The 141,260-nt window shown below is 46.7% G+C and overlaps 10 protein-coding genes across 17 annotated transcripts in view; 8 read left to right on the top strand and 2 right to left on the bottom strand.

Annotated features, from left to right (window-relative positions):
- Positions 1–4,638: 4,638 nt before the first annotated feature.
- On the bottom strand, positions 4,639–33,154 carry LOC128332764 (sialic acid-binding Ig-like lectin 8). 6 transcript variants are annotated; one of them, XM_053267459.1, is made up of 13 exons: positions 32,817–33,152; positions 25,090–25,216; positions 18,886–19,026; positions 17,637–18,071; positions 15,780–16,088; positions 15,577–15,633; positions 13,283–13,549; positions 11,228–11,281; positions 10,848–11,105; positions 9,674–9,982; positions 8,951–9,035; positions 7,071–7,191; positions 4,639–5,804 (listed from the first exon to the last, which is right to left on the bottom strand). In XM_053267459.1, exons 3-13 carry the CDS (start codon positions 18,989–18,991, stop codon positions 5,592–5,594), a joined length of 2,214 nt encoding a protein of 737 aa, XP_053123434.1. In that variant the 5' UTR covers positions 18,992–19,026; positions 25,090–25,216; positions 32,817–33,152; the 3' UTR covers positions 4,639–5,591. The 6 variants fall into 6 exon arrangements, with proteins under 6 accessions (XP_053123434.1, XP_053123436.1, XP_053123439.1 ...); XM_053267461.1 differs by lacking the exon at positions 32,817–33,152 and adding an exon at positions 29,691–29,725; XM_053267464.1 differs by lacking the exon at positions 9,674–9,982 and having other exon boundaries at positions 32,817–33,154.
- Positions 32,971–53,008, top strand: PPP2R1A (protein phosphatase 2 scaffold subunit Aalpha). The gene is made up of 15 exons (XM_053267466.1): positions 32,971–33,130; positions 36,304–36,394; positions 37,250–37,350; positions 37,966–38,198; positions 39,140–39,287; positions 39,437–39,592; positions 40,395–40,509; positions 41,003–41,073; positions 41,817–41,951; positions 44,326–44,499; positions 45,872–45,932; positions 48,588–48,742; positions 49,905–50,047; positions 50,650–50,741; positions 51,637–53,008. Exons 1-15 carry the CDS (start codon positions 33,053–33,055, stop codon positions 51,651–51,653), a joined length of 1,770 nt encoding a protein of 589 aa, XP_053123441.1. The 5' UTR covers positions 32,971–33,052; the 3' UTR covers positions 51,654–53,008.
- A 2,914-nt stretch (positions 53,009–55,922) lies between these two features.
- On the bottom strand, positions 55,923–84,378 carry LOC128332767 (chemerin-like receptor 1). Of its 2 annotated transcripts, none has more exons than XM_053267469.1 (2): positions 84,093–84,378; positions 55,923–62,593 (listed from the first exon to the last, which is right to left on the bottom strand). In XM_053267469.1, exons 1-2 carry the CDS (start codon positions 84,104–84,106, stop codon positions 61,624–61,626), a joined length of 984 nt encoding a protein of 327 aa, XP_053123444.1. In that variant the 5' UTR covers positions 84,107–84,378; the 3' UTR covers positions 55,923–61,623. The 2 variants fall into 2 exon arrangements, with proteins under 2 accessions (XP_053123444.1, XP_053123446.1); XM_053267471.1 differs by lacking the exon at positions 84,093–84,378 and adding an exon at positions 68,970–69,258.
- Positions 82,205–95,108, top strand: LOC128332766 (chemerin-like receptor 1). 2 transcript variants are annotated; one of them, XM_053267467.1, is made up of 4 exons: positions 82,205–82,437; positions 84,189–84,355; positions 89,547–89,615; positions 91,915–95,108. In XM_053267467.1, exon 4 carries the CDS (start codon positions 91,942–91,944, stop codon positions 93,010–93,012), a length of 1,071 nt encoding a protein of 356 aa, XP_053123442.1. In that variant the 5' UTR covers positions 82,205–82,437; positions 84,189–84,355; positions 89,547–89,615; positions 91,915–91,941; the 3' UTR covers positions 93,013–95,108. The 2 variants fall into 2 exon arrangements, with proteins under 2 accessions (XP_053123442.1, XP_053123443.1); XM_053267468.1 differs by lacking the exon at positions 89,547–89,615.
- Positions 95,109–100,443: 5,335 nt separating this feature from the next.
- LOC128332850 (chemerin-like receptor 1) lies at positions 100,444–101,478 on the top strand. The gene has a single exon (XM_053267620.1). The coding sequence runs from the start codon at positions 100,444–100,446 to the stop codon at positions 101,476–101,478; it is 1,035 nt and encodes a 344-aa protein (XP_053123595.1).
- Positions 101,479–108,875: 7,397 nt separating this feature from the next.
- Positions 108,876–109,991, top strand: LOC128332851 (formyl peptide receptor-related sequence 6-like). Its single transcript, XM_053267621.1, has one exon. It carries the CDS (start codon positions 108,876–108,878, stop codon positions 109,989–109,991), a length of 1,116 nt encoding a protein of 371 aa, XP_053123596.1.
- An 8,987-nt stretch (positions 109,992–118,978) lies between these two features.
- LOC128332852 (formyl peptide receptor-related sequence 6-like) lies at positions 118,979–120,058 on the top strand. Its single transcript, XM_053267622.1, has one exon. It carries the CDS (start codon positions 118,979–118,981, stop codon positions 120,056–120,058), a length of 1,080 nt encoding a protein of 359 aa, XP_053123597.1.
- Positions 120,059–130,323: 10,265 nt separating this feature from the next.
- Positions 130,324–131,331, top strand: LOC128332853 (chemerin-like receptor 1). Its single transcript, XM_053267624.1, has one exon. It carries the CDS (start codon positions 130,324–130,326, stop codon positions 131,329–131,331), a length of 1,008 nt encoding a protein of 335 aa, XP_053123599.1.
- Positions 131,332–133,973: 2,642 nt separating this feature from the next.
- Positions 133,974–138,933, top strand: LOC128332756 (chemerin-like receptor 1). The gene is made up of 2 exons (XM_053267440.1): positions 133,974–134,106; positions 136,727–138,933. The coding sequence occupies exon 2, from the start codon at positions 136,774–136,776 to the stop codon at positions 137,863–137,865; it is 1,092 nt and encodes a 363-aa protein (XP_053123415.1). The 5' UTR covers positions 133,974–134,106; positions 136,727–136,773; the 3' UTR covers positions 137,866–138,933.
- A 1,215-nt stretch (positions 138,934–140,148) lies between these two features.
- LOC128332758 (C3a anaphylatoxin chemotactic receptor-like) overlaps positions 140,149–141,260 on the top strand; it is an 8,940-nt gene continuing 7,828 nt past the window's right edge. Inside the window, exon 1 of the mRNA XM_053267442.1 lies at positions 140,149–140,207. The gene's annotated coding sequence lies outside the window, so the exon portion shown is untranslated. The remainder of the gene's footprint in view (positions 140,208–141,260) is intronic.

A 141,260-nucleotide genomic window follows, 5' to 3' on the forward strand; every position in this document is an offset into this window, starting at 1 on the left:
ATGGAAATTGTGGGCCGTCATTTGACTTAGAGACATTTAGTTAAGGGCTCCCCAGGCGGTTCGTTGATTCATGGAGTCATTCATGGATTATATTTGCATCTGAATGCAGTCTAGTATGTCCAACAAAAATGACATCTAAAAAAAATTAAACACATTTTGAGAGTGAAGTAGAATACAACGGCTGACATCTGGAGCGGTGCTCTGGGGACACACCAGGGAGATGATTTGGAAAGCTTTCCTATCTGCATGGCATCAGGTGTGCCACAACGGGAAATGAATTTCAATTATTTGTGCTGCCTCTGGAAGTAACCTATCAGCCAAAAAATATGTCTCTGACAGTCATGCAGCCCTCAGGGACATATTTTCCAATGACACAGGCCACTTCTGGAGGTAGCACACAAACCAGAAAAGCATTCCCACCTCCTGCCTGCATGGATTCAACACTAGTGGGAAGTTATCTAGAGTGTAGACATGGTGCACTGCTCAATCTATTGAAGCTGTTGTTCTTCTTCTTGGTTACATCAGGACTGGATCTCCATTGTGCACTCCACATGGTGCTGCTTTTGAAAATGTTTTGAAAATTCAGCTAGTGCAAGACACAGAGACTAAAGTCTTTTTGAATGGGACTGGTTTTTCGGAGCATGTAACTCCATTATAGTCAAAGCTTATATGGACTTTCTGTTCTGATGCCAATAATCGTGTTGATTTTTACCATCTTCTCAGAATTCCATTGAAACAAATATGCTAAATGAATAAATAATCCCCTAAAATCACTGGTGCCATTTTGACAAGGACGGTCCTTTTATGAGGCGAGGCAGTCAGCTCAGGCGACCTTTGGCCACTGTGGCAGGGGATGATGGCAGTTGTAGTCCACCAACATCTGCGGACACAAAATGGAGAACTCCTGTGTAATGGCACTGGTTGTGAACTGCCTAGAATGGTTAGGAGGGTGCAGTATATAACATATATGTAAACAAACAAATTTGGACGCAAAGTAAATATTGTCTTATTGCAGCATGTGTTTTCTGGCATGAGCAGCTCTTGAATTGTTTTATCTCCTTGCTTTCTTTTTTCTTTTTTGACGGGGGCGGGGGAGTGTTTCCTGATGCTTTATTTGTTTATTTGCCCTTTTAAGAAAAATGGCATTGTTTCTTTTTAATTGCAGTTAGCTGCTTCAGGCATGCCAGTAATGGAACAGGAAGGCAGGGTGTTAGTATTTTAAATAAATTAAACCAATACTGCACATCAAAGCCTCAGAGAGAAGTCCTGTCCTCCAAGATACTTTGCATTCAGCCTATTCACAGCATGCACACTCTCTCTCTTTCCCTCCCTCTCCCCTCCCTCTCCCCCTTCCTCTCCCTCTCCCCTATCTGTTCCCTTCTCCTATCTCTCTCCCACCCCTTCTCTCTCTCCCCTCTCCCCTCCTCCCCTCCCCTTCTCCCTCTCTCCTTGCCCTCTCCCTCTTTCCCTCCCAATCTTCCCCTCCTTCCATCTCCCTCCCTCCCTCCTCTCTTCCTCTCTTCTCCCCTTCTCCCTCTTTCCCTCCCCTCTCCCCTCCCTCTTCTCTCCCTCTCCCTCTTCCCCTCCCTCTTTCCCTCTCACTGTCTCTCCCCCTCTCCTTCCATCTCTCTCTCTCCTCTCTCCCTCCACTCTCTCCTCCCCCTCTCCTTCTCCTTCTCCCTCCCCTTCCCAATTCCAGCTGCAACATTAAGGCACTTCAGATTCAACCTGCCATGCTCTCACTCCACATCCCACTGCTGCAAGTAATATGCCCATTCCCCACATCATCTGAAGTCATTAAGAAGCATTGTGGCACCAATGTAGGCATGACGAAAACCAGAGATTCCCCTCCCCCCACCATGCGCTCCCACAGAGCATCTCATGTGCAGTCAGGATTTTCCAGCAATCTCTGCTTGGCTATGCAACAACTTCACATGAAGCTACGTACCAAGGCAACATGACAAGGCAACATTAAGTCCAGAGGCACACGTTCAGATCTAGAGGCACCATCCATTCAAGACGAAACTAAGATATACCAACTCAACATGAAGCTAAGATTGACAAGTCATGTCCAGATCCAGAGGCGTCATTATATTGTGGACACCCTGACTCCAACATTAAACCCGGGGTTACCAATCCAGAATTATCCAGCTCCAGAATCATCCAGATCCAGAATTATCCAGAATTATCCAGATCCAGAATTATCCAGAATCATCCAGATCCAGAGGCATCATTATATTGTGGACACGCTGACTCCAACATTAAACCCAGGGTTACCAATCCAGAATTATGTAGAATCCAGGCCTGTGTCTGATTCCATTTTATTAAGGAATCAATTAATGCCTGAACTCAGATGAACTGACCAGTACATGACACCCACGTGTCATGAATTGCCTCTGGGACAGATGGTAGTTGCTTTGTGAAGGAAGGGGCAATACAGCATTGTTTCTCAATGTTTGTGAAATGGGTAATCGAGAGACACAATGGCCAGGCTTGGTTTCCTGTCTCACACATATCCAAACGCTATAACTGTGGAATGCCTTTACTGAAGCATAGCAGGAAGATTTACACACATACTAGCAATTTGGATATGTTGCTGCCCTGCTCGTTCATCTTGAATGAGAATCTCATAGCCCAGCGGGCCAGGTTGAGTTCTGATCTTTGCCAGTACTACTAAACTCCTTGCAACAGGAATTCAAACGGAGTAAAATGATTAACCTCTTAAAATGTGCCTGAACTTGCTTTCAGGTAATGTCTTTGGGGGAACCTGGGAGCTGAGATCACATTTTCTCTTACCAAAAAAGTCTGCGCTAATCATTGGTGATTGCTCTGCTTTGCCCAAAGGGGAGATCCTGTCTTTCTCTGAGGGATATTTGCTATGTAGAATTAGAAGCATTGTTATACCATATTGCTGTCTTTAGAATTCCACCCTAGGTAAATGCACACAAAAGAAAATTATTTAACTGCTCTCTCACAGCTATAGCTTTGAATTTTCCTTCTCTTAACACCTTTCTAACACTCTTGGGGGACCAGGTGCCAGAAAATCTGGGGACAAAAAAAGATGCCCATTTGCAAGCTCTAAAGATGCAGATTTGCTTTGGGAATGTCAATAAAACAATATTCTGCCCAAACAGGAGATGGGACCCAGATCCTGTTTACCCTTGACTGAATAATTAGAAGACAGGATCTGGAGGGCAATAGCAATTAACACCTTTTGTGATCCAGGAAGGATAATGATATTTTGATTATACTCTATGGAGATCAAATGATGGAACAACTATAAGAAGGGGTCTCTGGACATGGCAAATTAGTAACCTTTGCCTAACAAGCAATATTTAGGTTAGGCTGGCAGGGGGAGGGGAACCTCCACGGGACACCACCACTCTACCTCCTTGGAGAAGTCCCTCAGAGTGGGTAAGTTAAAAAAAAATCCCCCAAAACACGTTTGACGAACGCCTGCATGGGTGTGTGTGTGTGTGTGTGTGTTCGGTATGGGGTCAAGCCGAACCGGTGTGGTTCGGCTCAACCCCGAACCTTCAAACCAAACCAGTTCAATATTGAACCGGTTTGGATTCGAACCTGTTTGCACACCCTTAATGCATGTACAATCTGTGCACAGTGTGTATATGTACAGATCTATACACATGTAGTTATTTGTGCATTATGTTTAATGCATGTACAGCTGTACACTTCCTATTTGTAGCCTGCATTTGAGGGGTCTGTATCCAGGTTCACTTTTAAAAGGAATATATGCAGTCATTCACACAAGCACATGCACATGATTTCAGACACCTGAACGCACACACAACATAATGTCTGAAGAGGGCAATGGCCAAGTGGATTTTTCTCATAATTAGGGGGTGACTGGATTACACTTTTCCAAAATTGTCGGGGCTGTAATTAATGGGGAAGTTCTTTAATGAGAGCCAGTGTGGTGTAGTGGTTAGAGTGTGGGACAGGGAAGATCTGAGTTCAAATCCCAGCTCAGCCATGGAATTCACTGGGGGGATCCAGGCCAGTCATTTATCTCTCTGCCTAACCTACCTCACAAGGTTGTTGTGAGAATTCACATAATCACTCTGGGCTCTATGGAGGAAGAGTGGGATACAATGTAAAAACATAAAAATAAATAAATAATAATGTTTTTAATTCTGGCTCGAGTGCTTGAATGAGTGAGTGGGGCCAGAGTCTCATTACAGGTTAGCTCAGAACTCGCTGATGGCTGCCAGAGCCATTTTAGTGGTGGCTCCGCTATTGTGGAATTGTCTCCTTGAGGTCGTCTCTCTTCTCATTTTTTTATGATAGGCTTTAAGAACATTTATGTTCCATAAAGCCTGTATGACTGATTTCATAATTCCTGGCTCTTAAATTCAAAATTAGATGAAGCTGGATTTTTAGGCCGATTTGTTTTAATTATTGGGCTGGTTCAGAGATGATACAGTTAAGCCTGGTGCCATACGATGTCCTCAGTACCAAAGAGTGCATGCTTCTCTCTTCCCATGCTCATATGTGTCTCCCCCTTTGGAGAAAAAAGGAGGCTGTCAACCATCTGGGATGCAATGGTTCATTCTGGATTTGGATGCGGAAGTCTCCTGTCTCCTAACCTACCTCCTAGAAGGAAACAACCATAGAGCTGCCAAGAGTTAATGATGTGTATTAAACATTTTACCAGGAAAAAAAGAGCTGCACAGAATATGTTTTTTTCCTTAAATCAAATTGTTCAAGTGACGTCAAACATTGTTGCAGAGTTTGGGAACACTCTCTTGTTGACAGTTCATTCTCTTCATAGTGAACATTCCATGACATCACAGCTATTCAGCCAATCGCTTGAGAAGGGGAGAGGTTCACAGACAAACAGACAGGCAGCTGACAGACAATTTTAAGTTTATTGGCTGACATCCTGACTATAGTACTCAGTAGAACTACTGAGGAGTTCCTCTAAAAGGTTACTAAGGTTCAACAGGATTTTCTGTAGTATATTTAGTCAGGATGTCAGCCATTACTCTATAACATTTTTAAACATTCATTAAAAAATCAACAGCTGGACTGATCTCCTTGAACATCCACAGAGTTAATGCTATCATCATACAGGAATGTCATGTGAAATTTCAGGGCCTTCTTTCTGCCCAGTCATTCGAGAGGTATTGCTATATTTTTGTACTTTCCCATTGATCCCTATGAGGAAATTATGCTTTAAGTTGGAGATCCAGACGCGGCTCCTTCTAGTGGTGGCCTGAGTTCATTGCACACATTTGCTCAACTCTAGATCCGCCTCTGCTGCCAGGTAAGGGGAGCACCAGGGTGGGGACCACAATGAGGTAGTCAGTGGAAGCCAGTGGGCACCCTTCTCCACCTCTGATTTGTCCTGCCTGATCGACTGGGATGGGGAAATGAAGTGACTTTGAAGGAACTGTATTCAGAAATGGCTTCCTGCCCACTCTCACCTTCCACGTCCACTTCCTACTCCCCTCTTGGAAGGAGTCAGTTCATGTAAGTCCTGCGTGATCATCAGAGTCAGAGTGACCCCCTTGCCTGACGCAGAGCCCCATCTCCCGGTTATCCTGAGATGTGCTTGTTGAGGGATAAGGGTTTCATTTCCGTTTGATCTCTGAATACTCCACCGATTCCACCTCTGGTGATTCCACCTCTGGTGTTGCTTTATTTTTCTGCTTGAACTCGAGGGCTGCATAATGCACATCCTCCGGGTCATCTGTGTTTGGATTTGGAACTCTGGACCTGTGGTCGGGTTTAGCATTTCTCTCTCCAGCAGCTTTGGGCTTACCGACCTGGGGAGTTCTTGGAATCTGAAACAGAGGAGGGGAAATGACATGGGCAATATTGTATTTCACTCCTACCAACCCACTTTCTAAGTGATGAGTTCATCATGAGCTGATGTTGGAAGCAGATCATTGAAATAAGGGCCACACTGAAATGCACAAATGCAACCTCCAATGTTCCCTTTAACAGGGGTTTCCAGATGTTGTTGACTACAACTCCCATAATCCCCAGCCAAAGGCCACTGCAGCTAGGGATACTGGGAGTTCTAGTGAACAACATCTGAACAACATCTGTAGTGAACAACATCCAAGCAATCCTTGTTAGAGGGAACACTGACAACCTCCCTCCTCTAGGTTTGGGCAATTAAGGCTACCCTTGCAAGACCTGGACGGCTAGGTTTAAATCAGAACTACTCACTAGAACCCATTTACCAAAAGATACACTTTGCAAGAGGTCAGCTGCTGGCCGATTACAGAAGGGGGAATAAAGGGTTAAATTAAATGGTTAAATGTACTGCTTGGCATTAACACATGCCAAAATGAATGTTTATTGGATAAATATATATGTAAATATCAAAAATCACTGGCCAAAATGTTATTGGCTTTTTGTACTCACAATCAGGGTCTTAAAGAGCAGTATATGTGCGCTGAATCCCCCACACATCCAAAGCAATTTATGAATTGAATAATGGTTTAGACTACAGAAATTAAAAGCTTATCCCATTAGGGATGGAGTCATAGATCAGTAGTAGAACATCTGCTTAACATGCAGAAAGTCCCAGCTTCAATTCCCAGTATCTACAGGTAGGGCTGAGAAAAATTCTTCTCAAAGCCCTGGAGAGTTGCTGCCAGGCAGAGTAGGCAATATTGGGCTAGATAGACCAATGGCCTGACTCAGGAGACAGCAGCTTCTGATGTGGTTCCTAAAATAAAGGTAAAGTTTACTTTACCATTGAGTCGGTGTTGTGTTGTCGAGTCGATGTTGACTCCTGAAGACCACAGAGCCCTGTGGTTTTCTTTGGTAGAATACAGGAGGGGTTGACCATGGCCATCTCCCACACAGTAAGAGATGATGCCTTTCAGCATCTTCCTGTAACACTACTGCCCGATATAGGTGTTTCCCATTGTCTGGAAAACATACCAGCGGGGATTCGAACCGGCACCTCTTGCTCCCTAGGCAAATGACTTCCCCACTGTGCCATTAGGTCCTTAATCCAATATTCAGGCTCTTGGGGAGCTATTTGCCTTCACTCTATCAGGCCAGACGATCTAGGACAACACAGCTTTACCTACCACAGGTGGAATGTTGCTGTAGATCTGGCTGGGATTGTGGACTCTCTGGTGTATTCCGTTTACAGCCTCCGCAGCCTCTGTACTGCCTGCTTTCGGCGATGCTTTCCTCTTCTTATAAAACCTCAAAGTGAATTGATCAGAACAGTGTATGGATCTCCTTTTATTAGTCACTTCTCCATCCCATCCCTTCTCCTGTAGAAACAGGGGCGGCCCCTTCGTGAGGCAAGGTGAGACAGCTGCTTCCGGCGGCAGATTATTTAGGTTCCAGCAGGGTGGCACTATGCCCTCCCACCATCGCCATCAGAGCAGCTCTTTGGGACTGATCTGACCCTAGTGAGCTTTGCAAGGAGCACCTTTCCACCGCTCCTTGTAAAGATCTCAAGAAGCACGAGGAGAGAAGATGAGGCTGCTGGCCACCTTCCCCCACTCTCTGCCCCCCATTCCATAAGAACAGCCCTGCTGAATCAGGCCCAAGGCCCATCCAGTCCAATGTCCTGTTTCACACAGTGGCCCACCAGATGCCACTGGAAGCCTAGAGGCATGAGTTGAAGGCATGCCCTCTCTCCTGCTGTTACTCCCCTGCACCTCTGAGGTGGCCTATAGCCCTCCGATGAGTAGCCATTGACAGATCTCTCCTCTATGAAGTTATCCAAATCCCTCTTAAAGCCATCCAAACTAGTAGCCAACACCACATCTTGTGGCAGAGAATTCTACAAGTTGATTATGCATTGTGTGGAAAAGTACTTCCGTTTGTGGGACCTATGACCCTCCCACTTGCAAAGGTCTATTTTGACAGCACGGAGCACACATCTAGTGTGATGGAGAAACCATCTAAGAGAATTCTCCCAGAATTCTTGTGTGTTGGGAAGGATTCAGCAACAGCAGTCCAACAATGTAACAAGTAACTCAGCACATCGCCCAGCACTCTGTTGATATGTGAAGTTCTGCAAAATTTGATATTTCCAAATGTGATATTTTTGAATATTGTGGTGCCTCCACGGAGTGATTTATTCAATCTTCAGCACAAATTCTGCTGGGAGATATAACGAGACGTCTGCAAGACGTTTGAGTACATTGCGTCCATTCTTAGCGCCATCTGTTGGCAATCTGTGAAAAAGCAATGAAGAGGCGCGTCTCTTCAATACTTCTTTTATTCCTAATTTTACAAGACATGGCTTTTTCAGAGATGGCCAGCAAATGATGCTATGAGCATACGTGATGTACCTGAACATCTTGGAATGTCTCAGTGGCAGCACCAGGAAAAAAAGAGAGAGAGGTTGCATAGAAGGGGGAAAGTGCATTTATGGGTGGGTGAGCTGTGTCCCGCGTGTTAGAATTTTGAAACGGAAAGCGGGGGCAGGTGAGGGGGAGAAACTACTTGTCTTAGGGGATGCCTTACCCCCTTTCTCCACTTCTGGAGCCTCCCCTGGGATGTCTCATTACATCTCCTGTTGGGATTTGGGCTGAAGTTGGGATAAATCATCATCTAGAACAGGGATTCTCAAGATTGGGTCCCCAGATATTATTGGACTTCAACTCCCATAATCCCCAATCAAAGGCCACTGGGGCTGAGGATTATGGGAGCTGAAGTCCAATAAAATCTGGGGACCTAGCCTTGAGAATCCCTGATCTAGAAGAGTTCCTGTACAGGAAGCCTGGAGGCGTGGGATGGGGTTTAGCCAGATTGAGACATGGTCAATATGAAAACATCATTGTTGGGCTGGTTCTGTCATTTGCTGGCCTTTCAGATTGTGATACCATTTGCCTAAGAATGCAACAGTGCTGGTCAGACCAGTCAAATAAGGGAACGGTTGGTCTTGTGATGTGGTGGGAGGACCCAGGCAAAGGCAAATGTGGAAATTAAAGGGAAAAGAACTCACTTGATCAGGCACAGGACTAGTAGGATGACACCGGCTGCCAGCAACGCACCACACAATCCAGAAATGAGCAGAGTTTTGTAGTGGTCTGCAATGATAAACCCAGATTTCAGGAGGGAAATAAATATGGAACTTGGGAAATCCAGCTGTCAGCCTTCTGTTGAGTCACCAAATTATTATTATTATTTATTAGATTTCTATACTGCCCTTCCAAAAATGGCTCAGGGCGCTTTACACAGAGAAATAAGATGGATCCCTTTCCCCAAAGGGCTCACAATATAAAAACCAAATCCCCTTTTCTTTTGCAAAAGCAGATCAAACAGTTTCCTCTTTGGGAAACAGGCCTCTCAAAATGTGGAGCCGTCAACATCACAGCATCACTCATGCGGTTGCTGCCTTTTATTCCAGGAGTCTTTCCCTGGTGCTTTTACTTCGTATCTCCCCAGAAGGGAGTGTGTGCTTTCACACTTCAGCCAGATTCTTCCCAAAGACCCTACAAGATCTTGGGGAGCATTTCGCACACAACTCGGATTTAAACCCTGTATTTCAGTCGCTTTTTCGAGAGAAAGCGAGAGCAGCTTCTAGACAAGCTTTTGAGATTTATTCATTCGATTTCTATACCGCCCTTCCAAAAATGGCTCAGGGTGGTTTGCACAGAGAAATAACAAATAAATGTTGCAGCATTGCCAGGTCTGCACAGGAATCCGGAATCTGGCCGAGTCTCACCTGTTTTCAAGGAACTGAGCAGAAAATGCATTGTGTAGATTCCAATAGAATTGTTCCCGAGGCAGATAATGCTGTGGTCCCCATCCAGGCTGCCTGTCCAGATTAGGGTGCTGGTGACCTCGTCCCCCTGGACCCGAGAAGTGACCCGTAGGGACCCCTTGGTCATGTTCTCACTGATGTCCTCCCCCATCACTTGCCAGTAAATCTGGGGTGGAGGCCTGGAGTGCAGGGAACAGGTGCAGAGGAGGCGATTGTCCTCGTGCTGACATGTGGTATGTGTCTGTGGGTTTCTGCTGCGCTTGGGGGCATCTGGAAAGGAGCACAAGTCAAGGTGAACCAACGCAGATCCAGAAGGACAGGGCTAGTTGCAGTACTGGAATGCATCCACTAGAGGCAGCTGGGAGCAACCTGGGAGAGGTCCTCTTGTTCTGAGATATACTACTGTGATGATTGTTCCCTGGGACTTTTACACACAGATGGCTTTGCAGTGAGTTTGTGGGGAGGCTTGACTGCAAACTCAAAGTTGTCCCCCAAAACAGACACAAATATTGGATTTTTTTACCCTGGATATAAATCGGGGTACGCTCTCAACGCGCAGCAAAATACCTGAATCGTGTGTGAACTGCTCCCCAATAACTTGCAGGGACTTCGGGGTAAATCTGGCCAATATGTGAACACCCCCTCTCCATTCCGGAGGAGGTGCGTGTGAAAGGGCTTTAAAAACCCCATGTGGAAAACTTCCTGGTAGAGGCCTCTTCTATTGCACAAAGTACACCCTTGCACAAGGAGCAGGCTTGGGTCTGAATATTTTGTCCCCACCCCAGCTTTAGGATTAGCTTGAAAACTGGGGTAGAATTTTCAGATTGTTTGGGGCAACAACAGCTATCGGGGGTGGTGGGAGAAATTTGGGTGACACGGCTTTTCCAGCAATGGGTCTGCAGAGAGGGCAAACGCGATATCGATGGATGCAGCTGTTAAAGACACAGGAGCCTCTGTTCTTTAAAAAGCTGGCCACCCTAAATATGAGCGCTGCTTCCGTCTCTTTTGCAGAGCTCTGCTTCCAAATTGAACCTCAGCGACATCGCAGCAGCGGGCAAGGGCATGCCCTGTCGGATGGATATAGCATTTGCCTTGCAGCAGGGAGTTCCACAGGTTAACCCCAATCTTGACTCACACGCGATGACGAGCAGGAAGGTCCCGTGAGCAGAACCTAGGGAGTTCTGGAGCTGGCACGTGTATTCACCCTCATCCTCAACTCTCAAATTGCTCAGTTCCAACCAGCTATCTTGGCCTTGTTTCTCCCAGGTCTTTCCCCCCTTGGCCCAATGCGTGCTGTTGAGTGGAGGGTTGCTATCAGCCTTGCAGTATAGCCGCAGTGTGCCGCCTTCCCAAGCCGTCAGCTGAGAGCCATTGGCCACTGTCCTGGGGGGATCTGTAATCATAGTAAAATGCCAGTCACCCCCCTATGAGAGAGCAACAGCCCCTTGCTGCCAGCATCCTCCGGGGGAGAAAAGGGCCACATTTTGGCCGGGGCACATTAATGCCCTCTGATACCTTGACTTAGTGCTGGCTCTCTCATGTAAGCTTGGGTGACATTTCTTGGAGGATCTGCAACAGACACATCGACATTTAATGTGATAACAATGCTTCTACCAATGAACTGCGTAACGTCTGACCTGCAATAGAGAGTCTTCTATCACTCCCGACTGGTATGTCCATCAAGATTGTATAACATCATAATCTGACCCTAAAATATCACAGGGTTAAGACCATGTTTCGGACAGTGCGCGTTCTGCACCCCGACTTCCCCCAAAGACCCACATTCCGCTTCTCCTTTTCTGCAATCCGAATACATTTTGTAAGCCAAGCATTGTGCATATTTATTTAACTTTGCATCGATTAGGCAGATGTTAGAGCCGTGCAGGACGGATTATTAATGCAGATGTTTAGACAGATGTTAAATGGTCCCGTGCAGGATGGATTATTAATGCCGTTTATTAATGTCTGTTACTGTATTTACCTGAATCTCACATTAATTTCCTCCCTGGTTATTTGATATTAGAAATCGGGAAGCCGTCTTACATTCAGAATCCTGTTCCTTTTGAGTAAATGTAGGTATAACCTGTATTTAACCTCTACTTTTTAAGGGGGTCTTCTTAAATTCAGAATTGTATTCCATTCGGGTAAATGACCTTTATCTGTCTACATTTGTTTTGCTGGTCAATAAAGTTTGAACTTGAACTTTGCATGATGTATTCTGCTTCCCCCATTCTCCAAGTTTTCATATCGTTTGACATTTTTGAAAGTGGTCACAGAGTGGAAAAGGAAAGGAAACAGGCCACTTGGGGGGGCACCATGAGGACCAGGAACTTGCTTTTTTTTTAAAAAAAAAGTGGAGATTTTATAGATTCCAGATATTAGATTCAGTGCATGGAAAATAGTCCTCTAGATATGTTGTAGAAGGCACATGGCACAGAGTATGATGCTATGGCACAAGATCTAGGAGGACGACGAGGAATTACTTAGCAAAAAGTACCTTTATAGTGGACACAAAGGGCATCCCTTCAGCACACCACTTAATCCAACTTTTTGGCCAGAAAGGAACAGTTCAACTTCTCTGCTGCTTAGGGGCAGGGCTATGACTGGGCAGATGGGGTCAAAGAACATAAGCCACACGGCTCCAGGAAGCTATCTGGCTTGTCTCTCCCCCCCACCCCCACCGGCCACCACAAGCTCCGGCTGGCCTCATTCCCAGCCGGCTTCCTTGTCAATTGCACATTCCCCCCCCCTCTTCCTCCCTCTGAGAGATTGCAAAGAGCACATGCAGCTGGTGCTTCATTGCCAGCTGGAAGATGAGCTCCAGGTGATTGTGCGGGGCCTTCTGGGTGGTGGCCACGCCCCCAGCATGTGACATCACACGCAGGGAGTGTGGCTGGCATGCCCGAGGGGCCAACAGGGAGAGGAGCGAACACAAGCCCCTCTCCCCTCTCTACACACCAGCTGCTGCTCCTGGGTAGAAAGTTTCTCTCTCTGGCCTTGAGGGATGTGTTTGGGGAGGTCAAGTGGAGAAGACGGAGGATCCAGCTTCCTTCATCCAAGAGCACCTTTTACAGGGATATTAGATGCTCCCTCCCCTCCACTTTATATGTAAAAGGAGCAGGCATGTGAACAACAAATATGGCAATAAATATGGGCCCCCTCCTATCTAGGTGGGTGTGAGAGTCGCTCTGCCCAGAGGGCGGTCCTTTCGTGATGCACAGTAAGGCGGCCACCTCAGGCAGTAGAGTCTGGTGGTGCCAGAGAGGCAGAAAGGTGTTCTTCCCACTCTCCACTCCTCACACCAAAAAAGGACTTCTTAGAAAGCTCCATAGTGTGTCAGTTTGGCATGGGATTCTGGCAGTCAAGCGGCTAAATTCTGCATGACATGTTCTAGAACTGCACTATGCAATGAAACAGATTCCCATTGGCCCTAATAGTGGGGGACACCATTCGGAAAGAATCCATGGATGACACGTGTTCAGACTTACGTAGGGGTGCTTATTGGGTTAACACAAGTCAAGCCACTTAGTGCTTGAGGAAGATCCCCCCCAAGAGAACCCCAGCTCTTACATTGCACAACCAGTCGGAAGGTCTTATTGGCCGACCCATGTGGATTCTCCGCCCGGCAGCGATACTCTCCAGCATCCTCTTCTCTGACCAGGGTCAGCAGATGGGTGTACTTCCTACCCTGCTTGGGGTTGCTAAGGTTTCTGTTCTCCTTTGTCCAAATAAGAGTGGGATCAGGTTTACCATCAGTCTGACAGATGAGGCTGACCTTGTCCCCTTCTCGGGTCATCACAGAGGCCAAATCCCCTCCAACTATTCTTGATGAGGAGCCTGCAAGAGAAATGGAATGAGCGGAGAATTGCCTTGGGATCCCTGCTGCTCAGGAAGCCCCACTGCATGCTGGGATATGATTGTGTGTGTGTTGCAGAGGGGGCAGTTGACAGCAGCCCTGAACAAACCGGGGCTCCTCCAGGAAAACCCAGCTCACCAACCACGGATTGTAGCCTGCCAAGTTTCTTGACACTGCACTCCCAGGCAGGTAGCAAAAAACAAGAGCATGGGAAAACACAAGCTGAGCAGCAGTGCAGGCCTAGTTTGCACTCAAATCTCTCTCTCAGCTCTCAGATGATGCTTCTGCCTTTGGTGTTGGAAGTGAAGGACTCTGCACTGCATCATGCCTCAGTGACAGAGGGGGACAGACTAGCGAGTCAGAGGGCTAGAGGGGTCAAGACATTGCTCATTCCTCCTCTCTACTGCTCTGACACTATCCCTTTGATATGTAGATTGCTACTCTCACTGACTTCCTGCCTCCCTCCCTCCCTTCTTCCTCTTCTCTCTAAAACACACACTTGCCTCTCTCTCTGTACCACGTGTGCACAGAGATGCAGACAGCATCTCTCTGCATCCAGCTAGCTAGCTAGATTAGAGACTCTATCTCTCCACTTTCCTATCTAGAATGGAGTTCTCCAATAAAGACTCCTCATATTGATTAGAAACCATGAACTGGCTCCAAGTTTCTTTTGGCTTTTAGGAGATATGCATGCCTGGGCAGACTCCACTGTGTTTTGCCTCTGTGCACTCTGTTGTAATAGAAGGGTATCTCGTACCAGAGAGAATTCCCAACATTTGGAACAGGCCATAAAATTAGGGTGGTGTTTATTAGCCCAGGCCTGCAGCTACCACATGACAGTTGGGCTGTATGGAGCACAGACCGGACACTGAGGGCACAGGTTTCTCTTCATGGGATTATGAGCCCTCTCAACAGAGGGAGGATTATTGAATGAGCAGAGGGGCAGGCAGAGGGAAAGTTTGAGGAGCAACTCCCGACTTTATTTTATTTTATATAAAACATTTTGTGGAGTGTGGGAGGAAAGACACTTTTGGAGGCGATCTGGGGTTCTAGGTTTGGAAAAGGGGAGTTCAGTAAAATGGGAGTTGGGGCGGAATCCTTGGCTGCTGACTCGAGGGAGTTTTCTGCAACCCTGCGAATGAGGATTACCATAGGCGGATTAAAGGAGAGGCAGTAGAGATGACTGCTTATGGCAGCAGAATTCCTCCAGCGGCATTTTTTAAAAAAATAAATGAGAAATATTTCATTGCGGTGTCTCTGTGTGTGTTTGATTTGCAATTTGCTTGCCCGGGGGGCGGGGGGGCGGCAAATTCCTTGCTGCCTACAGGCGGCAAAAGGGTTAATCCACCCCTGAGGATTACCTCATCACTGGAGAATGACATGTTACATTACTGGAACTGGACTTTTGCAATGGAGTTGAGTGGCAAAGACCAGCTGGGCTGAAATCCCTCACAGTCAGTTGCTCAAATACGTTTGTATCTATCTCAATCTGTACACCACCCCAAATTTGTATCTCTGGGTAGTTTACTACAACATAAAACAAATTAAAACAAAGATTGAGACATTTAAACCATTCAAAACCACAATTCGAGTTTTCAAAAGCTTGGGTGAATAAATGTGTCTTAAATATGGAGCTCGCATGTGGAACGGTCCCAAGGTTTTGTGAAGGAGGAGCATATTTCCATCTGAGTGGGTTGGGCACCAAGGCTGCAGGTCCCAGTGGGCTCAGATGAAAAGGTCCCAGTGAGCGTAGCCCCTCCCTCTTCCTGTCCAAGCTGCCCCACCCACCCCACCCACCCCTGCCTCCCAGACAACTCTAACCAGCCTTTCCACTGCATCCTCGCTCCTTTGAGATCCTCGGCCAGTTCCTCACTGTTCATTGAAATGCTTGGCATCATCTCCAGGTTTCTACAGATTCCCTGCAATGAGCTGGGAATCACCGGGTTCTGGAGGTGGGGGTGTGAGCGTGATGGGGATGTGCAGAGGCGTTTGGAGCTTCATGTCTCACCAGGTTGTCCTCCAGGGCTTGTGACCTCCACAGCAATCTCGACATCTGAAGGAGGGTCTGAAACAGAAGAGGATGGAAAAGGCACTCAAAGGGAAACTGCAGAACCCAAGAGCAAGTCAGGAGGGGAACTGGATTCATGGGGAGGGGGGGAATGGTGGCAGGACTGGGAGGAAAGGAGATACAGAGCAGAGGAAACTACTTACAGGCAATGTCAAGGTGGATGCTGTTCCTTCCAGTCCGATCTGCACGGTACGTGACATGGCAGGTGAGGACTTTACCCTGATCAGTTGAGGAGGGGGTGAAGGTGATGGAAGATCCATACATCTGGCTCCCATTGCTGTGTCGATTGCTCTCTGGAGACCCTTGAATTTGACTATAGGTACCTTCTCGGATCCAGGAGATGATGGGCTCAGGAGGACCTGGGCAAACCCCCCATGCCCAGCAGGTGAAAGTGACTGGCCTCCCACGAACCACCTCAGAGGAGTTCAGGATTACTGGTTTCTCTGTCAGTTCTGAGCAAATGAAAGATCCCAGGGGGAAATCAGAAGGAAACCCACAGTGCATTTGCCATGAAAGAGGATATATGTTACTTGTACTAGGAATGGTCACCAAAGTCGCTCGCTCCTTCCTTCCCAGCCACCCTCCCCAAGTCAAGTGAAAGCTGCCTTGTTTGTTTTTGCTGTCCCGCCCACATGGAACATTTCGGTGCACCTTCCTGCTGTGAACTCCAGAGGAGGAGCCATAATAGGGCAGGTGGAGTCAAAGAACCTGAGCAGCCCAGCTCCTGGGGGCCGCCCGACTCCACAAGCTCCAGCCTGTTCTCATTTCCCAGCTGTTTCCATTGTTGGCTGCATGTTTTGTTTGTTCTATTCACAAGGGCAAAAATGAACCAATGTGCATCCAGCAATGACACAGCTGGGAAATGAGCTCCAGAGAGCTTGTGCTTGTGCAGCCCTTCTGGGGCTGTGGTCATGCCCTCTTGTGCTGTGCGTGATGTCATGTGCAAGGGTGCCTGGCCTCATCCCCAGAAGGGACACACAAGTCCTCTGGAGATCATCCCCATCTGACATTTTCTTAAGAGAGAGAAAAGAAAACACATGCACCCAACCAGCAAACACCAGCTGGGAAATGGGTTCCAGAGGGTTCGCACAGCCCCTCCAGGGCTCTGATCATGCCCCCTGCCTTGTGTGTGGCATCACACACAAGGGATGTCACTGGTGTGCATGCTCTGCACACCCAGCAGGGCCACCAGAGATGGGGCGGGGTGAAAATGTACCCCTGTTCCCCTCACTTTGCCCCTGGTTAACTCCACTGCTTCGTAATACACATAAATGCTCTAGCAGCAGATGATTGCCAAGTGAAGCATTAATGGAGTACTAAGCATTTGTCCGGGCTAATGAGACCCTACTGTTGACTGCATTGAAGGTCTCAGAAACTGGAAGGAAGGCTTGTCCCAATGTGAACAAGGGGCTTTATACGGAATCTAACTGCAGACTAGTCGCCTCCAAATGGCTGAATTAAGTGAGCTAGAGCCAATTTGTGCCCATTTTGTTTCTGATTTTTCAGATATGAAAACACCGAGGGAATACAGAGTGGTCCAAGAAAGTGTCCTTCATGAAATGGACCCACTTGCTAGCTTAGATTTGTATTGTAAAAATTGCTCACGTAATAGAAATTGTATAGAAATTGAATTATTATTATTATTATTATTATTATTATTATTATTATTATTTCCAAGTGTTTCTCTCAGGAACATCAGATCTAGATACTTTGTCTATTTTAAAGCAGTAGATGCAGAACATTCTGATTCAAGCCAGAGTCCAAGGAGCTGAGAGTCCCAGGACTTTCCCCACCCCAACAATGTTTTAATTGCTGTTTTGTGTTTTTAGGTTGTGAACTGCCCAGGGACTTATGTTTGGGGCAGTATAGAAATGTGTTAAATAAAAATAAATTACTGCATGAAAGAGAGCACTGCAGTCAGGGGATAAACATTCCTGTCGACCTATTGACTACTTTATCATCAAATACGTAAGTAAATAAATGAAGAGAAAACGTCTTGCCTGTGACATCAACTCGGAGGAAAGCAGATGTTCCATCAGGATTCTCCTGATAATTGTATTTTAATCTCCCTCCTGCAACTATTCTAAAGAAGTATCGCCCCTGGTCATTCTGTTGGGCATCACTGATGCTGAAGGAGCAGCTGCCTTGTGCTGGATCTCCTGTTAACTTGAAGCGCTTCCAAGCAGATGTATCAATGATCCCGTTGTCATCATTGGTGGCTACAAGAAGACCATGTTGTTTGCTGCTATAGGGCCGTGTATAGTACTGTTCTGTTGTAGTATATTTAAACCAATAGCCACGTAGTTGCCCAGAGCTGGTGTGGTGTTGCTCATTATAAGTGAAGTTGCAGGGAATGGAGACACAGAGACCTCGCTGCACAGAGACCGTGGCAGGTGCTGTCAGTACATAACCTGGTACTCCCAGGCTCTGCATACCTATGGAAGGAAGGAAGGAAGGAAGGAAGGAAGGAAGGAAGGAAGGAAGGAAGGAAGGAAAGCAGGCAGGCAGGCAGGCATTAGTTAGTATGTGGCTCCTGCCTAAATCAGTCGGGTTGGCACTGCCTGCCCTGCCATCCACACACCTTCCACACTCAGGACGTAGCCCTGACTTCCGTGCCTGGGGATTGGTCGTCTGCATCCCCAGAGCCTCAGCCAAGGGTGTTGCCAGATTTGTGGGGGACCCTGGTATAGGGCCTCCACCCTGTCCCCCAAATTTCTCTGAAAGGGGAGGGAGGGGGACGCAGAAATAGGAAGCAGGACAGTTCCTTTCATCTCCCCCCTTGTGAACAGGAGGTGCCAGGATACAGGGCAACAGTAGCTCTTCCTCCTCCTCACTGTTGGAGTGTCAAAGCAGGAGGGGCTGCTGCCCCCCACCCCACCCCCCTTGCCCGAATGGCAGCAGCCAGCCTCCCCCTCTCCTGCCTGGAGATGCGGCCAAAGACTGAACCTGTGACCTTCTTTTGCATCCAGAAGATCTGCTCTAGTTGTTGAAGCCTCTCATGACGAGCATGTGAAACTGCCTTACTGGCCACCAGAGGGCTGGTCGATCTAGCTCAATGCTACAGCCGTCTATGCTGCCTAGTATGGCTGTGCAGGTTTCGGAGGAGGGTCTTTCCAGGGATTAGACCTGGGAAATTCTGCCGGAAAAGCAAGATGCCCTTCCACTGAGCTTTGACCCCAGCCCCAAATAACACAGAAACAGTTATATCCAGAATCTGCTCAGTAAGTATCTGTACATCGTCACACCTACTTTTGCAGCAAAGGGCAAAGAGCAGAACTGTCACTCTCGCCACAGAGGAGGGTACAATCTTCCCGATGGGTCCTGCAACCTGCCAGGTCATTCTGTCCATTGGCATCCTGGGGTTTTCTTTCTGGGACAGGACGTCTGGAGCTGGGAGAGAAGCAGTGTGAGATCAGGAGCAGACACAAAATGCATTGGGCAGGTTCACAGTGATGGATCTAATGCCAGCTCTGCAGGAATCTAGAGATTCCTGGGGCACTTATGCTTTCATGTAAACTAAACTCCCCCCACCCCACCCCGTGATCTCCAGTTGGCAGGGTGCCATCTTGGAGCTTTCCCAGATGGGTGGCTTTACTGTGGCAGGAAGTGCCTAAAGTTAAGCCCTGCTGAGCACTGCACCAAAGTGCTGTTTTTTAGGATGCACATCACGCGCAGTAACTGTGAATCGTCAGGAGCGACGCTGAACAATGCCATTGGCTGTACGAACGGCACCTTCTGTCGCCATCCTGACCTTGCAGTAAATGGTTCCATCATCACCAGCCACAATAAATCGTAGGTAGGGATTATGGGAGTTGTAGTTCAGCAACATCTGGAGTACGACAGGTTGGGAACTCCTGATTTCGGGCTTTAGAGATCAGAAACATGTACAGTTTTTGTGTTTGTATATTATATATTTTAAATCAGATTTCTTTTCATATATTTAGCTTAATACTTTTAACTGTCATTTTTATTATATGTTTTTTAACTTTTGTAAACTGCCTTGGGATTGTTTTTAATGAAAGGCGGTATATAAATTTAACAATAAATAAATTTTTAAAACCACAGCACTTGAAATTGGGCCTGGAAACAAATGAGGAGCCAGTGATGATCGTGCAATTCTGGTCTTCCACTCAAAAACAGATTCTCCATCAATAACCTTTCTCTCTCTTTTATCTTTTCTTTTTTCTTTTTTGCAAGAACTGAAGTTTCTGGACACTTTCCAAAAGCACCTTGCCACAGTAAGTTACAGTAGTAGTAGATGTCCCCAAGGCATGTGAAATCCTGCCACGATCCTCTTCGGGAGAGGAGCCCTTTCGGTGAACTTGCAGAGGCATTTGATTGGCAGCTGATGCAAACCGAAACCGAAACTGACAGACCAATCTCAGCTCTTGTTTCACTTTTACTTGGGGCTAAACTAGACCATAGGCAGATTGTGAATGGGGCCTGAGTGTTGGCTTTCTAAATGTAAATATCAGTCACGTGGCTCCCAGTGGGTTCTATGTAGCCTTCTATGGCAAAGAACAGCTGTGTGGGGTGGGGTAATCCAGATCAGTGGTGTATGGGGGAACCGTCCTTAGGGCAGGGCAAGAAGGCCCCACTCTTTTAAGCCCCATTAAAATTAGTGGCAAGGGGGAGCCTGTACTGGCTGATTTGCCCCAGGACCGGTACCCTGCCAGGGTTCTCTAAGGATAACCCTGATGATTTAGAAACCCCCCTCCCCCTGTGATCTGGATCCAGATCAAAACTGCACGGAGGGTTGCCAACTTGGACAGAAGCTATTCCTGAAGATTTTTATTCCAGTATTTTTTTCACCGTACCAAGCCATCAACATCTCCAGGATTCCTTTCCATTGTCACCTGGAGACTCCCAGCCAATCCCAGAGGGTGGGCAACCCTAGGCCCCCACACAGTTGCTGTTTACACGGAAAAAAGCAAACTCTGCGGGCCCAGATCATGTAATCAGTGTATAGCTTAGCTTGGCCATGAGGTGAGGAATGTAGACAAATGATTCCAGGTAGGCATCATCACATTCATGGATGGGCCTTTCTTGACCAAAGGCCCAGACAAGTCCCCAAAAATCTCTTTATGTGGGAGATCTGCAATGGAGTCTCCCAACATGGAGCCAAAATGGAGTCTACCAATATTGGTCTTCAAAATGGAACCACAAGAACCTGAACATTTCCTCACAGCAGCAAGGGGTGGTGGTTAGGGATCTTTCACTCTTCCTCTCCATGCCTTTTCCCTGACCACCACCCCCTCACCCCCACCCCAGTTGCTGCTTGCCCCACAGGGAAAACTGGGGATTTTTTCAAGACCTTAATCTGAACTTAACTGACATTTCTGGCTGGAAAATGAGCCACACCACTCAAGGGTGGCCCCCAAGGTGTGGAGGGAAGTAGGGCAAGCACCCCCTCAGACAGCTTGCTCCCACCTGCCCCCCATTTCTGTTTTCAAAAATCTAATATGTGAGAGTCAGACACAGCTCATCCAAAGTGCCTAAATGTGTGTGTGTGTGTGTGTGTGTGTGTGTGTGTGTGTGTGTGTGTGTGTTTGTCTGTGTCTTTCTGCATTACTAGTAACTGCAGGAGTCCCCAAATTAGATAGAGAAGGCAGTGCTGGAGAAGGGAGCATTCAAGCCTGACCCAGATTCTGTATCCACACATGAAATCATGCCCTCACACAACTGCTGTATATAATCAAATGGGAAAACCCATGCAGGGGATCGGAGGCAGAACCAGCCCTCCTGGGACTAAGGCCAGTTTCACACACCTGATGTGGTGGGTCTGAAATCCTATCTTAAGTTGCCAAAGTTAAGTTCCCAAGCCTCCCAGCTGACATCTGCCCAACCTTCACCACCCAGCTTCAACTATCAGGTACAAAATGGGCAGAAAATGTCAGTTGAATGTTGGGTGGAAGGCTTGGGAACCAGATTTTGGCAGATTTCAATGAAATGCCCACTGTGGGGGCATACTCCCTGGGATCTGGACTTCATGCCAATCATATGAAGCCACCCTAAGCCAATAAGTCCATTCACACATTATGTTCGACACTCATACAATGAGTGTGCCGTGTACACCAGCACAGTCATTCACATGTTAGGTTGGACGCAGGTATAGAAATACACTTCCTATCTATACCATGCGTTCGAAGGGCCTGTATCCAGGTTCACTTTTAACATGAACCCAGGTACAGTCATTCACACAAACAAACAAACACATGTACGAGTGTACAGACATCTGTACACTCGTACAGCATAATGTCTGAATTGAGCAAGTCTCTTGGTCCACTTAGCTCAGTGTTATCTGTACTCAGCACCCTTTTGCCTTCCCCTGTCCATCTCTTCGCCAACAAGTTGACTGCAAAACAGGGATGTGGCTAGGTACTTAAAAGATCTGGTCCCTGGGCCCACAGATGCCCGTTTGATAATGAAACTCAATCATACCCCAAGATGAATCACATAACATTTTTTAAAAGTCTCCACTATTGCAACACAACACCCATGAAGGTGTAAACAAAACAGGAGAGCGCTAGGTGAAACCGGGAATTCTCCCCCATGCTCTGTGCAGGTGCCTCCGCTGCTGCATTTCCTTTCTGGAAGGGGTCAGGGAGGAGGCTGATGGGATACGGGGCTCTGAGCAATTTCCTGGGGGGGCCTGTGCCCTATGCGCCACCCCCTACTGACACCCCCACTGGGAAATATGGCCCGTTTTGCCCACCTCCCAAAAGTTGGAGGAGAGCAAAAGAGAGAGAGGGACCCTTTCTTAACCACCTTACAACTACGATGGATATTTATACACTGCTTTCCCACAAAAGTTCCCAAAGCAGTTTACAAAGATATAAATAAACAAACAAACCCTTCAAGCAAGGGTGGGGCGCACAGAGGGCAGGCACCCCCCCAAAGCATCTTGTCCCCTCCCCACTGCCCCCCATTTCAGAAATGTAATATGTGGGACACAGCTCGCCTACCCATAACTGTGCTTTACCCCTTCAGCCCCTCTTCCCCGCCCTCCCCCCACGCCTCCACTGCCCGCAGATAGAACCTCTCGCGCTTCTCCTTACGGAGCTGCGTCTTCTTCAGCAGTGGCTGCAACGATTTTGGTGGTTACGATTTTGGTTATCGGTCAGGCTCAAAGCAACCCGGAGATCTTAGGCGTGGGTTCAATTGCAGTTCCATGAAAGCAAAAACCGCTCTTGGCGTTTGTCTGGGGGTTCAGCTTCAGGTGTGGTGTAGCGTCCCAGTTATAGGGGGAACGCACAGCTTAATCAGCAAGGAGAACAAGACGTTCACGATGGCCTTCCTAGCAGAGAGAAGCTCCAGTGAATGTGACTTTTCCACCCCCTCTTCAGTTTCTCTTCTGTGGTCTACAGTTACTGACCTTTTCTCTGTCCTATCAGGGCCGAGCACTCGACCCTTCTTGCTCACCCCAAGCCTACTTACTTATCCTGCAGCAAAAGAGGAACCTTGGGTACGACTCTGTCCTCTGCCCGGGCTGCCCGTGGTCTGAACCACAAGGAAAATCGAGCTCAAAGCAGAAGGGCAATTGTAATATACAGGAACCCAAAAAGCAGAAGTGTCAGAGAACAAGTTATGCAACGAGGCTGAGAAGAGGGAGATATTTTCCCCATAGGACTGCACGAAATCTCACCTTCTCACCACAATCACCACACTCATGGTGTCAGTTTGGGCCCCTACAACTGGTGAACGGACCAGGAAAATGAGGTGCTCTCACCGGCAGACTGATCCAGGAGAGGCCAACCTGAGGCTCCCCAGCTGACGTGTTGGACTATAGCTCCCATGATCCCATGCCACATGGCGGCAGGTAGTGATGGAAATTGCAGGCCAACAACAGGTAGAGAGGCTCAGGTTGACCTTCCTGGTGCCAACCACTAGACCCTTATCCCTTTTTGCCTGACAAAGTAAACGGCTTGGATTCCACACCGTGTAACAATGTCTCTTCTTCCCCTGGTCCCCAGCAAAAAACAGAAGGCTGACAGCAAGGCTTCCCATTCGTTTCATTCATTCAGAACAGTTTATATTCTGCTGATTTTCACACATCAATGCAAGGTGACCCTGTATTTATTGGTTGGTTGGTTGGTTGGTTGGTTGGTTGATTGGTTGGTTGCATTTATATACCGCCCCATATACAATCTCTGGGCAGTTTACCCATTAAAACACAACAATCAAAACCTTAAGTCATATAAAACCAATTAAAATAACCATCTATAAAGTTTCAGCACATCATAAACAAAAAGCCTCATGGGTGTGAGGGGACATGATGCATCCCTCTTCCTGAAGCGAAGCAAGACCGAGACTGGTCAGCACCTCGATGAGAGCAGAACACCTGGGAATGCCACATGTGTTGCCTTGAGTCCCATAATGAAGAAAGGTGAGAACTAATCATTTGTTGGGGGGGGGGGACTTTCCATATTCCACTGCCTGAGGAAGGTGCTCATGGCCCCCCTCACACTTCTAGTCTCCCATTCATATGCAACCAGGGCAGACCCTGCTTAGCTAAGGGGACAAGTCATGCTTGAGACCACAAGACCAGCTCTCCTCTCTGTCTACGTTGCACATTTAAATCCTACAGGCTGATGCTTTGTGTGGTAGGTTGCACTGCTGCGATCCAGATGCTTAGCCCCCTCTACGTATCAGTCGCTCGGGTTTCTTGAGGAAATCCCCATCTGTCCAAGCAGTTCTAAACGGACAGTGCCGCTGATGTGCAGCAAGTGAAAGGTAGACAGGAAAAGGAGAAAAGAAGTTCACATTTGCCACCACAGGCTTCCGTTTAGAGGGATTTGTGTGGGCTTAGCTGCAGAGGTGATGTAAACATTGGCGGGGGTAGGGGGGTGCTGTGTGGCTGGATGGTAAATTGCATGACAAATATGCATATTTAGTTCCTGACTCAAATCTGGTTTCCTAATACAGGCCTCTTTACGTCCAAATGTCTGCCTAGAAGACCATAACACTAGCATGGGCCAATCCTTCCTGAGCAGGTCCCTCAGCAACATCATTTCAGTAGCAGAAGTGCTATTTTTGGAATCATCTACTTTCCACTCCTCCAGCCTGCTCTGAAATAATACAAAAGGGAGTGTGTGTGGGTGGGGGGGGGGACTTCTGTGGGAAGGGTGATGAGGTGGTCTTTGGGGCACTGTTCTGTCAAATAAAGAGAAGGCACGTGATTCACTCATATTCTAAGGGCATGATATGTCCCCCCAGGGACCCAGTTGCATTTTGCACCTCAATCCAGCCCTGGGGCATTATGTTGTGCAGGCCTGGAGCAGGGCTTCTCTGACACTTGATGTCAAACAGAGGAACGTCTGGCTTGCCCTGTGGCTTCCCCAGTCCCCTCTGCCTTGAGGATGGTATAAAATTGCCAGATTTTATTTACATGTCCTGCCTTTTCACTTCTGTTCAGCTTCTTCCGATCCTACCCACCAACAGCTCCCCACTTACCTGCTCTACGAAGTTGGACGGTCCAGAGGCAACCCTCCTAGAAGACCAACTTCCTTGCGAGGAGAGAGAGAGTACTGGAGACTGATGAGCTCTTTCTGGTATTTGCTTCGTTCAGTTCCTATTATCACTACAGAGATTCAAAATGAGCGTTGGGGAGGAAGCATGAGCCCAAAGAGACAGGACTAGCTTTCTACCCAAAAGGAAACAGCCTGACCTCACGGCTGACTGAATTTCAAAACATGAACATCGGCCTCCTGGACTGACCACATTCTAACAGATAGATAGGAACACAGGAAGCTGCCTTCTACTGAGTCAGACCATTGGTCCATCTAGCTCAGTACTGTCTACCCAGACTGGCAGTGGCTTCTCCAAAGTTACAGGCAGGAATCTTTCTCAGCCCTATCGGGAGATGCCAAGGAGAGAACTTGGAACCTTCTGCATGCAAGCAAGCAAGCAGGTGCTCTTCCCAGAGTGGTTCCATCCCTTAAGGGAAAGATCTTACTGTGATCATACATAGTCTCCCATCCAAATGCAAACCAGGGCAGACCCTGCTTACCAAAGGAGACAATTCATGCTTGCTACCACAGGACGAATTCTCCTCCCATAGATAGATGGATGGATGGATGGATGGATAGATAGTCTTTATGCTCAATGACCCACCTTAAAGAGGATCTTCTAACCACCAGTCCATACTAAAGCAGCATCTTGAACTGTAGACTCACTAAACCATGGGTTTTCAACCAGGGTAATCTGAAGTCTCATGGGGACTGCACAGGGTACACAAAACCCTCCCTCCTTTCTGACTGCATGCTACACTATTGGCTGCCTCTCCAGGAGGGGAGGGAGAGGAATATCAGACAGCATCCCTCCCTCCTCCTCTCCATGTGATTGGCTGGCTAGGTGCTCAGGCTCAGCCCACCCCCTCTCAGCCTGATTGACAGGCTCGGCAGCTAGGGAAATGCTGGCTGATGCTCAATATCGTCATTGCCCTTACTGCAGAACCTGTCAATCAGGCTGAGGGAGGGGTGAGCCTGAGCACACAGCCAGCCAGTCACGTGGAAAGGCGGAGGGAGAGGCGGGGCCAGGTTAGAGGTATGATTTGGAGCCCTGACCCCGAGGCTCCAGATGACAGGAATAGGAAGGAAGCTACAGTGTAGAGTTACGGGTTTTTGCTTGTTTTGGTCTTTGGTTTCATTTTGTTTGTTTGTTTCTGCCTGATTCTGGGGCAGATTCACTTAGCTTGCATTTAATTTCCCACCAACCAGGGGCAAATTAAAGTCTTTGTAGTAGGGTTGCCATATTCAAGCTTCCAAAATCCACATGGCCAAATCTGCATTCATTCATTCATTCATTCATTCATTTGATTTCTATACTGCCCTTCCAAAAATGGCTCAGGGCGGTTCACACAGAGGAATAACAAACAAACAAACAAACAAAAAAGATAATCAAAATGGATCCCTGTCCCCAAAGGGCTCACAATCTAAAAAGATTATGCAGGAACCAATTTGCATTTTATTTATTTATTTATTTGACAGATTTGTAGGCTCTTCCCTCCATCTCTGCCCTCCCATGTGATTGGATCCAGAGTAAAATCCAGGCAATCTGGACAGCGCATTTGAAATCCATGAAAATCCAGGTGGGATTTAGCAGCCAGGTGGAGGAGCCAAAATCCGGGGGCTATCCTGGGGGACATGGCAACCCTACTTTGTAGGCTCTAGACACTCTCATAATCAAAGGCTGCCAAGATAGGTGTATAGATAAATATTTGCATTCTATACAATGTATGGGTCCCCTAATATTTATTTATTTATTTATCATATTTATATACCGCCTGGTATATGTACCTCTAGGCAATGTACACAATTTAAAACACAACAAATATAAAACAGAGTACAAACCATTAAAGACATTTCACAGAATAAAACATGTCAAAACAATTTCATGGGATAAAAATGAATGGTTTAAAATTAATCTCAGTTAGAAGCCTGAGAGAACAAATGTGTCTTGAGGGTCTTCCTAAAAGCAAACAGAGATCCTCTTATTTTGACAGGGAGCATATTCCAAAACCTCGGGGCAGCCACAGAGAAGGCCCAGTCCTGTGTCGCCACCAAACGAGCCGCTGGCAAGCCTAACTGGATCTCTCCAGACGATAATGGGTGGCAGTGTTCATGACAGAGAAGGCGTTCTCTTAAGTACCCTGGACCCAAGTCACTGAGAGCTTTATAAGTAACCAGCTTAACCCACACAAAGCACCTGCTCGCTAGTACTTGATTGCTCCCCTCACCCCCTGCCACAGCCCCCCTCACTTCAGAGAGCTCCCCACCCTCACCTGAGCTGCACTCCTGCTCCTCCTCCTCCATCCCGTTCCTTCCATCCCCCTCACTCCTCTTGGTCACTCCTCTACCCCCCTCACTCCTCTTGCTCGCGGCTGCAGCGTCTCTGGCACCTATTGGCCAAGCTGCAGCCCCCTGTCCCCAGAGACCTCCCCACCCTCACCCGAGCTCTGCTCCTGCTCCTCTCCTCAGGAGCAGCAGCAGCAGTGGTTGACTGGGCCCTTCCTCCATGGCCACTTGTTCCCCTCCACCAATGGCCTCCATAGCCCCAACTGGCTGGGCCCTTCCTTGCTGCCACTAGGCACTGCCACGGTCATTCATTCCCCTCAGGCTACTGACAGGCTCGGGCCCGTCTTTTGCCCTCCTTCTTTCTCTTCTCCTCCCTTCTTTTTCTCTCTTTCTCTCTCCTCCACTCGCTCTTCCCCTCTGTCTTTCTTCCCCACCCTTCTCTCTCTCTGTCTCTCTCTTCTTGAGTTAACAGATCTTGTTCATCTTGTTTCCTCATCTAATTCACACAACAGCAACCCTCTTCTCCTAAAGGGGCTCTTTCCTCTTTCACAACCCCTCTCTTTGCAGACCCCTGCCTACTATCCTTTTATATATATAGATTCCTCTCCTCTACAGTCAAGAACATAAATTCCAACCAGTAACAGTTGCATTCCAACTGACCTTAACCATCACAGGCTCCTCCTCCCTATCTGCATATAGAATCCCCATTGCCCAATCACCATGGTGCCACAGGCTCCTCCTCCCAGTCTGTATATATCTCCACTGCCCAATCACCATAGTGCTTCTGCTCTCACAGGCTCCTCCCCCTATTTGCATATGGAATCTCTACTACCCAATCACCATGGGGCTTCTGCTCGCGAACTCTCACGAGACCTGCCACACACAGGATTAGCCACAGGTACATCTTAGAGAATATATATATATATATATATATATATATATATATATATATATATGCAGCACTTTTTTATTTCACTAGGAAGGATATTGGTAGTCAGTCAGGGGCGTAACTAGGGGAGAGGGGGCCCGTGTTCATCCCTCTCTCTGGCAGCCCCCCAGAGTGAGGGAGACAATTACCCATTAAGTTTGATTTAGCTATTTTCTTTTCTCATTTTTTGAGTCATCTGAGATTTGGGGGGCGGGGGGGGGCAGCGAAAACTTTTTCGTAGGCCCTTGGGAGCTTTGTAGGCCATAGGCACCATGTTTCTTGTGCCCAATGGATAATCCAGCCCTGCCACCAACTTTGAAAAATTTGTTATTGCAGGGTGTAAGACTATCTGTCTGCTTTTATGGGGTACCACAATTCTTGGCTGCTTATATGGGGTACCTGAACTGAATCTTTGAGGCAGAAAGAGTAAACCTGTTTTTTTTTTTAAGGCTAAAAAGCCCTGAGTTAAACACAAGCAGAGCATTCTGGTTACAGTATTGGGGTTTGTTTGTTTTTAACTCAGGCATGTAATGCTGTAAGGAAGCCAGATAGTAATATAGTACAATATTCATACACAGCTTCCTTAGGGGAGCCACATATGTGACTATGAGGAGCTCTGGAATGGCCAGTGGTTCTATACTCTCAACAGATGTTACTACACAAATGTCCCTGGGCGGAATACAAAATGGCTTCTGGAGAAATGGCCTCCCGCACGAGTATTCTAGAAATAAACCCTATTCTGCTTCTTGTTGAAATACTGGTAAAAACAGAAGTAGGTGAAATACCACAAGACAGGCTGCTGAATTTTCAGTTCCTCAGAGACTTTAAGGCAGAGAGATGTCCCCAGGGAAGCAACTTGTTTAAAATGTGAAAAATAGCCATAGTTAGGCCTAGAAATGTGAAGGCACCCTGGGGGCAAAAAAGCGGAAAAGAACAGGAAAGAATAGGGCGGGGTACAGAATTTTTTCTAGTAATTTTTTTTTTAAACTCTAGCAACTGTTTCTGCTTCTTCAAATGATGGTTTCTATTCCACCTTCTGGGGGTGCAGGGTTTATTCCAAGCTTTCCCCATAAATGCACAAGCAGTGGTGCAACCGCCCCCATTCCCCAGTCTTCTGCTACTACTCCTACAAATATTTATATACCGCTCTTCAACCAAAGTTCACAAAGCGGTTTACCAAGAAAAATAAATAATACCCAAATAAAATGGTCCAATGTCCCCAAAGGGCTCACAATCTAAAAGAAACATAAAAAGAAGAAAAGAGTAACATAACAGAGGCAGTAGCAGCTTGTCCTAAGGAGCTAAGGGGGCACCAGAGGAGGTGCAGATACCTCTGCTTTCTGGTAGAAACTCGGGTCATGGGTGGCTCTTCTCTCTCCTGCCTCACCTCAGAACCATGCTGCCTGCAGGCTGGCCATTCTACCTGACTAGGAGAGGAGAGCTGGTCTTGTGGTAGCAAGCATGACTTGTCTCCATAGCTAAGCAGGGTCTGCCCTGGTTGCAGATGAATGGGAGACTTGATGTGTGAGCACTGCAAGATATTCCCCTCAGGGCAGGGATGAAGCTGTTCTGGGAAGAGCAGAAGGTTCCAAGTTCCCTCCCTGGCAGCATCTCTAAGATAGGGCTGAGAGAGACTCCTGCCTGCAAGCTTGGAGAAGCCGCTGCCAGTCTGGGTAGACAATGCTGAGCTAGATGGACCAATGGTCTGATTCAGTATATGGAAGCTTCCTATGAGTGCCAGCTCATGAAAATTACATGTGATCTTTCAAGAGCTCCTAGTCCTGATGGATATAGTCATAATTAATCAATGGAATTCCTTGCCATGGGATGTGGTGATAGCCACCAGCTTGGATGGCTTTAAAAGGGGCTTAGACAAATTCATGGAGGACAGGTCTATCAATGGCTACTAGTCTGTTCCATTGGCTGTGGGCCACCTCTAGCTTCAGAGGGATGATGCCTCTCAATACCAGTTGCAGGGGAGCAACAGTAGGAGAGAGGGCATGCCCTCAGAGACGCTCTTACCCCTGGACATCTGGGCCGAAGTCCAGGACCCCCACACCCCCTGGGGCCCTCCAAATCCTTTTTAGTCTGTCCCAGGTGATGTGGTCACATTAAAAATTTATTACAAATACTGTGTTTGGGGGTAGAGGGGCTCCAAAGGCCTTTAGGTCCAGGCTCCAAAATTACCTAGGTGCACCTCTGCATGCCCTCTGCTCTTGCCTGTGGGCTCCCCAGAGGCATCTGGTGGGCCACTGTGTGAAACATGATGCTGGACTAGATAGGCTCTGGGCCTGATCCAGCTGGACTGTTCTTATGTTCTTATTTAATAATCGGCTGATTCTGACCAGTTTTCTATAAAATTTGAGTAATTCCTCTTCTTCTCTAAAGTTCCAAGGTATGCCAGCTTCTCTATTTCTGCAGTAAGAAAATCAGATAAAGAAGGAAGGAAGCCCATCTAACTTCCTCTGAAATGCAGATTCTGCGCCCTAGACCAGACCCACAGAGAGTTACATGTTGACAAAACAGCAGAGAATGTATGCATATATAGAAATGATGCCTACATACTGAGGTTTGTGGGGGGGGGCATTCTCTGATGTGTGGTTTCCTATATAGAGTAGGCAGAAGCTGGAAAATGGGGAATTCACCGTCAAAAGTCTAAATTTGGTTCTGGTGAAGAACGAAGGCAACTGCTTCTGAAGGAGAAGAAGAGTCAACCATGAGACATTACCGGATAGCAGCTTCCCACAAGCAACAGAAACAGCCTTTGGGGATATCCCCTAGACATGATAACATGGTGATTCTCTTTATTTAGCAGGGGGAGAGTAAGTGGCCCTGTCCACCCCCAGCACAGTGCCTCCAGTGACTGTTACTGGTGTCTATCTGATGTTACTTTCAAGATTGTGAGCCCTCTGGGGACAGGGATCCATCTAATTTATTTATTATTTCTCTGTGTAAACCGCCCTCAGCCATTTATGGAAGGGCAATATAGAAATTGAATAAATAAATAAATAATGATGGCTGACAGTAAGACTAATTCACTCCTGAGTATATAGAAACATAGGAAGCTGCCTTCTACTGAGTCAGACCCTTGGTCCCTCTAGCTCAGTATTGTCTTCACAGACTGGCAGCGGCTTTTCCAAGGTCGCAGGCAGGAATCTCTCTCAGCCCTATCTTGGCGATGCTGCCAGGGAGGGAACTCGGAACCTTCTGCATGCAAGCAGGCAAGTGCTCTTCCCGGAGGGATCCCACCCCCTAAGGGGGAATATCTTACAGTGCTCACATGTGTCATCTCCCATTCAAATGCAAACCAGGGCAGCATACCCTGCTTAGCTAAGGAGACAATTCGTGCTTGCTACCACAAGAGGACCAGTAGTCCTATAGAAATTAAGTATTCCTTTCCAGCTACTAGCATGTTGCAGGATGCTATCTGGTGTGCCATGCTGACTTGCTTTGAGGCAACTGCCAAATAGGGGCATTTATACTCCCTGCCCTTGGAGTGGCTTGCCCCATAATGCACCACAAAGGACATGTCCCTCCTGGTAAACAAATGAGCAGGTCAGTTTAAACTCTCCACTTTGGGTGGGGTAAAAAAAAAACTAAGTGTGCTCAGGATGAAAAAGACTGGGAGACACTGTTTTAGAGTAACTCCTGAGTAGTACTATAGATTAACTTAATCTAACTGTCAGGTGATATTGTCTTGGTCAAATAGTCTAATTGTACCTATTTTTACAAACTTGTCGCAAATCACTTTGGTTTTTACACCCCAATCCGAAAAAATTGGAAGGAAAGCCTTTTAGAAATAAGCAAAATGCATTTTTAGCATACAATAGGAAATGATTCAAGGCAATGCTTTGCCTATGTATTTATTTATTCATTCATGCATTTATTTATTTATTCATCATAGTGTTTTGTGTGTGTGTGTATCTATCTGTCTAGCTATCTAATCTCAATGCCTCTGATTGCTGGAATACATACATACAAACATACACACGCATATACATATAGAGATACACACACATACATTCCAGCAATCAAAAGCATTTTTACTATCTATTTATTTGACGGTGTCAACACGCATGTTGCGTAACCGCGCACGCAGTGGTGGCAACACCGCAGTTGCTATGGCAACCCCTAGGCTATATTATCTCTTCCCCTCCCTTCGCTGCCTCTTCGGCAAGACGGAAAACTGTGTTGTCCGAGGAATTGGATCATAGCCAAGTTTCTCAAATATAATAGCCAATCGACTTTCAAAAAGTGGGCGGGCGGAATTAAAGTCCATCCAATAGCGTGCTACTGGGGGCTGAGCATTTATTTTGAGAGAGGTGGGGTTGACTTGATAGAGTAAAAATGAGATATTGAGCCAATTATGTGGGGCGGAAGGTGGGAATATAATGTATCCAGCCAATAGAGATAAATAAAAAGGGTGGGTGTTGAGTACTCAATTTCCTAATGCTTACTATGAAAAGATGACGCTCAGGAGTCTTTGTCCAATGAGGAGCCATCGAGGAAAGTGACTGAATTGAAGCTATCTCCAATAAGATTCCAATGGAGGCGGGGTTTGGAAGAGACAAACCAATTAGCTCTCAAAATGGCGGGGACTGACACCTCAGACACCCAATAGCGTCTGAACCACCCCTGCAAGGCGTCAGCGCGAACCCCGCGCACCTTTTCAGAGCCCTAGCCGGGAGCTAAGATGGCGGCTGCCGACGGAGATGACTCGCTTTACCCTATTGCGGTCCTGATCGATGAACTGCGGAATGAGGATGTTCAGGTACAGGCCAAGTCATGGACACCCAGATGTCGTTGGGGAGTGGTGCTCGAGCGCCGTTCGGGCCTTAATTACCCGGGAGCCGAGTCCCCGGCACAGCAACCAATCAGCCGTTGCCTTTCATGTGAGAAACCCTTAGGAGAGCGATCAGTGGTGCTGCTGCATTGGCTGCAAAGGTTCTCCTTTGGGAAAAAACGCGGAGGAGGGCGTGGCTAATGGCAGGATCTGTATTATCCCTTGATTCCTCCTGCAGAGATGCGACGCCCCACCTGATTGGTGGGCGACCCCTTTCGATGTTCTGGGGGTACCAAAGAATCCAAAGGGTCGCCCTTCTTATAAGCCTATTTATGGAATGGTGAGAGGAGGCTTCTGATTGGGCCAGGGCTCGCCCATTCATTACAACGAGGCTTCCTGGCCAATCAGGGGATGCGAAGGGCGAGGCTTCTGGACCCGAATCCCTGGATTTTCCTCCTACTAGGGAGGGGTCTCCCAGGCCAAATTCGGATTTACACGGGGAAGTGAAGAATGCAGGGGATGCCACTCCGGAGTCCTGCCCCAGGGTGCCATATTGGATGTGGCCTCCTGATGCCTGGGAATGCTCTGTGATTTCCCTCCCTTAGGATGCAGGGGATGAATAGCTCCTCGGTTGTTCTTAACCCCAGCATCATGCCCACTGGGCATTCATAGGACTTGCTGATGTCCCCTTGTGCTTTTAATATGCTTTTTGCATATTGCAAAATGACTGGCTTTGTCTTTGGCTCCCAAATGGCTGCAGCGCTGAAGCCCGAGGTGGGCTGGATGGCACTGGCAGAGGTGTGTTCTGGAATCGGCTCCACTGGGCTGTGGTCTGGAAAAAGGCGCTTTGTCTCTTCTCCCCCACCCTGTAAAGCAATCTAAATGTCAATGACATTTTAAGAATAAGAATAGAGTTGTGTACTCTGCCATGGGATATGGCATTCTCGGAATTCTCTGCACGATGTAGTAGTGGCTATTAGCATGGGTGGGTTTAAAAGGGCTTAGACAAATTCGTGGGGGAGCCAGTCTTATCAGTGGCTACTAGCTTGAGGGCTATAGACCACCTCCAGCCTCAGAGGCAGGATGCCGCTAAATACCAGTGGCAGGGGAGCAACGGCAGGAGAGGGGGCAAGCCCTCACCCTCTGGGCTAATCAGGGGCACCTGGTGGGCCACTGTGTGAAACAGGATGCTGGACTGGATGGGCCTTGAGCCTGATCCAGCAGGGCGGCTGTAACGTTATGTTCAATAATATTTTTCTCTGACCTGGGAGAGGGATTTGCAGATGTATAATTTGTATGTCAGCAAGCGGGGTGGAGGATGAAAGAGGCAAGAATAAAGGAGGAAGAGTGTAAATGTTTATACAGAGTTGTGTGCTCTGATATGGTCTGGAGGATTTTTATTTATTTATTTATTTATTTATTTATTTACCACCCTTCCAAAATGGCTCAGTCAAAATGGATTCAGTTTTTTAAACTTCAGTGTTGGTTTTAAGATGTGATAAATTCTTGGCCTCTTGGGACTAACCTAGCTCTAGGATATGATGCTGCATTTGCACTCATTCATTAGATTCTCTCTAGCTTTCTGGTTACAATTCATAATCCTTCATCCAAGGAGCCGAGGGTGGTACCAACCCTTTGAGGCAGGTTAGTCGGGGAGTAGGTGATTGGCCCATGATTGCCACTGAACCTCATGGCTGTCTGGGGATTTGAACCTGGGACTCCCTGGTCCTAGTCCTGCACTCTAACCACTGTACCACTCTCTGTTGTCTTCTACGGTGCTGTATTTAGATTGTATGATTAATTGCAGGAAGAGTCCTGATTTCATCTATGAAATTTTGTAAGGTACTAGGTACTCTGGGGTAGTCTATAAATGTATCGACTTATATTGTAGCAGGTGCTCTGAAGCATGTGTGGCTTGAGGAGGACACTATTGGATTCCTTCCTAGTCGTGGTGTGGGTGTTGCCGGTGAAGAGTATAGGGCCTTTTTGGAAGTCTTTGGCAGATGATTGGAGACACCATTTGTAACATGGCTGCCAGTGGTTGCTCTCTCATTGGCCAGAATGTTCCTTTCTACTACTATTACTACCACTGATATTTATACTGCTCTTCAACCAAAGTTCTCAAAGCAGTTTACAAAGAAAGATAAATGCATAAATAAGATGGTCTCCTGTACCCAAAGGACTCGCAATCTAAAAAGAAACACAAGGCAGATATTGGCAACAGCTACTGGAGGGATGCTGTGTTGGGGTCGGATAAGGCCAGTTGCTCTCTGCTTGGAGTGAGCTCCTGTCCAGCCTGCCTCATGAGTTTCCTTGTCCTAACCTGACTCAAGAGCCACGCCTCTCTGTGTCCTTCCTTGTCAGAAGCCTGCTTCACTGAGGATATCTGTTGGGGATGGGGGGAGAGATCTGGGACTGGCTCAGCAGGTCAGTCCAGTGACAAAGCATGGGGACTGGGCATGTTTGAGCTGGGTTGGTACTCAGCTATTTAGTGGTTACAAGGGCTGACTGCCAAAAAGCTTGCCGCTTTCTCTGGGTCTGTTTTTGGTCCTGACGAATTTGCTCACTGTTGGCAGAGCTTCAAAGACTGAATCTTTTCCTTGAAGAACTGGAGGAAAGACCACTTTCATAATCCAGGCATGGAAGTGAGTGCTTGCCTGCTTAGCTAGGCGAGTAAAAATGACCCCCAGGTGAGAGAGCTTAATGATGATGATGTACATAAAAACACACACCATTGAAAACACAGTACTAAAAACAATTCAAAAATAATTAAAAACAATTTGAAAACCTTGGAAGGCCAGGCCAAACAAGTAAGTTTTGGGGGCTGTCTTAAAGGCCAGCAGCAAGCCTGAACTTTGGATATCTGCTGGGAGTGCATTCCATAGGCCAGGAGCAGCTACAGAGAAGGCCTGGTTTCGAGTCGCCACCAGACATACCGGTGGTAACTGGAGACAGACCTCTCTAGATGACCTCAGCGAGCAATGGGGATCATACTGAAGAAGGTGCTCTCTAAGGTCGCTCATACCCAAGCTGTTCAGAGATTTGACAAAGATTTTGGTTCTTTCAGTGTTTTATTGTGCCGAATAGAGGCAGGTCAACTTGCTTTATAGGTCCATCATCTTGGATTCTTTTGCCTGAATTTCTCTCTCTCCCTTACGCAGCTCCGTCTGAACAGCATCAAGAAACTCTCCACCATTGCACTGGCCCTGGGAGTCGAGAGGACACGCAGTGAGCTCTTGCCTTTCCTCACAGGTAACGAAAATAGCGGAGTCCATCCGAGAGCTGAGCATGAAAACATGTGAAGCTGCTTTCTGCTGAGTCAGATCTAGTTCAGTATTGCCTGCATGGACTGGCAGCAGCTCTCCAGAGTTTCAGACCGGGTCTCTCCTAGCCCCGCACTGGAGATGCTAGGCAGGGCCGGAGCTATCCTTGAATAAGGGGAGATTTATATCGGTGGGGTGGGGGAGAGCTGGCTGGTGACAGCTCGCCCTTCAATCTTCACCGTTGATGTTGTATGAATATATGAAGTGGTTATGGTAGGTATTCTGGTTAAAAAATGTGTCTGATCTAAGGGAATGCATGTGTGCACATGTTTCTGAAATTTGTTTCTGGCAGTCAACCGCCTGGATGGCTGTAAGAGGGATTTAGAGAAACCCATGGAGGACAGGTCACTACTAGTCCTAGTGCTATAGGCAAGATGCCTCTCAGTACCAGCTGCAGGTGAGCAACAGCAGGAGAGAGGGCATGCCCTCACCTCTGTCTTGTGGGCTCTCCAGAAGCATCTGGTGGGTCACTGTGTGAAAAAGGATGCTGGACTAGATAGGCCTTGGGCCTGATCCAGCAGGGCTGTTCTTAAGTATCAGTGTGTGGGGAATGCATGATGCTGCTATTTGCGTAGGTGGGAGAGAGGGTGTGCCAATCGTATTCTGGTTTTCACTATGTCATTAAAGTTCTTGTGCAGCAAAGACAAGGGAGGGGGGAAGGTGGTAAGAGGGGCTCAGGGCCCCACCTTTACTCCCTGTCCCAGGGCCCACCCCGTACCAGGGATTGAATCTGGGGCCTTTTGCACACAAAGCAAGTGCTCTATCACTCCCTTTCTTCTTGCAGATACCATCTACGATGAGGATGAAGTGCTACTCGCACTGGCAGAACAGTTGGGGACCTTTACAGCTCTGGTTGGGGGCCCTGAATATGTCCACTGCTTGCTGGTAAGTTACAGGCCCCTTTTGTTGTACAGCTGGGGAAGCGTCTCTCACAGTGGGACTGGTGGGGGAAAGAGCCTACACAGAGGACCAGGTTACCCCAGGATGAGACTTCTTAACCCTGGGATGGTTTGATTGTCGGAATTTCATTTCCAAGTGGTAGAGAATTTTTACCACACATCAGATGTGTTATTAAATGACCATCTGTATCTGCCCTTATTTTGCATTTGATTTGCAGTTTCATGGCACATGGGATTCCTTTCTAGTGTGCTTGGTTAAGACTCGTCTTCCTGCTCCTTTGTTTAAGCCACCATGAAATGCACGTTTTGGCGGTACAGGATATAAATATGCCAAATAAAATAAGGAAATAACTGGTTGGAAATGGAAGTCTAGATTCTCACTAATTCCAGAGGGACACAGGACCCTTTGTTCTGTCGTGCCCGATGAGATTGTTTTTCTAACGCCAAACACTTGCTCTATTTTTCTTTTACTGTATATGCGTCTGTCTGTCTGTCTCTGTCTCTCTCTCTCTGCTGCTGTAGATGCTGATAAATCTGAATGAACTGCTCCTGTACACTTAAGATGGAATGTATCCTTCTCTCCCCCTCCTTTTTACTGCAGCCCCCGCTTGAGAGCCTCGCCACGGTTGAAGAGACGGTGGTGCGGGACAAAGCAGTGGAGTCCTTACGCGCCATCTCCCACGAGCACTCTCCGTCTGATCTCGAGGCCCACTTTGTGCCTCTGGTGAAGCGCCTGGCAGGGGGTGACTGGTTCACCTCCCGCACCTCGGCCTGCGGCCTCTTCAGCGTCTGTTATCCCCGAGTCTCCAGTTCGGTCAAAGCTGAGCTCCGACAGTAAGTGGCTAGTCCTTAAAATAAAGGCTTGGGGTCCTGTGTTCCCTCTAAAGCGTGTGTGTGTCCTCACACCATTTTTGATAACTGCTCAGTTCATGTTAGACCGCACTCAGATTGAATCAGGACGGCCCCGCTCTGAATGCATGTTGCCTTGATACTGGCGCCCAGAACAAAACTCACTCCCCACACAGATAAGAAAAACTAGAGAGAACACTGTTGGGGTCTGTTGGTCCAGATCTGGGATTCTCAACCCTTTTGAACAAGTGTGTGTCTCTTCTGTCACAAGCCCCAAAGAGATTTTTAGTGTGTGTGTGTGTGTGTGTATGCACACACAACTTTAAATCTTACTGTTATGAGACAGGTTACTCACCGGCTGACATCTAGGCTAAGGTACTCAGGAGCATTCCCACCGAAGATAATGGGGAAAGTGAACATGTCCCATTAACTTCGGTAGCTGCTCATGAGTAACTTAATTCGGATGTCAACCAGCCAGGGGCTGCAGTACTTCATCATCTCATAATTGGTGCTAATTTTCTGTAGCCTGTCAGTCAGGCTGAGGGGAGGGCTGTGCTGAGCTTCAGCACGTGGCCAGCCAATTGGGAGCAGAGGAGGAGGGTTTTCACGTTCCTTTCCCCTTCTGCAGTGGGCACATTGTTGAGGATGTGTCGGCTTTGAGCTGGCGATGCTCAGATGAGGAACAAATAATATGGCTGCATTGTGGGTGGGGGGCAGGAGGGCTCTGAGTACATAGGAAGCTGCCCTATACTGAGTCAGGCCATTGGTCCATCTCGTTCAGTATGGTCTAGAACTCTAGACAGACGGGCAGTGGCTTCTCCAGGGCTGCAGGCAGGAGTCTCTCCCAGCTCTACCTGGAGATGCTAGGGAAGGAACTTGGAACCTTCTGCATGCATGCAGTAGATGTCTCTTCTCCCTCTTTGTAGGTATTTCCGGAACTTGTGCTCAGATGATACCCCCATGGTGAGGCGGGCCGCAGCCTCCAAGCTAGGTGAATTTGCCAAGGTCTTGGAGCTGGAACATGTCAAGAGTGAGATTATCCCCATGTTCTCCAACCTGGCCTCAGATGAGCAGGTGTGTGTGAAGCTCAGTCAATTTGGGGTGTAAAGGGAATGTAGCGGGTTAAACTGGGAACTAGTTAAAGCAGAAGGTTGGGCCCGAGGCCTCTCCAGATCTCTCTCCGTGCTCGTTGAAGCAAGCTTTCATTCACGTCTCTCCTGCAGGACTCTGTGCGCTTATTGGCCGTGGAGGCCTGTGTGAACATTGCTCAGCTCCTCCCCCAAGAGGACTTGGAGTCTCTGGTGATGCCCACATTACGGCAAGCAGCGGAGGACAAATCTTGGCGGGTCCGTTACATGGTGGCTGACAAGTTCACAGAGGTGAGTACGAATAGTCGCAGGTCTCAGCAATGTACGGAAAGGGAGAGGCATTCCCTCTTCTCCCCCACCCCGCCCCCGTTTTTCAGGGGCACTGTCAGTTGAGCAGTATATGTGTAATATAAAGCTTCTTGAGCCTCACTGATTGACACGAAACTCCCAGACCAAACCACAAAAGATAGAAACATTCTGTTTGCACAGGTAGGTTCCAGTCCTCACCCAGGCAACAAAAAGCCCGGGGAAAGTCATTTGTTGTGGGTTTTTTTAACATATTTCTATACCGCCCAAAACTTGCACGTTGGGATGGATTACATCAAAACAAAATAAATGACAGAAAAAAATTTAAACCATTAGTTAAAAGAAATGACAGCAAAGAAGTTCAAATGTTACAACTTAAAACTTTAAAACAATGTTAAAACTATTAAAACAGTATTTAATTAAAAGCCTGGGTGAACAGGTGTGTCTTTAAAGATATATATATTTTTAATTGTAAGAGAAGGGAGGCTCTTATTTCAGCAGGGAGTGCATTCCAAAGCCTCGGGGCAGCAATGGAGAAGGCCCATCCCTGAGTAGCCACCAGACGGGCCAGTGGCAATTGCAAACGGACCTCTCCAGATAATCTCAATGGGTGATGGGATTCATGATGAAGACGATGTTCTCTTCATATCCTGGAAAATGTGGAAGCTCCCTCCCACTGGAAAACCTGGAGAATGAGACCTCAGAGCTAGGAAAACCCTAGAGTTGGAGTCAGTACAATAAATAAAATGTTGGCTTGATCAAATCTGTTTCCTTTTCTGCCTCACAGCTCCAGAAAGCCGTCGGGCCAGAAATCACTAAGACTGACTTGGTGCCAGCCTTCCAGAACCTCATGAAAGATTGTGAAGCTGAAGTGCGGGCTGCAGCCTCCCACAAGGTCAAAGGTCAGTTGCATCCCCCCCCCCCCCCCGGCCTTTGCCACTTCCTGGAATCCTGCCCTACAAGGTTTGTGGAATCTTTCCTTTTTTAAAAAGGTTCCTCTGCGTTTAGTCTTGACAGTCGATCTCATGCAAAGCTTACCTTCAGGACTTGAGTTTGATCTTGTGTATCTTTGGGCAACCCAGGGGAGTAATTATCACTGGAATACTTGCTCTGCTTGCAAACCCTAAAGCAGCTGACAGGGTGTAGCAACAAGAGATCATTGTCTGGCTTCGGCGGGAGGAAGATGACATTCTAGATGGGGGTCAGGAATAGTCTTGTGCACTTTAGTGCATTAGCAAGTCAATGGAGTGGATTTGTGTCCCAGCCTTGGTAAACTTGGGGCTGATCTCTTCCTGATTGGTCCCCACTAGCCAGACACACAGCGGCTCCATTTGTGATGACCCATCAGCTTGATGACCAATTTTCATCTCCCCCCCCCCCCCCGCTCTCTTTCAGAGTTTTGTGAGAACCTGTCTCCTGATTGCCGTGAAAATGTCATCATGACCCAGATCTTGCCCTGTATCAAGGTACGTGCCTGGACTGGAGGCATACATCTCTATTGAGCTTTGAACCTGCTTGGTTTAGCATCAGCTTTTTGTCCTCCATCCTGGAGCAGTCTTGCAGTAAGAGAGAATAGCAAATACTTCTCTCTTTTAAAGAAATGGTATGGTTAAGGGGGAGGAAGGGCTGCTTCCTTCTTCCGGCCCAAACCTTTGTGCAAAAGATTGCAAAACTGTAAAACTTGGCTAACTTCCTCGCACTCCTATTAGAGTCTGTGTGTGTATCTCTACACTTCTGCACACACAAGCCTTCCAAACTTCAAAAGAATGTCCATTCTACACTGAGGTGCTGAAAGAATTGAACGGAGCTGCTTGCTACTACAAATATTTCTACAAAAATGCTCAAAGCAGTTTACACGGGAAAAATAAATATGGCAGCTCCCTGTCCTGAAAGGGCTCTAAAAAAACAAAATACAAGGCAGCTGCTAGCAGCAGCCACTGGAAGGATGCTGTGCTGAGACTGGATAGGGCCAGTTGCTCTCCCCCTGCTAAATGTAAGAGTTGCCACTTTAAAGGGTGCCCCTTTGCTCTGTTAGCAGGGGCCTAGTTATCCTGTTGCTGATTCATTAGTTAAAATATGTATGCCGTACCTTCTTTGCAAATCCACAAGGCAGCAGGTAAGGAAATGAGGTAGGGAGGAGATGATGTTGGGCAAAAGCCTTTGGCTGTGTGTCTGTTGAATCTCTGAAAATATTCCTCTTGCCATCCAGGAACTGGTGTCTGATGCGAATCAACATGTCAAGTCAGCCTTGGCGTCAGTAATCATGGGACTGTCTCCCATTTTGGGCAAAGACAATACGATCGAGCACCTTCTCCCGCTCTTCCTGGCTCAGCTCAAAGACGAGGTGAGTGGTCCTCTTCAGTTCTGCACTGCTTGAATTCTTTGATTTTTCCCCTCTTTAGCGGCAATATTGGAAGCAGGTCTCCTAAGTGTCATGACTGGGTGGTTGGCTCTCTAATGGCCTCTTCAGGATTGCTTTTAGGTGATGCGGACGGAAGCAATCTTGTAGCAGTAGCCAGAGGATAGATCTTCACAGCAAAAGTGTCAACTCTGTTGGTTTTCCTACGGGGACCCTGGGAATTGGACTGTCATTCTATGGGAATAGTTTCGCTGCAAATCTCCCTTGAAAGAAGGGCTTTTAGCTCAGTGGTAGAACACCTTCTCGGCATACAGAAGATTCCAGATTCCTCTCTGGCATCTCGCAGTTGAAAAAAACCACAGGTATCCGGCCTGGGAAAGACTAACGTTAGAGTTGCTGCCACTCAGAACTGACAGTTCTTATGAGATGGAGTAATAGTCTGACTTGATGTCACTGTTGCAAGTATAGCACCATCCCTGTCATCTGAGTGTTTCTCATGCTTTGTGGGAAGGGGCCAAGTAGGCCAGTTTAGTTGCCATTTTCTCCCTCTGAAAGTGGGCTGGGCGATGCCTTTTAAAGAGCGGGTCCCCCTTCAGATCAGAAGGTCACAACTAAGGCTTGAGTCGAAACTCGTGCTCTCTCCCCAGCCAGTATTTTCATGGGTGGTGAAAAAGCAGGGGGGATTTTCAATGCTTTATTGGGGGATCCCCAAAAGTTGTCTGCATTTTGAGGATTGGAGGTGGGTGTCCTGACTTTGCAGAGGTAGGTCTTGTTTGTAAATGAGGGTGGGGAGGGGAGCCGCCATCTCTCCAAGCAATTCTTGAAACGCTACTTCTCTCCTGAGAGCTAGCTCCATTTTCTTCCCACAACATACCAGGGATGGGCACAACTCTGTGACCTCCCTGGGTGCATGTCGGAAATGAAAAAATGGCACTGCTCCCATGAGAAAAGTGGCTGTTAGTGCTGGTGGCAGCTCGTATGCCTATTTTAAAAGCCAGATTGATACTTAGGTAAGCACCTCAAATCAAAACACCTGTGGGTCCCTCCATAAAAACGTAGATGTGTCTCACCTCAGTGAATGTGGGAAATTGGTGAACGGTTGGTGCGATGCAACTTCAGGAGACTTCAGCTCTTGCCTCTCAACAACATTAACTTGTTTGGGTTTGACCTGAGAGGGAAGCAGGAGGGTGGGAAAAGTTACAAGGGTTAACTTAAGTTATATTGTAAGGTACAGTACAAAGGAAATCACCTGGGTTTGGTGCCATTGCCTTCATCCCCACAGTCACCACCTACTCCTGTTTGGTTAATACAAACCTGCTCAACTTTGGCCTTCCTGCAGATGTGGTGAAACTCACATAATCCCTGGCTATTGGCTACTGTGGCTGGGGATTATGGGAGTTGTAGTTAAAAAAACAGCTGGGGGGCCTAAGTTGAGCAGGCCTGGGTTAATACGTATGTTTAAGGCCGGTGGACTCGGTTGATCCACATATTAGGAGAGAGATGAATAGTGATGAATTCCAATATGTAACTTACTCCATTTATATACTTCCCTTCCTAAAGTGGCTCAGGGCAGTTTACATTAAAATTAAAAACACGCCATAAAAGAACTAAAATGCAAAAACAAACCAGATTTAAAGAAACTCATTAAAACTGCAGTTAAATCGGGCTATCATTAAAAACCAGGCTAAAAAGATGGGTCTTTAAGGCTCTCTTGTATCCTCGGGGGGCGTGTTCCACAACCCAGGGGCGACATCCAAGAAGGCCCAGTCCCAGGTTGGGATTACCCACTAGCTTTGTGTACTCCATTCTGCATCAGTAGTTCGACTGCCGAAATTCTCTAATCACTGTACCACAAATCTGACTCGCTGGTGTGCATTGGCACAGGTGCAGCTGTGAAGGCTCTGTGCATGCTCAGAAATTCAGTAATGGGCCGAACCGAATGCAGCAGGGGGGTACCGAATATCTGTTGGTTATTTGGGTGTCGGAAGCTAGTGTTGAAAGTATTAGATGCTAGCTTCAGTGGAGGACATATGGTTTAGAGACAGCAGAGGGGGCTCTTTTCCACTACAGGGATTCCCAGATGTTTGACTACAACACCAGATCCACAACCAAAGGCCACTGCACCCGGGGATTCTGGGAGAATTTCAGACAATGCTGAGGATCAGACTTGGATTTTAAAGGGTCTCTTGTTTCATAAAGAAACCACTGGGTCTTTGTGTGTCGATCCTGATCAGGACTGCAGCATTTTCCTGCTATAAGCACCCTGCCCCCTTGGGAGCTGTAGCGAAGCACATCTGGAAATCCCTGTTAACAGGGAACGCTGCACTCAACTGCATCTCAACTGTTCCCCTCTCCCCAGTGCCCCGAAGTCCGGCTCAACATCATCTCCAACCTGGACTGCGTGAACGAGGTGATTGGTATCCGGCAGCTGTCCCAGTCCCTGCTGCCAGCCATTGTGGAACTGGCAGAAGATGCCAAGTGGCGTGTGCGGCTGGCCATCATTGAGTACATGCCCCTGTTGGCCGGGCAGCTGGTAAGTGCTCCCTTGGCAGTGCCTATTTTCTAATGTGTTGGAGGACGCAGTGAATGGAACATGTTGGAATCGACGGACTTGAGTCGCTGCAGGTGGCGGTTAGGTTGTATGAAAACATCCAGTTTTGTGCTGCTTCGCTCTTGCAGTGGGATCTGGGGCTAGGGATGTGCACGGAACTGGACAAGGGTGGTCCGAAGGCAGGGTGTGTGTGTGTCGGACTTTAAGGGCAAGGGAAGGTGCACTTATCCCCCCCCCCCGGCGCTCTGTTATGCAAGGCTCCTTCGGGGTGGCAAAATACCTCCCTGTCCCCTCTTTGGCCGGAAGTGGCTGGAAGTGCCTGGTGCACGTGCTCACATGTGACGTGCACCAGGTACGTCTGGCCAAAGGGGACAGGGCAGCAAGGAGGTATGCTCTCGCCCCGAAGGAGCCTTGACTAACGGGGCGAGCGGGGGTCGGGGGTGGAAGCAGAGGGAGGGATAAGTTCACTCTCCCCCGCCCTTAAAGTCCGATACACACACCCTGCCTTAGAATCGCCCGGTGTTCGAACCTGTTTGGAAGCCCGTAAAAGGACCTTATACCACACTGGAGGCCGTGAAAGGGCCTCCGAACAGGTTCGTGCACATCCCTATCAGGGGTGGTTGCCAGTGAGCTTGGAAGTTTGGGCCATTCAGCCACCATCTTTGTTGTTTTTTTTATTATTATTATTATTATTATTATTATTATTATTATTATTATTATTATTATTATTACATTTATATCCCGCTCTTCCTGCAAGGAGCCCAGAGCGATGTACTACATACTCGAGTTGCTCTTTCACAACAACCCTGTGAAGTAGGTTAGGCTGAGAGAGAAATGACTGGCCCAGAGTCACCCAGCAAGTCTCATGGCTGAATGGGGATTTGAACCCGGGTCTCCCCGGTCCTAGTCCAGCACTCCAACCACTACACCACGCTGGCCCTCACTCTCTATACTTTGCCTTACCTGTCATTTCAGACAATGCTGAGGATCAAACTTAGATTTTTTTTAAAGGGTCTTTTGTTTCATAAAGAAACCACTGGGTCTATGTGTGTTGATCCTGATCAGGACTGCAGCATATGGGCATGGAAAGATGAATGCTTTCCCTTCATGCCGTTTTCCTGCTATAAACACCCTGCCCCCCGGGAAGCTGCTATCAGCTCCCCAAATGCTGACTTTTAAAATCAGGATTATTTTGCCCCCTCCCCGGCTGCATTCTGTGAAACGAGAGGCATTTGGGTTTTAAGTCTGCGTCTTAAAAATGCAAGCTGACGCATGTTTAATTTGACTCCCACGATTGCTGGACGTGAGAGTTGACCTGTACTCATTGTTGGGGTTTTTTCTCCTCCCTCTTTAGGGTGTGGAATTCTTTGACGAGAAGCTGAATTCGCTTTGCATGGCGTGGCTGGTGGATCACGGTAGGCTTCTGAGCTGAAACAGAATTGGGCTCTAACCGCTTTGTCCCCTGCCCAACAGCTGGTTGCTAAGCAGGGTCTACCCAGGTTGCATTGGAATGGGAGATTACAGATTGCGAACACTCTAAGATATTCCACTCCGGGAAGAGCATCTAGGTTCCAAGTTCCCTCCCTGGCATCTCTGAGAGAGGCTTGACATAGACTTTTGCCTGCAGCCTTGGAGAAGCCACTGCCAGTCTGTGAAGACAATTCTGAGCTAGTTGGGCCGCTAATGGTAGACCAGGGATTCTCAACGTTGGGTCCCCAGATGTTTAGACTTCAACTCCAATAATCCCCCCACCCCAGTGGCCTTTGACTGGGGATTATGGGAGTTGAAGTCCAATAACATCTGGGGACCCAATGTTGAGGATCCCTGGTGTAGACAGCGCTGAGCTAGATGTACCAAGGGTCTGATTCAGTAAAAGGCAGCTTCCTATGTTCCTAAGATGAGGTGGGGGCTCTGCTCCATGTGCTGACATTGGGAGACGCTCATTTGCCATGCATGTGGGACAGGGCCTTCTCAGTCATTGCCCCCCGGCTCTGGAATGCTCCCCAGTGGACATGTGCTCCTTAGCCTGCTTTGCCTGGTTTGACCCAGGACGTCTCCAGATAGGCCTGGAAGAAAATCTGAAACTCTGGAGAGTTGCTGCAAATCAGCAGAGCCCAGGGCTCTGAAATTATGGCCCTCTGGCTGTAGTTGAACGACAACTCCCATCATCCCCAGGCACAATGTGCAGGAGCCAGGGATGATGAGAGTTGTTGGCCACCATCTGCAGGAGGGCTGCATCTTGAGATCCATGATGTATACAATACTTAGTTAGATGAACCGGTGGTCTGACTTGGTAAGAGACAGATGTATTTGTCCAAATACCGTCTTGGAGAAAAAATGGCAGAAAGTGGGGGAGCTTTAAACAGAGAGCCAAGGAGAAAGGGGTCCAGCTAAGGGAACTAAAGAAAAGGGTCCAATTAAGGGAACTAAAGACCTGGTTTCCAGGACCCGGGCACATACGCCATTACCTGTCCGAGAGGGGCCAGAGCATGTGCCAAAGTAGTTTTCTGGATCCCAGCCTGAACCCTTGAAAACGGAGCTTTCATCCTAACCAGCAGTCTACAGTACTGAACGTTATATTTTTGAAGCTGAACATATGATGGAGACCCACTGTGCTTACCTTTTCTAGCGGGAGGAATTGAGTCACGCTAGCTTTTAGTGCAGAAATAAGATGCTGGGCTGCATTTTGGTGTGGTTAACAACTCTCTTCCACCACAAAAGCCATTAGAGTTGGCTTCATGTCAGTACTTTGTAAAGATATAAAGCGGTGAGGGGAGTGTCTGTTTCCATGGCTGCTCACTGCATTAAGTCAGTGTGTACTTGGCAAGGGACATTCATTGATTTTAAAAACACTTTGTTTTACTGTTGACTCATCTGCTGTCCAGTTGATTGTGTATATTGTCGGTTTTGTATCCGGTGCCTTTTTTGGTTATATATTATATCTGGTGCCTTTTTTGAGGACTTCTGCCATAGATATGTCAAGACGTAGAACAGAAGGATGTAGCACATAATGACTCTGTTTATAATGGAAGCTGTATGTGTGCCCCAGTGTTCCCTCGAACAGGGACTTCCAGATGTTGTTCACTACAACTCCCAGCATCCCCAGCTGCAGTGGCCTTTGGCTGGGGATGATGGGAGTTGTCGTCAACTTCTGGGAATCCCTGTTGGAGATAACACTGGTGTGCGCGTGCATTCAGCCTTTTCCTGTCTCTGTGTTGCAAAGAGTTGCACAGCTCCTCTTACAGGAGCTGCATAGACTAGGGAATACTACCCCATGATAGTGACATGTAGAAATCGTGGGACTAGTTTGAGTGCTTGACATCTTCTCTGGCATTTCAGTGGCACGTGCATCTGGCAAAGATGTGCCTCTCTCCTCTCGGGAAGAGAGCAGTGCTTTCTTGCTTGCCATTTAAACGATGACCCAAGAGACTCAAAGCAATGTTGACTTCGTGCATGGTTGGTGGCTGCAGATTTTTAAAAAGGGTCACCAGGGAATCAAATGTCTCTTATGTAAGCAATCTGTTCCCTCGTTTCTCTTATCCTGTTTCAGTTTTGATTTTCATATACTTCACCGTTACATGAGAGTGTGTTTCAGTGCAGCTTGGTTTTGGTATAGGAGCATACTTGTTTGGTTTTTTGTTCTTCCTCAAGTTAGTTTTGGGGTTTGTTGGGACCTTGCCCCCTTTCCTAAGCAGGGTCCACCCTGGTTGCATATAAATGGGAGACTACATGTGTAAGCACTGTAAGATATTCCCCTTAGGGGATGGAGCTGCTCTGGGAAGATTGATGCAAAAAAGAACCCCAAGTGAAAAAACTCAATTAAAATATATAAATAGCTTAGATCATGGGATCACTGCTCTAACAGGGAGATCCCCAGATGTTGTTGACTACAACTCCCAGAATCCCCAGCTTCAGTAGCTTTTGCTTGGGGATTATGGGAGTTGTCAACATCATCTGGGAATCCCTGTTAGAGGGAACAGTGTATCCAATGGAGTCTGTTGTGATTTTCTGTGTGTTCGGCCTTAACCCACAGAGCTGGCTCATGTGACTCTTTCCCTTTCCCTCCCCAGTCTATGCCATTCGAGAGGCAGCTACCAGCAACCTCAAGAAGCTTGTGGAGAAGTTTGGCAAGGACTGGGCCCATGCCACAATCATTCCCAAGGTGCTGGCCATGTCCAACGACCCCAACTACTTGCACCGCATGACCACGCTCTTCTGCATCAATGTGAGTTGGGGTGTGGGGGTGGAAGAGGAGAATGCTGGGTGAAATTGAGCGAGGGCAGGAGAGAGAGAGAGAGATGGTGTGTCTCCATATGCTATAAATTGTCGGTTCTACATTCCGACAAGACCGCTGCTGGATTGACTTTGCCTTCCAAACTTGGATTGGGTTGCAGAATTTATCCTTTCTAGATGTGGAACTTTTATATCCTAGCTGCAGAACCGTATTTTCAGCTTGAGTATGAATTGTATACGTCACCTTAAGTGGCGCAGCAGGGAAATGCTTGTCTATCAAGCAGAAGGTTGCTGGTTTGAATCCCCGCTGGTATGTTTCCCAGACTAAGGGAAACAAATATAACGGGCAGTAGAGATATAGGAAGATGCTGAAAGGCATCATCTCAGACTGCGCAGGAGGTGGCAGTGGTAAACCTCTCCTGTATTCTACCAAAAGAAAAACACAGGGCTCTGTGGGCGCCAGGAATCGAAATTGACTTGATGGCACACTTTACCTTTATGAATTGTCTTGCACTAGAATACGCTGCCTGGGAAGGTAGAGAGATATCCATCCATGGAGGTTTTCCAGAAGAGGTAGGGCTGGCAGTGATTCGGGTTCAGGAGATCATATGATGCGCCACAAGCGGATTCCCTTCTTGATTTTGGAAATCCTACAGGAAGCCTTAGAGCATCCCTTCGCAACTTTTTTAATGTCCCACCTGTTGCTTATCTCCAGTAGGTTCTTTAGTCTTTAGTTTTTATAATCCTTAGTTCTAAGTTTTTTAAAAAATTGATTTAAAAAGCTGATTCTGATTGTGGTTTCCAACTTGTTTAATTTGGTTAATTTTACTAGTCTGGTTTTATATTGTAACTATTTTATAAATGTTGTGAGCCCCCCCCCCCCCCGAGCAGTAATGTACTGGAAGGGCAGGGTATAAATATTTTAAATAACATAAATAATCTTGTTGAGGTATCATTGCGGCATCTGACTGACCTCAGTGGTCACAGTGGCAGTGAGACCACAATGCTTGCTGATGGCTGAAGTCTCAAGCTGGCTCCTGTACATAGCCAGGGCACTGCAAATCTAGCAGAAGGCAGCTTCAGAGACGGTGAGGCCTTCACACTCAAGCCCTGCTGTGCTCTTGACCCTGCATCACGATCCCTTCCTTGACTAGGTGCTGTCAGAGGTGTGCGGGCAGGAGATCACCACCAAGCACATGCTTCCCACCGTTCTGCGAATGGCAGGCGACGCCGTAGCCAACGTGCGTTTCAACGTGGCCAAGTCGCTGCAGAAAATCGGACCAATTTTGGACAACAGGTATTTCCTGGGCACCCATTGAACAGAGCTGTGTGGCAAACGGTTCTCTGTACCTCTCAGTTACAAGCCTGTAGCGGGCGTGGGCTCAGTGGACAGGTCTCTTTTTCTCACCACCTCTTTTCTTTTTACAAAGAAATAATTGTTAAACAACAATGTTGCTTGCACTTTGGACTGATGGGAGCCAGATCAGCTTCCCCCTTCTGTCTGCCTAGATACGATCCTGAGATACGATCCTCCCCATCTCTGGCTTGAAAAACCATCTTTTCGCCCAAGCTTTCTCAGCTTCCTACATTTTTAGGTTTTAATTTCCGGATTATTTTTAAATGGTTAAATTGTTATTAGTTTTTGTATATGTTTTTAAACTTGTGTTATGCTATTGTTAACCGCCCAGAGACGAAAGTTTGGGGCAGTGTACAAATTGGATGGATGGATAGATAGATGTTTAGGCTGGCTATGGGCCTGTTGGATTGCATGCCGCAATTGCTGGCAGGAAGTGTAGAGGGCAGCACTGAGGCTTTGGAATACTGTGTGCTGTGCCTTGCTTTCTCCTGTCGACTTCCTCCCATTCATTCCCTGCCCTTCTCTACTCTCTCTCTACCCAGCACCCTTCAGAATGAGGTGAAGCCAGTGCTGGAGAAACTAACACAGGACCCCGATGTGGACGTCAAATACTTTGCCCAGGAGGCGCTGACTGGTGAGTTGGGAGGGCGCCTTCCCCGGCGGGAATAACCCTGCCCGGTATTAAGTGTTCAAGCATCTGGGCTCTGCCAGCGGGCTAACCAGGAATGCAGCTGCATAGGAGTATCCCTGCAGGTGCCATTTGAAGGTCCCTCCAGCCCATTTCATGTAGTGGCCAACCAGATGTCCTTGAGATGCCCACAAGCAGACCGGAGGACAGCAGCCCTCCCCTGCAGTGTTCTCGCTAATCTTTTTTTTTATCCGTGTGCAGAATGAATTTTGTTCTGGGCAGCAATATCAAGGCAGTTTGCGCCTGTGTATTCAGACCTGGACCGTCCTGATGCAATCTGAGCTGGAAGTAAAATTAACTGAGCAGACATAAGTGGGTTTTTTTGTGTGTGTGCACGCCTTGGAGGGAACACTGGTCCTCTGCTGTTGTTCTGCAGCATCTTCCCTTCAGGGTTCTCGAACTCAGGTTCCCAGATGTTGGAGTGCAGCTCCATGTCGGATGGTGAGGAGAGCTGGTCTGGTGGTAGCAAGCATGACTTGTCCCCTTAGCTAAGCAGGGTCTGCCCTAGTTGCATATGAATGGGAGACTAGAAGTGTGAGCACTGGAAGATATTCCCCTTCTTAGGGATGGAGTTGCTCTGGGAAGAGCATCTAGGTTCCAAGTTCCCTCCCTGGCAGCATCTCCAAGATAGGGCATCCTATCACAGCATCCTTCCCGTGGCTGTTGCTGGTGTCTCTCATGTTTCTTTGGGGACAGGGAGCCAACGTTATTTGTTTATATCTCTCTAAACCGCTTTGGGAACCTTTGTTGAAAACTGGTAAGTAAATATCCCTTGTATTGTATCACTCGTTACACGTGACTCCTGTATGCTAACCTTTCTGTTGCCTGTGTCTCTCAACAGTGTTGGCGCTGGCTTGAACCTCCCAGGACCTGTCTCCGTAGTCTCCTCTTCAACTGGGACGCCATTGGACCGAGCCTTCTTCCCCCACCCCCGCCCCATTCTCATTGCATGTGAATGACCCTCCCCATCGGCTCCACATGGTGATGACTTTGGCCAGCAGCTAACCCCTTGCCCCCTGCTGGACTCCCATCTCCTCCTCCTGCTCTTAACTCCCTGCCCTCCGATCTTCCTGGGCAGCTGTGATATTCTCTCCCTTTTCCCTGTAACAGGTTCAGTTTTTTTTTTTGTTCTGACACCAGGGGGGCAGCAAGTAGCTATTCCCTCTTCATCACTGGTGACCGCCTGCAAGAGAGGCAGAGCAGCCCTGCAACCCACGCCCTGCCGCCCGGCATGTCAAATGAGAGCCCTTAAAGGAGAGGCCGTTATCTGCTGCTTGGGGCCCTCTGTGCCTCTTTGGCCCTGCAGTTCGCATGAGAGATCTCCCCCACTCCGCTGTATGTTGCTGTGCGAGGAGTATCAACTGCGCCCCCCTCCCCCCATCACCACCAAATAACAAACTCCGTTCATTTCCCCACTCGGTGTCCAACCGGCACTCCATCGGCTGTCACATCGGATACGACGCATGCCGGCAGCCAGGCGGTGTCTTTATTTGTTGCTCAAAATCTGATCCAGCTGAGCCCCCGGGGGGCTTAATGAAAGGGCAGGGAAGGGGTGGTGAAATCCATCTGTTACAAACACCGATCCGGGGAGGTTAGTTTGAGCCACCTCTTCCCCTCCATGTGCCTGATCACTTGGAGCCTCCCGCGTGCGTGCACGCGCCCCCCCCCCTTCAGTTCCACAGTCCTGGCAGCCCCCTCTGCTGAAAGGAAGTGGATTGTAATCGTTCCCATAAGTGGTGAGAGAGAGAGGAGCTATTGAAAAGAACCTAAGGTGTAGGATAGAACCATGGCCAAACTGACCCTTCCTGAATCTGGACAGAGGGAAGATGCTGTAAGAGTGGGCCCCTGCTTATCAGAAACATGTTGAGAAATGGAGTGGTGCTTGGACCATCTGGTGATGTGCCAACCAATTGGAACTCCCTATTTCTATCATGTGACTGTAAATAATGAAATTGACTACTCGCTCCCAACCCCTGTGTGTTCTCGTTCTCTCTCTCTCTCTCTCCCTCCCTCCTCCCCATTGTTACGTTTTCTGCTGCTGCCTCTGTGGCTCTTGCACTGGACAGTTCACAAGTGTGTGTACTAACCACACACACCCTAACACACACACAGTTAATGGCATGTCATTTTACAATTGTTGGTAACTTTTTTGTGTGTGTATACACTTGTTTCCTCCCCACCCACCCCGATTAATAAAATGCTCGCTCGTTCGACTTCTTGCCCACTGTGAGCTGGGGGGATAAAAGTGGAGCTGGGACGAGGAGAGCCTTTTGTCACAAGTAAAATTGCAAAGCTTTTAAGGAGAGGCGATTGCTCAGGCAGAAGAGTGACGGCTAAAGGCAACATGGTGTACTTGTGTGTTTCAGAAGCGATTGTGCTGGAGATCTTAAAAGCTCCCACAAACTTTGAAGAGGGGGAGCCTTGAAGGTTGAAGTGCTGAGCCAATTATGTCTTGCCTGTAGTAGAGAAAGGATCCCTTTTCTCCTAAACAGCCTTTTGATGATTTTGAAAAGCTCCAAGTCCTCTCTGTCACCTTCAGACCAAACAAACCAGGACACTTGTCTTGGTACGTCTCGTTTTCCCAGACAGCTTAATCATTTCTGGTGCTCCTCTTTTTCTGCTTCTGAACTGCCTCTTACAGATCGGCAATTGTTCCTAAAGCTTGATTGCAACTCAGCAATAGAATCCAATGAATAACCCTCCCTTGGGTCGGTTTTTGATAGACTTGATTGAGACCTCCTTAGAGGGGAAGAGAGCTCAGCCCCCAGCCCTCTTGCCCAGACTGGAACGGCCACAGGGGGTGACATCCTCCGTGTCTGTTGATGAAGAAACTCATTCCGCTCTCCATGTATCCAGCTGTGGGCATTCTGTGGGCAAACATTCTCCGCATCTCCCGGGAAAGCATGGAGAGCTGTTTCGGCAACAAATCTGTGCCTTCAGTTTAGAGTGGGTTGGGTTGGCGGGGAGGCTTTGATAGCAGCGAGTGTTCCCCGGTGTCCGTACATTAACAATCTCTTGCTCTCAACCTGCTTTTTGTATTCCGATCATGCTTTTGGAAGGAAACCAAGAAAATTGCAAGTTCTGCCAGTGTCATTGTTAGTGCTAATCAAAGAGCCTAGCGCTTGTGCAAGCGGGGCTTTAATTTGCAGGCATCTGGTGGCTGAAATTAGCATTATGTAGAAGCTTTAAAGCAAACAACTGGGTTAGGCAAGGGGGTTGCGAGGACAGAGGGTGGGACATGGAGGGCAGCTTTGGCTGAACGAAGATCCACAAAAGCTGGGGTCAGTACCCCCTCCTGACCTTATTTTCTGCATCCTAGAGCCAGATTGTCTTGCTGTGTTGGTTGTGATGGTTTTTGAAGTGTATATACAAAGGGCGGATGTTCCTGGGCATATGCAGAGTGCCTTTTGGCCACAATTGCATAACACCCTGAAATCTGAAGTGCGGCCGGAGGGCAGATGGCTGGACTTGTAGGAAGCCTTGACGCTTGGCATTTTAGAAATGGAGTGATGAGATGCCTGCTTGTAAGCGGAAACCTGGTAAGAACGGCCTTGTTAGATTGGATTCGGGTCAGCCCAATACTTGGCATTTTGTTTGTTTAAAAGATTTTAATATACCGCCCAATCCACAGATTCAGGGTGGTGTACAACACAAGAATGACATCCAAGATTGTGTGTGTGTGTGTGTGTGTGTGTGTGTGTGTGTGTGTGTGTGTGTAAAATATATTTTCAAGGGCAAATGCCTGGCGGAAAAGGAATGTCTTCAATAAGGTTTTAAAGCCTGAAATTACATTTATGTAATATGGGGCTGCAGAACTTCACAGAACTTGCACAGATGGCGGACAGGTCTATCAATGGCTACTAGTCTGAATGCTATAAGACACCTCCAGCCTCAGGCAAGACCTCTGAGTTTCAGGAGGAGCCAGCAGGAGAGAGGGCATGCCTGCCTCTCCTGCCTTTGGGCTTTCCAGAGGCATCTGGTGAGCCACTGTGTGAAGCAGGCTGGACTCGATGGGCCTCCTTGGGCCTGATCCAGCGGGGCTGTTCTTATGTATGATTCCTACTATGGCTTTGGATGATGGGAGCTGTAGTCCAGAAAGAGCTGGAGGGCTGCTATTGTGCCATTCCAAACCGAAGGCACAGATTTGTTGCTGAAACAGCTCTCTGCACTTTCCCGGGAGATGTGGAGACATGTGCCCAGAGAACGCACACAGCTGGATACATGGAGAGCGGAATGAGTTTCTTCATCAACAGGCCCTGATGATGCCACCCACTGTGGCCGTTCAAGTCCTGGCAAGAGGGCTGGAGACTTCTCTCCCTTCCACTCTAAGGAGGTCTTACTCAAGTCTGACGTAATGTGTGGGTCTAAAAGGTGAGGAACAGTGTTCCCTCTAACTGGGATTTCCACATGTTCTTGACCCCAGCTCCCAGAATCCCCAGCTGCAATGGCCTTTCACCAAGGATTCTGGGAATTGTAGTCAACATTTGGGACTCCCTGTTGCTGGGAACACTGGTCAGGAATCTTCACAACTGTTCTGTACTATAGGGTGTGAGTGGGGAGGGGTGGTGATTTTGAGTCCAGGGTCCAGTGGATGGCCACCGCGTGGTAGCTGGGATTCTTGCATGGAATGCTGGAGAAAGTGAGTGTCTGATCCAGGGGAGCACATCTTACCTTCTTGAAATTGTATATTGCAGCCCCAGCACTCCCAGCTCAAAGGGCTGATACCCCAAGCCCCCCCTTGTTGGAGATGGCATTGTGCTCCAGGTGACGCCTTAACCTCTTCAGACCTTGGACAGCTCCCAGGGCAATGGGTCAGCACCATGGTCAGAGCTCATCAGGAGAATCCATAAACGGGATTGAATGGGAGATGGCACCGTAGGGTATGGCGCTGCTCTGGGAAGAACACCTTCATGCTTGCATGCAGAATGTCCCAAGTTCCCTCCCTGGCATCTCCAGATAGCGCTGGGAGAGACTCCTGCCTGCAACCTTGGAGAAGCCGCTGCCCATCTGGGTAGACAATACTGAGCTAGCTAGATCAATGGTCTGACTGCAGCAGCTTCCTATGTTTTTTGCCACAGGATATGTTGGTGGCCACCAGCATGGATGGTTTAATAACTGGTGTAGGCAAATTAATTATAATTTTATTTATCTACCACCTGACTCTAAAGACTCTAGGTGGTTCACAAAAACAAACACACAAGAAACAGAATAAAGCCAACTACTACAAATGTAAAACATTCAGAGATGACAGCAATTAAAAATTCAAAACCTACAGAGATTACCAAGAGTCTGGCTACAATAGTGTGTCTTCAGGGCTCTTTGAAAGGCTGGCGAAGATGTAACGCCATGAATGTCAATAGGGAGCAGGCCTGCTCCTGATTCACCATTAGACAAGCTGGCGGGAGATGGAGATGGACCTCCTATGGTGGTCTTAATGTGTCGTGTGGATCATGCAGAAGAAGCCGCTCTCCCAGGAGAAGTATCAGTAAGGACTAGCCCCAGCTGTGGAGGCAGGGGCAAGGGCAGGAGAGGGGGGCATTCCTTGATCTGCTTGTGCCGTCTGGTGGGCCACTGCCGGAAATGGGGTGCTGGGCTAGATGTCCTTTTGGGCCGGATCCAGCTCTTAAATTCCCCGTGACTGGGAGGTCTTTGGAAGATCCTTTCAAACTCAAGCAGGACGTCAGGGCTGTGTTCTCAGGTCTTGGGTTCAGCTTTGTGTAGAGGAGAGAGCGCACTGGAAACAATTACTGCATTGTAACAATGGCTTTTATTTTCAAATATACAAGCAGATTGTCTCCGGAGGCAAGCAGCACAGCAGCAGTGCCACGCTCTCTACCCGAGAGAGAGCCTGCATGGGTGCAGGGGTGGGCCAATTGTCCTTCCAGCTGCTGTTGAACTACAACTCCCATCAGCCCTGGCCACAGTTTATTGTGGTCAGGAATGATGGGAGTTGTAGTTCAACAGCTGGAGGGGCAGGTTTGCCCACCCCTGCCCCAGGGCTGTTCTCACAATCGGGGTTAGGGTTGGAGTAGCCTCCTACCCACACTCCAGATTGAACATCAGGAGAACTCTACAGGCGACGCTGGAGTTGGTGGGGGGAAACGGTTGTCTGTCAGATGGGTACAGAGGCGAGATGGGTGCCTTTTCTCCACCCTCACACTGGAGCTGGGTGCATACATGTTCTGGGCTCACCATTGCCACCCACCTCCTGCTTCCAGATCTGACGATCCTTCTATTACTACTATGAATATTTATATCAAAGTGCTTTATATAGATATAAATAAAGCCGGCTCCCTGGCTCCAAAAGGCTCACAATCTAAAAAAAGAGACATAAGATAATACACCAGCAACAGCCACTGGAGGGATGCTGTGCTGGGGATGGATAGGGTCAGTTGCTCTCCCCCTGCTAAACGGAAGAGAACCACCACTTTTTAAAGGTGCCTCTCTGCTTAGTGAGCAGGGGATTTTCCGCCTCTACCTTGCCTACTGAATTCCACTTGTAGAATTCTTATGATGGCCAGTCCAGAGTGCACCCAGCTCCTGAACTTGGGTTAGGAAGTTTTTGCCCTAATGTCCATTGTGAGAACAGCCCTATTCTTTCTCTCTCTTACTCCAACTGATCAGGACCATTGGCAACTATTACAGAAACATTAAGGCGTTCTTGTCAAACCCCTGGCTGCCGTCAGGCTCTGGGCAAAAGGCCATCCCATTCACAGTAGACAAACAGAAAATTCACGATAAGGCAAAAAGGCATAGAACCAGAGGCTGTTGCTGGCGATCTACTCTGATGTAGATCCTTCAACCTGAGTGCAGTTCTGGGGACAAGCTACTGTTGACGTTAACATGCTTCAATTCTCTTTTTCACCGAGTCGAAATGGAGGGCGAGAATCCCCAACCTATCCTCTCTAGAGGCCACATTTCATAGCATTGTAAAATAAAATGTGAGGTTGCCAGATCTTGAAATGGAGGGAGGAAATCTGGATATTGGGTGGGTCAGAGTCAGAGGCTGGAGTCAGGACAGAGCTTGGATGCTAGGCAGAACTTGCCTCAATGCCGTCTCTTCCCTAAAGGTGAACAGCTTTTCTTAAAAAGTTGGCTCCTTGCTTTTCTGGTAACTTCCCCTCCCCACCTCCTCACTAAACGAAACATCTAGACTGGTTTTCAGTTCAACTGACAGCCTAATCAATCCTCGAAACAAGGACTAAATGTTAAGGGTGTGTTAAAAATCAAAGTTGTATGGATGTGGCCACTGCAGAATGAGAGTGGTGCCACACGTGAAGGGCCTTTGTCCATCTGGGTGCTTTGCTCCAGGACGGTGGTAGCAAGCTTGTGGCAGCAAGCATGAATTGTTCCCTTTGCTAAGCAGGGTCCACCTTGGTCTGGATTTGAGTGGGAGGCTACATATGAGCACTGTAATATATTCCCTTTAGGGCAGGCCTACTCAACTTTGCCCCCCCCCAGCTGTTTTTGGACTACAGCTCCCATAATCCCCAGCCACAGTGGCCAATAGCCAGGAATTATGGGAGTTGTAGGCCAACATCTGCAAGAGAGCCGAAGTTGAGCAGGCCTGCTGCCGGCGGGGATGGGGTTACTCTGGGAAGAGCTTCTGAATGCTTGCATGCAGAAGATCTCAAGTTCCCTCCCTTGCAACATCTCCAAGATAAGGCTGAGAGAGACTCCTGCCTACAACCTTGGAGAAGCCTCTGCCAGTCAGTGTAGACAATACTGAGTTACGAGTAGATGGACCAATGGTCTGACTTGGTGGAAGGCACCTGTATCTGCTAATCAATTTTTTTTTTTTTGATTGGCAAAATTATATCTACAAGATAGAGAGTGAGCTGGAACACAAGAGCCAGAGATCCCTCCAAGATGCAAATGACAATCCTGACATTGAAAGATACAACTGAGAATTTCTCCACACTTCTTGTCCTAGTTGTGCGCTCTGGCACTGGGGGATCCTGGCAGAAAGAGGCTGTACCAGTAAGACCTAAATGGTGGAATAATCCTGCGGATCAAGACTGAGGGCAAAAGGGACCACTGATGGTCCAGTCAAGGTCTGTATAAAGGCAGAAAAAGGCAGTGGGGCCATAGCAGAGGTGAAGGAGATGTGTTAGCAGCAAAGGCTTCTGGGAGGAAACATGGGCTTCGCGGTGGAGGCTCTGTGCAGGTCTGCTGAAAGAATTAAAATAGCATCTGCCCCCCCCCCCCAACATATGCACTGTACAGCAAGAGGGATGAGGCAGAACTTCAGGTTTAAGGTCCTACATCTGGCCTAGCGTCATTGCTGCTAAAAACCATGACAGAAAGGAAAATGGCAGCTTTAGATCTATGCTGAGTTTTGGGGCAGGTTTTTGCAGGTGCTGCTGTGCCTTCTGTCCTGAGGTGGTGGCAGAGTTGTGATGTGCCAACCCTAAGGGGAGCTATGGCCACCAACCTGGTTCTGTTTATTTCTGGAGTTAGTCCACTGAGCAAGTGAGCAAGGCGTTGGTCATAGGGAAGAAAATGCAGTGTCAACAGGCGTGATGCAGAAGCACGTGTGGCTTTCTCTCCTCTCTGACACGAAAGGGGTGTGAGACGAGAGAAATCCGTGTGCATCTCTCCAAGCCAAGGCACTGCTTGCTAAAACAGTTTCTCCCATTTTGGCCATCTTGACGGGCTCTTCTGCGATCCACCATTGGCTCTCGTATCGTAGCGCCATGCCGGACTCTCAGATCTCAGTATTACGAGTCGGCAAAATTAAACTGCTTTGTCAAGGTGTCAGTTTTGCGTTACGGAGCCTCCAAGAGAGCCATCAAGATTCTGACTGGTAATTGAAATGTATGCACAGAGGCTTGCTTTGCAAGGGAGGGAAGGGGCAATTGAGAAGGAAAGTGGTGCTGAGGGAGCATTTATACTCCTCCTGAAAGAGAATGTTCAAAACCCACCAGAGATGGCATAAAGACAAGAACAATTTTGGGAGTTGACATGCATGATGTCCTGGGTTAAGCAACCTGGGCTCCTAGCTGTTGCTGAACTACAACTGCCATCATCCCCAATTATCTGATCACTGATAAAAGGAAATCCTCATTGCAAAACATGGCTACATGCTTACTTTTCAGCCACAGTTTTGCAGTCTGCGATCAAGGAATCGGCAAACTGCCATCTGTGTCGGATGATGTTCACAGGGCGTAAGCGACACACACGCAGTTGCCTGCACAAAGATAAGAGTGCAGAGAGGGCACACAGGTTGTGACTAGATCAGAGAAGACACTGACCTCCTACACCAGGGATGCTCAGCTTTGGCCGTCCTGCAGATGATGGCCCACAACTCCCATAATCCCTGGCTATTGGCCACTGTGGCTGGGGATTATGGGAGTTGTAGTCCAAAAGCCACCTAATAGGGCAGCGGGGAAGTAACTTGCCTAGGGAGCATAAGGTTACTGGTTTGAATCCCCACTGGTATGTCTCCCAGACTATGGGAAACATCTATATTGGGCAGAAGCAATATAGGAAGATGCTGAAAGGTATCATCTCATACTGCGCAGGAGGAGGCAATGGTCAACCCCTCCTGAATTCCACCAAAGACAACCACAGGGCTCTGTGGTCACCAGGAGTCGCCACCAACTCGACGGCACTTTAGTCCAAAAACAGCTGGGGTACCAAAATTGAGCAGGCCTGTCCTACACTGACTGGTAACAGCTCTCTAAGATTTTAGGGAGGGCTTTTCCCCACAGCCGTACCAGGAGAAGCCAAGAACTGAACCTGGCATATTCTGCCTGCAATGCCACTGAGCACATCACCCAAATTAGCAGATGCAGGTCAGATTTTCTTCTGAAAACAGCAAAGGGTCTCAGTCTTGCTCCAACCGCTTTCTGGCATCGAAGAAAAATGTAGCTAAAGATGTGCCTTTCCTTAGCAACAGCACATGGTTCAGCCAGGCAGAGAGCCCTGAAGACAAAATGCACAGCCAGGCAAACTTAACAATGCAATCCTGCACATGTTTACTCAGAAATCAGTTGTCACTGTGCTAAATGGGGCTTACTCCTGGGTAAGTGTTGCATTTTACATGGGTGAGGAGGACCAAGATACCCTAGAGATTATTCAGCAATCTTGTGCTCGCCCTGCACAAACAAGTGTGTCAACTTGAGACGTAAATCTGTTTTATTTTTTAAAGAAGTAAATCAAGTTTCTCTCCCCTATGACAAAAAGTAGTCTTACACTGATTTAAGGCGTGGGGAGAAAACCTCAGGATCCCAGAGCAACAGTAAGCTGACTCACAGTTTTCAGAAGTGGGGGATTCAATCCTTTTATGGCTTGCTGAAGCAAGGGGGGGGAATACAAGAAAAATAGACAGAACTTGTTGATTTTCAGAATGTATTCAGATCACAGAAAATTTGGCCTCTTAAAGCACAGTATACTTGGGTTTGCCTAATTCAGGGATGGGCACACTCAGCCCTCTCTCTGTTGTCGAACTACAACTCCACAATACATTTATATGATTTAAATTTATTTATTTATTTTATTTATTTTTTAAAAAACTTCAATAAGTTTTAAATGGTTTTTAAAAATCTTGGTTGGTTTTAACGTTGTAAACCACCTAGAGACTTGGGTAGTGGGCGGTATACAAATTTGCTAAATAAAAAAATTGTGGTAAGGGATGGTGGGAGTTGTAGTTCAACAGGTGGAGAGCCAGGTTTGCCCTCCCCTGGGATTATGGGTTCTCTCCTCCTTGCAGAGGAGAGCTTGCTAAGAGCACCCTGATTAGCCCTGACTTGCAACGGAAAGCAACTCGTTCCGTGCTCCCACCCAAGAAAGATCCCAATGGACCAGTACTTCCGGGTTCCTCCTTTCAGACATTGGTGCCCATGGGCGCCTCCTCAAAAGCCGACCTGAAGACCTGCAGCAGAGACCTCCTCACCGCATCCTTGAACTCCTGTCCCACAAAGACGTAGAGCAGCGGGTTGATGCAGCTGTTGAACATGGCCAGGCACTTTGAGAGCGGGATGGCTACTAGGCGTACCATGTCGGGCACGACATCAACTGAGATCCTGGCCAAGGCAAGGGCATGGTAGGGCAGCCAGCAGAGGAAGAAGCAGAAGACGACTCGGGTGACCACCAAGAGGGGCTTGCTGGACTTGTTGAGTTTCTTCTTGCGCATGGCCACCACCAGGATGGTGTACGAGACGGAGATGATGAGGAGGGGCAGGAGAAACTGGTAGAGGAAGATGCAGATGGTGAGCACCTCGGCCTCCTGCCAGTCCTGGAAGACGTCCAGGTTGTTGCAGGAACTCCGGTTGTTCTTCTCCACCGAGACCTCGGAGAAGAAGTAGGAGCTGGGGACGAAGAAGGCCAAGGAGAGCAGCCAGAGGACCCCACAAGCTGCCCACATCAGCCGCGGGGTGCGGTAGTTCTGGCACCAGACGGGGGCCACCACCAGGACGCAGCGGTCCACGCTGATGGAGCTGAGCAGCAGCACACCGCTGCAGAGGCTCAGCCCAAAGAGGCAGTTGGCCACCTTGCAGGCTACCGAGCCGAAGGGCCAGTGAAGGTCCAGGGCCAAGTTCAGCACCGTGACTAAGATCATGGAGGTGGACACCAGGTCGGCCAAGGCGAGGTTGAAGAACCAGACCGTGTTGGACGTCCAGCGGAGCTTCCAGCCGGTGACCCATAGAACCGCCCCATTGCCAGTGACCCCAGCTAGGAAGATGAAGCTGAAGACCACCCCGGTGGTGACCTTCACAGCGTTGCGGATTGAAGTTTCCCCTGAGAGCACTGGCGGGGAGGAGGAGCAATTGGCCTCTGGGATTGTTGTCATCTCCCTGGTGGCATGAGAAAGCAAGGTTGGGGTGGTGGGGGGAGGAAAAAGAAATACATTAGGAACATAGGAAGCTGCCATATACTGAGTCAGACCCTTGGTCTATCTAGCTCAGTATTGTCTACCCAGACTGGCAGTGGCTTCACCCAGGTTGCAGGCAGGGATCTCTCTCCGCCCTATCTTGGAGATGACAGAGGAGTGTATCTTACAGTGCTCACACTTCTAGTCTCCCTTTCATATGGGACCCTGCTTAGCTAAGGGGACAAGTCATGCTTGGTACCATAAGACCAGCTCTCTGTTGGAAGGGTTCTCTTCAAAAGACCCTTTATTGCGCCAAATAAAAGTTGATGTTCATCAATAAAAACATTTCGGCATTCACACGGTCATCAGTTAAACAAACGTGCATAGAAAAAGACCTCTTCTGTTCCCAGCTGTTAAATACTTTATGCCTTTCCAGACACTGGAAAGGGAAAAACTTTTTAATGGTTCTCAAGGCACTGTTTTCTCACACTTGCCTTTCCATTTGCAAAAGGGTTACAACAGTCCTGTAAGGTAGGTGGATTTGCTGAGCTAGTATAGTACACATAGGGCTGTGGTGTTTACTTGATTGATTGGCTAGATTTATCTCTTTAAAATGCATTGAGGATGCCCGGTTAATCAGCTTACACAGGAAGGCGGCCGTCTACGGAGTCAGACCTAGGTCCCTCCAGCTCCAAATTGTCAGCACAGACTGGCAGCAACTCTCCAAGGTCTCAGGAGTCTTTCCCAGCCCTATCTGGAAAAGCTGCAAGGGGTTGAGCTTGGAACTTGCTGCATGCCAAACGGATGCTCTACCACTGAGTGATGGCTCCGGGGACTATTTCATAGTAAGTAGCATTTATATGTAGTTGCCCACCCAAATGCAAACCAGGGCAGACCCTACTTAGCAAAGGGGACAATCCATGCTTGCTACCACAAGCACAGCTCTCTCTCCCCCAGTGGACTGCACCCAGATAGTCACAGCGGCAAGGGGATCCCCTTATTGGCACCCCAAGCAGCTGCCCCAAATGGCCCCCTACCCACCCTCGCATCATGGGAGGGCCACCTTTCTCCTTCCCCGTACTATCTCTAGGGAGCCACGATCGCATGATAGCTTAGCGTCACGGGTACTCTCTCCCTTCCTCTTTGTGCAATTTCCCCAGCTACGCAGAAGTTATGTGGTAACCAGAGCAACAGAGTTTGTCCTTGAGCATTTCAATTACTAAGGGGCAGGGGGGTGGGGGTGGGGAGACAGAGATTGCTGAGGGCTGGTAAATGGGGAGATGGAGATGGAGAAGGGTGATAGAGACCGGGACGTAGGAAGCTGTCTTAATACTGAGTCCGACCACTGGTCCATCTAGCTCAGGATTGCCTACACAGACTGGCAGCGGCTTCTCTGAGGTTGCAGGCAGGAGTCTCTCTGTCTCTCTCAGCCCTGTCTGGAGATGTCAGGGAAGGGTCTTGGAACCTTCTTCATGCAAGCAGGCAGGTGCTCTCCCCAGAGTGGCCCCATCCCCTAATGGAAACCTCTTACGGTGCTCATGCATGTAGTTTCCCATTCAAAGGTAACCAGGGTGGACCCAGCTTAGCAAAGGGGACAATTCATGCTTGCTACCACAAGACCGGCCACCTAATGGCACGGCGGGGAAATGACTTGACTAGCGAGCCAGAGGTTGCTGGTTCGATTCCCTGCTGGGATGTTTCCCAGAAACTCCTATATTGGGCAGCAGTGATCTAGGAAGAAGCTGAAAGGCATCATCTCAGACTTTATCTGTTGTTTTTATTGTTTTGTCGTAAACTGCCCAGAGACTTGCGTTTGGGGTGGGGGTGTATACAGACATAATAAATAAATAAATAAATAAATAAATAAATAAAATAATTGTATTTATTTTACTTACTTACTTACTTACTTATTAAAATTTGATCCATTGAATTAAAATTAGACCCATTGAAATAACAGGAATTACATTACAGTGCAATCCTGCTCAGAAGTATGTCCCATTGATTTCAGTGGGGTCTAATCCCAGGTAAGTGGTATAGGATTGCATATCCTTCTAGTAAGAGAACCCCCACAAGTATGATATCTGTCTAAGTAGGGTGGCCATGGGGGTGTGGCTTCTGAGGTGGGTGTGGTTTTGAGGGTGGGGAGCTATTAAAGGCAGTCATGAAGAGTGGCTGCACTTCTGGATTTGTGATGACATCACTGAGGGTCTAGTTCAGGGCCGCACAAAACTGGCCATCCTGTAGATGTTGGACTACAAACCCCCATAATCCCTGACTACTGACGACTGTGGCTGCGGATGATGGGAGTTGTAGTCCAAAACCAGCTGGAGGGGCTGCCGCTGTGCAGCCTGATCTAAATCCTATGAGAGAATTCTAGCTTCTCCATTTGCAAGCAGACATTGAGTAGCAAAATATAGAATTTTGTGTTTGAACTTTGTCACGTCGGTGTGTGTCTGTTCCATTTTGGAGGTAGCCTTCAACTTCTGGTGTGGCTAGCAGTGGCTCGACGTTAGGCGTGAGCTTCCCATTTCCATGGAGGGAAGATTTTCCGATCAGGTTTTGAAGACAACACCTGGCATTTCAGAGTTGGAACGGTTTCCAGTGGAGGAGAATGCATCTCCTTTAGCTGGCCTGTTCGCTTGGCAAGGCAATGAGATCCTCTTATGCAATCCTGCTGGGGCTATATTATTGACACAGCTATTGTCAGGGTTGAGCTAAGACTGGAAAGATCTCCACGTGGGCAGGTGGTGTTGTGTAACCTCTCAGCGCTGATTCCAGATACTGTTCAACATCCAAGCGCACATTACCTGAAGAGGGAGAAAAGTGGATTTCCAAGGCCACCTGGCCTTGTTCCCGTGCCTTTATCAGAGGCTGGGCAGACTGAAAGTACACAGACAAAACTCTATTTTTAAACTGGAGAAATTGCGGGGAGGGGGACAGGGATTCCTGGCAAAAATTTTAAACTTAACATAATGTTCTCTGGGTGGCTCCCAAAACAAAGTCACTCCATAACTCCACTTCTAAAAGCATAGCTTTTAAAATTTATTTATTTGTCTGTCGGTCTGTCTATTTTTAAAGCTTGGGATCCATGTAAGGGTTAGGATAGGGCGACTTTGAATCCCCATTATTTCCTACAGTGGAAATATAAAAAAACCAGTAAAAAAAAAAATCAGTAAAAATCAACCAAGTGCCCTCACTGCCTTGAAATTTGGGTGGTAGGTGGCACCCATGGGGACCTACCTACCACCCAAATTTGGTGCCCCTAGGGCCTTTATAAGTGGTGTGAATTGATCCAGATTCAAATAAAATCAAAATCAAATCTGGGGTGATGGGTGGGGGGGACAGAGTCAGACACAAAACAAATCAGAGGTGATTCAATTTGGGCACAAATCAAACTGAAAAAATCGATTCAAGTACATCCCCAGTCAAGACACTCAACTGAAAATTAAAATAGAACTTTTAAAAAAAAAGTGTTAAAAAGGCCGAGTCTAGAACAAGGGCATGGGGTTAGGCAGGGCTGCTCAACTTCGGCCTTCCTACAGATGCCGGCCTATATCTCCCCAAATCCCTGGCTATTGACCACTGTGACTGGGGATTATGGGAGTTGTAGTCTAAAAACAGCTGTGGGGGCTAAATTGAGCAGGCTTGGATTAGAAGCAGATGTTCAACAGGTGTGGCTTGCTTGTGCTAAATTTGTATCCTTGAGGCACTGCACCCGTGGAATAACTGTCTCTTAGGCAACCTTGAAAGGCACAGAGCTTGTGTCCGGGTGGGGAGGGCGGCAGCAGAAGATGCTACAGTAGATAGTCTCCCTTCGCATAGGAATATAGGAAGCTGACTTAATACCAAGTCAGACCATTGGTCTATCTAGCTCAGTATTGTCTACCCAAACTGACAGCAGCTTCTCCAAGGTTGCAGGCAGAAATCTCTCTCAGCCCTATCTTGGAGATGCTGCAAGGGAGGGAACTTGGAACCTTCTGCATGCAAGTATTTCCAGAGTGCCCCTATGCCTTAAGGGGAACATATTCCAGTGCTCACACATGTAGCCTTTGTTCTTGCACTTTGCAGCAGCAACTACATAAATGACAAAGAATAATTTTGGGGGGTGGAGTGGGATAGTGTGTAGTGTGGCGAGTGTGGTGGGTGAGAGTGTGGTGGGTGGTGGGGGAGATTGTGGAGGGGGCAGGAAGAGTGGAGTATAGAGGATAGGGTGACGGGGGAAGAGCGGAGAGTGCAGAGGAGTGTGGAGTGTGGTGGGGAAATGTTAAAAAGAACAGAAAAATGGCTGCCGCAGTGCTCTAAATGGTGTGAGTGGCCATCTTTCCCCCACAATGCACCACCGTACCAGGGGTCTCAGCAGAAAAATAGCATGTGGCGGTTACAGGTGCAAAAGGTTACTGTGTTTGTCTTGGTATGTGTCAACCCAGTAAGAGGTCTTTTTGGCTTCTGCTAAAGGGCCCTTGACATGATGCACCTAGTTCAGCGTTAGGGGCGGAAGCAATTTTCCCCAGCACTAGATCATTTGATGGATTTGGGATCCAAGAGATGCTCTATCATTATTGATGATGATGATGATGATGATGATGATGATGATGATGATGTGTGTACCACCTCCATCTTCCATCTCTGGGTGGTTTACAGCAGCATGAAACAACTCAAAACCTTACAACAATTCAAAACCACTACTCTAGGTAAGCTTGGGTGAATCAATGTGTCTTTAGAGACTTTTTAAGAGCTTTCAAAACCTCTAGCCTCAGGGTTCCCAACCTGTAGCCCTCCAGATGTGGCTGAACTCCCGTCATCCGCAGCTACAATACGTTGTAGCTGACTCCAAGTGTGAGTGCAAGAAGGTCTAGTGCTTAGAGCACCACCAGGACCGACAGCCGGTCTCCCGGAGTCTTGTGCTTGCTAATGGAGAGGTGGGCGTGGGAATGAACAGGGTGCTTAAAACAAAATCCTTGGCTAAGGACCACAGAATCTTGTTGCCACTCTTGAATGGGCAGCGTCGTCCAGTGGTTAGAGCGACAGGCTTGGAACGGAATGTGAAGTCCTTTCTTCTTGTAAGGGCGTGTTCTCAAGTCCCAGTTAAGCCCTTTTCCCTCGACCAACCCTCCTCTCGCGCCAGGAATAAATGAGAGCTTAATGAATTAATTGCTCGCCGACGGCATGCCCCTGCGTGTGTGTTTAAACGGCACCTGGCGGCCGGCCGCACATTCATTAGCGTGCTTAATGGGCCTCCGAGGCTTGAGTGGCAAAAGCAGCAGCCAGAGGGAGGCTCTGCGCATTTTAATTTGCTATTATGATGATGGCTCCCCAGGCGGGAGCGAGCGAGAGAGAAAGAGACACCCTTCAGGGCCGTGGGATGCAGGAAGGGAGGCTGGCAAAGCAGCCACCCCCTTGCGGGAGGCTGATGAATAAGCCCACCTGGAGGGATGAGTTAGTGGTACCCAGACTGTGCAGCAGTTCGCCTGCCTTAGCAACCCAGTGGCATCCAATGGGGAGGGAGGGATGAGCAGAGCTGGTCTAAGGGCGGAGAGCTGGTCCTGTTGCAGCAAGAATGACTGGTCCCCTTTGCTAAGCAGGGTCTGCCCTGGTTTTATTTTGGATGGGAGACCACATGTGTGATCACTGTAAGACAGTCCCCCTGGGGGCCAGGGTTTCATAACCTTGGAGCCCCAGATGATGTTGGCATACAACTCCGATCATCCCCAGCCACAAATGCTGGGGATGATAGGGAATGGGGCTAGAGGGTCCCAGGTTCACCCCTTGGCATATCCTTGGAGAGCTGCTGCGTAGAAGGTACTGCGCTAGATGGACCAAGGGTTTGACTCCATATCAGGCAGTTTCCTCTGTTTCTGTGTTTCCTATGTTGGGAAGTGGAACTGAAAAAGAGTGGAGACAGAGGGAAAGCTTGGAGATCAACTCCTCAATTAATTTGGGGGGGGGGGTAGGGGAAGGGTGTGTGTGTGTGTGTGTGTGTGTGTGTGTGTGTGTGTGTGTGTGGACAGGGGTTATTAGGCTGGGTGGGTGGAGCTCAGTAAAATAAGGTACTCAAATGCCTTTTAGGGGATGTCTGTCTGCCCCTCTGGAAGGGAGAGAATTATTGCAGGATTCACAATGTTGTTATTAATTTAATTAATTAATTAATTAATTAGATGTATATGGGTGGGTGGGGCAGGGGCTAACAGGCCCTTTCCCTTCCCGTTTGTGGTTGTAGGGCTGAGTTTAAGAAGTTGTGCGTCTCCCCAAGGCAGTAGCACCAGATTTGGCGGTGGATTAATAAAGACCAGCGTGAATTCTGTGGCAGCTGTGGCTGAACCCAGAAGGAAAGATCCCTCCAGGGATGAAACTGCCCTTACCTTGTTGATGTCCTGTGCCTCTCCAAGCGATGACAGAGGCTGTCCTTCTGGGGGCTGCCTGGCGGGCTTTTGCTCTCTCCTTCAGGTGAGTCTGTAGATGATCTCTCTCCTCCGGCTCCCTCAAGCAGGCAACGCTGTTTGATCCCGACCCGGGGGGGCTACCTGAGTGAGCCCCAGAGCTATGGAGAGGGGTCCTGCTGTTCCTCCATCCCTCAAAGCAAACCCAGGGACTGAGTGTGAGAGAGGCGGATTAGCTGTTCCCTGCAAGGTGGCTTGTGTGGGGCAGAAGGCGAGAGAAAGTCGGGGCTGATGCTGGAGGGAGCGAGCTGGTCTATATGCAGCGAAACTCCGCCGCCCAATCGCATCCGTGCACTGAGAAGGGGTGTTTCCCAGGGATGCAGGCGCTCCGTCGGTCTTTCTCCTTGCTCGCCAATTTAAACGACGACCCAAGAGACTCCAAGCAATGTTGGTGGGCGGCTGCAGACGTTTAAAAAGAGTCACCAGGGAAGCAAATGTCTCCATGTAAGCAATTTATTGGTCCCCTCGTTGCTCTTATCCCTCTTTTCAGTTTTGATTTTCGTGTACTGTTCACGGTGATGTGAAAGTGTGTTTGGCTTGGTTTGGGTATCGGGACGCACGTGTTTCGTTTTGATTTTGTTTTCTCCTCCTTAAGTTTGTTTTGGGGTTTGTTTGTTTGTTTGTTTGCTGGGGGGAAATAAAAATTTTGTAGCCCCTTGCTAAGCAGGCTCCACCCTGGTTGCATGTGAATGGGAGACTCCATGTGTGAGCACTAGAAGAGATTCCCCTTGGGGGATGGAGCTGATCGGGGAAGAGCATCTAGGTTCCAAGTTCCCTCCCTGGCAGCATCTCCAAGACAGGGCTGAGAGAGATTCCTGCCTGCAACCTTGGAGAAGCTGCTGCCAGTCTGGGTGGACAATACTGAGCTAGATGGACCAAGGGTCTGACTCAGTAGAAGGCAGCTTCCCATGTTCCTATATCGCAGGCAGGAAGCATTTGATCTCTTGTCTCTTGAATGAACAAATATAAAATTAATGATATTAAATATTAATCAAAACGAATTAAAATCAAAATTACTCTGTTTACCTGAATTCAAGATTTAGGGTTTCCCTCAAGTTTTTTCCTTTTCCTTAAAAAAAAATCATATTCCCCAAGTTCTTTGAAGTCCAAAACAGGGCTGTTCTTTAGCATGCCCAACCCTGCAAGATATTCCCTTTAGGAGATGGGGCCATTCTGGGAAGAACACCTGCATGCAGAAGGTTCCAAGTTCCCTCCCTGGCAGCATCTCCAAGGTAGGGCTGAGAGAGATTCCTGCCTGCAGCCTTGGAGAAGCCGCTGCCAATCTGTGTCGACAATGCTGAGACAGATGAACCAATGGTCTGACTCCGTATATGGCAGCTTCCTATACCTCTAGCAAACGTATTGTGGTATAAACATTTGCGGACCCTAAGTCCAGCTCCTAATAGATTTGTGGTGCTATCCTCGGCTTGCAGGTGGATCATAGAATTTTAGCATTGGAAGGTACCTTTGAAGGTCGTCTAGTCTAACCCTCTGCACTAAAGAGAGATGACCTCCAAGTTACTTTCCAGAGTGTGTGTATATGCATGAGCACATGAGGAATAATATATCTCTCAATAGAGATCAAATAGTATTAAATCCAATTATCTGTCGCAATTCTATATGGTTTAAATGCCTATAAGAGAAGCACAATCTTGCGGTTTGTATCTGTCGGCCCTAGCATACATAATGACTGAGAACAAGAGCTACAAGCCGAAGGCCATGGGTTCAATGGTCAGCCTAGGCATCCGCCTTGGGTGGCCGATAATTTGATAGAAAGCCACTTTGGGGGATTCTTCTGAGCCAAAAACAGCAGGATGATGTTAGATAAATTCCAATGTTTTGTTACGACTCAATAGCCAATTTTGCTGCTATTATTGTATTTATTATTATTTTAAAAAATCATTTGTATGTTTGTTCCTAGGATTTCCATCTGCCTTTTCATAGCGGAGCCTCAAGCTCGCAACAAGAAACCACGTAAAATACCAATAAAGTGTAGTGATGTGGGGTGATTGCACTGGCCCGCCCTACATGGTGGTTGTAAGCACCATTGGGATAACTTCTGTGAAGCATTTTGAGCCCTGAGTGCAAAAGGGGAAAGCACTCTATACATTAACTAATTTGATCTCTTTCCAACCCCCAAACCAGGGAGCTTCTTCTAGACAACACATTAGGAAGATATATTTTAATCGAGGAGTGTTTGGCGCTGGATGCAAGCTTCTGAGCTACACAGAGCTCTTCATCAGACATAGTTTGGTGTAACTTTCTCCCTGCGCCCATGCTTCTAATAATTTTGGTAGGTATTTTGGTAATTTTGATTTGGTAGGCAGAAATTTAGCAGGTATGGTTCTTGTGTGTGGATTTTTAGTGACAGAGATAGTTTCTGCTGCTGAGTAACTGTCAAACAGCTATTAAAAGCACAAGAGCATGGACAGGAAAGGAAGTCTGATAACACCCATTTTCCCTTTCACATTTGACATAATTTCCTGTTTGCCTTATTTCTATATTAATATCCTTGTGGTTTTAGCAGAATCCTGCCAGATCCCAGGGCACGGACAGAGGTCAGAGAGCAGTTATCAACAGAACCTCTCATCTTGCTACAGCATTGATACACCAAAGTCAGGAGGGAAGATCGCCACCTTCTCCTCAGCAGAGGACCTGCCCCTTTAATAGCAAACCCCGCGCGCCCCGCGCCCCTGCATATCACTGCATCTCCTTCCAGGAAAAAGCTACACCAGTCAGGTTTCTGCCTGAAAGACTGGTGTTAAAGGTGTTGAAGGATTCTCCATCAAGAAAACTGGCTTCCCTACAGGGACTGGGGAGGAGAGGGTAGAGAAAGACAGGAGAAGGCCTAAAATAAAAGAGTTGCCAACTGCTCAGAAGGGAAAACTCAGCCAGCTCCTGTGCCTTAAACAGCAGTTTGATCTGCAGAAAATGGCAAGTAAAGTTTTCCAGGGCACAGCAAGCAACTTTATCATCTGCAGAGGCCATGCAGAGTTTGGTATAAGCTACCTGCACACAGCCATTGGAACATAAAGACTGGCTCCAGCACTACTGTGTGCTTGGTCCTGCACCCCCAGAGTTTTTTTTCTCTCTGTGACAACACACTTGTCAATCAACATATGGTGTCAAAACCACCATGAGTTTCTAGACCCTGCCCCCCAAAGAGAATGGTCCCTGTCAATGCGGCCATGAAAAGTGGAACACTTGGGTGAGAAGCATGTGATGAGAGAGACTATGCGTAAACTAAATTATTTCTTCTAATGCATTATTTATACCTCTGTCCTGATTGTCTGTTAACTGACTTCTGAATCCATGAACATTCCGCTCCATTTAGTTACATTGGGAAAGGGGTGTGTTTTGTTCTGGGGGGTTATTTTTTGTGAGGTGCCCTCTTAGGCTTTCCCCCTTCAGATATTTGTGAAACTGACATATCTATGGGTCACCCTGTGTCTGCTAGTACCCCTCCTCTGGCCCATGGATGGGTGAGCACCTTGGACAGTGCCAGCCTATGATAGTTACATGTGGTCTATCAAGGGGACGTAGGAAGCTGCCGTCTCCCAGTTCAGACCACTGGCCCATCTAGTGCAGAATGGTCAACACTGACTGGCAGCACCGTCTCCAAGGTTTCAGGCAGGCAAGAGTCTTTCTCAGCCCTGCCTAGAGATGCTTCCAGGGATTGGACTTGGGACCTTCGGCATGGGAGAGAGATGTTCTGCCACAAAGCCATTTATCTAGGCTTAATGTGGGTTACCAACATAAGCGTGATTGTGTGAACCCAGGCCAAGGCGGGGACCTGAGATTCATCTCAGGCCATAAACTACCTTGATGTGGGTTCACACAAGCATGCTAATGTTGGTAACCCACATTAAACCTAGATTTCAACGCTAGTTGGTAACCCACATCACACCTAGATTCAAATGACTGTGTGAAAACTCTCTCTCTCTCTCTCTCTCTCTCTCTCTCTCTCTCTCTCTCTCTCTCTCTCTCTCTCTCTCTCTCTCTCTGCCACAGAATCCTGGCACCAAAAATAAACCCTAGCACCACTTCCAACAGGATGTCAAGGGATAGGACGCTGTCACAGCCTGGACGACCTCTTCAGGATGAAGAACTAGGGCTGTGCTATGGCAACCATTGGCATTTCTGTGCCTTGCCGTTCTCCACAAAAGGAAGGGTGATTAACCTAATGTACTTGCTTCCATCGCTGTTGCTTGACACCCTTACAGTCAGCACCAAACCACTCATGTCTGACTCAGGGTTGATTATACCCGCTGTACACAACAAAAGTGGTCCTCCAGGAAAGCCAGGTTGTTATATCATCCAGGAGGAACTCGATGACCTCCCAGACTACAATAGCTGTGATGGATTGGTTCTTGATTTGCCCGCCTGCCACAGTTGTTCAGATGAGCCGTTCCTTCTGTGAACTGCAGGACCTCCAAGGTCCACACGATTATTCAAAGGGATTGGGATCCAAGGATACCAAATGCTCTGGAATACGTTTGCCGCAATGGGTCAGCGGTGGGTGATGGTTTTCTGGCCAAGGCTCAGTAGCAAAGTCGCCTCGAGGTGATCGTGCCCACCTTTTAAACACCTCTCCAGGATCTCTAGAACTGAGAGGAGGTGATGTGCTTATTTGTGTTGCATATTGAATTGGGAATCAAAGGGCTTAGAGCTTAAATCCTCATGGGGACTCTCGCTCTCGTTCTGCAGGGGAGGGCAGTTCCGGTCATCGTGCTCTGTGAGGTTTGCGAGCTGAAGGAAAACTGAGGACAGCATCCCTTACCCAGGATGCTCATTTGCATTACAAATGCCTCTCGTCCTCTGCTTGCTTCTATGCTTGTGGTGCCCATCGATTGTACAAGATACAATCTTGTATTGGTTTTATCCCAGCCGTGAATCGATTTTATACCAGCTTGGCTGTCATGGCTAATACATAAAGTTTATGTAGTCTATCACAAGACCAGCTCTCCTAGAGGTTAAATACAAGCTAAATAACCGTATATACCTCAACGGCAGAGGACTTTAAGACAACCCCAGTTTCTAACATCAAAGAACTTGGGCGGATGGTGGTGGTGGTGGTGGGGGGGACCTAGTCTTGGATTTAGGTAAATACAGCTTAAAATGTCTTCTTTTTTAAAATCAATTTTAAAACGCCTGAGTGTACAGAAATGTCTTCCATCTATGGCTGCTGGTATGATATTGCAAGGAATCCTGTTGAATCCTGCAAAATCCAGTGACAGTTTTCAGAGAGAGAGAGAGAGAGAATGAAAAGGGAGTGATATTCTGACCTCAAGCTCTCTTGGTCCCGTCTGGAGAAGTGAGCTATTTTCACTCTACTCAGGACATTTTCTTCTGGCTTCTTCCCATTCATACCTGTATTGTCCCCTCATTAGGGCTCCATTAGCATCCATTTACACCCCCTTGAGAGCTGTTAAAAGCGTATCAGCACACCAGGCAATCCTCTCTCTTTGTGTGTCAAAGAAATGTGAATCACCCATACAACCATAGGAACATGCTTCACTGAGTATGACACCCATCCTGCGTCAGCTTCATTGGCTCCTGGTCCGCTTCTGGGCTAGATCCAAGGTGCTGGTATTGACCTTTAAAGCCCTACATGGCTTGGGGTCGGGGTACCTGTCAGACCGTATTCACCCATATGAATCTGCCAGGGCTCTCCGATCATCATCTCAGGCCCTGCTCATGACCCCGCCACTAACAGAGATCCAGGGACTAGAGTCAGGGCCTTTTCGGTTGTGGCCCCTCGGCTTTGGAACACCCTCCCTGAAGAGCTTCGCCATGCTCCCTCCCTCAGTGTTTTTTTTAAAAAAACATCTCAAAACGCACCTTTTTAAGGAGGCTTTTTAATGCTCCCTTATTGTTTTGTTATATCTGGTAGGTTCTTTCGCTTCTTTTGCTCTTTATAATTTTTCGTTTTAATTTGAACCTAATAATTGTGGTTTATAATCTGACTTTAAAAACATAGTTAGTTAATTTTATTACTTTTATTGTGTGTCTATCTTATTGTTGTGAGCTGCCCCGAGCAGTAGTGCACTGGAGGGGCAGGGTATAAATATTTTAAATAAATAAATAAACAAGCATAGAAAGCTGCCATATACTGAGTCAGACCCTTGGTCCATCTGGCTCAGTATTGTCTTCACAGACTGGCAGTGGCTTCTCCAAGGCTGCACGCAGGAATCTCTCTCAGCCCTATCTTGGAGATGCTGCCAGGGAGGGAACTTAGAACCTTCTGCTCTTCCCAGAGTGGTTCCATCCCCTGAGGGGAATATCTTACAGTGCTCACACATGGAGTCTCCCATTCATATGCAACCAGGGTGGACCCTGCTTAGCTAAGGGGACAAGCCATGCTTGCTACCACAAGACCAGCTCTCCTCCACACCAACTAGGGTAGGTGGACAGGCAGGCAGGTGATGAAGGCTCACTATGCTAGCAGCCTAACCCCATGTGTGGGCTTTTCTCGGTGCTGCTGGAATACAACTCCCATCAGTTCCAGCCATCCATAATGTCTGAAGGATGATGGGAGTTGTAGTCCAACAGCATCTGGGGACTCTAAGTTGAGAACCCCTGCCATAAACACTTGCTTGGCAGGTGGAAATTCAACCAGTGAGGATTTACCCACTTGCCTCTCCATGTGAGCAAATGTGTTGCCTCTTTCAGAAAGATGGGAGAGGCGTTTTGTCTGACTAGCTTAGCATTTCATCATATAGTACAAATATTTATGCTGGCCTTGGGCCGAAATAAACAAATGCACAAATATTATCCCAGTATGCTTAGTTTTCTTTGGTGTTGCACAAATATTATCGTCGTCCAGCAGATGGCGCAAGTGTCACAGCAACAGCATCTCAGTGTAAGGTAATGTTCTTCGTTTGGCTTCCTGTCGTCTGCACAGCACCCTCTAGTGCTCTATTGTTGTAGTGCAGGCAGAAATTCTATCCCTGCATCTACTAAGCAATTCTGGCTGGTTTTTTAGATGCTTTCCAGATGGTCCCTGCTCAGCAGCAGCAAGGAAACTGTCATTTGCTGGCTTGAGGAAGACAGACACCTCTGTACCTTCTCTCTGCAGTCTTGGCCTCCATCCTAGCTTCACTGGCAAGCTGGCAGGGAGATCTTTAGTAAGAACAGTGCCAGAGATGCCCCATAGATCAGGGTTTCTTAACCTTGGGCCCCCAGATGTTTTTGGACTGCAACTCCCAACATCCTCAGCTGCAAAGGCCATATCTGGGGATGATGGGAGTTTTAGTCCAACAACATCTGGTGCCACAAGACTTTTCATTGTCTTTGCTGCAACATAGTAACACAGCGGATTTACATAGTCAGTCCTCACAAATTTACTCTTGGCGGTATTAATTTCCAAGCAGGAGCTCTCTTGCAAAATGATGTGGTTTCTTCTAGCCTCTCAGCTTTTGCAGACTCACAATCTGTCATGTCGTTCTGTGTTCCTTGTACTGCTCTCTAGTGTCTTTATGTGGTATTGCAGGTTGCACAAGAGCTATTTTTAAGGTCTTGACTCATTAACATTCTCAGTTTTGCTTTTTTTTTTTTCGCCCCGGAGAAAGCTTTCAACTCGGCAACATCCAGCGAAACATCATATCTGGCAGGAGGACACACTGGCTTCCTCTGTACCTGTTCCCTGTTTTCCTGGCCTCTTTCCCAGATCCAGTGACAGATGAAAGGGGAGAACTTCAGTGGGGCCATCAGCAGAAGATCCCGGAAGATAATTTGCTGGGCCCAGGGGAAAGGGGTCACCAGCTTCTTGAGCTAAGCCAGAAGGCTCAGATCACCGCACAATCCGCCTCCAAGCCAGCCCTTCTGGGACCTACACCCTACAGCTTCTATTCAGTGTCCCCACAAAAGGTGAGAATGCCACACACCTGTTCCTGGATTTCTGTGCACACCTTCCAGCATTTGAAACTCTCAAGGAGGTAGATCAAAGGGAGGAGAGCTGGTCTTGTGGCCATGAGCATGAATTGTCTCATAGGTAACATAGGAAGCTGCCGTATACTGAGTCAGACCATAGGTCCATCTAGCTCAGGATTGTCTTCACAGACCGGCAGCGGCTTCTCCAAGGTTGCAGGCAGGAGTCTCTCCCAGCCCTATCTTAGTACAGAGAGGGAACTTGGAACCTTCTGTTCTTCCAAGAGTGGCTCCATCCTCTCAGGGGGATATTTTATAGTGGTCACACTTCTAGTCTCCCATTCATATGCAACCAGGGCAGACCCTGCTTAGCTAAGGGGACTAGTCATGCTTGCTGCCACAAGACCAGCTCTCCGCTCCCTTGCTAAGCAGGATCTACCATGGTTTACATTTGGATGAGTGACTAACATGTGAGTTCTGTCTGCTATAAGTTGCCATTTAGGGGATGGGCTCATGGCTCAGGGGTAGAGCATCTACAGAAGGTCCCAGGTTCACTCTCTGCCATCTCCAGGTATGGCTGGGATAGACTCCTGCTTGAAACCTCGGAGAGACGCTGCCAGTCAGAGCAGACACTACTGAGTGAGATGGACCAATGGTCTGACTCCGTATAGGGCAGCTTCCTATGTTCCATGCTTTTGCAATACAAATTCTTGCTGCCGTTAATCGACAAGGGATAATTTCTACATTTATATGCAATGCTTCTCTTCTGTAGCCAAAAAGAATTACCTTGGGCTCTTTAGTTAAATTATAGGCTGTGATTTTGTTCATTATTGATATTATGTCTTTTCAAAAGTTAAATAGTTTCAAATAAATGGGCACAACCAGAACATATGTAAAGTATCTATCCCAGGAGTCCAACACGTCTAGCAATGATCATCCATCAAATGATAAATAAGTTTCAGAGGTAAAGGAATTGTATACCAATGATATTCTAATGTATGCAGACTCTTTCCTTAGGTAACATTGACAGCTCTCTTAATGTAGTTTCCCCCCTCTTTTTATTACCATATACTAAGCATTTCCCAGGACAGCATAATGAATAAATTGCCCAAACGTTGGTTGCAGCTAGAATACATTATCCCAAATGCTGGAAAAGGTGGAGAGGATAATTAACTAACTGAAAGGGAAAGGGAAATATATTGTTACGCTATTATGGGTGGAAAGAGAGCTAGTCTTGGGGAAGGGTGCATGAATTGTCCCCTTTGCTAAGCAGGATCTGCCTTGGTTTGCATTTGGATGGGAGAGTACATGTGAGCACTGGAAGATATTCTCCTTAGGGGAGGGAGTCATTAGTTAGTGGTAAAACATCTGCATGTTTGCATGCAGAAGGTGCCAGTTTTGATGCTCTGGCACCTCCATGTAGGGCTGAGAGAGACTCCTGCCTGCAACCTTGGAGAGCTGCTGCCAGTTAGTGCAGACAATGCTGAGCTAGATAGACCAATGGCCTGACTCAGTAGAAGGCAGCTTCCTGTGTTCCACTCTTTGGACCTTTGCTCATAGCTTGCTAGTTATTCTTTATTTTACTACACTGGTGCCTTACCTAGCAGTTCTTGCAGCCAGATTCCAGCAGTTCCTTCCCCTGCAGAGTAGAACATAGGAAGCTGCCATATACAGAGTCAGACCATTGGTCTATCTAGCTCAGTAAGTTTGTTGTAAACCGCTTCAGGAGGTTTGCCTGAAAAGCGGTATATAAATGCAAAATAAGTAAAATGCAGGCCTGTGCTATCAGATCTGTTGGAACCTCCAATAGGTCCTTCCCACCCCATGGGAAGGCGTCCATTCCTGGTGCATTCAACACCAGGCAATATGCTTTCAGGTAACATGCAAACCCAGTGCAATCAGCACCCGGGAGTTTCCCCGTCGGGCATGCTCTGGGAGAAACTATAGCAGGGCTGCACAACTTCGGCCCTCCTGCAGATGCTGGACTACAACTCCCATCATCCCTGACTATTGGTCTCTGTGACTGGGGAATGATGGGTGTTGTAGTCCAACATTTACATGAGGGCCGGATTTGTGCAGCCTTGAACGATAGTATAAATTGTAAGGGGCCGAGGTGGATTTGTATGTCACTAATTGTATTTTGTTATTGTATTAGTTAGCTACTGTACTATGGTCTGTAGACTAATAAAGGTATTGATTGATGGTCTCCAAACATCCCCACACTCTTTTCCAGTCACCCCTGCATGACGCCCCACCCTCCTCCCAGAACCTCCCAGCATTCCTTGCACCTGCCCAGCCTCTCCTGCTCTGCAACCAGTGTCTACTGCCTCAGCCTGATTGCACTGGAAATGGCCGCCTCCGCATGGTACAATGGAGGATTGACCTATTGGAAGTCCCAGAAGGTCCGATAACACAGGCCTACATATTAGTAATAGCCACTTAATGACTTGAGTAGCAAGCCAGAGGTTGCTGGTAACGCTGGTATGCTTCCCAGACTATGGGAAACACTTATATCGGGCAGCAGCGATATAGGAAGATACTGAAAGTCATCATCTCATACTGTGCGGGAGGAGGCAATGGTCAACCCCTCCTGTATTCTACCAAAGACAACCACAGGGCTCTGTGGTCGCCAGGAGTCGACACCGACTCGTCGGCATACTTTACATATTAGAATCGGCTGGTCCTGAGCAATTCAGTGCTCATCTGGTTCATCTGGGACTTGGTGGATATTCCCATTTCCTGTGGACGCCCTAGCAGCCTTCAAGCTCTCCACCTTGGGTGAGTTCTTTCCATATAGCCTTGTCTCCTATGGACCCTCTCTGTGGATCATTGGGATGGCTGTGCAACCCTCAGGGACATATTCCTGGCAACGAAGAGGGCTTTTGCAGGGAAGGGAGAGAAGCGGCAACTGCGTCCTTATCCCCTTCCCCATGGACTGCTCTGAAGCCTGATTCTTGAGTGTAGCTAGTTTACTGGCTCCTTGCTAGGGTGGAGGTCTTGCTTCATCCTTCTGAATTATATGTGGATCAGTACTTATGAGATATTAAATATAATCATACCTGATCTACTGTCCTTGCATAGCTACTTTCTGGATTGCTGGGCAGGCAAAATAGTCATAAATTTAACATCTGTCTACATAATGAGTTTGCCCTGTACGGAAAGTTGCTTTCAAATCCTGTCAATACTGCATGTATGTTCTCGGAGAGACCACATTACTCCCTTGCTGAGGGAGCTACACTGGCTGCCAATTGGTTTCCGGGCAGAATACAAAGTGCTAGTTATAACTTATAAAGCCCTCAACGGCTTAGGCCCTGGGTATTTAAGAGAACGTCATCTTCGTTATGTGCCCCGCCGCCCATTGAGGTCATCTGAGGAGGTCCGTCTCCAGTTATCGCCAGCCCGTCTGGTGGCCACATGGAGACAGGCCTTCTCGGTTGCTGCCCCGAGATTGTGGAATGCGCTCCCTGCCGAGATGCGATCCTCCCCATCCCTGACGATTTTTAAAAAAACCTCTGAAGACCCACCTCTTCACCAAAGCTTCTTCAGCTTTTTAATATTAGAGGGTTTTAATTTTATACTGTTTTTAAATTGTTAAACGGGTTTAACCTTTTATATTTGTTTTGATTGTTTTTATGTTATTGTTAACTGCCCAGAGACGAAAGTTTGGGCGGTATGCAAGTTAAATAAAATAAATACATAAATAAATGTTATTTTCTCCACTTCTGTATTAAATCGTTTCCCATCATAAAGATGACCTTCTACAAACACCAAATGGTGAATAGTAGGTGTGACTGAGGATCTTGGTGGGAAGAGGGCCTGGAGACTGTTATCCATTCCCTGCCTCTCCAGATCCCTTTTTTATTTGGACCCTTGCTGCCTCCACTCCCTTAATATCCTAAATAGCAATAGCACTTACATTTATATACCGCTCTATAGCTGGAAGCTCTCTAAGCGGTTTACAATGATTTAGCATATTGCCCCCAACATTCTGGGTACTCATTTTACCGACCTCGGAAGGATGGAAGGCTGAGTCAACCTTGAGCCCCTGGTCAGGATCGAACTTGCAACCTTCTGGTTACAGGGCAGAAGTTTTACCACTGCGCCACCAGGGGCTCTTATAGATACCCTCATAAGGAGCAACCAGATCTCTTGGGGTATCTTCATTGGGAATCAATGGACTTCCTATTTACACAGATGTCAGTGAGGCTGAAGCAGTTATATAGACACTTCCTGGCTGTCTATATAAAAATAAATAGTTTTTATATTTATTGACACCGTACAGCAAAGGGCTTGCAGTTTGCAAGGCAACCTCGAGGGGGTGCCTGTGACTAATCGTCATGTAGCTCAATGGTGCTTCATTCCAATGGGAGAGTTTGCCCATTTTTTTCCCTGGGAAAGTAATGAATTTTTCTGGGATTTGGGGTGTGTGTGTGTGTGTGTGTTTTGGGTGAGGTCTGGAACCTACCTGCAACAACTCTATCTTTTTCTCTCTGTCTATCTTTTGTAGCTTGGACTGGGAGTTTCATATAAGTGAGGCAAGGAGGCCAAACCAGCGTTATATTTCGGATGAGTCCAAGGTAGTACTGGGTGTGCAACAACAGCCCCCTCCACACACTGCATCTGTGCTTTCCCAGAGTAGAAATAAATAAATAAAGCAGTTGCTGTTGTTTGTGAAAGGCACGGATGCAGTGGGCATAGCTTCACCTGTTGAATTTCAGCACAGCCAGCCTCTGATAAAGGCACAGCTGCAAGGCCCGGTGGCAGTGAATCCACTTTTCTCGCTCTTCAGGTAATGTGTGCTTGGATGTTGAACAGCATCTGGGTTTGGCACAGGGAGGTGATACACCACCACCTGCCCCTGCAGGGATCTTCCCAGTCCCTGCTCAACCCTGACAATAGTTGTGTCAATAATACAACCCCAGCAGCGTTGCGTGACAGGATCCCATCGCTGTGGAAATCTGTCTTGTGAAGTGAACAAGTCAGCTGAGGTAGAAACATCTTCCTCCACTGGAAACCGTCCCAACTCTGAAATGCCAGGTTGTGTATTCAAATCAAAACCTGATCAGAAAATCTCCCCTCCATGGAAATGAGAAGCTCACAACGAAAACCGAACCACTCCTAAGCACTCTATAAGCTGAAGGCTACCTCAAGAAACTGAACACACCCCGATGTGACAAAGTTCAAAGGCAAAATTCTACATTTTGCTACTCAACGAGGCAGGTCTCACGATCAGGGAGACCCGCTTTGTAAAGGTGGCCAGCATTTGAATGTAACGGTGGCACCGTGCAATGGAGTTAAAGCCAGTGAAACTCCACTCTGACCCAAAAGTTCAGCTTGAAGTCCAGGGAGGGAAACCATGGGTCTATTTACCATGGGTCTATTTATCGGTTGCCCACATTCGGACGGACGGCTACCAAAACTGCATTCGGACATATGGCTATGGATTCAGACAGAAGGCAGATTCCTATGTTCCACTCTTTGCGTCTTTTGGTCACAACTTGCTAGGCCTGTGTGTGTTCAGGTGAGTAATTCTTTCTTTCTTTGCCTACACCTGGACTTTACCTAGCAGCCTTCGCAGACTGATTTCTAGCAGCTCCTTCCCCTGCAATCCTCTAGCGAACTTATAGGAAGGAGAGCTGGTCTTCTGGTAGCAAGCATGACTTGTCCCCTTGGCTAAGCAGGGTCTGCTCTGGTTGCAAATGAATGGGAGACTAGAAGTGTGAGCACTGGAAGAGATTCCCCCTCAGGGCATGGAGCCGCTCTGGGAAGAGCATCTAGGTTCCAAGTTTGCTTCCTGGCAGCATCTCCAAGATAGAGCTGAGAGAGATTCCTGCCTGCAACCTTGGAGAAACTGCTGCCAGTCTGTGCAGACAATATTGAGCTAGATAGACCAATGGTCTGACTCAGTATATAGCAGCTTCGTATGTTCCTATGTGTATCAATGAAATTTATTTTTAGCCTTTTGAAGCTGAGGAAGGCCCCATCCAGAGCAAAGGGTCAGTGACACATGACAATGAACATGGGCTCTATTTTAACATTTTCCCAGTGAAAAGCCTCACACACTCCTCTTCTCTCACGGGATTCTGTTGGCCCATGTGGTGACAGCACATCACTCTTTAATGTGAATGGAAATTAATATATGGAGGGAGAGCCCTAAGGCAGACAAATGTAATCACACCTTTATATCAGATGGAAGCAGATTAACATATGAAAGCATAACATTTCTCAGAAAATCTGTTTCAGGAAGTGAGATTGATCCATAGGTTCTGACATATTATGTCAGAATTCGGCCTTAAAATCATATCATATATATAAAATTAGGACAAGATTTTTTTTTATTGAACCAACAAACTACCAAAGCATACAGTACTATTAGGGCGTCTGTCTTTGAATATGAATCTGGAAGTCAAATATTTCATACACAAACTTATACAGGTATATTAATGTGCAAGAATGAACTATTAATTATTGTGTCTGTGTATGTTTCTAATTGATTCTTAGAATAAAAAATGTATTTGCCAATTGTAGTTGTTATAAATTTAGAGTTTCCCCTTCTCTAAATGCTTGTTTTTAAAAAGGACCTGAAAAAAATACCTGTTTAGCCAGGCTTTTAGTGTACAGTTTTAAAACCGCGTTTTAGAGTTTTTATTTGTATTTTAAATTGCTCTAATTGTATCAGTGTTTCAATGGTTGTTTTTAGATTGTGAACTGCCCAGAGACATTTTTTGTATGGGGCGGTATAGTACTGTACTAAATAAATTGACGTCCAGTACAATAGTCAAAACAGATGATAAAATGTGGCAAAAGATGGTTACGGCAACAGAATTCCCCTCCATTTAAATGATTACATGATTAAATAATTTGATATAATGTTTGTATGACCCTGTTATGCAAACAGATTTGTCTGCAGAGAATCTTACAACAATATCAAATGCAACCAACACTGTAAATATGGAACTGGCGTTTACTGAGTCAGATCCTTGGTCCATGAAACGCAAGATTGTCTACTCCGACTTTTAGCAGCTGTCCAGGTTTCCAGATAGGGGCCTTTCTCCACCCTTCTGGGAGATGCCAGGAATTGAACCTGGGACCTTCTCCTTGGAAAAACAGGCTCTCTGCCACTAAGCTAGCACACACACACACATACCCCACCGCCAGAGGTTGTAATTCTCTTACTTATCTTCAGTCATCCTGTGAACATTTTGCAGAAGCCATTTGCTGTTACTTCTGTTTTTCTTTCTTTCTGTATTAATATCTTGGCTATTTTGTCAGTCCTCTCCAATCTCAAACGGCAGGCAACATCATCCTTGCACTGGAGAAGAAGGGGAAGCTTCGACCGCTCTGTGGATGGATGCAAATACCACTGTTTTTCTTCCCAGCGGTTGACTCCTGTTGACAGCTTTTTCTTCTCTGGAAAGCAAAGTTCATTTTGCCACAAGGTACGTGCACAGAGATTGGATGAGTTGGCACCTCTCCCCTTCCCCCTCGCCAAAAGAGGATCTGCTTCTTTTAAGGGATGCATGAAGGGGAGAAATTTCTTTGGTACAGCTCCCTCCGTCACTGCATCAGCATGCTGGGGAAAGCGGCGTCTGTTCAGTTTCTGCCTGATACTTGGCTGTTAACGGCACAAAGCTCGGTTGGGTAGCGGGCAGTTCTACAAGTTTTTGGTTAATGGAGATGGGGTGAGTGCCTTACTGGCAGCTGCAGCATTTTCCACGCCTTGCAATGAATATACAACAGCCCCCAAATGACTAATGTAGTGGAATAATTTACTACGCCACTGTATATTCATAAAACTATGCTGTTGCTATATTGTTATATAGGTATGACACTGGGTTTGTTTCTTCATGCTTCTGGATTGGTCAAAGACTGTAATAAACTTTGAGGCTCTTCTCATGATCAGTGGGAAGATCCATGAGGGGGTTTGCGAGGAGAGCGGGCGAAGCCGCAGCGGCTGCCCACATGACTGCCGGCTCCGTCACGGAGCCGGTGGGGGCTGGGGAGTTCAGGGGCCACGTGGGGTTCAAGGGCCGCCCCTGGAAAATCGCGCAGAGCATGCTGGAGAGACCCCCAAGCTGGGAGGCTGCTTTTCAGCCTACTGGTCGGGGGTCTCCTCATGAGTTGCTGTGGTGCGGAGTTGAAGCTTGGACCCTTCCACATGCGTATATATATATATATATATATATACAGTCTATCTCAGTCCTACCTGGAAATGCCAGGGATTGAAGCATGGAGAAAGATATATATATATATATCCATGCTTCAATCCCTGGCATTTCCAGGTAGGACTGAGATAGACTGTTGCCTGAAAGCTTTGAGAGGAGCTGTCATAGACTGGTAATATTCTACACCAGGCCTGCTCAACTTAGCCCTGCCAGCTCCTTTTGGACTACAACTCCCATAATCCCCACCCACAATGGCCAATAGCTAGGGATTATGGGACTTGTAGGCCAACATCTGCAGGAGGGCTGAAGTTGAGCAGCCCTGTTCTACCCGGAGAATTTTTTCTGAACATTCTTCCTTAACAGCAAGAGATAATTGCTAAGAGAATGAATGGGTCATGAAGAAATTTCCCTCCACTGTATATCTAAAAGAAGCTAAAATTCTAAGTTTCTTGCTTTACAGCACAAGACTGTTCTCTGTTCAGTTTAATTTGCACATGAAAGAAGACGGTTATACCCAGTGATTAACAACTTTACACTTTAAAACTGTGTGAGAAAATTCTCCCTCATGAGATTCTGGAGAATATTTGAAAGCTCAGTAGAAATTCTGTAGAATTTTCTCCCTCATATTCTCCCCCTGAGAAATTTTGGAGAATATTTCGGGGAACTATTCGGAGAAATTATCCCCAAATTTACATCTTGAATGCTTGAGTCATTTTGATCCCAATTTTTATCTTTGCAGACACACGGCTCAAAGCTGTGCTTTACCCAATAAAAGGAAGGGTAGTTTGTGGGCATGGGTGTATGCTGGTCTTTCTGTGAAGGACTTACATCGGAAAATCAACAGAAGAGTGGAGAGTGTAATCATTCTCCCCTGCAAATGCCCCCATCACAGCTTTGGTCCTCCAGGGGATGTTGGACTACAACTCTCATAATCCCTGACTATTGGCCATTGCGGCTGGGAATGATGGGAGTTGTAGTCCAAAGGGGGGGGGGGCAGGTATGCAGCCCTGAGCTAGCATTACAAGGGAAGTGGGGAATGTTGAGTTGAGAAATTTAAGGCCAGGAAATTTAGGACCGACAAGAGGAAGTACTTTTTCACACAGCACATAATTAATCTATAGAATTCTCTGCCATGGGATGTAGTGATGGCCACCAGCTTGGATGGCTTAAAAAGGGGCTTAGACCTATCCTCCATGAATTTGTCTATCAGTGGCTACTAGTCTGGTGGCTGTGGGCCACCTCCAGCCTCAGAGGCAGGATGCTTCTCAATCCCAGTTGCAGGGGAGCAACAGCAGGAGAGAGGGCATGCCTTCACCTTTTGCCTGTGGGCTTCTCAAGGACATCTGGTGGGCCACTGCATGAGACAGGATGCTGGACTAGATAGACCTTGGACCTGCTCCAGCAGGGCTATTCTTATGAGAAGAAAAACCATGTTCAGGTCATGGCACTTTAGCTTTACCCCTACTTAGGTCTTAAGTTTCAGGAAGCCTCTGGTCATTCACACATAGAACCTATACCCCAGTTCTGCTATTTGGTTTCCAATATCAACTTCTGGAGATTATTTATGTAATCACTGAACGTTTCTTTATTAGGAGATGACAATGTGGAGCTGGGGGACTCAAGGTTGGGAGACCCTCCTATAAAAGGAGATTTGATTTCTAGTCACTCTGTTTTGGAGGATGTCCCACATATGGACTACATGGGGTTCATCTGCTGGTTTAGAAATGGTGGTTTTCAATCATTTCTGTTGCCTGGTTCCACTTTCAGGATTGGTGTGAACAAACAGGATACAAAAGATTGTACTGGGAATGGAACGACCAATATATCACGTACCATGGAGCCTATTCTGCAAATCCCAGTTCCTTTTTCAGTTTCTCTTCTTTGTAGAATGCATGTTATTTCCAGGTTCTCAAAGTGCTTAGATCCTCTTCGCAATACAAGGACCGTGGCTGCAGATAACATGAAAAGTGGGAGAGGTGCCTAGTAGCAGCAAGCGGGGAGGTGCCTAGGAAACTGCCTTCTGCTGAGTCAGAGCCTTGGTCCTTCAAGCTCAGTATTGACTACTCTGATTGGCAGCAGTTCTCCAGGGCATCAGGAGGGGTCTTTCCCAGCCCGACTGGGAGATGCCAGGGATTAAAACTTGGACCTTCTTCAGTTCAAGGTATCGCCATGACTGGTGGGGCTGGCCCATTTTCAAAACTGACCCTTCCCAGTTGTTCTGATGGTGGTGGGGAAAGCCTGCTAATGCCCGCCCCCCCCAAATTGCCCACCTCCCCTTACGAAAGGACCCCTTCTGCACATGCTCTGCCAGGGAACTCATGGCCCTCATCCCCAATAAGAACCACATGAGAAAGAACTACTATAACCACTGAAAGTTCTTCTTGTCCTCCTCCAGTCTCAGATGGTGATGAAACAGAATGAAGATAGCTCTTTGAGGGAGGAAGGGTGTGTAGGAACATAGGAAACATAGGAAGCTGCCATATACTGAGTCAGACCCTTGGCCTATCTAGCTCAGTATTGTCTTCACAGACTGGCAGCGGCTTTTCCAAGGTTGCAGGCAGGAATCTCTCTCTGCCCTATCTTGGAGATGCTGCCAGGGAGGGAACTTGGAACCTTCTGGAATATCTTGCAGTGCTCACACATCAAGTCTCCCATTCATATGCAACCAGGGCAGACCCTGCTTAGCTATGGGGACAAGTCATGCTTGCTTCCACAAGACCAGCTCTCCTCCGTGTCTATAGCATGGCTGCCAAGCTTCAGTCCTCCAGCTGTTTTGGACTACAACTCCCATAACCCCCAGTCACAATGGCCAGTCATGGGGGTGATGGGATTTGTAGTGTACTATCTTCAGGAAGGACGAAGGTGTGCAGCAGCCCTCTTCTATAGCAAGTGAGGTTGAGTGTTGTGCCCCCCGGGGGCTTAGGAAGCTTAGGAAGGAAGGGAGGCATGTATGCCCCTGCCACCGCGCCCCCCAACAACATGTTTGGGCTGAGCATTCATGGGGCATTCGGCCCCAACACTGTGCCGACTATGCCCTTTGTGTCGATGTCAGGAGTGTGCCAAGACAGAAGGTGTGGCCAAAATCTGCCCATTGTCCTCTCCCTGTCCGGGAATGCCTCCTTCACTGGCTGGGTGCTTCTTTTCTCTCGTTCCAAGTGAGAGAGATTGAAAGGATGCACCCAACAAGCAACGAAACTGCTTGTTAGCTGGGAGGGAGTGACGGGCAGTGCCACCATGCTCCTATGCTGGCCACATCTTCTAAGTTGGCATGTTTTTGATGCCGAGCCAGGGGGCACAGAAGTGGAGGAAAGCACCAGAACAGCCCCAAACCGGGCTGAAATGGCCCTTAGAGGACTGGTCGGGGGGAGGCCAGAAGGGGGGAGAGGGAGACTGTGGAGACCTCCCTGTGGCTGTGCAAGCACAGAACTAGGGGTGTGCACAAAACCAGGTTGCCTGGTTCGGTTCAAGTCCGGATTGGACTCGAACCTGACTGGGCATGTTTGGTTTTGTGCACCTGTGAAAAAAACCCAGTTCGGGTTTCGGGGGTTCGTATTTTAAAAATATGAATCCATTTGCACACCCCTAGTTAGAACCCTTGAACCAGCCCCGAGCCGGCTGGGGTTTGGCTCCAGCAGTTCATTCACTGGCTGGGTGTCTGGGGGTGGGGGCGAGGCCCCAGGCATACCTCAAACACCGGTGGTTCTGGGACATACGTCCTCCCTATTTTAACAGCAACCGTGCCTCCCCAGGCAGAAATTTGGGCCCACTGTGGGTGATTATTTATTTATTTATATTGTTATCTATTTAACATATTTTTATACCGCCCAAAAAGTATGCCTCTGGGCGGTTTACAATAAAACAAAATCAATGACAAAAGGAAAAGTTAAAACATTAGATACCAACACCCTGCACCAAATCCCCTGATGATCTCTCCCAGTGGTTTCATGTAAACAACATCAGAGACAAGCAGCAACATCGGAGATAAGGCTTGCATCATTCCCAGCCTGGATGCAAAACACGGCTCTAGGTGTGGTTGCCCCTTGCCAAATGATCAGTGACCACATGCTCAAAGGAGTCTTGACATCTGATGCCTTTGTTAGTTGAAACTTTGCCAGACTTGCTCAAGGCAGGTCAATATCTTGGAGCAGGAGGCTTAACCCAAAAAAGCCAAGTGATATCTTTTAACAGATGGAAAGTCTATGCTGTTTTCTTTGCTCCTTTGGTGAGGAGTCTAGTGAGTTTGCTGTATAGTTTTTATTTTTTGTCCCCCCACCCCCCGCAAGAGGTATACATTTTCTTTCCATGGATAAAAGTTTCACCGGCTGAATGTGAGACTGTCAGGCAAGTATTATGATCTCAGGGGCTTCAATGGGAAGTGAAGCCACCACAACTGCTACACATTTTGCAGAAACATCTCCTGTCACTTCTGCTTATCTCGTTACTTAGTTAATATCTGCTCTTCTAGATTCATCTTGTGATACTAGGCTGCAGGCAAAAGCAAAAGAGACAGCACAGTATACCATCTTGTGATAAGGTAAGTGCCATCACAGATGGGAGCCCAGCACCCAATCCTGCCCTGTCCTGGACTGAACCTCCATCCCATGCCTGGTCTTTGATCCTTCGCCAAGTTGTCACAATACCAAAGATAAATTTCAAAAACCTAGAGGCTCTTCTAAAGCCTCTTTACTTTGCTACTTTAATGCAGTATTAAAACTGTGCACTGAAAGGTGGTTCAGATGAATCATCCCTACTGCGTGATTCATTTGACAGGGTAATGGGTGGGTTCACACCCATGTTTCTTCTCTATGCACTTAAAGGGTCAATTGGAGTACCATCTCAAATGGCCCATGATGTATTTTCTGATAGTTTTATCTCATTAGTCACCTTGATCATTTCCAGATAGCAGGATTTCTGTGAGACTTTACTGAAAGCTTGAATGTGCCCCAAAAAACTGTCACAAAAAGTTGGGGTTTTTTACCCCGGACATAAATGTACCCTGGACAAATTTTCATTGCACTAATGTGCAATGAAAAAAATGAATCGTGTGTGAAGTGCTCTCCCAAAGCTTGCAGGGACTACGGGATAAATCTGGCCAATACGTGAACACACATCTTCCATTCTGGAAGCAAAATGAGCTAAAAGCTCTGCCTGGAAATGCAGAAATGTTTTTCAATAAGTGGGTAAAAATACTTAAAATATACAGAAATTAAAATATCCCCTTTAATAATACCAAAAATGTCCAAATGAACATCTCATTTGGAACAGATGTTTTCTTCAGTCAATGAGGTCACTTTCACACACGTTACCTTCACAAGCAAACCGAGGGTTTATTCATTTTATGTGAGTAATAGGCATTGATTATATATGCATTTTCTGTTACAAAAGCTCAGAACATTGTAAGGCATGAAGGCACACAATAAAATAACTTTGCAAAAGCGGAACAGATCTAGGTCTGGTCAAGCCCTGTGAAGAGTTGTATATATTTGAGTTATACAGAAGGAGGGCAGCATATAAATATAATAAATGAAGAAAGGTTGCAAATCACCCACAAAGAGACGTCCCAGATAAGCAGTTTCCTTTTCTGGTCTTTCTGAGAAATCTCTGAGTCTTGTGTCATGCTTCTCTTAGTTAGCCATTTTGCTTATGGCTAAAACTAAACAAATAAGCTGATTGATTAGTTGAACTTCATTAGGCAAGGAAAACAGACAAAATGAGTAATTTTAAGGACTTTTGCACTGGCAGAGCCAGCCGAACAGTGGCTTGAGTCTGGCCCCACTCAGTGGCCCCTGCCAATTATGCCCCGTGCGTGTGATGTCACACGCACAGAGGCATGGCTCAGGCTCTAGAGGAGCCCAGAGCAAACTCCCCCCTCCCATGCCCAGGCTGCCCAGAGCCCAAGCGAACTTTCTCTTTGTTATTTCAGACAGTGCTGGTGCCTGATAGGACATTTCCCCATTTCTCTCCTTCCAGAGAGGGAGAGAAAAGGGGAAACATCCTATCAGGCAGCCAGCACTGCCTGAAATGACAAGCTGAGAGCTCGCTCGGGCTCTCGGCAGCCCAAGCCACGCCCCATCTGCACATGACATCACATACAACAGGGACAGGGCCTGGGCTTCCAAAAGCCCGAGTGAGCTCTCAGCTTGTCATTTCAGGCAGCACCGGCTGCCTGATAGGACTTTTCCGCCTTTTCTCTCCCTCTCTGGAGGGAGAGAAAGGGGGAAAAGTTCTATCGGGCACCAGCGCTGCCTGAAATAACAAAGAGAGAGTTCACTCGGGCTCTTGGCAGCTTGGGCATGGGAGGGGGGAGTTCATTCTGGACTCCTACAGAACCTGAGCCACATCCCACTGAGGGCTTTGGCAGCCTCTTTTATTGATGGCCCGGGTTCTTTGAACCTTGTCGAACAATGGTGTCTATGCCCCTGGACTTTTGGTGTGCTGCTGTACCTGTGTGCAACAAAACATGTGGATAACTGTACCTTCATACAGATCTATGTATATCTGGGTGCACCAAGGCTGCACAATGTTGGCCCTCCTTAAGAACAGCCCCACTGGAGCAGGCCCAAGGCCTATCTAGCCCAGCATCCTGTTTCACACAGTGGCCCACCAGATGATTCTGGGGAGCCCACAGGCAAGAGCTGAGGGCATGCCCTCTCTCCTGCTGTTACTCCCCTGCAACTGGTATTGCATCATGTCCCTTAGGCCAAAAGTGGTTTTGGACTACAACCTCCATCATTCCCAGCCACAGTGGCCAGGAGAGTTGAAGTTGTGCAGCCCTGATATATGCTCGTATGCATGTTGAATGTGAACAAGGTGATGATGTCCTTTTATTTCAGCCATTACAAGACAGAAAGCGAGACTGAATGAACATCATCCTTGAAGCAATGAATAGCACAACTGTACTTCCACATGCTACTGTTGCCTATGAAATGTCAAAGAACTTCCGTCAGAATGTGCATGATCCCCAAACAGAAGCCTTGCAGAGAGGAATGCTCATTGTCTCCATGGTGATCTACAGCCTTGCCTTTGTCTTGGGGGTCATAGGGAATGGGCTGGTCATCTTCATCACTGGCTTCCGTATGAAGAGGACGGTCAACACTGTCTGGTTCCTCCACTTGGCCATCGCTGACTTTGCCTTCACCCTCTTCCTGCCCCTGAGTGTTGCCTACGCAGCCCTGGGCTTCCACTGGCCATTTGGCCGGGCCATGTGCAAGATCAACAGCGCCTTAGCCTTCCTCAACCTCTACGCCAGCGTTTACCTCCTCATGGTCATCAGCATAGACCGTTGTCTTTCCGTGAGGTTCCCAGTGTGGTCTCACAATCACCGGACACCCCGGCTGGCTTCTTTTGTGGTCTTAGGTGTTTGGATCCTGGCTTTGGTGCTGTCTTGTCCTAATCTCTATTTTAGGGACACTGAATTAAATAAAAAAAATATGAGGATATGCTTTAACAATTATGGTAACACCGACAAAGAAAAATATTTAAAGCACCGTGCCATGATTATCAGCCGGTTCATCTTCGGATTTGTCATCCCCTTCAGTATCATTGTTTTTTGCTATGGGGCAATTGTCTTGAAGCTCCGAAGGAACGAGCTGACTCAATCCAACAAGCCCTTCAAGGTCATCACAGCAGTGATTGTGGCCTTTTTTGCCTGTTGGTTACCCCATCACATTTTTTCTTTCATTGAGCTACAATTGAATAAGCAACCTGAACTCCATGTGGTGGTCCTTATTGGAGTTCCCCTGGCATCCAGCTTGGCTTTTGTCAACAGCTGTCTCAACCCCATCCTGTTTGTCTTCATGGGGCACAATTTCAAGGAGAGGCTGAGACATTCGCTCTTTTCTGCATTTGAGAATGCCTTCATTGAGGATGGCAGACAGAACACAACATACACCAAGGCCAGACCCTCAGTTGAGCTGCAGCTCTTATCATGAATGTGATTGCTCTCTGCATTTCTAACAGTTCCTGTCTTCAGATCAAGATTACTCATTGCATTCGTTCTGAATCAGCTCCACTCAATCAATTTTTGTGTGCACTGGATCCTTGCTTTTGGTCTTGGTTCTCTCAACTGAATTTGATGTGCAAAGATTTTGAGGAAGTCAGTCCCCTTCCCCATGATCCAGGAAAGATGTTCTGTGCATGTAGCTGATATGCATCTACATGCACATCTACCTATCAGAGTTCATCTGATCCCTACGGAAATTAATGGATGGGCCTAAGGCAGAGACTGGTGTGTATTCTCATGTAGAATCTAGCCCTAGAACTGCAGTTGGAACAGAGCCCAAATATCTATCTATCTATCTATCTATCTATCTATCTATCTATCTATCTATCTATCTATCTATCTATGCAATCATATATATGGTCAAAACTCGAGAGGCAATTTTGATCTGCCTGTTCTGGATAGGGTCACACTTCCCCAGAAGAAACAGGTACGCAGTCTCGTGGTGCTTCTGGATCCAAGTCTCTCCCCTGGTGTTCCAGGTTGAGGCAGTGGACAGAAGTGCCTTCTATCAGCTTTGGCTGATACCCCAGCTGCGTCCGTTTCTTGAGATGAACGACCTCAAAACAGAGGTACATCTGCTGGTCACCTCCAGACTGGATTACTGAAATGCGCTCTATGTGGGGTTGCCCTTGTATGTAGTTTGGAAACTGCAGTTGGTCCAGAATGCAGCAGCCAGGTTGGTCTCTGGGTCATCTTGGAGAGACCATCTTACTCTCATATTGAAGGAGCTACACTGGCTGCCGATATGTTTCCGGGCAATATACAAGGTGTTGGTTATAACCGATAAGGCCCTAATCAGCTTGGGTCCTGGGTATTTAAGAGAACGCCTTCTTTGTCATGAACCCCACCGCCCACTGAGATAATCAGGAGAGGTCCGTCTGCATTTGCCACCGGCTCGTCTGGTGGCTACTCAGAGACGGGCCTTCTCCGCTGCTGCCCCAAGGCTTTGGAATGTGCTCCCTAGTGAAATAAGAGCCTCCCCATCTCTGACAGCTTTTAAAAAGTCTTTAAAGATGCATCTGCTCACCCAGGCTTTTAATTAATATGGTTTAATGGTTTTAATGCTGTTCTAAAATATTATTTAAATTTTTTAAAATTGCTGTTTTGGTTTAAACTTTTTATTTTTGTTTTAACTGATGCTTTGCTTCCTGTTTTTATGTGAACCACCCTGAGATGTAAGTTTTGGGCGGTATAAAAATATGTTAAATAAATAAATAAATAAATAAATAAATGAGTCAATAACATGGGTTTGAAGAGAACCCCTGGTGCATCCAGGACAGAAATGGAAGAAGGTTGACAGCATCAATAATTCCCCCCTTAGCCCTCCGTGATGCTGCAGTGCTTTCCAGTGGGTCGTCCTCTCACAAGGCTCCAGCGTTGACCAAGGACTCTGTACTGTGCTGAAATGTGCTTTCAACTTCAGGGCTGCCTTTTGTGTCTTGTTCTTTTCCTTGATCTTTCGATTTTTGAGCCAGAGAGAGACTCCACTGAATGCAAGTAGGCACAAAGAGAGGATAAAGAGATGCTGACAATACCTATTGCAGTTCCTTTTGTCTCGGGTAGGCGATGGCATTGCACTCACATGTGTGCTCCTGGCTCTCACTGGCACATGTGGAATGAGCATGCCTGTCCTCTGAGGTCACCTGGAGGGGGCCTTTGGTGCATCCCGCCACCTTCAACGGTCTAGCTGGTGGTGAAGTATGGAAGGGCCTTCTTTGTAGTGGCACCCACTTTTTTGATTTCTCTGCCATGTGAGATCAGGCAAATCCCATCCATCCTGAGGTTCGCTTGCCTCTCTTTCAGCAGGCATTTTTAATGTCCCTGTGAGCCAAACTGGCAGCCCTTGTATTGAAATCGTACTGTGAATCTTGCTGTTGCATTCCCTACCTTTTAAAGCTTTTGTTAGAATTGGATTGCTTTTTATTGTTTTTCACAGCAATGATATTAGCCACCATGCTCAACCCATCACTGGAATGGAAAGCCTGGATGTGAAAGATATGTAAATAAAATTCTTAAAATAGTGGAGAGAGTGTTTGGGCTTGAACTGGAACTAAGGGTCAGATTATGAGAAGCGTGTGCTTCCTTGCTTGTCTTGCTCTATTGAAGTTGTAGCCCTCCTGAACCAGATTAAGAGAACCAATGGAGAAAGGGAGTTTTAAGTCGTCCTCCTGCTCTGGTCCCAATTCAGATCAGCCCTCTGCAGCTGCTGTTTCTCTCAGGAAATAATTCAGGAAATAGCAATTCAGGAAATTCTCTGAGTGGAAGTTTCCCTCCTGGCTGGGACCAAATGGAAGTTTCTCTCCTGGGGCCAATTGCTAGTGGGGGAGGCATGAAGATCAGAAGTGCAATGTGGGCAAAAGGTTAAAGCCCTCCCACTGTGGTCCCAACCTGGATTGGGCACCTCTGCAATTTCTATCTATTGTACAACACACACACACACACACACACACACACACACACACACACACACACACACACACAGAGTTGTGCTCTCTTAAAGCAGAAGCTTGCAGTTCAGAGATGTCAATCAGGAGAACAGAATTTTGAGTTCACAAGAAGGATGCTGGCTGAAACCACCCTCATAGAGGGACGCCAAGGGAAATCCTCGGCCCATGAGATGTTCTGTCTTTTTGAAAAGAGATGGATTTCCTCCGGCACCAGACATAAGTAGCACAACTGTTGTTAACATGAACACAAGGGGGTGGGCTAGGGGGACAAGCAGGAGACTACGTGCCTCCCCCTGGATGAGCAGAGCCTGATCAAGGCTCTGCCATCCACACACCCACACGAGTGGCACTCTAGCGAGCTGGGCAGTTATTGAGAGCAGGGTGGAGAAGGAAGCCAGGCTGCCAGTTATCCCATAATGCACCATGGGATAGTGAAAATATATCGATATATTTTATTTGTGTGTGTGTGTGTGTGTGTAAAAAATAGAAATTATTAAATTATTAAATTATTATTTTATTATAAATTATACACACACACACACACACACGCACACGCACACACTTATAATAGATAGATAGTCCAGTGAAAAGGGGACTACCCCTCCCTCCCCCAAATGTGCGAAAGTGGATTTCAGCCCCAAGTGTGCTGTTCCCAACATGCCGTTGCCTCCAGTTCTGTGGCAATCACATGCATCTTGGCCTCCCTGGCTGGTGTACACCCCTCCATCAGAGCTGGAGATAAGGGGAGGAGTTATGTTCAGATCCTGGGATGACGAGTCATGGCCAACATTAGGGGGTGTGATCAGGAACCCACCCCCACACCTCCCATTTGGCCCTGGGCCCTGCACCCAGGATGGAACGTTTATCAAATGCATGACCAGTTTATCAAATGCATGGCCAGGTTAGATGGATATGTCCCGTCTAGTGCTCTTGAACCCCCTCTTTCCATCCTTTGCTGCAAAGTACTGAAATAGGCTGCGGAATTTGGATCTCATGTGGTAATATCATTCCATTGTCCTGAATGAGTGAAAAGGTTTGGAAGCAAGAACTGAACTACAGAGGGAACAAAGTAAATTCAACCCCCACAGAGGGCGTGTGTGTGTGTGTGTGTGATGTTGCCTTATCCCAATCACAGGAGAGTGCATAATGATTGACACAGAATCCTGCCCATCTCCCTCTCAAGTCTCCTGAAAAGCCAGATAAGCAGCACTAAAGCAAAGGTAACCTCCCACTTATAAGGGGGGTGGGATTGGAGCCAGTTTTAAATTGGGAAACAGGAGAACTAAGAATTCAGCAGGAGCAAAGAATTCAGCAGCTGCAAGAATTGTCCTCTAAGAGTTGCCTGCTGGAGAGGTGCCCGCTTTCCTCCATTTATCTTCTGGCTGATCTTATTTTGATCAAATAAGGAAATAAAGTCTATGTTAGATAAACAAAGCAAATGAAGAAGAAACCATAAGTCATCACTGCTTTATCTAAACTTTCCGAGACTGCACTCTAAGAATGCTTAACCAGTCTTAGATAATCTGCCAGGAAATGTGAATAAGGAACTAATCCACATGCAAAGCCAGTCGCACAAGGCGTTTGTTTGAAGTGCATGGCTTGCATCTTCTGACCCTGCAGTTTTGAGGTCCTCTTGGACATCAGCCCTGAAAGTGGAATCGGGCCGAAAATCTTCAAAGACAACTACTTCTAGACAAGTGAGTATGACTGAGTAGGAGGACCTGGGGGTGGTGGTGAAGGAATGTGAAGGAGCTATTCCCCTGGATGATTTGTATACTTATAGGTGCCCTCTTGTAGTTCTGAGACTGCAGAAGGTGCAGTCATGGAGAAACATGGACACTTTCAAGGTTCCAGCCAATGTGGGGTCTTCCAGTGATGATACTTCTGAAAGTGGACAGTTCAGCAGTTTGGGGTGTTATCTCTCAAAGGGGAGTGGGCTTTGGTTGGTAAGGTTAGAATAGCTAAGTACATAAAGGATTGAATCCCTAGGTCTAAAGCAGCAGAAAAATGTCTTTAATTTAATGTATTCCTTCTTTATGGGTAAGGTAGAAGCAGAAGGGTAGAAGAAAGAACATGAAAAAATAAAGGAAAGTAAGGATGCCATCTGGAGTTTTTTAGTTTAGAAAAAAGGCAACTATGGGGAGATGGGCTAAAGGTTTATACCATTATGCATGATGTGGAGAAACTAGGTAGAGAGAGAGAAAATTCTCCCTTTTTTACCACACTAGAACCAGGGATCGTCTCATGAAACTGATTGCCCGGAAATTTAGGACCGACAAAAGGAAGCACTTTACACAACGCATACTTAACTCATGGAATTCTCTGCCACAGGTTTTGGTGATGGTCACCAGCATGCATGGCTTTTAAGTGGAGCGTAGAAAAAGTCATGGAGGACAGGTCTATCAGTGGCTACTAGTCCTGAGGGCTACAGGCTGCCTCTAGGCTCAGAGGCAGAATGCTTCTGAATGCCAGTTGCAAGGGAGCAACAGCAGGAGAGAGAGAGAGCGAGAGAGCACGCTTTGGTCTCTTGCCTGTGGACTTCCCAGATGCCTGGTGGTCCACTGTGGGAAACAGGGTGCCCAACCAGATAAGCCTTGGGCCTGATGTAGCAGGGCTGTTCTTACATTATGTTCTTATGAAATGGAGTTAGGTCCTTGGGGAGAACCGGATAGAGAAAGAATATGGACAAGATGGTGGAGGGAGTTAGTGCACACCCCTACTCACCCTTCCTTGCTGGTAGAATTTTGAGACTGACCAATTGTCATTCTGAGTGTGTATGGCTCCAGAATGATGGTAGAAGGCTTTTTCTACCCTAATGCCGATTGTGAGAACAGTCCTATTACAATCACACACACCGTAATAGGAATCCTAATAGGGAAAGGTGAGAGGGCTCCTGTAATCTGAGGGGAGCAGTGGCAGCTCCCCTCTAGCCCAGGACTGGAGCTCCAGCGCGGCCTGGTTCCAACTTCCATTTGGAGAGGAGAAAAACAACAGGTGGAGATGGTGCTGCACTCTTGCATTCTCCCTTTTGCCCCAGCTGTGTTGGAGGTGAGGTGGTCTTATGAAAGAAAAGCAGAAGAGAGCTGGTCTTGTGGTAGCAAGCATGAATTGTTTACTAAGCAGGGGTCTGCATTTGAAGGGGAGACTACATGGGTGAGCACTGTAAGATATTCCCCTTAGGGAATGGAATTGCTCTGGGAAGAGCATCTAGGTTCCAAGTTACTTCCTTGGCATCTCCAAGATAGGGCTGAGAGAGACTCTTGTCTGGAACCTTGGAGAAGCCGCTGCCCGTCTGTGTAGAAAATACTGAGTGAGATGGACCTATGGTCTGACTCTGTATATGGCAGCTTCCTATGTTCCTATGTAAACTGCTCTTAGCTCTATGATCTCCTATAATAATCTCCACCACCCCAATTAAGCAAGGGTAACTCTCGCAAGTGGAATCTTGGGGGATCCATCCACATATTAAGGGGCCCATCAGAGGGGATTTTGCTGAAGGTCTTCTCAAACCTGGTGCTGTTTCTTTACAGGGAACCTCTCAGTTATAACACATTTCTCTGCTTGCAGCTTTGCAGTACAAGATTGTGAAATGCCTAATTGAAGCTCCTGGCCCCAGCCATTTGGAGGCTCCCCCAGACTTTGGAGGACCGGATCGGGTCCCCAAGGTCCGGGGGGTGGTTAGTGTGCCTCTGAGGGTGAAAGAGAGAGAGAGAGAGAGAGAGAGAGAGAGAGAGAGAGAGAGAGAGAGAGAGGTCAGGCAGTCAGTCTTTGACCAATCACACAACATCTAAAAGAAATTTTTTTTAAACATAGCCATATTAAACATAGCCCAACATAGATGGGCCTTGGGCCTGATCCAGCTGGGCTGTTCTTATGTTCTTACTAGGCATTAGGCCTGTGCAACATCGGCTTGGTAAAATCAGACATGGTCTGTTTTTACCCAAATTGGAGGGGTTTGAAGATAGTTCAAACCGAAACTTAAGCACTCCAGTGCGGATCAGAGTTCTCCAACTCCCTTTGGAAAAACCCGGGAGCTTTCTGAAGCTCCAAATGGGGGTGAGAGTCTGCTCTTTTTCTTTCTTTCAAGTGATTGTGGCTGGGGGAAAGCCCCCGTCTTCTGCCTTCTATCCGCCCACCCGCCTGCCTGCCCATGCATATATCAATTATTTTAAAAGTTTGTTAAAAATAACCTAGCCCATTTTTGATGCAGAAGCAGCAGCTGATTTCTGGGCTTCTCCTGTTATTATCTGGTATGACATAATTTCCCCTTAGATTATCAGATATTATACCACTTCCCCTACACTTTTTAAAAATTCTGGATTCAGTGAGTATCTGTGGTTACTTTTTAAACCTTTCTAAAGGTTTTTGTGATCCTGATCCTGACCCCAAAATTCAGAAGGGTTCAAAGGTCCCTGAACTGACATTTGCGGGGTCAGATTGGATCAGGTCAGACTTGATCCCAACTTTCATGCTCATGAACAGGATACTCGGTATGCACAGGTATGTGTTCTGCTCAGGCCTTTGGCCAATGCAGCTGTTAAGTGATTTTTAAAAAATGTTTGTCATTCGTTTCATAAAGTACGGAGGTAATCTTGACTACCTAGATAGCTTAAGAAAAAGAACAGACAAATCAGGATGGGTCTATCTATGTCTGATCTCGAAATAGACCCTCCTTATGGAGAGGCATGATATCCCCAAAAACCAGAGGCTGGAGGCAAGTAAGAGGGGAAGAGCATTGTCACCTTTATCTTGTGAATCTTCAGAAGCCATGGGAGTGGGATGGTGCAAGAATCAGAATGCTGAACTAGATGGATATTGCTCAGATTGAATATGACCCTTTTTATGTTCTTGTTCTTTCCTTTCGGCCAGGAAAAAGAAGAAGCTGAGAGTGAAGGAGCATCTGCCTTAAAGCAATGAATAATACAACGATACTTCAAAATCATACTCATTCAAATCCATTCAATGAGGATGCACATGTTGCTTACAAAGACACCTTGGAGAGAGGGATGCTCATTGTCTCCATGGTGATCTACAGTCTTGCCTTTGTCTTAGGAGTCCTAGGAAATGGACTGGTCATTGTCATCACTGGCTTCTGTATGAAGAGGACGGTCAACACGGTCTGGTTCCTCAACTTGGCCATTGCCGATTTCATCTTCACCTTCTTCCTGCCACTGAGTATTGTCTATACCGCCCGGGATTTTGACTGGCCACTTGGAGAGGCCATGTGCAAGATCAACAGCAGCCTAGCCTTCTTCAATCTCTATGCCAGTGTTTACCTCCTCATGGTCATCAGTGTGGACCGTTGTCTTTCTGTGCGGTGCCCAGTGTGGGCTCGAAATCACCGGACACCCCAGCTGGCTTACTTGGTGGCCTTGGTTGTTTGGGTCCTGGCTTTGGCGTTGTCTTCTCCAAATTTCTATTTCAGAGGGACTAGTCAAAGCAGATTTCATGATAAGATTGTGCTTGTGTGCACTGGGAATTATGGCCCCACAAAGGAACACCAACAATTTACTCTGAAGGCCATGACTATCAGCCGGTTCATCTTTGGCTTCGCCATCCCCTTCAGTGTCATTGTGTTTTGCTATGGGGCCATTGTCTTGAAGCTCAGGAGCACCCATCTGGCCCCATCCAGCAAGCCACTCAAGATCATCACAGCAGTGATCGTGGCCTTTTTCGTCTGCTGGTTCCCCTATCATGTCTTTGCTTTCCTTGAGCTAAATGAACATGGTACTCCTTTGGTAGTTATCGGCTCAATCCTGACAACAAGCTTGGCTTATTTGAACAGCTGTCTCAACCCCATCCTGTACGTTTTCATGGGGCATGATTTCAAGGAGAAGCTGAGACGCTCCCTCCGCACTGTGTTGGAACATGCCTTCCTTGAAGAGAGCAACCTGAGCACAACAAATACCAAGGTCATTCCTTCAACGGAGCTGGAGCTCCTGTCGTGAATCTTGCCATTTCTCTCCTTTGTCAAAACTCCCCCTCCTCAGCACAAGATTACTCAGATGTTCAGTGACTGCTTGCAGTACATGTTTAGACATGCCACAAACAGGTCAGCAGCCCCACCCCAGCAGTCATACCACTTCTGCTCTGCTCATGTTGTTCATCTGAAGAGTGTTAACCTGAAGAGGTGAATGCCGTATACAATGTACATGAGTGTGGGCACTTCTGTGATTGGAAGGCTGGGGCCAGTGTATCTGTAATTGATGTGGAGGAGGTGGTGAGTGATGCTCCAGGACTTCTGACTCGCTTTTGGCATGTCGTAAGCATGTAACATGACCAGCTACTGAACATCTGAGAAGGGCTAATGCTTCCCATCATTAACTCCTTCAGTATGCATTCACACCTAATGCAGAACTGCGGATCCAATGGACCCTCAGTTCCACTCCTCCCCATCACTCCCCTTTCCAAATCTGGACGTCCCGGAGAGCAATCTAACTGCAGTCAGTGAGACTGCAGTGAAGAGGGTGAACTGGCTGTGCTGGCTTCCTTCTGGCATGAAGGACAGCCCACATACCCAATCATGGCCAGAGGGAGGGAGGAGCTTCCTCCTTTCAACTCCAGGTACAGCTTACACAGTCTGTGTGGTTCTGAATTCGGACAACACACAGGCTGCGTGGAACCTTGGGTGGGGGAGACAAAACTCACTACAACCCAAGGGTTCAAACTGGAGTTTAGAAAGTGAAACCAAGGGTTGATCACCCCACACAACTGGAGTTGCAAGCATTTGGACAACACGATGAGGAAAACTCCACCCCCTAAAACTCTGTGTAACATGTGAATGTGGCCTCAGAATCTGCACTGCCCTGCCAACTCCCCCTCCAAGGCATGGCTCCTTGTTTTCATTCTCTGGTCTCTCAACTGTGTTTGGGGATTTGCCAAAGCATTGATACCACTGGATGTCCTAATCCAAGAAGTGAGATCTTTATATACACTCGTCGTTTCTCTGTTGTTGGTATGCTTCTGTATATGCGTGTGCAATTCAATGCTCATCTAGTTTGTACTGAACTTTTGTGGGTATCCCTGATGCAGATTGGGATGTGTATTGCCATCAGGGGAGCTAGCAACACACAACTGAACGTGACCAGAACTGGAGCCATCATGGCCGGCATCTCTAGCAAATTTATTTCTAACCTAAACATCATGTTGCAGGTCACTACTCAAAGCACAAAGACCATCCAATGAATATGTCATATCTCCTACCAGAGTCGGGAGGTGAGGAATAGTTTGTCCTTGACTGTAAAGGATTCAAAGTAGGCTGCCAAAATCCACTTTATTTTAATGTGGGACAAACCACTCTTTCCACATAAGATTCCGGGGTGTGGTGGGGGTGGTATTGTCTTTTCATAAAGCAGATTGTAAGAGAGAGAGAGAGAGAGAGAGAGAGAGAGAGAGAGAGAGAGAGAGAGAGAGTTTCCATTAACCTGGCAACAGATTCAAGTGATACAATAAAGGAAAATAATTCTCCTGGACGTCTAACTGAAATGGTCCCTACCTTATTAGTCACAGGTAGGGATCTTGGCCTCCCATTTCCCCATCAGCTGCTCAGCCAGCTGCTTCCTCAGGGCACTCCCAGGACAGAACAAACTAAAGAAGCTTTTTCTTCTCCTATTGGTGGCTGTGAGTGTAGGTCTTGCCCAGTCTTCTGGATGATGATGATGATGATGATTTATTAATTCGATTTCTATACCGCCTTTCCAAAAAATGGCGATATAATCATATGATGTATGATTAATTTCATTATACTACTATTATCCTCTTTTAAAATGAAGCCAAACTATCGTTTGTCATTGATTCACTGTATTTGCTTGGGCAATATTTGCGTCGATATGTTGTCATTTCTCTGACATAGCGCTGAAGTCTGTAGATGTACCTAAAGCAAACAAATCTTGAAACAGCATTGAAAACAGTGGAGAAAAATTAGCTGTGACTCCTCAAAGCTCAACTCATTGAAATGGGATACCCTCAAGGAATCTCTTCTTGGGATTCAACTGAATGTGCAGTGTGTTTGTACACCCTCTGCTTGATACAGCTACATCAATGTTCCTCAGTCTTTCTAAAGACTTTCTGGACCGTTGCTTAACTAAAGGAGCCAACTTGAACTCTGTGTTGTTATTTCCTTCCATTTTGGAATAAACATGTTTCTGTCTTAATGTTGTTCATGTTTGTGAGTGGGGACACACTGGTGGGGCATAGCTATCCTTGAAGATGGAGGAGAAAACAATGCCCCAGGCCCCAGAGAGATGGGGGGCCCTGGCTGGATGACAGCTCACTGGCCCCTCCCTGATTTCCTGACACGCTGTTGGCCCCTAATCTCAGTTTCAAGCAAGACAAATCCTCTTGAAGAGGAGTTGAGGGAGGAGTATCAGGGAGAGTCCCTCCCTTCTCTGCTCCTTCTGACTGGATGGCTAGTTTTCAGGGTCAGCCCATCAGCCTGACCGAGAGGCTCAGCAGTGAAAGAAATGTTGCTTCACATCACAGTCAACAAGCCAACAACCTGGAAGGCTTTAAGAAGGGTTTGGTTAACTTCATGGAGGAGAGGTCTATCAACGGCAACTAGTCGGAGGGCTTATAGGCCACCTCCAGCCTCAAAGGCAGGATGCCTCTGAGTACCAGTTCCAGGGGAGTAAGGTATATAAATTTATGAAATAAATAAATAAATAATTCTTGGAACACATGGGAAATGGCATCCTTCAGATCCACAGAGTGAGGAACATAGTTGCTGGGAGGAAATCAACTCAGTTGGTGAGTTAATTGATGGACAAGGTCCTAGAAATGTTGCTGGCAGCTGTGCTTCCAGCAGGTGGTGAGACACACAGAAGAACTTCTCTACATAATCTCACAGGCTGGGCAGAGCTACGAGGGCATAGGTGGTTCGTCATGTTTCTCGGGTCTATGGCAAAGCCATTAATTACTAACTTTAAAGGTCAAAACCAGCACCTTGAGTCACATCTGGAGAAACATTGGCAGTCAGCATAGCTGTCTCAGCTGTGGAGCGATATGAGCTGAGTGTCTGGCCCCTGCCTCAATACTTTCTGCAGCATTCTGCACCAGCTGTAATTTACAGAGGGCCTTCAAGGGCAGCCCCATATTTAGCATTTTACAGTAGTCTAGCCATGTGGAGATAAGGGCATAGATCACTGTGGCAAGGTCAGCTTATCCCAGGAATGGATGCAGTTGGTACCCAAGCCAAAGCTGGGCAAAATCACCCCGGCCACTCTATCTGGGTATCCCTACAAAGAGCAAGATCCAGCAGGAGTCCCAAGCTGTGAACCTGCTCTTTCAGAGGGACTGCAACCCCATTCAGAACAGGCTGAAAATCCATTCCCAGTCCAGCAGATCTCTTCACTAGAAGAACCTCTGCGAGGTTAGCTTGCAAGAGCTCAGTGACACCAAGCCACATCTCCTTGCAAGAGGAGTCCTCTGCCACTTGTCCTCTGTTTAGACAGTTGAAAATACAGTATGATACAGTATGACAAAGATATCTTGTATATTTGCTCTTCAACAAAAACAAACTTAAGCTGATAACCTTATCTTTAGAACCTATCACTGGGAATGTGCAGAGAGCATAATGTTTCTCATAAGAACATAAGAACAGCCCTGAGGGATCAGGCCCAAGGCCCATCCAATCCAGTATCCTGTTTCACACAGTGGCCCACCAGATGCCTCTGGGAAGCCCACAGGCAAGAGGCGAGGGCATGCCCTCTCTCCTGCTCTAGCTCCCCTGCAACTGGTATTCAGAAGCATCTTGCCCCTGAGGCTGGAGATGGCCTATAGTCACCAGACTCAGAAAGTCTGTTTCAAGGAAGTGAGATTAAAGAATCAAGATGAAGAGAGAATATCTTTTCTGACACATTTGTTTTTGATACACATCCCTCGTATCCTTCCTTCTACTTAAATGCTCTTGAGGTCTGTTTTCAGAACAGTGCTAAGCGTAGAACTAGACAACAGAAACATCTGAGGGACAACCACTTCTAGACCAGTCAGTCAAAGCCACCAAGTGAGTAGGGGATTTTAGGAGGACTGGGTGGGGTGGAGAAAGTCTGTTGGAGGGCAATTCTCCATGATACCTATTGTGACCACAGAAAAGTCAGTTGCTGCTTAGAGGGAGTTAGTTGGAGGGACCAAGGGAAAGGTTGGAGTTCCAGTGTTGGGTTGACTAGACAGAGCTCTGAATGGCAGGAGCTTAAAAAATCTTGGATGTTGTCCCTTTTAGGGAAAAGGGGGGGGGGGCTCTGCTTAGACGAGAGGAGCTGCAAAGCCAAACATAAAGGACTGAGAAGAGAGAGCCTGAAATGGAATTCATTACTACAAGGGATGGTGATGGCCACCAGATGCAACGGTTTTAAAGGAGGGTGTTTGTGTGTGTGACACCTTAGTTGAGTCTGTTATCCACAAGAGCTAAATGTTCAGAAGTATTGTACTTTTGACTCACTGCAGCTGGGGACAGAGATGGTTGGAGGTGATCATCTTGGTGTTTTGGTTAATAAGGTCCAGATGAACCCTGAAAGTTAGAGATGGCATATATTTTGTCATATGACACGTCGGGGTATTTATGAGTTTGTTCTGGGTCTAGAATGTGGAGTGCCTTAGCAAAAAAAAAAAAGCTGGCTGGATTTGCACAGCCCAAATTTGCGCAGCCCAAAAGCTGGCTGGATTTGCACAGACAAAAGAGGGCCCTTCTGGGGGAAGGGCAGGCACAGGTTCATCTAGGTAACTTTGGAGCCGGTACATAAAGGCCTTTGGAGCCCCCCACTTGCAGGTTAAGCATCATACACGCACACATACTGCAACACACACAGAGGCACTTCACACAATACGTGCGAAATGCCTGATGAGGTTCTGTGGAGAGAGCGGGCTTAGCCTCTCAGACAAGCAGCTGCTCGTAGCTGGGCAGCCAAACTGGCCGCCCACACAACTGCCAGCTCCGTCACAGAGCCGGAGGGGGCTGTGGGGATCAGAGGCTATGCAGCCCCTGGAAGTTCCAGGATGCCCGCGCGAGCATCCTTATTAAATATCTCCTTATTTACTCTATCCTCCTCACCCTCCCCATCCTCCCCACATTTAGTGCTGGGTTGTTTTTTTTTGTAAAGGCGCACTGGCACTGGAGTCCCAGTGGGGCTGGCACGGATGCAGCTGGGGGGCGCCATGCCGAGTAGCTGCAGGAGCCTTCCGACCTTTGGAGGCCCCCTGGAACTAGGAGGCTACAGGCCAGAACCCCAACATCCGGGTATAAGAGGGCTCTGGATGGGGCAAGTGATTTTCAGCAACCTCTGCTTTCCCTGGAAGGTCTCTGTGCAAGCAGAAAAGTCAGTTCTTAGGGTAGCAATGCTGTCAGGGAATATTTTCAGGATGCAGGGAAATGAGAGTAGATTCATGGTTTGTCATTGAAAATCTCATCTGCTACCAGAGAATCTACACTCAGAACACCTCAGAAACAACAGAACCCAGAACCCCATGGGTTAGCAAACCATGGGGGTGATTGACACCCTCTGTGCACTACACCACCACTCCCTCCTGGCCATCCCAGTGCCCCTGCCCCCACAGGTGGAGTTATGGGTCTGCTGAAACCTCCATTCTTCCCTAGTGGGAAAAACCTTAAAGGTGTGTAAACATCAACAATTCCTAAGAAATCAGCCCTTTGCCTTGTTCCTTTGGAATCTGGGTTGTGGCAGGCACCCCTTGGGGCACTGCCACCCAACCCACTGTTTTGCCCCTCAGGCCCCCTTGCTGCTCCGAATCTGCTTCAAAGACATGTAAACTACAGAAATTCTTTAAAAATCAGCCCTTTCCCCAGTTCCTTTGGAATCTGGGTGGCAGCAGGCACCCCTTGGGCACAACCACCTGACCCAATCTTCTGCCCCCAAAGCCCCCTTTCTGCTCCAAATCCACTCCAAATAACATCAACATCACACATCAACAACAGCAGCAAAGCTTTGAAAAGAACCAGGAAGATTTCCAAAGGTCATGCACATCCACATCCCCCCAGAAATGCAATTGATCTACACACAACAATGTGAAACAACAACAATGAAATGCACACTGCCCCACTGTCCAATGAGGGTAAATTTTACCCTTTAATTTCCTTAAAAGGAATAAGGAGGCCATTGCCAGCAGATCAGCCCATGCTGCTTTCGCTGGCCGATCTGCAGGCTGGAATGGCCGGAAATTCAAACAGATGTCAAAACTCAAAATGGAGACTGAAGGAGAAAGACTTTTTGCAATTGCAAAATGGAGTTCCAAAACAGCCAAAACAACAAAATATTTTGTATCCAAAATGGGGACGTTTTGTTTTGGCTACTAAATGTTCTGTTTTGAGCATTGGGTGTTTTGTTTGGCTACAAAACAGCCGAAATGGCCTGTTTTGGGCACAAAACATTTTGTATCCGAAATGAAACGCTCACCCCTAGTTCAAACCTAGCCAAAAACTAGAGCTACTGATCCCCTGATCCTGGGCCCCTACCACTCCACTCTGGAAGGTTTGAGATACCTTTGATCATTCTCACCTTCTTGTGAGATGGAGACTGCACATGCCCCCATGCCAGCTGGCACATGCCCAAATTTACTCTGTCCACCATCCACTATGGAGAGTCATGTTTCAGAGCTGCCTGTTGGCATCCAAAAAGGCCTGGAAAGACCCGGCCCATTTGGCTAAGAGTTAACTTTCAGAACATTTGCTGGAAACACACTAGTTGACCTGCAGGATATAACTTGGTTGCATGTTAAAACGAAATGGATCCACAAGTCAGGCAGTGGCAGAAATGGATCGTGGACTGGCATCCCGTCATATCTGGTTTCCAAAGCTTATCAACATTGCATGATAAATATCCTTACTGGACTCCAATTATCCTTTTAAAAAGTGGAGCTGAACCTTCAAAGACACGTTTTCATTGATTTGCTGCATTTGTTTCAGCATTCTTTGTTGAGAGTGTTTAATTGAGTAGTGCAAGATGGGGAGGTGATGGCCATAGCAGGGGTGGCTTTAGGAAAGAGATGGAGACAATCTGTGGAGGGAGAGGTCCATCAGCAGATATGAGCTGCAATGGCTCAGTGGAGACCTCCATATTCAGAGGCAGAATATTTCTGAAATCAAGATGCTGCTGAGGTGGAATACAAAGGAAAGGTCATTGCCTGTCTATGAATATTTCTAAATGCTGACACTGAAATTAGAGGGGAAGGCGGCTACTGACTGCACAGCCTGCTTTTGTGTCTGCAGAACCTTTGGCTGGCTACTATAGGAAACATAATGCTGAAAAATGGATGTTGGTCTGATCCAAGATGACTCTTCTCATGTTTTTTGCTGTTTTCTTCCAGCTGAAACTGAAGAGGTATCTCGCTTAGTGCAATGAACAAAGCAACTGCACCAGCTATTTCTACCGAGGCCTATTCGGAACACTCCACAACCCACTCAAGTGGAGCCCATGAAGACTGCCTCACTGAGTCTTGGGAGAGGATGGGCATTGCCTGTATTGTAATGCACAGCCTGATCTCTGTGTTTGGGGTCATAGGTAATGGGCTGGTCATTTTCATCACTGGTTTCCGAATGAAGAAGACATTCACAACTGTCTTCTTTCTCAACTTGGCCATTGCTGACTTCATTGTCACCTTCTTCCTGCCACTGACAGTTGCCTTTGTTGTCCATTTCATGTTTTACCAAAGATTGGATTTCTCATTTGGCGAGGAAATGTGCAAGTTCATCAGCATCATGAAGTTCCTGAAGCTCTACTCCAGCATTTTCTTCCTCATGGTCATCAGCATAGGTCGTTATATTTGTGTGAGGTACCCTGTGTGGGCAAGGAATCACCAGACACCCCGGCGGGCTCTTTGGGTGGCCTTGGGTGTTTGGATCCTGTCTCTGGCCCTCTCTTGTGTATACCTGAACTATGATATTTCAGTGATATCCAATACACAAGCTATGAATGAGAGCTACAGCTACCTGTATACTCTATCAGATACTGTGTCATTCTGCTTTGGCTATTATGGAAACATGTATAGCTCATTTAAATCAGATTTGTATTCCATGTTTATCAGCCACATCATCCTTTCCTTCATCCTCCCTTTTATTGTCATGATTTCTTGCTATGGGGCAACCATCTTGAGGCTGAGGAGGAGCCGGTTTGCTCAGTCAGGAAAGCCCTTCAAGGCCATGACAGCTGTGACTGTGGCCTTCTTTGTGTGTTGGTTCCCAATTAACTTGATGCCTTTCATAGAATTTCCATCACAAGAAAACTGTGATCTACTCAAGTTCTTCTTGACTTGTTATGACATAAGTGACATTTTGGCTTACTTCAACAGCTGTCTCAACCCCATCCTCTATGTCTTCATTGGGCGCAATTACAGGGAGAGTCTGAGATGTTCTCTCTTCTCAGAGTTGGAGAACGCCTTCCAAGAGGAGAGCAGCCCTGGCAGAACAAAGACTAAGGACAGCTCCTCAGCAATGACAGAATCCCAGAACTTATGAAACTATTCCTCTCTGCATGTCCAGCTTCAGGTCATGATCTCCCATTGCATTTAAGCATAAATGCATTCAAATACTCCCTCCTTTTTCCAACAAATTGGCATTTTGCTTTCAGGCTCAGTTCTGTCAGCCCTGCTTGGGGGATTTTCAAAAGCTGAAATGCGGTCAGATGCCCTGATCAAAGAAGGATGATTCATTCATGCAGCTGATGCTGATATGCATCCAAATATCATAAGCACTACAATACCCATCAGCACGTGGAAGATGTTCCCATCAAAGACTGAGATGTGCATTTCTATCAGGGGCCACTAGCCATGAAAAGCAAGCATGACTGGGACCACTGCTGGATTGCACCCTTTGAAAGCTGGTACTCTGTCCAAATCTTGCTGTGGAATAAGCTAGTTTGAAAGAAAGGGAACATTTGGTGAATCTAGAAGGGGGCAAGAGGGCATGGGATTCTTAGATCTGGAATCTAGGAGTCGACAAGACAGCTGCAAGACAGGGCTAGAAGTCGGCTTGAAGCACCATCAAAAGTGAACTCTGCTTCCATTCACCTCCTAATGTAAAACTATTCCCCAAAGTGAACAAACAAGGCCAAAGCTCTTAAGCAAGATCCTCAACATGTTTACTGCAAAGGAAGTCCCCTTCCATTTATTAGGACTTACACCCTAGAAAGTGTAATTAGGATGAAAGGCTCCAAGCAACAAATACCTTCTCATTTTAAAGTGCTCCCCGCTTGAACTGGCGAATAAGCAGATGTTCCCATTTGCATCCAAGTATCACTTTACTGAACTGGCCATTTCTTCATTTGTTGTTCCATTTTTCCTATCAGTAGTTCCATTAATTGTTCCTCTGCAGCTAAAGCGGATGGTTTTAAAATTCTTCATTATGACTACTGTTAAAATGCAAGTAATTGTACCACTTGTGAGGCTTTGCAGGTGAATTGGAGTGTTATAGGTAGATAGGAATGTCCCTGTCTTCATCTCACAAATGTTATCTTTTGCTTGTGTGTTTAGTTAGAGGAAAGAACCGACATGCCATTAATAAGGATATTTTGGGAGAAATAGTGAAAGGAAGGAAGGAAGGAAGGAAGGAAGGAAGGAAGGAAGGAAGGAAGGAAGGAAGGAAGTTACAATAAAAATAGTTGAAAGAGATAAGAATTCAGAAGACAGAAGCAAAGGATGAGAGAATAAGCCAAATAAAGTTAAGGGAAAGATCCTTATGCAGTACAGAAAATAAAGAGAATTGAAATCAAGAATAGGCAAGAATTTGCCAGTGAGGTTGTTGTCCACAAAAGAACACAAAAAAGTTAGATCAAGGATAAAAAGCAAAAAGAAGAAAGAAAATGAACTGAAAATGGAGAATGCTTAAGCAAAAGATGAGGATTTTGCTAATGAACAGATGAGGAGATAGCTGTTGAGGCTGATGATGGTGAGTATAAAGACCACAGTACATGTCCTGAGCTGTGATAAATGTCAGTTGTGATTGTGGTGGAGGCAAAAGGTTTAAGCCAGGAATTCCCCGACTGGGGTCCCCAGATGTTCTTGGACTATAAATTCCATCAAATCTTCTCACAATGGCTGAAGGAAGAATGGCCACATTGTGGTTGGGGATGATGGGAGTTGTAGTCCAGCAACATCTGGGGATGCTAGTATGAGAACCACTGGTTTAAACCCCCTTGCTATTAGCTTGCAGTAGATCCTGGAGTCAAGTGCAGATGCTTCTCCGAGCAGTGAAGTTCCCTTTAGAGGCCGTAACAATGACTCATTACACAAATACCAAATTGGGATATTGGCTATGTCACTCCTAATGTCAGACGTGGATCTCCATAAAACCGCCTTTGGCTAGCAAGAAGGAAGATGCTTTGAAATTCATGTGGTGTGATCCTGCTTTGAAACAGATGCTCTGCTTTGAAATCTGTTCCAGCACAGGGAATGCTTGTGTGGGTTTCCTGTGCTGTAAGAATTAGGGAGTTCTATAAGTGGTCTTGGTCTTGTACTATGAAGAAGCTGTGCATGTTAAAGAGAAGTAAGAATAAGAGGGACAGTTTGGATGGGCCAAATATCAGAAGAACATGCAGCAGGCAGGAAACTACACTTGATCAGTTATTAATCATATTTTGGATTGAAAGGGAGGAAGAAGAGGAGAGATGATCTCACCTCTGAGGGTCAATTAGGTCCATTGCCCATTATCACCCCATTTGCGATCGGAGCATTCTAAACTATTAAGCATTCTTATTTCATGTGAAGAAGAAGAAGAAGAGATGATGTAACTTTGGGCCAATTAGGACAATTGTCTCATTATCAGCCCACATGTTATCTCAGCATTCTAAGCTATAAAAAGGGATTCTTAGGCACCCATGTAGGAGAACCATCATGTCCAAGAGATGCACACACTGTATGTGTGGAGAACAGCACCCAGCTCCAGGCAGTGTGGACCCTGACTTTCACGGAGACTCCTGCTGAGCTGACACTGATGTGGTAGGTAGAAACTTAGTAGGTAATACCAATCCAGCAGTTGCATTGGTTTGATAAGTGTCGTGGGTAAGCTGAGGCATCATTTGGGGTATGAGCATGAGGGTCCTTGACAAGGAAAAAGGACACTTGATAAAGAAAGTAACTTTTGTGCTTTAGTCTGAAGGTTAGTGAGTCAGCTAGTGAGTCAGTCAGCCTGTGAGGCTAAAGTAGCTCTATATTGGTGTCTATTGCTCTATCTTCCATTATACATATACTAGTACAAGTAGTTGAATTTTGCAAGCAATCCTCCTGTAAAGATGGTTGCAGGTGGTGGGGGAGGGGAGCAGGCAGTGAAGGGAGGGAAAAGCCAGACTTGGAAAAGAATGTTCTTCCCTTTGAATTCATCTAATTATTATTCTCCTAGAAGGGGTGAGAAGGTTTCAGAGAACTGTTCTCCCATGTTCCAAATTCTCACCACAATAATTTTTTTTACACAGGAGAAAATGGAATATGCATATTATAAGTTGCCTTATATAACTCCCTTGATCTCTGGATTGTTTGTTAATATGGCCCCCTACACATACATGGGGCCATATATGGATAGATATGCAGATTTGAATTTTCCCTGTATTTTAAAAAACTTGCTTTTAATATCACCGTTTTCATGTGCCTTATTCTTTATGCTGGTCTTAGATCATAATAAGGAATGAATGAATGAATGAATGAATGATAATCATAATAAAGACTTTTATTACACTGTATCTGAATCACAAAGGGAGAAAATGAACACAATCCATTTGGACCTAGGCAATGTTTTCCCTATTCACACCACTCTCTAAACTACAATTATTGACCCAGAAGATCCTGCCCCTTTCAAGTCCCTGTGAGCCAAGTAGCCCTGTGAAACACTCCAGCTAGGGGAAAACAGATAAAAACATTTGGAAACCATTCCACTTCAAATTGGTAAAAGGGAGTGCTGGCAGTTTAGCTGAAGAGATCTAAAGCAGGGCTCAGCCCAAGGGATTGGTTCGGTTCTGATCAAGGGCTGCCATCAATAAGAGGGATGGTCCTCCTTTCCTCAATGTATCCTCTAATCAGATAGCTCTAAATTCAGAATATTGTGAAGATATTGTAAGCCTTTTGTGCTTTCTCAAATAAGGTCTACTAAACCCAATACCTTCCTCCAGAAAGCATCACCTGGAAAGTGAAAGAAGAGTAATATTTCTTAAAAAGGTCTGTTTCCAGGAAGTGAGATTAAAGAACCAATATGTAAAATGGATGCAGAACTTAAACAGAACACTAGAGATGCAAGTGTGGGAATTTCAATGCAAGGTGAATATAACATCTGCAGTGAATAGTACTCTAAGGGGAAATTGGTATAAAATCTTCCTGCGCTGGTATATTACTCCAGCAATGATTTCAAAGATGGACAATAACTATCCTGAGGATTGTTGTAAATGTATGGAGCAGACAGGTACTTTCTATCATATGTGGTGGACATGTAAAAAAAGCTCAAAAATGTTGGAAAACAAAACATTCTAAGATGCAGCAAATTTTGCATTACAAACTTCCCTTTTCTTCTGGAAATTTTCAGGTTAAATTTTGCTAAACCACATATTCCTGCAAAACGTACTAGACTTTCTTGATAAATGATATCGGCAGCAAGAATTCTTTATGCTTCCTGTTGGAAAACAAATTTGATGCCGACTTTAGATTAATGGCATCTCAAACTTTAGGAATATGCATCAATGGCCACAATAACTCCATATATTAAAAATAAATCTGAGGATTTTTTCTTTCAAGTGTGGGAACCATTTTTTCAATATAATATATCACAGGGATTGGTACCTCATCTGAGATTTCGCTTTTCTTTGTAGAGGAAATTAATGCAGACAGTAAGAATATCATTGTTGTTTAGTTCTGTACTCAGTAATGTGTAGAGTGGGGGAAGAGAGATATGTTGGCTGGAGGAATTCAGGTTGACGTATATAGGCTATATTGAGAATCTTTGTAATTGCTGGGTTTGATGATCCTGTTTCTTGTTTCTTATTTCTCTTTGTTTATATTTTTCTTAAAACAGGAAAACAATATATATATTTTTAAGGGACCAATATGTAAAGAGAATCTCTATTTACCGAGCAGATGAAAGTCATAGTGGGTGGGGCATATTATGTGGATTGGGTGGGGCAGAGAAAGAATGGCTGGAGGCCAACTCTCGAAGACGCAGTTGGAGGCCCACTCTACTGAAATAATAGACCGCAAGGTCCCAATATGGGTGAGGTTTCATCTGGGACACAAAGGTCCTAGCCAGTGTGGGGTTCACTAGATCAGGGCACTTTCCAGATTACACATTCTAATTGTTTCACTACGTATCTGCTAAGTGTGTGTCTGTACTAACTGTGTCTTGACACCGTCATGTGTGCAATGAGAACAAGGTGCCGTTTGCCCATGGGAAGCCTTCTTTTGGGTTTTATCTTTACATTTCAGTGTTACAACACTGCATCTGTGTTGTAGTGGTTAGAATGCTGGACTAGGACCGGGGAGACCCGAGTTCCAATCCCCATTCAGCCATAAAACTAGCTGGGTGACTCTGGGCCAGTCACTTCTCTCTCAGCCTAACCTACTTCACAGGGTTGTTGTGAAAGAGAAACTCAAGTATGTAGTACACCGCTCTGGGCTCCTTGGAGGAAGAGCGGGATATAAATGTAATCATCATCATCATCAGTGTTCCAAATAAATAGCTGTATTTCCCCATTTTACGAGGGCTGTGTCCCCATTGTTTCCATAGTGTACTGTGGAGGGTTCATTCAGCAATTTGATGTTTCATTATTTTAAGCTCTTCTCAGCTTTTGAAACAATGCCCCTCCCCAGTTCCTCTTGTGCAAAGGTACATCTGCAATATCCTTACAATTTTATTTTTGCTCTTCTCCCTCCTTTTTAAAAACACATTGTGATTATATTTCTTTTCATATTTCAGTGTTTCTGTTTCTTTGTGTCTAGCTGTGCATTCTCTCAGCTTTCGAAGTGATACATTTAACAAAAAAAACACCTGGGTGCTCTTGAGTAATGATGCATGTGCACAATTTCAATTATATTTGCTCCTCTCCCTCCTGGAGGACTAGTTGTCCATAGTACATACGGTTCTAACCACTTCCATTTCCTGCTACAGATACTTCTCCAGTGGGAGGGTCAGCGTCCCGAGGGCTACGGCCATTGCGATTGTCTTGTACCAACACATGTCCATCACTGCCATCCATCATCACAAAAGGGCGTGGGGGTTTGGGAGACAGCCCTGCACAGCTGCTGAACTGGGTCGGACTTTACTGTGCTAGAAGGTATTGCAGAAGCACGACACCTGGGTCAAGAACTCGCTGGAGCTCAAGGTCATTCCGGTCTTGTAGATTCTCAACCCTGGTGCCAGATACAACAGCCCTGCAAGTATCCTCTTAAGTTACTCACACACAGACATACTGGTCAATTTGCCTACCTGCCCATTCATACCAGTTTCTGGCACACTGACAGCCTACAAAGTTAACCATGTTCATATTGTCACTTATCTCTTGTAAAGAAGTTCCGTGAAAACTACCACACTAATGCAGATATAAGGTCCTTGCCTCTGGTTGCCTGGGGCCGCACCATTCGAGTGTTGATCTGTGGCCATAGCTTGGTGTTCTGGGCCAGTTGGAGGGCTCGAGCCACCAGTTTCAGGGGCCCAGAAGGAATATTCTGCTTTCAGCCTGATTGGTGTTGGCTTCAGGGTTTGTTGGCCTACTCCTCACTGAAACCAAAATGGGAGATTATGTAGGGGTGGGAATCTTTTGCTATGTAGTCACTCAATGGCAGGTGAGTGTGGGCAGGGTCAGGTAATGTATCTTGGTGTTCAACCGGAGGAACCTTTGTTTGGTGAAGGTAGTTCCATGTTACATTCCCTCAGGGTTTCGTGGCCCAGGTAGGTTGGGAATGGACCACTATTAGGTGACTGTTTGGCTCATCCACTCAGAGCTGTGTGGCTTGAGGCAGGTATGAATTGTGAAGGACACCTCATTGGCATAATAAACTGTGTAGCGGGGAGTAAGCTAGGCAGCTGAAGCTGCTGGACTCCTCCTGGCCCAGTTGCTTCGTCCAACAGTATGTGTGGGCTGACAGCACTTGATAGGAGGATGAAGGCCCCTGTTAGGGGTTGGAGTTGCCTGCACTGTAGTTGGGCAGAGATCATCTTGGTTCTTTGTTTAGGGAGATCCAGAGGCATATAACTTGCAAAATGGTGATCATGTCAAACCTCTTTATATTTATGATTTCACTCTGTATCTACAGCTTGAAGTACGTATTCGAATGCAGGGAGATTTTCTAAGGGAAGGGGAAGTCACTGAATATTGCTACCTTTGCAAAAGGACACCTAATTTTCAAGCTCTGGCATAGCAACATCATGTCTCACAGTGGTATTTGCACTCAGTTGGTGAGGAGGTCAACTTTGAATGAGCTAGTTAAGAATTTTGCCAGGGGGATGGAGTATGGATGTGTATCTGTATCTGCATGGGAATCATGTTGGAGTTCAGACTAGGGTTGTGCGATTTGTTTTGTTTTTTCTGTTTTGCTTTTGGCCTGAATCTGAAACACCCCAATTTTGTTTGAAATTGCAAAATCCGAATCCAAAATGTTTTGGATTTTAAAAGAACAGCCCCAGGGCAAAACTAGTGGGTGGGAGTTGGAGTGCCCAATGGGTGGAAGCTACCACCCAAATTTCAGTGGAATTGGGCAAAGGCCTGATTTTTGGTGCATTTTTTATTTCAGCAAAAGTATAGCTTCACGACAGGGGGAAATGGGTAGCCCAGAGCAGAGTAGGGTGGGTGGTAGTGCCCAGTGGGGGCAAGGAAGCTGACAGAATTATTTCAAAGGAATTGGGCAGAGGGCTGATTTTTAAAGATTTAATGGAGTTTACATGCCTTTCAATTTCTTCCCCATAGGAAATGATGCAGGTTTCAGCAGCCCTATAACTACACTTGGGGGACACTGGGAGGGCCCAGAGCAAGTGGTGGTGTAGAGCACATAGGGTACCAACCACCCCCATGGGTTGCTAACCGATGGGGTACTGGGTCCTGTTGTTTCTGAGATGTTTTGAGTTTAGATTCTCTGGTTGCATATGAGAGTGGATTCATGGTTTGTCGTTGAAAATCTCATATGCTACCACAGAATCTACACTCAGAACACCTCAGAAACAAAAGAACCCAGCACCCCGCTCCTGGCCACCCCAGTGCCCCCGAGATGGAGTTATGGGTCTGCTAAAACGTCCATTATTCCCTATCCGGAAAAACCTTAAAGATGTGTAAACTTCAACAATTCCTAAGAAATCAACCCTTTGCCCTGTTCCTTTGGCATCTGGGTTGTGGCAGGCACCCCTTGGGGCACTGCCACCCAACCCACTGTTTTGCCACTCAGGCCCCCTTTCTGCCCTGAATCTTCCTCAAAGACATGTAAACTACAGAAATTCTTTAAAAATCAGCCCTTTCCCCAATTTCTTTGGAATCTGGGGGGCAGCAGGCACCCATTGGGGCATTACCACTTGACCCACTCTTCTGCCACCAAAGCCCCCTTTCTGCCCCAAATCCACCCCAAATAACATCAACATCACACATCAACAACAGCAAAGCTTTGCAAAGAACCAGGCAGATTTCCAAAGGTCAAGCACATCCACATCCCCCCACCGAGAAATGCAATTGATCTGTACACAACAGTGTGAAACAACAACAATGAAATGCACACTGCCCCACTGGCCAGTGGGGGTAAATTTCAGAGATGCCTATTGGCATCCAGAATGGCCTGAAATGCCCTGGCCCATCTGCCTAAGAGGTAAATTTCAAAACATTTGCTGGAAACCACACAGTAGTTGACCTGCAGGATATAACTTGGCTGCATGATAAAACAAAAAGGATCCACAAGTCAAGCAGTGGCAGAAATGGATCGTGGACTGGCATCCCGTCATATCTGGTTTCCAAAGCTTATCAACATTGCATGATAAATATCCTTACTGGACTCCAATTATCCTTTTAAAAAGTGGAGCTGAATGTTCTAAAACATGTTTCCATTGATTTGCTGCTATTGTTCCAGCATTCTTTTTTGAGAGCTTTGAATTCACTAGTGAAAGATGGGGAGGTGATGGCCATAGCAGAGGTGGCTTCAGGAAAGATATGGAGGGAGAGGTCCATCAGCAGATGTCAGCTGCAATGGCTCAGTGGAGACCTCCATATTCAAATGCAGAATATTTCTGAAATCAAGATGCTGCTGGGGTGGAATACAAAGGAAAGACCTGTCTTTGAATATTTCTAAATGCTGACACTGAAATTAGAGGGGAAGAAGGCTACTGACTGCACGCCCTGATGTTGAGTCTGCAGAGCTGGCTGCTATAGGAAACAGAGTGCTGAAAAATGGATGTTGGTCTGATCCAAGATGACTCTTCTCATGTTTTTGCTGTTTTCTTCCAGATGAAACTGAAGAAGAATCTCGCTTAGGGTAATGAACAAAACAACTGTACCAGCTATGTTTACCGAAGCATATTCAGAACTGTCCACAACCCACTCCAGTGGAGCCCATGAAGACTGCCTCACTAAAAAATGGTGGAAAAGGATACGCATTTCCCTAATTGTAATCTACAGCCTTATCTCTGTTTTGGGGGTCATAGGTAATGGGCTGGTCATTTTCATCACGGGTTTACGAATGAAGAAGAAATTCACAACTGTCTTCTTTCTCAACTTGGCCATTGCTGATTTCATCACCACCTTCTTCCTGTCACTGTCAGTTGCCAATCAAGCCCAACACATCTTTCACATTAAGTGGTTATTAGGCCAGGAAATGTGCAAGTTCCTTGGCACCATAAAGTCCCTTAACTTCTACTCCAGCATTTTCTTCCTCATGGTCATCAGCATAGGTCGTTATGTTTCTGTGAGGTACCCTCTGTGGACAAGGAATCACCAGACACCCCGGCTGGCTTCTTGGGTGGCTTTGGGTGTATGGGTCCTGTCTCTGGCCTTGTCTTGTGTATACCGGCACGATGTTCTATCTCTGATATTAAATACACAATATCTAAATCGGAGCAAATATTCACAAACTCAAAAGGATCGCATCTGCTTTGGCAGTTATGCCGACACTTATAGAAGGTTGAAAGGTATTTCCTATTCCCTGTTTATCAGCCACATCATCCTTTCCTTCATCCTCCCTTTTATTGTCATGATTTATTGCTATGGGGCAATCCTCTTGAGGCTCAGGAGGAGCCAGTTTGCTCAGTCGGGAAAGCCCTTCAAAGCCATCACAGCAGTGACCTTGGCCTTTTTTGTCTGTTGGTTCCCAATTAACTTGATTTATTTCTTTACAAAACCACTGAAACAAATCTGTGACCTCCACAAGGTCTTCAGGGCTTTTTATTACCTAAGTGACATTTTAGCTTACTTCAACAGCTGTCTCAACCCCATCCTCTATGTCTTCATTGGGCGCAATTACAGGGAGAGTCTGAGATGTTCTCTCTTCTCAGAGTTGGAGAACGCCTTCCAAGAGGAGAGCAGCCCTGGCAGAACAAAGACTAAGGACAGCTCCTCAGCAATGACAGAATCCCAGAACTTATGAAACTATTCCTCTCGGCATGTCCAGCTTCAGGTCATGATCTCCCATTGCATTTAAGCATAAATGCATTCAAATACTCCCTCCTTTTTTCCAACAAATTGGCATTTTGCTTTCAGGCTCAGTTCTGTCAGCCCTGCTTGGGGGATTTTCAAAAGCTGAAATGAGGTCAGATGCCCTGATCAAAGAAGGATGATTCATTCATGCAGCTGATGCTGATATGCATCCAAATATCATAAGCACCAATACCCATCAGCACGTGGAAGATGTTCCCATCAAAGACTGAGATGTGCATTTCTATCAGGGGCCACTAGCCATGAAAAGCAAGCATGACTGGGACCCCTGCTGGATTGCACCCTTTTGAAAGCTGGTACTCTGTCCAAATCTTGCTGTGGAATAAGCTAGTTTGAAAGAAAGGGAACATTTGGTGAATCTAGAAGGGGGCAAGAGGGCATGGGATTCTTAGATCTGGAATCTAGGAGTCGACAAGACAGCTGCAACTTTTCATTGTCAATTGTCAATGGGGTCCTAAAGTGGTCATAAACTACCAAAGCAGACACAGGGGCTGAATTTCACATCTTGAATGAAACTATGTAGTCTATTATTTCCTTTGTGTGCATGTAACTATGTGAAACCTCAAATTTTGTTGTAAGCCAGACCTAAAAATTTAGACCTTTGGAAGATCCTTACCATTGTCTGCTATGTGGATCATATGTGGTTCATTGGGATGGTTGTGCTGCCCTCAGGGTCATATTCCTAGCAATGAAGAGGGCTTTTGCTGAGAGGGCAGAGAAGTAACAATGATCACATCCTCATATCCATTCCCTCATTGACTGTTCTGAGGCATGAGCCTTGCTGAGTGCAGCTAGTTGACCAGCTCCTTGCTAGGTCAGAGATCTTGGTCCACCCACCTAAGCCTGCATTATATTTGGATAAGCAATTGTAAGATGCTGAATATAATCATAACTCTCCATGCACAGCTACTTTCTGTACTACAACACAGGAAAAATAACCTTACATGTAACATCTGTGTATACCATGTTTGCACTAACCCAAATGTGGATTTCAAAGATCGCTTTTACATTATTCTACCCTGCCCTTCTGTTTTAAATTGTTTCCCATCATAACTGTTGCTAGCACTTTTTTCTGCCGGCTCCCAGAAGCCTCTCTGCTTATGTCTGCGACTGCAGGCATATGGGTCTCACTTTTGACATGGTCAGGAGCCTTTCAGAGCAATATATACGATCGTTAAATTATGATCAAACAAAAAATATCATTATACAGAGTGTAAGAGACATAGAAAAGCAGAGTGATCTTAGCCTGATTGCTTCCAGATATAATTATCTCAGCTTTTCAAATTACCTGAGACCAGCTGCATACCTTACACATTTGCCTACACCCAGGCTGAGAAGAGTCTTCTCTCAGGCCCGTTTTAATGTCCTCCCTTCAGCTGTGTTGGAGGGCAGATTTTGAGGGATCCCCTTGGAGGAACATTTGTGCCCATGTGGAGCTGCTGAGGTGAAAACATTAACATATACTTTGTTTAACTGCCCTTCCTATGATATTGCCCCTTCCATTCAGATCGCCCCCTATCAAAAGAAACATTTGGATTGGCCTGAGGAACATTTTATTGTTTATTTTTTAGGAGATAGGCATGAAGAAGTTATTCATAGGATTGCTTGCTTTTGTTCGGAGGCATGTAAAATAAGGTGTCTGCAAACTGGTTTCTAAATTTTTACTTATGTTATTGTATTGTGCTGTATTGCTCTTTACTGTAGTGTTTATTTGGTCGTTGACCGTAAATAAATGAGTTCAATTCTGCGACTGCAGGCGTATGGGTCTCATGTTTGACATGCTCAGGAGCCTCATAGCATTGTGAGTTCTCCGTTTGTTTGCATATTGGGGATCAGTCACTTAGTAGGCAGTGGGACAGTTATCCCGAGATTAATAGGTGCCAAATCCAAATTGAAAGGAAACTATCCTTGCGCCTTCTCCATGCTGGGATATCTATGTAGACTCCCAAAGTTAACTTGCAAAAGCTAACTCTAAGTTCTAGGTCTCTCTTTGGTTTACCTCCCCTCCACAGATGCCTCAAATGAGCTAAAAACCAATTACCTCAGCAGGGGAGTCAGATAAGGCTCTGTGAATGTGCATTCTCTCCTTATCAAAAGAAGGTTAAGGTGGATTATAGGAACTCAGAGATGTACCCATTAACACCCTTATTCATTTACTATAATGGGTGGTTCTGACCTAAAAGAGTCCCCATGTTTGCATGTCCAATCACTCAATTTGCATTGATCTATTCAAGCATTGTGTTGTAATGAAGCACAACAGACAGACAAGGGGATCTTTTGAGATTCCCTGGAACTGCCCTACCCAAGGAAGAAGGGCATAAATGGGGCTTTGAATGCCCCTGGAGCCTTGATCCAGTGTGCTCCATTTGGTCTCCAGTGGCCCTCATTTGGTTTCCATATTTTGGAGTCCCCTGTTCTTGGATGCTGCAGTGGACATGTGCCATACCACTGGGCTGTGTTTTGCTCTGTGAGCCACCCTTGTTTCCAGGCCCTAGATCAGCTCCCTTGCTGGATCCGATCTGCACAGCCCTCCTTGCTACCACCTGGAGTTGGCTTCACGAAAACAGACACCCTTTGAATCTATCCCTACCACCTCACCCTCTTGATTCTTCGCTGCTCTTTGCTGCTTCCTGGTCCATTCCTGAGGAAAGAGGTCCTTCATGTTCTCCTGAGCTACAAGGATTCACCTGCCAAGAAAGGAAGGGAAGAGGTTGTATGATAACTACTGTGCCCCAATCTGGGCTCCATCTATTCCTGTTTCCTCTCTCTTAAATCCAAGGGCCTGTTTCTCTGAGTCTCGTTTCTCTGGCCAGCCTAGAAGCTACCTTAATCTGGACACTAAGCTAAATTTTTCCTTAGCAATTGTATGGTCAGTCTTGTAATATATACTGTATATATAGTAGTAACATTTCTTGAAGTGACTCTCTTACTCCATTGTACCCCTTTCCCTCAAATAAAACCTTCTCTGTTTTTGTAACATCTCTCTCTCAGTCAGTCATTTTCCTGTAACTAATGCTTTGCATTAAATTTATTCTGATGTGGAACTGCTCCACTCTGAGCTAATTTCGCCACACAATGCCCGAACTCAATTTTGGAGTGATGAGGGTCTTGGTGGGATGTGGGCCTGATGACTGTTATCCATTCCCTGACTCTCCAGATCGTGTTTTTCTCCAGATCCTTACTGCCTCCAGTTCCTTAATATCATCCTAAATACCCCCGTAAGCAGCACCCATGCCTCTCAGGGTTTCTTCATTAGGAATCAGTGGTCTTCCTATTTATACAGATGGGAAGACGTAGCCAAATCCCCCATAAGCTGGAAATGCTTTGGGAATGCTGCTGGCAGTCATGTTATAGGCAGGTGGTGGAACAAGCAGGAGAACTTCTCTACATAATATTGCAGTCTGGGCAGAGCTATGAGTGCAGTAGGTGGTTCTTCAAGTTTCCCAGGCCTAAGTCATTAAGTACTTACTTTAAGTGTCAAAAACAGAACCCTGAATTGTGCCCAGATACACACTGGCAAGTAGTGTAGCTGACACAACAGTGGAGATATATGAGCTGAATGTCTCCCCCCTGTCTCAATACTTTCTACTGCTTTCTGAACCAGCTGTAATTTTCTGAGGGCTTTCAAGGGCAGACCCATGTATAGCATGCTACAGTAGTCTAGCTTTGAGGTGCCAAGGTCACCCTGGCAAGGTCCTCTTAATCCCAGAATAGATGCAACTGGTGCCCAAGCTGAAGCTGGGCAAAAGCACCCCTGGCCACTGTAAGCTGAGTATCCCTACCAAGAACAAGCTCCAGCTGCACTCCCAAGCTACGAACCTGCTCTTTTAGAGGGAGTGCAACCCCATCCACAACAGGCTGATGGCCCACTACAAGTCCAGAGATCTCTTCACCAGAACCTCTGCCTTCTCCAGATTTAATGCCAGCTTTTAGCCCTCATCCATTTCAAAACTACCTCAGGAGGACACTGATTTAGGACCACCACAGTCTCTTCAGCTGCGAAAGGCACTGAGATATAAAGCTGGGTGTCATCTGCATTTTGATGACACCAGATGGCATTTCCAAATCTCCTGACAATATATTCAAGCAGGTTGATGTTGATGTCAAAAAGTATGAGGTCCAAGAGGGAACCCTGCTGGACAACATAAGCCAAAGGCCAAGGAGTTAAGCAGAAGTCCCCCAGCACCATCTTCTGGATCCTCCCTGACAGGAAGGAATGAAACAACTGCCAAACAATGCCCCCTAGGTTCATCCATGTGGAATGGTCCAGAAAGATACCATAGTGGATGGCATCGACATTACTAACCAGCCACCTCTGGGTTCATCCCTTGAGGTGTGATGAAAGTTGGTCAAAGAGGTCAAAATGACCACAAGTCTCTTATGCTTCATTGGTCATGATGAATACAATCATTTTCAGCTTGCAGAGGTAACCAGTCCTTAGAGAGTCCATGCGGAGCTGTGTCTGTAGAACTGGGAACAACCTCAATCTTCTTATCAGGTATTCTTCTTTTGTGGGCTTTCTTGTAGCTTTCATTCACTTCATAATATGGACTTTTTCAATCATTCTTCAAAGGGCTCAATGCAAATGCATCGATAGCATTCCCTGTAAAATGGGCCTGTGAATAATTACTCTGGATGCTTACCATCATGCTTATTTCTTCACTGAATTTTCTCCTTCCAGACTCCCATAGGCAACGAGGCCATCTTGGAGTGATGGCATTCAGTTAAGTCCTACATTGTTGTATCAGAATCCCACATTTCTCTGAGGAGACACAGACTCAGCCTGTTCTGGGGCTCGGCTAAACCAAGGGCACGACTATAGGCACAAAAGAAAGCAGGGGATGTTGAGCTTCCTTGAGCTCAGCGACACCAAGCCACATCTCCTTGCAAGAGTCTCAATCACTTTTGGCCATCATAAGGACACAGAAGAAGACCACAAGGCTCTTATACTTCCTATTCTTTTAATAGCATCACTATATGATCTAAAGCAGAACTGTAGAAAAGGGTTTTTTCCATCTGCACAGGGAGAAAGAGTTTAATAAGTGTATTAATAAAGAGGATACTTTTAGACAATTCTTTGGGGGGCAGTGGATGAAACCACACAGGGCACCTACTCTCAAGAAGGCTGATCCTCACCTGGAAGATGAAATTGCAGAACACTAACGGCAAAGTTTTCTTGTTTCTTAACTTCTCAGATGGGTTACAGTCAGCCTCATTATTTTCCGAGGATTGAATTGGTGAAAGGGAGAGGTGAGAGTTTTGCTGGAGAGACCCAACCATGCTTCAGCACAGGGGACTACAAGAGCTCTTCTCTAAGATTTTGGCCAAGAGCTGACATCTTTGGAACTGGCAGTCTTCTGCTACTTGCCCTCTGATTGGACAGTTGAAAATACTGAATACAGAAAAGGATTCAAGATTTCATTGTCATTACTATGATATCTTGAATCCTTGTTCTTCAACTAAAACAAATATTAGCTATGGACTTCCCAGAGGCAACTGGTGGCCAACAGTATTTTTCAAACCTATCACTAGGAAATTGGGGAGAGCATAAGGTTTCTCATAAGAATATAAGAACAGCCCTGCTGGATCAGGCCCAAGACCCAGCCAGTCCAGCATCCTGTTACATACAGTGGGCCACAAGATAACTCTGAGAAACCCATAGACAATATGTGAAGCCATGCTGCCGTTGCTTCCTTTTTTACCAAGGCTGCCATCTTTGGAACTGGCGGTCTTCTGCTACTTGCCCTCTGATTGGACAGTTGAAAATACAGAATATTACAAAGATATCTTGAGTCTCTTCATCTTCAAATAAAGCAAACTCCACCTGATAACCTTATCTCTTGAACCTATCACTAGGGAAGTGGGGAGACCATAATGTTTCTCAAAAAGTCTGTTTCAAGGAAGTGACATTAAAGAATCAAGATGAAATGATAATATCTTTTCTCAACAAATTTGTTTTAGATACACATCCTTCATCCCACACCTTCTACTTAAATATTCTACACTCTGGAGGTCTGTTTCCAGAGCAGTCTTGAGTGTAGAACCAGACAACAGAAACTTCTGAGGACAACCACTTCTAGGCCATTGATCAAAGCCACCAAGTGAGTAGGGGGTGTTATAAGGACGGGGTGGGGAGGAGAAAGCCTTTCTCCATGATACTTATTGTGGCCACAGAATAAGGGCAGCCTCTGATAAGAGGGAGTTGGTTGGAGAGACCAAGGGGGAGGTTGCAGTTGGGACTCAAATGTCCTAGCCAGTGTGGGGTTTTCTAGAGAGAGCTCTGAATGGCAGAAGGTTAAGCAGTCTTGGATGGTGTCCCTTCTAGGGAATGGTGGGGGGCACCTCTGCTTAGACGAGATGAGCTGCAAAGCCAAACATAAAGGATGGAGAGGAGAGAGATGGAAATGGAATTCATTCTATTCATTATGCCTATCTACAGGGTGAATGAGAGACACTCTGGAGCTCTGCAGTAGTAACCTGCAAGCCCATCTCTTTTCATTGCTGCTTTCAAGAAGTAATGAAAAGAGATGGATTTCCAAGTGTTGGTTTTTCAAAAATTCAGTGAGTCCCATTCAAGCTACCAAAATTCAAACCAAGGGCTTAACCCTTGGTTTGAAAGTGGCAATGGAATAGCAGTTGGGGGATTTCCGCACATTCGATGAGGAACACTGACCTCAGGTGAGTGTAGCTGAGAGCTGGCATCTCATCCGAACTGGGCCTCTAGGTCTGGGATGCACAAATTTGGCCCTTCAGCTATTTTTGGACAACTATCATCATCCCAAGCCACAGTGGCCAGTAGTCAGGGAATATGGGAATTGTAGTCCAACAGCTGCAGGAAGGGCAAAGTGGTGCATCCCTGCTCTATGCAAAGGTGAATGGGGCAGTTGGTCTCCCCCAGCTAAAGATAATGGTTTATTATAATGATTACAACTGACTATAAACACATCACAACTTTAAAGATGCTGCTTTGCCCCATTATCGGGGCTGGGAGACGGCTTGAAGCACCACTGAAAGTAAACTGCTTCCGTTCATCACCTAATGCAAAACTATTCCCCAAAGTGAACAAACAAGGCCAAAGCTCTCAGGCAAGATCCGCAGCATGTTTACTGCAAGGTAAGTCGCCTTCCATTTATTAAGACATACACCCTAGGAAGTGTAATTAAGATGAAAGGCTTCAAGCAACAAATACCTTCTCATTTTAAAGTGCTCCCCACATTAACTGCTGTTCTTCTGACGATCACTTTGCTGAACTGGCCATTTCTTCATTCATCATTCCATTTTTCCTACCAGTAGTTCCATTAATTGCTCCTCTGCAGTAAAAGTAGATGGTTTTTTAATGGTTCATTATGACTACTATGGTTAATTTATTTTCTTGATATAAAAATGCAAGTCATTGCAGCCCCTGTGATGCTTGTCATGAGAATCAGAGTGTTTTACAGGTAGATAGGAGTGTCTCTGTTTTCATCTCCCAAATATTGCTTTTTGCTAATGTGTTTACTCTGAGGAAAGAACCCAGGAAGAGAGAGAGGAGTAGGAAGGAGGGAGGGAGGGAGAGAGAGGGGTTATATCAAAAATAGTTGTAAGATATAGGAAGTCAGAAGACAGTGGTAAAAGATGAGAGAATTAGCTGGACAAAGTTAAGTTAAAAGATTCTTATTCTGTACTGAAAATCAAGAGAATTGGAAGTAAGGATGGGTACCCAGTGAGGTAAATTCTAGCTGAAGGGACACATTGTTGCTGGGGATGATGGGGGTTGTAGTCCATCAGCACCTGGAGATTAAAATTTGAGAAGCCATGGTTTAAGCCCCCGTTTCTGTTAGCATGAAGCAAACATGTTGTGTCACTCAGCAGTGGCCCCAGAGAAGATTCTTTACCAATATACCAACCTGGGGGAATAGGCTGTTGCACTGTTAATGCCGTAAGAGGATTCCCACAGAGACAAACACCTGCTTCAGCCAGCAAGAAGTAAGATGCTTTGAAATCCAAGTGATGTGCTTTTGCTTTGAAACTTACGCTCTGCTTTGTAATACATCCCAGCACAATGAATGCTGGGTGGAGGGGGTGTGTAGCAAAGATTAGGGAATTATAAGTGGAATTGAACTATGAAGAAACTGAGAGAGAAGAACAAGAAAGAGTTTGGGTGAGCCATAGATGACAAGAGCATGCAGCAGATACAAAAACTATATGCAGTCAAGTATAAAGCATATTTCAGATTGGGAGGGAAGAAGAAAAGGCAGACAGATTATCTCACCTTGGGCCAATCTGGAAAACAGCCTCATTATTGCCCCATTGACTATCTCACCAACCTAAACCACAAAAGTGGGACTCTCATGTGAAGGAGGAGGAGAGAGATGAGGTAATTGCATTCTCACCCCACCTCTTACCTCACCACTCTAAGCTATAAAAGACGGATTCACAGGTAACCACCCCTGAGATGCACACACTACATGCGTAATGAACAACAATAAACCCGTTGGTACTTTCCGACTTTCACAGAGTCTCTAGCTACCAGCAGTGCTGTGGGAGGCAGCGACTTGGCGGGTAAGAATAATCTAGCAATAGAATTGGTCTGATAAGTTGTCTGGTGGGTAAGCTAAGGCAGCATTCAGTGTATGAGCATGTGGGTGCTTGATAAGGAAATAGATGTTACAGGAAAGAAAGCTATGGTATTAAACTGAGGCATTGAGCCATTGAATTGATGTACTGAACTCGTGTTTATCCAGGAGTTGGAAAGCTCCTCCCTTATCTTTCCCTCGATCCAGTGAAGCCCCGATTCTTGTAGACCTTGGATCAATTCCCCTGCCTTCCCGTGGGTCAACCCAAATGTGACTGTAACATTGTGGACCCAGTAGGCACTGGGCCCCTTCAAAGCTTCTATTCACAGTAAAAATGAGGGTGTGGGAATGCTAAGATCATGTTTCTGGTAACAAGCAGTTTGATCCTTAGACAGCCTCCATACTAATAACGACAGCATGCTTTCTTCTTAGGAAGTGTTAGGAGATTTGTCCCTGCACGGGAAATATCATATGAAGCTGGGCACAGGGTGGATCTCTCCTGTCTTTTCTCTGCTTCTGCACCATTCTTTCCTCCTTGTCCCTAACGTGTTCCTCCCAAGGTGTTTGAGCTGCATATGTGCTTTCCATACCTTGCTATGTACCTTGTGTACATAAAGACCCCTCCCAGAGATAGATCCCTAAGACCCACCTGAACTTGGGAACTTTCACTTCCCCTAGATTTTTTAAATCTAGAGGCAGGAACCTTATGCCCACCTCCTAGGAACGTAGCGGACAAAGTATTTCCTTGTTGGCTCCCCCATTCCTTCGTGGCAGAACTTAATTTAAAATTCCAATGTTTTCCCATAAAAAGGTATGAGCCCTTTTAGAATTTAGATTGCAGAATTTAGATTCAAGGCTCCTTTAATTTAAGGGGGATCTCTGAGCATCAAGGTGAGCCAGGACATGGAGAAAGTATGAAGAGAAGCAGAGAAAAGTGAGCCAATATCAATCAATGGAGTTTGATCACTGAAGAGAACAGAATAGAGACAGAATGTGGAAACAGTAGAAGTGGTATCCGCTACTACAACATGTGGAGACAGATGGTCACTGGCATATAGATGATCTTGAAATGGTCAGAGAAATTAATGGTGCCAGGAAACTGAGGCAGGGAGAGGATGATGTGTGAAGACCATAAGGATGTAGGGTTTTTTGGCCTGGGATTGAGATCACGATAGGAGTGCTGCACGTTTTCAGTTTCATAGAAGTGGGATTAGCTTCGGCAGCTTGTGGATGCAGCGTTTGGGTGTCAGCCCTAGGAGGGGAATAAAGTTCTACAAAGAGCTAGAGCTGAATTTCATAAAGGAGCCAACATCTGGATGAAACAAGTGAGAAGTCAAAGCACTGCTGAAGTGCTCGAGCACTGCTACTTGTGCAGGGGGGAAGTGATTTTCAAGGACCCCCACTTTCCCAGAATGCTCTGTGCAACCAGGAAATATGTCCCTGAGGATCACAAAGACGTCAGTGAATATTTCCAGGCTGCAGAGAGTCCTTGTGATCAAAGGCAAAGTCAATGAATACTGGCCATGGGCCTATTCCAGCCGGGCTGTTCTTATGTCTGATCCAAGATGACCCTTCATATGTTCTTATTCTTTTATTTCAGACAGGACAGAAGACAAGTGAAGGATATTCCTCCCTGAAAGCAATGCAAGATACAACTCACAATACTCCAAGCAATTCTGCCTGCATAACAGATAGCTGGTTGAGAAAGCTGGACATTGTCACCATGGTACTCAACAGTCTGACTTGCGTGTTGGGGGTAATCGGTAATGGGCTGGTCATTTTCATCACAGGTTTCCGAATGAAGAAGACAGTCAAGACTATATTCTTTCTCAACCTGGCCATTGCTGACTTCACCTTCACCTTCTTCCTACCACTAACTATAGCCTACGAAGCCCTTCATTACCAATGGCCATTTGGCTGGACCACATGCAAGGTCATCAGCATCATAAAGCTGCTTAACCTCTACTCCAGCATTTGGTTCCTTGTGGTCATCAGCATAGATCGCTGTATTTCTGTGAGGTCCCCTGTGTGGGCAAGGAATCACCAGACAGCCCGGATGGCTTCTTGGGTGGCCTTGGGTGTTTGGGTACTGTCTTTGGTGTTGTCTTCTCCGTCTATAAATTTCATCGCAACTCTTTCAAACTCAGTTAATAATACCACCTGCAGTGTGCTTTATGGCCGCATATACTTCCACAGATGTAATTACTCCATTTGTCTCAGCCGGACTATCCTTGCCTTCATCATCCCTTTTATTGTCATCATAGCTTCCTATGGGGCAGTCTTCTTAAGGATCAGGAGGAGCCAGATAGCTCAATCAGGAAAGCCCTTCAAGATCATCACAGCAGTGATTGTGGCTTTCTTTGTCTGTTGGCTCCCCTTTCAATTGATACCTTTAATTGAGCCAAATCACAAAGGAAATTGTGATCCATTATTGGTGTATTATGTAATTTATTATCTAAGTGACTGCTTGGCTTATTTCAACAGCTGCCTCAACCCCATCCTATATGTCTTCATGGGGCACAGTTACAGGGAGAGGCTGAGGTGGTCCCTCCTCTCTGCACTGGAGAATGCCTTCTACGAGGAGAGCAGGTCTAGCAGTATTAGGACCAAGAACAGATCCTCACAAGTGCTAGAGATGCAGTACTTATGAAACCATTACTCTTTGCATGTCCAACTTCAGGTCAAGAAGATCCATCACATTCCTTCATAAATTCATTCAGATCTTGCTTTGCAGTGTTCATGTCTCTCGTCTTTTTGCAGGCTCATTGCTTTCAGGCTCAGATCTCTCATCCATGCTTGGGGATTCTCAAAAGTTGGGATGAAGTTAGATGCCCTGATACAAGAAGGATGATCCAATCATGCAGTTGATGCTGAAGTTCCTCCACTGGTTCCCCTAGAACTAGGTAGATGTTCGCATCAAAGATTGAGATGTGCATTTCTGTCAGGGGCCACTGGCTATAAGAAGCAAGCATGACTTGAACATCACTTGAACAGCCACTGGATCACAGTCTATTGCAAGCTGGTGTTCACCCCAGTATTGATGTCCTATAAGCTAGTAAGAGAGAATAAAAAGGAGGATCCAATGCTTTCACACTTGTAGCTTCGATTCTGGCATCCAAGCCAGTGGCTGAAAGAAAGACGAGGACATAGGAACATAGGAAGATGCCATATACCAAGACAGACCTTTGGTTCATCTAGCTCAGTATTGTCTACACAGACTGGCAGCAGCTTCTCCAAGGTTGCAAGCAGGAGTCTCTCTCAGCCCTATCTCGGAGAATGCCAGGGAAGGGACTTGAAACTTGAGTAGCCTTCCCTCCCACCTTGCTTCCACACAACTGAAAATTGGAAGCACACACTGTTCCCAAATTTGAGTAGAACCCAGTTTTTGATGGTGTGAATGACCTCATGCTCTGCTTTGAAATATATTCCAGCTTATTAAAAGCTTTTGTGAATTTGTGGCATAGTAAAACATTCTGTACGTTGACTTGGAGTGTGAAGAAACTGTGTATGTTAAGGAGTGATAAGAATAAGAGAGTTAGGGAGGGCCATATATCAAAAAAACAAGCTCTCCAAGAAGTTCAGACCCGTGCCTAGAAAACACTGAAGTGGGAAACAGTGACTTGTGGCTAAGATTAATCTAGCAACAGAACTGCTTTGATAAGTTTGTTGGGTATGTTAAGGCATTTTTCAGAGTGTCATTGAGCATGTGCATGCTTACAAAAGTTGCAATATGCAAGTATAATGTGTGTGCATACTTAATAGGGAAAGAGGAAACAGGAAACTAACTGATGCTCTTAAACTGATTGTAAGCCACCCGATATTGGTATATGGTACAGTTGTCCTGCACCATCCACAAGGGTTCTGTTCCTGGACACCCTCACAGTTGGGGAATTTGTGGTTGGCGAGGCATAAGAGTACATTATAAACAGGGGTTTAGGGGAATAACGAGTGCTGAAGTACCTAAAATCCACAAACAAGGTAAAATTTTCCCCTGACACCCAGAAAAGGTCCCCTGACCTCTGGAACAGACCCGTTGACCCCTGGAAATCACCCGTTACCCCGGAAATGCCCCCGGACCCCCAGCAATTGACTCCAACCCTCCCAATCACCCCCAACCCCCCAAAATTGCTCCCGACCCTCATAAATTTGACCCCCCACACAAACGCACACACCGAAACATGCCTGTTTCATTTTGTACCCAAATTTCTCTGAAACCGAATCGATTTGGATCAAAAAAGGGGTCCCGGGGCAAATGAGTGGGGGGATGGTAGTGCCCACTGGGTGGAAGCTACCACCCAAATTTCAAAGGAATTGGGCAAAGGACTGATATTTTTGCAAATTTTTGAAGTTTAAACGTCTTTAAGATTTTTCCCATAGGGACTAATGGGGATGGTCCTCAAAATCTGTCATGAAATCAGAAGCCTTGGTCCAAGAAGGATGATCTGTGCATGCTGCTGATGCAGATCTGTATTCAGAAGGGCCTGCTTCCCTGCTTCCCACCGGACTTGTTAGGTGTTCCCAATGAACCTCAGAATGTGCATTTCCACAAGGGACCACTAGCCATGTAGAAACCAGCAACAGAATTCTGAGGCTTATAATGGCAGAATCTATTTTTGGTGACTCACTTTAACTAAAAGGGAGCAGGAGTGCCCCTTAAAGGAATGCCCTTTAAAGGAGTGCCCTTAAGATAAAGGAGTGCCCCTGCCTTAATTAATGTCATAAGGGGATTTCCATAGAGACAAGCACTTAAGAACATAAGAACGGCCCTGCTGGATCAGGCACAAGGCCCATCTAGTCCTGCATCCTGTTTCGCACAGTGGCCCACCAGATGCCTCTGGGGAGCCCACAGGCAAGAGGTATGTGCATGCCCTCTTCCCTGCTGTGTCTCCCCAACACTTCAAGCTAGCAAGATGTGAGAGGCTTGGCAGCTTCTTTGGTATGATGCTGCTGTGGAACATATGCACTGCTTTGAAATATATTCTGGCAGAGTGAATGCTTGTTTGAGTTTGTGTCGCGGTAAAACTTAGGGAGCGACGTGCGTTTTCTTGAACTATGAAGAAGCTGTGTATGTTCAGGAGAGATAAGAATGAGAGAGGGAGTTTGGGTGGGCCATATGTCAGAGGGGCATGCAGCAGACACGAAGACTGTGTGCAATCAGTTATACAACATATTTCAAATTGGGAGGGAGGACGAAGAGGACAGATGTCACCTTGCACCAATTAGGACGATCGCTTCAGTATCAACTCCCTTGTTATCGGAACACTCCAAACGACACAAGAGAGACTCTCAACTGCCAAAGTAGCAGGACCATCCACCCATGAGATGCACACACTCTGTGTGTAAAGAACAACTCCCAACTCTCCTGCAAGTACAGACCCTGACTTTCATCGGGCCAACACCGTGGTGGGAGAAAGCCACGTAGTGGGTAAGGTTAATCGCGCAATAGTATTGGTTTGATAAGTTTGGTGGGTAAGCAAAGGCATTATTCAGAATGTGAGCATGTGTTTGTGTCTGCTTAATAAGGGAATGGGAGTTGGAATGGTAAACTGAACTATCACAAACTGATGTACTGAGCTACTGTAGAGTAGAGCCTCTGGTGGCGCAGTGGTAAAACTGCTGCCTGGTAACCAGAAGGTTACAAGTTCAATCCTGACCAGGGGCTCAAGGTTGACTCAGCCTTCCATCCTTCCGAGGTCAGTAAAATGAGTACCCAGAATGTTGGGGGCATATGCTAAATCATTGTAAACCGCTTAGAGAGCTCCGGCTATAAAGCGGTATATAAATGTAAGTGCTATTGCTATTGCTACTGAGCTGATGATTCAACTCATTTTTATCTTGCATTTGGAAGCACAAGACAATGCTATCTATTACTGAAGTTGAGGTGAAATCTATATCCTGTCAACCAACAAACTACTGTCTTGTATACAGCATTTATGTTTTGCTTCGCCATCCCAGTTGTAGACACATTCCCCTAGGTTCCCAGTATCCCTTGGACTCACAGGAAACATGGGTTCCTGTCTGGGTCCATAGCCAATCACCCATCTTCCCTCATATTCACTGAGTGGTCCCTGGCTTGTGTCCAATTCCCTGCTCTCCCTTACATCCACTGAGTAATGCTTCCTTAATAATCCACTGAGTAATGCTTCCCTGGGTCTAGGGAAGGTATCTGCTTCCCTTACTTCCCTTGGATTTGCTGAACTTTGGATTCCCTAGACCTACACTCCATCCCCCCTTCTTCCCCTGAATCTTCACAAATGTAACTGTAACACAACTGTGGTCCCCATCTGCATCAGGCCCCTCCACAGCTTCTAGTTAACCATTTTTTAAAGCCTGAAAATGCTGAGGTCATGCTTCTGGAAGCATGTATCTGGATATTTAAACAGCCTCCATACGAATAACCCGGCTCCAGCATCCTTCCTCCTTAGGAAGTCTACCTAGGAGATATGTCCCTGCTTCGGAAGTCCCATGCAGAACACAATGTGGATCTTCTTCCCCATCTTCAGAGAGATAGTAGATCACCATACACCATGCTTTCCTTCCTATTGCTCAATTGCTCAAGTCATGTCATTTATTACAATTAAACACTTTTACCTTTTAGATAAAGGTTTTATTGTTTTAATTCAAGCTTTTTACCTTCAACTTTTATTTACTTTTCCTCGGTACTGCAGTGCAACTCACCCTCAAAGACCAGCTAAATATCCACATGAGCTTGTTCTTGCCAAATTGAGAAAGGCATTTGCCTTGGCATGCCTGTGAATGTGCTGCCCTCAGCTTTCCTAGAGAGTCGCTATCTCGGTATTCCTTTTGCCCAGTGGTTATGCCCTTGCCAGTCGGGAGCGGTTGAGACCCTTGATCATTTGTCGTTTCACTGTTTTGTTTCGTAGAGATATTCAGCTAACACTTCTGTCACCCATTTTTTCTAGATTCCCAGGTTTCTGTGTCTCTCCTTTTGTCCGACAATGATATTAATGTTTCCATCAAACTGGCAAAATCTTGCTACGTTGCGAGCTGTGTAAGGAAGCAATTGATTAAAACCATGAATGCCGATTGTACCATATATTGTTCTATTGTAAACAATGAGGCTATCCCCACGACCAGGAGAAATCGGGCTAAGGGAGCCTAGCCCGGTTTCTCCCAGTCATGTGCTACAATGAGAGCCATGTGGCTTCTGGTAGCAAGCCTCCAAAAATTCCCCTCCCCTTAAACGAGGTTAGCAGAGCGCACACTCCACTAACCCCATTTACCTGATTGTGAGACGCTGCTGCGCAGCTCCATGCCACGATGACTCATGAGGAGACCCCCCCTAGGCCGGGAGGCTTGTGTTAGCCTCCCGGCCTCGGGGGCCTCCCCAGGATGCCCTGTACGCTCAGGTGGGGCATCCTGGGACTTCCAGAGGCTGGGCGGACCCCAATCCCCACCACCCCTACCGGCTCCATGACGGAGCCGGTAATCATGTGGGCAGCCGATCCGGCCACCCAGGGATGGCTCCCTGCTCATCTGTGGGGAGAACGGGCTAAGCCCACTCTCCCTGCAGAGCCCGGTTAGGCTCTCCCCACTGCTCTCCACACTTTTCTAAGAACCATGATTGCTGGTGGTTATTACTTGTATAAGCTGTATTTTGCCTGGTCAATGGCTGAAATGAAGTTTCCATTCCGCATTCTCCGCATTCAGACATAACGTCATTTAAAATCTTGTTTCTGGAGTTCTCGAGCAGCTGCAGGATAGGAGGACGGGTGGCGGCAGGAGAAACTACTGGCCAGGAGAATGGCTGAGTGGCTGCCATTGGGCGGGGAGGGTGAGAAAAAAGTGGCGGCCGGGTGGAGGGTGAGAGGAAAGTCAAGAAGAGAACAAGTGGCACAGATCCTTTGTGCCCGATTCAGCTAGTTTCTGAATATTTCTGAAATGCAGATACTGGATTAGAGAGGAAGGCTGTTGCCTTTATGTCCTGATCTTGAGTCACCAGAGTCTTTGTCTGGCTTCTGTAAGAAGCAGAATGTTGTACTAGATGTTGGACTGATCCAAGATATTCTTTCTGTTTCTTTCAGACTGGAAAAGGCACGAGACAAGAACAGGAGATTCCTCCGTTAAAGCAATGCAGAACTCAAGTGTATTGACCACTTCTGCTGTCACATATGGTGATTCACATGTCTTCCAGGAAAGTGTGTATACATATAATTATACCCACTTCGATGAGCATGATTCCCCCTGCATCACAGATCTCTGGTCGAAAAGGCTGGACATGGTCTACCTACTACTCAACAGCCTTACTTGTTTGTTGGGGGTCATAGGCAATGGACTAGTCATTTTCCTCACAGGCTTCCGAATGAAGAAAACAATCAAGACCTTTTTCTTCCTCAACTTGGCCATTGCTGACTTCACCTTTGCTTCCTACCTATCACTGAACATTGCCTATGTAGCCCTGGATTTCCATTGGCCATTTGGCAGCATCATGTGCAAGCTCAAGAACTCCATGACGTTGCTTAATCTCTACTCCAGCGTTTTCTTCCTCATGGTCATCAGCATAAATCGTTTTAAGACTGCGAGGAATCCTCTGTGGGCTCAGAATTACCAGACACCCCGGTGTGCTCTGTTTGTCGCCTTGGGTGTTTGGATCCTGTCTCTGGTCTTGTCTTCTCCATACATCTACTACAATGAAATTGTATCAGGCCCACATAATGTGACTCGGTGCATTACCAGTTATGGGCACACACAGGAACAAGCAACACATACCATCTATGCTATATTTATCAGCCGGTTCATCCTCGCCTTTATCATTCCTTTCAGTGTCATCACTGCCTGTTACAGGGCAATGGTCTCGAGGCTCCGGGGAAGACAACTTGCGCAATCAAGAAAACCCTTCAAAGTCATTGTAGCAGTGACTGTGGTCTTCTTTGTCTGTTGGTTCCCCTATCACTTCTTTTCTTTCTTTATTCTACAACACTCAGGAAATTGTGAGCTGCTCTTGGTGTCCTTTATTACAAATTACTTAAGTTGTTGCTTGGCTTATTTCAATAGCTGTCTCAATCCCATCATATACATCTTCATGGGGCATGGTTACAGGAAGTGGCTTGGGTGGTCCCTCCTTTCTGCAATGGAGAATGCCTTCAGTGACGATAACATCTCTAGAAGAACAAATGCCAAGGACCACTTCCCAACAATGCAGGAGGAGTCCACGGACCTATGAAACCACTGCTTTCCACATAACCAACCAAGTCAAGATCTCCCACTGAATTAGCCAACCACATGGCCAACCAAGTCAAGATTCTCCCACTAATAATAATAACAACAACAACAACTGTAGTCGAGAAGAAAGAAAAACAAGTTAAAATAATCGACATAGCAATACCAGGGGATAGCAGAATAGAAGAAAAAGAAATAGAAACAGATCTGCAAATTGAAATTGAAAGGCTGTGGCAGAAAAAGACCAAAATAATCCCAGTGGTAATTGGTGCCCTAGGTGCAATTCCAAAACAACTTGAAGAGCACATCAACACTATAGGGGCCACAGAAATCACCATCAGCCAATTACAAAAAGCAACTTTACTGGGAACAGCCTATATTCTGCGACGATATCTATAACAACAGCAACAACATTGACAATAAAATTCAGCCATCCTAGGTCCTTGGGAAGGACTCGATGTCTGGATAAAACAAACCAGTCAATAACACCTGTCTGACTGTGTCAACAACAACAATAATAATACCAACTTTGTCTGCCTACAAATATAAGAGGGCTCAAGCCTTTCCCTCCAAGTCTCATCATCTAGCTACCAGTCCTCCCCTCTCCAATGCCAGGCATGTTTGCATGAGATATGCTGCATTACTGCCGAGATGTAAACACTCTGCACATGCCCTGGAATGTTCTCTGTTCTGCAAGCTTTAGAGACACTTGTTCTTGATTCTCCATTTCGCATGAAAATATCAAGTATAAAGCTGAACTCTGTGAGTTGTATCCAAAGGAAGTGAATCCTAACTAAACCCCATTGAAATAAATTGAGACAAGTCCATTGTCTCCCTAACTGGGCAAAGAGGCACCTTTTTAAAGTGGTGATTCTCTTTGTTTAGCAGGGGGAGAGCAACTGACACCATCCAGCTCCCAGCACATCATCCCTCCAGTGCCTGTTGCTGGTGTTCCTTTTTAGATTGTGAACCTTTTGAGGACAAGGAGTCATCTTATGTATGTCTTATTTCTCTATGTAAACCGCTTTGGAAACATTTGTTGGAAAGGGGTATATAAATATTTGTAGCAGTAGTGGTTGTGAGTCGCTGGAATTGCATTCATCTCGATGGGACGTAATAGTAGGGATGTGCACGGAACCGGCTGGCCCGGTTTGGTTCAAGTCCGGACCAAACATAGGGAGCACACACAGCTCCCAAAACAGGGTAGAGCAGTTTTTGATTGTGTGATGACCTCATCATCTCAGACAGTGAGGGAGATGGCAATGGTCAACCCCTCCTGTATTCTATCAAAGACAACCACAGAGCTCAGTGGTCGCCAGGAGCCGATATCGACTCGGCGGCACACTTTACCATTACTCGCTTTTGAAAGGCTACTTTCTGCACTACAGCACAGGCAAGGCAGAGTCAAAACAGGCAAAGAGTCAGAAGCCAAAGAAGCCATGAAGAGCAGGGTCAAAGCCACCAAGCAAGCCAAGGATCAGAAGCCAGGGAAACGAAGAACAGGATCCGAATCAAAGGCAGCACACACACATCCACAACAAAGCTGCATCAGCAAACGGTGGAGGCCAACTGAGGCCTTAAATAACGAGCCAGCACTCTGGCCCCCACTCGAGCCTGGAATGTCTTAAAGGGGCTGTGCGCTACTCCGTAAGCACTGGCTGCAGCGTAGCTGGGTGGCTGCTGGTGGGGACTGGGGTCTTGCCAGTTCATCCTCCGACTCCAAAGACACAGGCAAGAGTTTGCGGAGGGGCTGAGCAGGTGCGGGCATCTCCATTGGTGGGGGTGAGGGCTCTGCAAAGCTTGCCTCATCCTGCGAGTCTTTTCGGGTACAGTCAGACTCAGGGGTCACAACCAGGGTTCCCACCAAGAGGGATGCCCAGATGTTGTTGACTACAACTCCCATCATCTCCAAGCAAAAGCCATTGGAACCTTGGGATTCTAGGAGTTGTCGTCAACAGCGTCTGGGAATCCCTCGTAGAGGGAACACTGGTCACAACCACCACTTCACCTCAAGAGCCCCTGGTGTCTAGCTCAGGGGTCATGACCCCTTCATCCTGGGACTCCTCTGTGTCAGACTTGGGGTTCATACCCATTATCCTCTCTCACCTCATGTTCCATCTCCTTCCACCCCACCATTTACAGGGTCTTTGTCAACTACCCACAAACGCAATCTTCCCGGAGTGCCTTAACCAATTGCAGTAAAACTTCCTCTAATGCATAGCCTTGCTCACTTCCTCTCAGGCTTCCTTCCTGCCCTACCCTGGAGTTGATTTTTACTTTCCTGAACAGCCAAGCCAAAAAGCTCCACTCCTTTTGGTGAGGCTTAGAAACCACTAGGACCCTCTTGTAAGTAAATATGCTTCTGAGGTGTGCTGGAAATGGACTTTGGTGTGTGTGTGTGTGTGTGTGTGTGTGTGTGTGTGTGTGTGTGTGTAAAGGCTTTGGGGATTTATTTGTGGAGTGGGTTGTTTGAAAAAGATGTTGGGGTTTCTCTATGGAGACTCTGTGAGCTTGTTTGAATGGAAAAGGCTTTGGGGGTTTTCTGGGGTCTGGAAAGGGCTCTGGGGTTTCTCTATGGGGTCTGTATGGGCAGGGGGCATCCTGGAAGTTTGTTCCGTCTAGGACCACCAATCTGCAAGATGGGACTGGGACTGGGAGAAAGCCACTCAAGGAATCAACAGAATACTTGAATCAGGGCTTCCTGGATCGCAGCTCAGCCTTTTCACCACTACCTTACGCTCCTTCTGTGACAGAATGCAGTTTGGGTTCGTGGCTCATGATAGTACACTGGAATTCTCTGCTGATTGAGGAATTGTGTTAATGGGCTGGAGCCACATGAACAGTGGGGGTGCAGTAAGCCAGCGCAGGAGCTATTTAATTGACTCACTGAATTCCATTGACTAATGGAATTCGTTATCGCAAGAAAGCTCTTGAGGTGGTTCCCATGGCCAGTGGGAGCCGCCTGGAGTGGGTTAGTGGGGAGAGCGCTGGGGGCTGGGAGGGTCGGGGGCCACATGGCCCCCGGAAGCTCCAGCATACACTGTGCAAGTGCGCAGGGCATGCTGGAGAGACCCCCAAGCCGGGAGGATGCTTTTCAGCCTCCCGGTCGGGGGTCTACTCGTGAGCTGCCACGCTGCGGAGCCGCACCGCAGCAACACGTGATTTTAAAAACTGGGTTTGCAGAGTGCTCACTCTGTAAACGCGGTTTAAAGGCAGGGGTAGTTTAGCGGGTTACCCGCTTAGGAGCCACCGGGCTCGCAGTTGAGCCCGGTGGTTCTCATGATGGGAGAAAATTGGGCTAGCAAAGGCTAGCCCGATTTTCTCCCATCATGTCAATAGCCTCATTCACATGCACAGGCAAAACCAGGCTAAGGAAGCCCAGTCGGGTTTTGCCTGTGT

Source organism: Hemicordylus capensis, chromosome 7, assembly GCF_027244095.1.
Source record: "Hemicordylus capensis ecotype Gifberg chromosome 7, rHemCap1.1.pri, whole genome shotgun sequence".
Classification (NCBI taxonomy): Eukaryota; Metazoa; Chordata; class Lepidosauria; order Squamata; family Cordylidae; genus Hemicordylus; species Hemicordylus capensis.

Bases quoted from the DNA above. Each gene is read 5' to 3' on its own strand.
- LOC128332853 (XM_053267624.1), top strand. From the start codon at position 130,324: ATGCAAGATACAACTCACAATACTCCAAGCAATTCTGCCTGCATAACA.
- LOC128332851 (XM_053267621.1), top strand. From the start codon at position 108,876: ATGAACAAAGCAACTGCACCAGCTATTTCTACCGAGGCCTATTCGGAA.
- LOC128332764 (XM_053267459.1), bottom strand. From the start codon at position 18,991: ATGCCAATGGACAGAATGACCTGGCAGGTTGCAGGACCCATCGGGAAG. The intron at 11,282-13,282 runs GTAAGAGCTGGG...TGTCTGTTGCAG, and splicing joins CTTCCGACTGGTTGTGCAAT to ATCCTCCAAGAAATGTCACC. The intron at 7,192-8,950 runs GTGAGTTCTTTT...ATTCACTTTGAG, and splicing joins CTAGTCCTGTGCCTGATCAA to GTTTTATAAGAAGAGGAAAG.
- LOC128332756 (XM_053267440.1), top strand. From the start codon at position 136,774: ATGCAGAACTCAAGTGTATTGACCACTTCTGCTGTCACATATGGTGAT.
- PPP2R1A (XM_053267466.1), top strand. From the start codon at position 33,053: ATGGCGGCTGCCGACGGAGATGACTCGCTTTACCCTATTGCGGTCCTG. The intron at 33,131-36,303 runs GTACAGGCCAAG...TCCCTTACGCAG, and splicing joins TGCGGAATGAGGATGTTCAG to CTCCGTCTGAACAGCATCAA. The intron at 36,395-37,249 runs GTAACGAAAATA...TTCTTCTTGCAG, and splicing joins GCTCTTGCCTTTCCTCACAG to ATACCATCTACGATGAGGAT.
- LOC128332850 (XM_053267620.1), top strand. From the start codon at position 100,444: ATGAATAATACAACGATACTTCAAAATCATACTCATTCAAATCCATTC.
- LOC128332852 (XM_053267622.1), top strand. From the start codon at position 118,979: ATGTTTACCGAAGCATATTCAGAACTGTCCACAACCCACTCCAGTGGA.
- LOC128332766 (XM_053267467.1), top strand. From the start codon at position 91,942: ATGAACATCATCCTTGAAGCAATGAATAGCACAACTGTACTTCCACAT.